This window comes from Balaenoptera physalus (assembly GCF_965194825.1).
Source record: "Balaenoptera physalus genome assembly, chromosome: 18".
Lineage (NCBI taxonomy): Eukaryota > Metazoa > Chordata > Mammalia > Artiodactyla > Balaenopteridae > Balaenoptera > Balaenoptera physalus.
Window position 1 is genome coordinate 62,788,671 of NC_138899.1, and position 144,179 is coordinate 62,932,849.

At 42.1% G+C, this 144,179-nt stretch overlaps 1 protein-coding gene and 2 long non-coding RNA genes across 3 annotated transcripts; all 3 read left to right on the forward strand.

The window, feature by feature from the left end:
• The first annotated feature begins 9,918 nt into the window (after window positions 1-9,918).
• Window positions 9,919-32,746, forward strand: CYSLTR2 (cysteinyl leukotriene receptor 2). The gene is given in 3 exon segments (XM_082435251.1): window positions 9,919-13,843; window positions 29,174-30,176; window positions 30,179-32,746. Coding segments are annotated over 2 exon segments (1,038 nt in total). The 5' UTR covers window positions 9,919-13,843; window position 29,174; the 3' UTR covers window positions 30,215-32,746.
• Window positions 32,747-52,852: 20,106 nt separating this feature from the next.
• LOC309647319 lies at window positions 52,853-60,005 on the forward strand. The gene is made up of 2 exons (XR_014255960.1): window positions 52,853-54,849; window positions 55,150-60,005. It is a non-coding gene; the product is annotated as an uncharacterized lncRNA (long non-coding RNA).
• Window positions 60,006-74,590: 14,585 nt separating this feature from the next.
• Window positions 74,591-99,556, forward strand: LOC309647736. The gene is made up of 2 exons (XR_014256273.1): window positions 74,591-86,365; window positions 86,396-99,556. It is a non-coding gene; the product is annotated as an uncharacterized lncRNA (long non-coding RNA).
• Window positions 99,557-144,179: the final 44,623 nt, after the last annotated feature.

Genomic DNA, 144,179 nt, shown 5'->3' on the forward strand with positions numbered 1-144,179 from the left:
TAAAATAAAATAAAGTGTTTATGCTGACGTGGGAAAATCTGTTAAAGTGTGTGTGTGTGGGAAAAATCAGGATGCAAATTTATGGCAAATGAAGGAAGCAACAAATGAGCAAACAGCATAGAAAAACGTCTAGAAGGGAGTGCACTAAAATGCTGTGTTTTGGCGTTTGATCGTATGATTGACTTTTGTGGAAAGAAACTAAGTTTAGTTTAGAAATTCGTTGTGTTCAGTAACTGGTTGTACTTATCTTTGTATCCTCCTTCCTTCCCCTTCCCCCATGGAGGGGTCCCAGTGTGTTTCTAAGACCACACAACCAGCCTGCAGGCATCAGACCAGACTATCTCTTGACTCTGTTCAAGGTTCCTACCTGGCCACCTGCTGCCTCAGGCAAAGATGAGAATGAAGAAGGCACTCAGCTGCCGGGGACTGAAGCCACAGAGGACAGGGAGAGAGCCTTGAGAGCTGCAAGCTGGGCTCATGACACCATCGTTGGGATTTGGAACAAACCAGAAGGGAATGATGAGCAATTACAGATTTGAAACTAAACAAGCGAGTTCAGATTCTCTTACGTACCTGCATTTTGTTCAGGCTCTAATTCTGTGGACCTTTTCCAGAATACTGTGTTCTAAGGCAGCGGTCCCCAACCTTTTTGGCACAAGGGACTGGTTTTGTGGGAGATGGTTTTTCCATGGACTGGGGTGGGGGGTGGGGGATGGTTCAGGAGGTAATGTGAGTGATGGGGAGCGGAGGTGAGTGGCAGATGAAGCTTCACTCACTCGCCTGCCACTCACTTCCTGCTGTGCCACCCGATTCCTAAGAGGGCGAGACCCGGGGCTGGTCTGCGGCCATGGGGGTTGGGGACCCCTGTTCTTAGGCACTAATTTATCCTAAGTGACTTGACTATTTGTTTCCTCTAAAAGGCCTAGGATGGGCAGCAAGAGATTTTCTGGGTCTGAAGCAGAGGAGCCTGAAAAGGAGGGGAAGGGGTCTGATAAGGGAATGAAGAGTGGGAGGGCTTCTCCATGTTTACACCCTCCACAAAGAAAGCTCTGGGTAACTCCATTGTACAAATTATACAAAGGGAAATGGACCTGCTCCTTCCCCAAAGCTGTCAGCCGGTCCCCTTAAGGTCTAGACCTGGAGTCTCCTGACTCTCATTCTCACGCAATATTCTGCAAGAGAAATTCACCGCCTGTTAGAATTCTCAACTTGGCAACCCATCACCAATTTGCTCAACGTATTAAAAAAGCACTTCTGGGACTTCCCTGGTGGCACAGTGGTTAAGAATCCGCCTGCCAATGCAGGGGACACGGGTTCGAGTCCTGGTCCGGGAAGATCCCACATGCTGCGGAGCAACTAAGCCCATGCGCCACAACTACTGAACCTGTGCTCTAGAGCCTGCGAGCCACAACCGCTGAGCCCACGTGCCACAACTACTGAAGCCCGCGTGCCTAGAGCCTGTGCTCCGCAACAGGAGAAGCCACTGCAATGAGAAGCCCACGCACCGCAACGAAGAGTAACCCCCGCTCGCCGCGACTAGAGAAAGCCTGCCCGCAGCAACAAAGACCCAACACACCCAAATAAATAAATTAAATAAATAAATAAAATAAAATAAAATAAAATTAAAAAGCACTTCGTAAAGGGGTTGTGTTGAGGAGGTGTATGTGTCACGTGACCAACATACAGTACGGTTCTCCTCCATTTCCTTCCTCCTGCCTTCTGATTGGACTGGACTAGGGTGGCCATTAACGCTCACTCCAGCCTCAGCATCTCTCCAGGGAACTGACAGTGCTCGGGAAGCTACGTTGTTCCTCTGGAGGGAGAATTAAACATGGGAGATTGGAAATCAAAATATTAAAACAAAAGAGTTTTCATTTTAATAAAAATAAAATAAGTCCTCTGTGGTTTAAACCCACTGGATGGTTCATGGCAACCGAATCACTTTCTCCTTAAATTTTAGGTCCTCATGGTTGGAGAAGGTAGGTGTATGAGTTCCCTAGGACTGCCGTACAAGTTGCCATAAACTTGATGGCTTAAAACAACAGAAATTCCTTCTTTCACAGTTCTGGAAGCCAGATTTCTGAAATCAAGGTGTTGAGAGAACACCATCTGGAGGCTCTAGGGGAACCCTTCCTTGCTTTTTCCAGCTTCTAGTGGCTTCAGGTACTCCTTGGCTTATGGCTACCCAACTCTGTCCACTTAAGGCGGCCTTCTCTGTGGGGCTGTGTCAGAAGTCCCTCGGCGTCTCTCTTACAGCGATCCCTGTGATTGCATTTCGAGCCCACCTGAGTGGATCCATAAATTAGTCACAGCTTTTGTCATATAAGGCAATATTAGGTAATCTTTCCAAACATCAGAGAAGCCACACTGGAGAAGGTAAAGTATTTTAACTGTCCGGTATGCTTTCTTTTTGTTGACTTTTTTTTTTTTTAAGCATGAATGCTAGGAGAAGCCCAGTAACTGCAATATGAAACTCCAGTCGTAGATTTTGTTCCACTCAACATCAAGGGATGCCTGAGGAGTGAGCACTCAAGAGGTGGCCGGGTAGGAAGGAGGTCCTAAAGAGTTTTGGTGGGTTCCTCACTTGCCAGTCCTCTGGGGCAGGGTCCCCTAACCATGCTTTGGGTCCCAGTAACCACGTCAGCATTGCCTTTTGCATAGTTAAACTGATGTGTATCCGGTATAACTAAGGAATAAACATTAAAACCATTTAAGTGTTTTAACATATATTCGAGAATTCTGATTTGTAAAGAATTGAGCCATACTGAACACAATTTAATCTGATTCAGAATAAATTTATAACATCTCCAAAAAAATGTACAGATTCCGAGGCTAGGATATCTTTGGTGTCACCATTCAGCTCACTACACTGGGTAATTCTTTTCTCATTTGTCTTATCCCAGAATGAGCCCGACTGCCCATAAAATTTGTTGTTTGTTTTCTAAAGTTCACGAATTTTCAAGTTTTACTTTCATCTTCCCCTTGGTTAATGACCTAAATAGAAACATGATTCCCATGGACTTCTTCCCTGTGTTCTGAAAATAAGCTACTCTCCCTGGTGCCCTAATGACTTAACAGTGGTCCTGATTGTTTAAAAATCCCAGATTTGTGTTTACAAGAACATATGTGCTAGATTCAAGCTTACCTCTCTAAAAGTCTAAGTAAACAGCTCTGTGACTAGTGCATTAGTGTAATCAGCAAGAAATTGGCCCTGATTCTCCTTAACTCACCTTGTCATCCAGGAACAAACTTTGAGATCTCCTTCAAAATTAGAGTTGATTCTTATCTTTTGAGGACTTCTGCAGGCCCTTGAGAATTCCAGAGAATTTCTCTGTGCACGGTAGACATTAAACATGCTGCCATTTTTTTGTTTTGTTTTTTTTCTCAAAGGTCATCAGGAGCAACAGGTTGGAAAATGTGTTGATTCATTTCTCTGCTCTCTTAGGATTATCTTCTCTTTAAAGCCATGGACTCTTTCCCTATCTACTCCAAAAAAATGATTCCATTCTTCATCCTGGCAAATCTGATTAAAATGGGATTTCATCTCTTTACGTCATCAGATCAAGTTGTACAAAGAAGGAGTTTATAATGGGTACCTTTTAGTGAAGTTCCTGTCTATATAGGGCTTACAAATCCCAGGATGTTCAAAAAATAAAATCTTAAAGAGATTTCTCCTCTCCCTGAGGTTTACCTGCTGAGAGGTAGGGAGAAAAAAAAAAGAAGAAAAAGAAGCTTTTCTCTCCTTATCTTTCTAACACTCTTGAAAAAGAGTCTTGTTCTGCTCCTTGAAAACCTGACATGCAGAGTTAGCTCTGGCATTAGAGGGTTGAATTTTTTTTCACTTTGTTTATTTTAATGAGACATACATTAGTCAATTTATTGGACTTTTTGGGAAGGGGAATGAAAACCTATTGTGGTCGCTTATAGAATTATTCTTTCAAGTTTTTTTCTTCCTGAAGGTAAGAATAGTAATGTTGTAATATTTGTACGCTGTGAATTTCCACTTGGGTTAATCAAATATTAGAAACCGAGTCCCAGGCCCAGGAAGAACCTTGTCTTCAGAGCAGCAGGCCTGGCCTCAGCCTCTTCTCCACAACTCCACCAAGAAGCAGCACAGAGCACTGCCCACTCTTATGCTCAGTTCCTCGGTGTGAAGGTCAGACCACCGCACTGTCCCGGCCATGGTCATCGCTCGAGAGCCACGGATCCAGGAGTTTCCTCCTTCTTCACCTCTGCAGCAACAGCCCAGAGTTTTCAAGGAAGACCTGCTTTTCATTGCCCCCAAGTCTCAAGATTTTTGCCACTTTGGGGAGCTACAGATGGGATGGGGAAGGATTCATAGGTTTGGCTCTTGGCACCAGGCCAGAGGCAGGGCTGGGAAGGGCTGGGTCTGGGCACTGAAATCAGTGGTTTCCAGGGATGGAGGAGACCAAGGGTGAGCATGTGTCCAGAGCCACCTGTCTTTCCTGTGGCCTTTGGGTCAACAGAGGACACAAGGGGAGGGGCGTGGGATGGGCAAGCGTCATGGCTGTGAGCAGCTTTTCAGGCCCCTGCCCTGGGTTCCAGTTCTGGAGGAACATTAACTAGCTGTGTGCAGAGACTGGGGAGGCTCAGCAGGTCAGAGCCTCTGTTTCTTCGTATGTATCGTGATCATCTTTTTAGTTCTGTTACAGTTCCAGCCAACAAACAATAAACAAGCAAAGCCTTCTTTCTTTTCAAGGAGGCATTTATGATTTTTTATCCAACACAAACTCCTTACCATTTTGTACTCCTCTCAGGCTCTAAAATAGTGCTTTTTGTTTTTGGAGATGAACAAATAATTCAGTTGGGCTGGAGTGTGGGTTAGGAGCAAGAGGGCCACTAACAGGAAACATGACCAGAAAGGGAGGCTGGGGTGGGACAGTGAACGTAGAACCATTTGTAGACTCGGGCATGGGGAGTTGCTGCCCTGGGCGCCATGCTTTGGAGGACCCCCCCTCTGGTCCTCTTACAGCCTTCCAGTCCCTCCTGTCCCAAGGGGGCTGGGAGACTGTGGGGCTAAGGGGTGTGCCCATCTCCCAGGCCCACTTCCTGAGAATTCCCCAGCCAAGTGTCCCCAAGGGCTGTGTGGCCTCTTCCCCAGGTATGTTGGAGCATACACTTTGTGTACCTCTATGTCTTAGGGATGGCCAAGGGTGGCTGTTTGCAGGGGCGGGGAAATGGACATGAAGGCTGGAGTGTCCACAGGCCTAAGTGTGGGAAGAGAGCAAGGGCTTTGCCAGCTCTCTGGAGGTTGGCCACATTGCAGCCAGAACCTCAAGGAGTCTGAGAAGTCTGTACAAACATATAGCCTAGGAGTTCAACAATTTACAAATAAATATGTAATATTATCAGAAGTAGTAATGGTGATGAACACTATAAAGCAAAATAAAGCAGCATTAAGGGGGTAGAGAGTATGTGGGGAGGTCTCTTAGTAAGAGAGGTCAGGGAAGTCATCTCTGAGGCGGTGGCATTTAAGCAGAGACCAGAACGAAGTGAGGGAGTGAGGGGTGCTGGGGCATTTCAGCACGTGTACACACACAGAGCAGCCGGCTAGTCCTCATGGCAGGAGATGAGGTCGTATAGAACGGAGGAGGGGCTGATCAGGTCTGGCCTTTGTAGACCATGGTCAGGATTTTTGTTCTGAGAATGTTGGGAATCATTATGGAGTTTTGAGCAGGGGAATGACATGATCTGATTGACTCTTTAAAAACTCGATTGTAGAACAGCAAGAGTGGAAACAGGTAGACAGCTAGATAGGCTGCTACTACAGCATTCTTCTTTTTTATACTTCCAATTTTTTACAAAAATATTTTTACCTTAAAAATTTGTGGTAACATATACATAACACAAACTTTACCATCTTAACCATTTTTGAGAGTGCAGCTCAGTGGCATTAAGTATATTCATATTGTTGTGCACCCATCACCACTGTTTGTCTCCAGAACTTTTTCCATCTTACAAGACTGAAACTTTGTACCCATTGAATAACAACTCCTCATTTCTACCTCCCTTCAGTCCCAGGCAACCACCATTCTACTTTCTGTCTCTTTAGATATTGCATGTAAGTGGAATCATACAGTATCTATCTTCTTATGACTGGCATATTTCACTTAGCATAATGTCCTCAAAGTTCATCTGTGTTGTAGCATGTGTCACAATTTCCTTCCTTCTAAAAGCTGAATAATATTACACTGTCTGTATATATCACATTTTGTTTACCTATTCATCCATCAATGGACACTTGGGTTGCTTCCACCTTTTGGCTATTGTGAACACTAGTATGGAAATATCTCTTCAAGACCCTGCTTTCAATTCTCTGGGGTATATACTCAGAAGTAGAATTGCTGGATCATATGATAGTTCTATTTTTTAAAAATAAATTTATTTATTTATTTATTTTTGGCTGCTTTGGGTCTTTGTTGCTGCTCGCAGGCTTTCTCTAGTTACGGGGAGAGCGGGTTACCCTTCGTTGCGGTGCTCGGGCTTCTCACTGCAGTGGTTTCTCTTATTGTGGAGCAGGGGCTCTAGGCGCGCGGGCTTCAGTAGTTGTGGTGCATGGGCTCAGTTGCTCCGCGGCATGTGGGATCTTCCCAGACCAGGGATTGAACCCGGGTCCCCAGCATTGGCAGGTGGGTTCTCAACCACTGCGCCACCAGGGAAGTCCCTGATAATTCTATTTTTAATTGCTGAGAAACTGCCATATTGTTTTTCATAGTGGCTGCACCATTTTACATTCTGGTCAGCAGTGCACAAGGGTTCAATTTCTCCACATCTTTGCCAACACTTGTTTTTTTGTTTTTGTTTTTGCTTTTATAATAGCCATCCTAATGGATTTTTTTAAAACATCTTTATTGGAGTATAATTGCTTTTCAGTGTTGTGTTGGTTTCTGCTGTATAACAAAGTGAATCAGCTATATGTATACATATATCCCCATATCCCCTCCCTCTTGCGTCTCACTCCCACCCTCCCTATCCCACCCCTCTCGGTGGTCACAAAGCACCGAGCTGATCTCCCTGTGCTATGCAGCTGCTTCCCACTAGCTATCTATTTTGGTAGTGTATATATGTCGATGCTACTCTCTCACTTTGTCCCAGCTTACCCTTCCCCCACCCCCGTGTCCTCAAGTCCTTTCTCTACATCTGCGTCTTTATTCCTGCCCTGTCCCTAGGTTCATCAGAACCATTTTTTTTTAGATTCCATATATGTGTTAGCGTACGGTATTTGTTTTTCTCTTTCTGACTTACTTCACTCTGTATGACAGACTCTAGGTCCATCCACCTCACTACAAATAACTCAATTTTGTTTCTTTTTATGGCTGAGTAATATTCCATTGTATATATGTGCCACATCTTCTTTATCCTTTCATCTGTCAGTGGACACTTAGGTTGCTTCCATGTCCTGGCTATTGTAAATAGTGCTGCAATGAACATTGTAGTACATGACTCTTTCTGAATTATGGTTTTCTCAGGGTATATGCCCAGTAGTGGGATTGCTGGGTTGTATGGTAGTTCTATTTTTAGTTCTTTAAGGAACCTCCATATAGTTCTCCATAGTGTCCGTATCAATTTGCATTCCCACCAACAGTGCAAGAGTGTTCCCTTTTCTCCACACCCTCTCCAGCATTTATTGTTTGTAGATTTTTTGATGATGGCCATTCTGACCGGTGTGAGGTGATACCTCAATGTGGTTTTGATTTGCATTTCTCTAATGATTAGTGGTGTTGAGCATCCTTTCATGTGTTTGTTGGCAATCTGTATATCTTCTTTGGAGAAATGTCTATATAGGTCTTCTGCCCATTTTTGGATTAGGTTGTTTGTTCATCCTAATGGATTTGAAGTGGTGTCTCATTTTTGTTTTGATTTGCATTCCCCTAATGGTTAGTGATGTTGAGCATCTTTTCAAGTGCTTATTGACCCTTTGTATGTCTTCTTTGGAAAAATGTCTGTTCAAGTCCTATGTCCATTTTTAAATTGAATTGTTTGTTTTTGTTGCTTTTGAGTTAAAGGAGTTCTATATATATTCTGAATATTAATCCCTTATCAGATGTGTGATTTGCAAGTATTTTTCTCCCATTCTGTAGATTGCCTTTTTACTCTGTTGATAGAGTCCTTTGATGCACAAAAGTTTTAAATTTGAATGAAGTCCAAAGCCTGAGCCTTTGGTGTCATATCCAAGAAATCATTGCCAAATCCCTGAAGCTTTTCCCTTGCTTTCTTCTAAAAGTGTTATAGTTGTAGCTCTTACATTTAGCTCTTTGATCCATTTTGAGATAATTTTTGTATATGATGTTAGGGAAGGGTCCAACTTAATTTTTTATATGTGGATATCCAGTTTTCCCAGCACCATTTGTTGAAAAGATTGTCCTTGCCAGTAAATGGTCTTGGCACTCCTGTCAAAAATTATTGGACCATATACGTGAGGATTTGTTTCTGAGCTCTCTACTGTACATCATTAAACTATATATCTGTCTTTGTGCTAAGCCTAAACTTTTTTTTTATTACTGTAATTTTGTAGTAAGTTTTGAAATCAGGAAGTGTTCATCCTCCAGTTTTGTTCTTATTTTTCAACATTGTTGTGGCTATTTGGGGGTCCCTTTAGAGTCCACATTGTCAAAAGTTCAGACATGGCTGAAGCAAAACCAGTGAATCCCTGAAGTAGAAGTAAAAGTTTATTGTGCACTTACTGAAAAGATACTTTGCAAACTGGGAGTATTCAAACCAAAACATGGAATGAGGCTCAGAAGTATACTGTTATAAAGCAGCTTATATAGGGAGAAAGTAGTGACTGTTTATTCTTCACAGAAGTTGGTTATAATATTAGAATTTTCAGTGATCACCTCATATCAGTCTTGGGAAATAGTTCAAGTTTGTTTTTTTTTTTTTTGTTTTTTTTTTTTTTTTTAATAGTTCACGTTTTGCTTATGATTTCCAGAGGCATGAGCAAGAAACGACCCAGGTAGTGTTAGCCTTGCAAGTAAACTAAATTCAGCTTTATTTGTGTAACTAAACTCGTTTTGTCTGCCCAGGGAATTTTCAAGGCTGATCTCCATTTGTTTTCGATTTTACCGATTCCTCTTTTTGGTCATTCTTTCAGCAGCCTGAGAGTATCACCAACCAGTATAGGGTTATTCTCGTTTACCCCTCGCTGATGGATAGTCAGGCCAAAGAACGGCATACTCACTGTGTCCATTAGTTGAGTCATCAGGCCAGAGGGCCACGTGGTCACCATCTTCATTATTTATGCAGTTATTGTTGATTTCTCCCAGTAGTCTGACCACAATGGATACCACTTGGTGTGAGAGTGGCTGCTGACAGGCATTAAAAACCCTTGAGAGTATACAATGCCCTAGAGAGGTTAATATGATGACTATAAAGAAAATTTGGGGGTGGCCAAAAAAGTTCGTTCAGGGTTTGCTGTAAGATCATACGGAAAAACCCGAATGAACTTTTTGACCAACCCAAGGAGTGGAAAATTCCCTAGTGCAGAGATTCCCCAGGAGACAAGATTTAAACAATTAAATAACTCAAATGGGTTATAATCAGATTCAGGTTTTACCTCTAAATCAATCTACAATTTTTTTGGATAATGTGTAATTGGGTTTCAATTTTTAAAAATTATTTACATAGACAAAACATGATGTATTAGCAAACATATCCTTATATCCTCATGGTTACAAAATGAACACGAGGATGTTTTAAGTCGGGAGATGTTATTGCAGGTGAGCGTCCACCTAAGTTACGCTCCTATATGGTGTGAGCAATCAGGTAATTTAAGGAGAGGCATTTCCATGTAAACAAAAGAAAAACAGGTTAATAGCAAATTATAAATTCCGTTTCTGAGCAAATTAAAAATTCAGTCTCTGAGGGGTGAGATAGGGAGGGTGGGAGGGAGATGCAAGAGGGAGGGGATATGGGGATATATGTTTATGTATAGCTGATTCACTTTGTTATAAAGCAGAAACTAACACACCATTGTAAAGCAGTTATACTCCAATAAAGATGTTAAAAAAAAAAATTCAGTCTCTGAGTTTGGAGAGCAGCCAGTTGGGAAAATTCCCAGATGTCAAGTTTGAGCATCTTCAGGTGGAGGGAGGGCAAGTAGTGGCAGTCAGATAGATTTTCCTGGTTTGCAGTGTGAAAGTCTCTGGTGATTTTTCCGAGTGGTCACATAGCAACAGGCATGAATTTGACCCCACATGAGCTGTTGTGATGATTTCTCTGAAGTTTACTTTAACTCGTCCAGCTTTATCTTGCATGGCTTTGGAAAAGGACAGTTTTAGTTTCCAAGCCAAAATAGTGGGAAAAAATCAGAAATGTTTGTTTGGAAAGTTCAAGCCAAATATTAGAGGAAACTAGAAGAATTCAGTTTCCATTCCAGTTAACAGGTAGAAAACAAAACCTGCAAGACAATTAACAGCACTAGAATCTGATATCCACAAAGGTGTATTACTAAAATACAATTTTTCTCTCTATAATCATCCCCGTTTTTTATCAAAGATTAGCTTTGATAAAGATTAATCACAAGATTAATTTGTTTGAAAATTAAGTCTAGTTTCAATAAACTTGGCATGATTATTTATATAAGTGCAGCAAGAATAGTGACTGACTATATATATATATTTTTTTTTAACTGTCTTTTTTTTCAATTAATTTATTTATTTTTGGCTCTGTTGGGTCTTCGTTGCTGTGCATGGGCTTTCTCTAGTTGCTGCGAGCGGGGGCTACTCTTCGTTGAGGTGCACGGGCTTCTCACTGCAGTGGCTTCTCTTGTTGCAGAGCACGGGCTCTAGGCAGGCAGGCTTCAGTAGTTGTGGCATGCGGGCTCAGTAGTTGTGGCTTGCGGGCTCTAGAACGCAGGCTTGGTAGTTGTGGCACACGGGCTTAGTTGCTCCGCAGCATGTGGGATCTTCCTGGACCAGGGCTCGAACCCGTGTCCCCTGCTTTGGCAGGCAGATTCTTAACCACTGCACCACCAGGGAAGTCTAGTGACTGACTATGTTGACTATTTTAAATCTCTGCTGGAACTTTTCATAAGGAATCTCAGCTTGAACTTTCAAAAGCCGCTCAAGACCAGGAAGCCAAGACAAGGACCTGTCTAACTGTGTCCTATTATAAAGAGATTAGATTCTTATTGAACATAGATAAATACGTACATTGTCATGAAAAATAAGAATATTTAATAAGAAATTCAGAAATTCTGGAGGGATCAGGCAGAGAGAAAAAGACAGATGTTTTAACCTTTGCTGCCAAGATATACTTTACCAAACTGTTGTTAGTTATAGATAGATAGATAGCTTTAAAGAGAGGAGAAAAAGGGGGTTCTTTGAATCTCAAAAGCAAAACATTAAAGAAGCAGCAGTGTTTTAAATGAAGTCATAAAAATTATAATCATCCTCATCAGTTCATTTAGTATCCTGTAATTAATTCTTGTTTATCTTGATCTTTTGTTAGCAGTTTTATGAATTCATCAGTTTTCCATCAGAGTTTTAGGAATTCTTATTCAGTTCAGTGTTATGATCTTAAAGTTATCAGAAACCTGCATTCTATAGTACTTGTCAGGGTCTTCTCCATGAATTTCTTTGAAGATAAAGCATTTTTTTGCAAGAACACTTTTGCAAAAGCATCAGGGTAAAGCAATAACCATCGACAAATGACAAAAGACAAAAATAGCCATGGTTAAAGATCTGGTGAAAGTTCGCATACAGACACACACAAATAACGCAATTGACAAATAAATTTAGTTATTTCTGTGACATACATTTGAAAATTATGACTGATAACATATCAGAATTTTAGGAATTTCATATCATTTCTAGAACACTTATATATCTATACAAATACAACAAAAAGAAAGCTTAGTATCACTTAACTGACAATGATTCTTATATAATTTAACATATCAAATAAGCCTAATCAGTTTAACTTATCTCCTTTAAAATCAGTTTAACTTATTTGAGAAAACAAATCTTTTGAGATGTTCCAGGGGCCTTCTAGAAAATCCCAACTTGCTTCCAGGTTGGAAAGACTCCAATTTAAAATTTGATTTTGGGAAGTTTGTCAAAAATGTCAAAACAATTTGACCCAGGTCAAGTTAGTCTTGCAAAATAAATTAAGCTTAATTTAATTTAGTTTAGTTTAGCTTTAGTTGTGTGACTAAACTGGTTTTGTTTGCCCTTCGAATTTTCAAGGCTAGTCCCTGTTTGTTTTTTATTTTCACAACATGAATTTTAGGATGGAGTTTTTTCTATTTCTGTAAAAACATCATTGAGAATTTGATAGAGATTGTGCTGAATCTGTAGATCAGTTTGGGTAGTATATTAACAATATTGTCTTCCAACTCATGAACATGGGGTATCTTTCCATTTATTTGTGTCTTTCATATCTTTCAACCATGTTTTATTTTCAGTGTACGAGTCTATTACCTCCTTGGTTAAGTTAATTCCTAAGTATTTTATTCTTTTTGATGCTATTATAAATGAAATTTCCTTTTTGGATTGTTCATTGTTAGTGTATAGAAATGCAATTGATTTTTGTGTATCCTGCCATTTTGCCAAATTCGTTTATTAGTTCTAGCAGGTCTGTGTGTGTGTGTGCACATGCACGCGTGCGTGTGTGTAATCTTGAGAGTTTTCTACATATAGGATTATATCATCTGTGAACAGACGTAATCTTACTTCTTTCTTTCCAATTTGGACACCTTTTATTTCTTGTCTAATGTTACTGCAACATTCAAGACATGCTGAGGATTTTAATGAAATCGTGAAGGTGAGAAATAGTTAGGCTTAGAACATGTTTTGCAGGTAGAACCAATGAAATTGTTGGCTTGGATGTTGGCTGTGGGAGAGAGAGAGAAGTTAAGGATGATCTCTAGGTTTATGGTCATATCAGTTGGCTGAATCATTGTAGTGCCATTTGATTAGATGGGGTAAATGGGAGAGCATGCACTTGGACGGGGACTAGAAAAGCTGTATTTTGGCCATGGATGTGGATAATATAGTTAAAAGCAAGAGAATATGATGAGAAGAGGTCAGAAGACAGACTTTTGGGGCAAGCTCACATTTAGAGAAAGGATAGAAGAGAATCAGAAAGGAAAGGAAAAAAAAAAGAGAGAAAGAAAGAAAGGGAAGCAAAGAGGAAACAATCCAAGGGATAGAATAAGAACCGAGAGAGTCGGAGAAACGAGGAGAACTGGCAGTGGTTAACTGCGCAAAACAAATTGAGGAAGGAAGATGAGGACTGAGAAAGGACCTTTAACGTGAGCAATGAGGATGCCATTGATAACTTCTGACAGCATTTTCAGCAGAATGGGTAAGGCCTCCACCCATGTGCAAGTAAGTTGAAAAAGCAAGTGGGGGATGGAAATAGCTCTAAATAGCTCTCAAGTGCTGTACTTATATAAGGTGGTGCTGATGTTACTGTTGTGTGGAAACAAAAACATTTAGGAGAACTAAAAGCCACTTAAAACCCCTGAGTCTAGCCCATCACATCCCCTTGATCTGTTGTGAAAGATGCTGATAAAAACAGTCATTAGAGGGGCAGGGCTAATGCAGGTTTCTTCCTTTAGATGTAGTCCCTAAGTGGAAATCTTACCCTCTTCATCTTGAGAAGGAAGCCAGCACCGGCGCTCACACCAAAGTTCTATAAAGCACAGATGACTTTCTGACCAGAGTTCCTTATTCTCTTGCTATTGGCTGACACTGTTCATAAAATACAATTTGCTGTTTCACTTTTCTTTTAAATGAGCAAGCTGAATTACTTGGAGGAGGAAGACAAAAGAGATAGAGGAGACAGAGCCAACGCAGCTGAAAGAAAGAAAACTCAGGTGAGCATTTTAATCTTTGCTTTGTTAACTCATTGTTAAGAATTATGCTTTGCTTATCGCTTCATAGTAAGAAGAATAATTTTTAAAAAGTAAGTTTATTTTGTTGTACTGTAAACTTTTTTCTACCAGATAAATGATATTTTTTAAAATATTGGGAAAGTACAAAGAAGTAGAAGGAAGCAAAAACCACAGCTTCTATTGATATTTTCAGGGTATTTCTTTCCATTCTTTTTTGTGTGTCTGCTTATGATTTTAGTTGATTTTCATAGTTGTGTTTGTACACAATGGATACATTATATTCCTTTTTTCCGTTAGAGCATGCATTTTCCCACATTGCTGTAAAGACCTCATAATCATAATTTAAAATTGCTACATAGTATTGCATTGAGGAGATTTGCTGTACTTTACCCAAGCATTCCCCTATTTGGGGCCATAAAGCATCTTTCCTATTTTTATAGAGTGGGTCATTTGATTACGTAAGATATATACTTTTTCCATTCAGAGTCTTGTTTTTTGAGGAGAGGAGGTTAGATTTGAGAATGTAGATTTCAGCAATTTTACTGAGAGGCACAATGAGAGGGAAAGAGTTTGTGCAAGCGTGTGTTTATAATCTGCTTATAACCTTTGGGGCCACAATCAGTGGTTCTCAACTCTGGCTGTACATTCCGTCAGAATCACCTGATTCTGGGGAGATTAGAAAATTACCTTTAGAATAATTGAAAATTAACTTTGGTGGTGATGAGCCAGTCATCTGTAGGTTTTTTGTTTTAGTTTGATTTGGTTTTGGGTTTGTTTGTTTGTTTGTTTTTAACTTTCAAAATTTCTCAGATGGTTCTAACGGGTGGCAAGCGTGATAACAGCCGACCTAGGTTATTTGAAATATTTTCCTGTCTCTGATCCATACCTGAGAGTAATACATTTTAAGGGAAAGGGAGATACACTATCAGGCAAGCCACCCAAATATTCCTTTCAATACTGTATAAATAATGCAAAAGTAATTTGGGTGAAATGTCAAACTTCTAGCAATTTCTATTCTCCACCTCAATCCCATAAACCCTTAAGACGAGGATCTACTTGAGAGTTCCAATTTACTAATGCTTTAAAGAGATGGGTCTGTTTCCAGTGCATTGGTGGTTAGAAGTTAGAGAGGTGGAGGCTCCAGAATGTTCTAAAAGTATCAGAATTAAGCCCAGCGTCTGTTAGTGTTCCACCAAGGTGCCAGCCTTCCTTTCATTTGCAAACTCTTCAAGGATCAATGAATGATAAGGTGGGCATTTAATAGCTGGCCACTGCAATTAAATTTTATTAATAGGTATAAATTTCGTTAATATTAAAAAGCAAAGACTGGGATTGAATTGGGGAGCAGCAGGTGGACGGCCCTGCCTTTCCAGGATCATAGACCTGGCACTTACCTTCTCTGGACCTTGTGTCCCCGGAAGGAAAGTGGACAGAATTTCCAAACCAGAGCTGTTGCTTTGCTTTCTCCAATCAGGAATTGAGAATAGAACAAAGGCAGCTAAACCAAGTTGAAGCCTCCACTGCTGCTTTCCTAGCCTACAGAAGGGATGTACTTCTTTTGATTCAACCTAACTTGATCAAGAGCACGTTAATGAAGTCTCTTCTTGTTTTGACTTGATGGAGGAGAATACCTGTTTAGCACCTTCTTTGATGAACATAAACATCACAGAGTACTTCACTGTTTACAAAACCCCTTTCCATACAGTAGTTCATTTGATCCACAGAATAGCCTTGAGTGCTGGAGTGTGTAATTCTTATTTTAAAATAAGAAAGTGAGGCCAATAGAACACAGGATCTTTCCTAGGGTAGAACCAGAGTTGGCCCAATCTGGTTCAGTTCAGGGCACATACATGGCCCTTTCCTTGCAGCTTGAGTAATGGTTATTGTGAAAAATTTGTTCAAATTTTGTTATGTCTATATAATTGAATATTATTTTAGCTATTTACATGACATTGATGTTTATTAGTTGGCACAGAAAAATGATCATGATTTAGCGATAAGAAAAAAAGCAAGGTACAAAACTGCATTAAAATATGCACTCATTTTTGTTTAAAAATATGTATATTTGAAGAAAGATGAAAGGAAGCAAAGGCACAAACATTTATATATGTCTGGTTGGTGGTAAAGCTAGTAATTTAAGTTTATTTCAGCTTGTATTACCTTGTTTCTGTTTGTTTGTTTTAACCACATTCACTGCTTGTGTAATAAAAATGTAAAGTAAATTAAATAGAATTGTTCTTGTCTTTCTGGTTGGCTCTTCTCCAGAGGAAATGGTCCCAGCTCCTTTCCTTGGCCATAAGGAAGCCAGTCATTTAATTCTTGATGAGTTTTGTTCATTACTTGTCATGAATCTTCCTGTTATTGTTAGCTCGCATCGACTGAAAACTTACCAAGTGTCAGGCACCAAGTTAATCTTTTTACATCTATTTTCCTCAGCAATACTCACTCCCGTCCTCCCTCTGCAGATGAGGGTCTTGAAGTACAGGAATAAGAGGGACCAAGAGGCAGAGCTGAGGGTCGAACCTGGGTCCCATCTAACTTAAAACACATGTTGTCATTCACTATACCATCTTTCCTGCCTATGCACCTGGGGTCATCAAGGGTACCCTCATCACGTAAGCAACACCCGTTTGGGAAGAAAGGTGATACATTTTTGCGGTGTACTCATTTCTGTGTGTCAGGATCCCCTTGGGCATTCGAGTGCCTTGTGTGTGCTCCAGACTCAGGGACTCCTCCTGCTTTTCTAGTTTGTCATGCACACCAGACATCTGAGACGTGCTAATCCCCCAAGGCTAAGCCTGGAAGGTGAAAGCCTAACAAGGGATTGTGAAATTACCCAGTGAGCTCTGGTTAACACAGCAGCCAAGCTGGGTAATGCAGAGAAAGGCAAGAATTGGCCTGGGTTGATCAGCTCTGCTGTAGAGGCTTATCAAATCCATAACAGAACCCCCAGCACTATATCTATGCTGTTCTCAGGGAGCTGCCCACTGCCTTCTCTGTGTTGGAATTACTTACGTGTGAGTCTCATTCCTTCTACTGGATGAAGAATGCCTGAGGATGGAGTCCTTGCAGGCAACCCAGTACATGGGCTCCATTAAGAATAAATGGACAGGTGTAAATAAATTAATTCATCAATGAACGTGAACTTTAGTTAACGGCTTCTGTTTCTCTCTGTTGAACCTATTAACCTCTTTATATTCACTGACCCATGGAGAAAGTAGTACAATCTTGGACAACCTTTAAAGGAAAACTTCTCCTATTGGATGACTTAGTGGCAGTAAGGGCTGACCCCTCTGACAAAGGAAACGGAGGCTGGAGCAGCAACCTGGAACCAAAGAATCCCAAAGTTGGAGGGTCCTCAGGAAGAGCCAGGGCCAGTGCAGAAGCTTTTTACATCTTTACTGTTTCAAGGAGAGGTTTCAAAGAAGGAAGCAGATCTGAGGAAGAACAAGAAGGAGGAAGGGAGGGGAGGGGCGAATGGGCCAAGGGAAGAGCAGAGAAAGGAAGAGAGAGGAAGGAAGGGAAGGGGTGGGGAGTCTATTTGCTCTGGACATTTAAAGATTAATTAAGCTGGGAAAAATGAAAACGGTCCAGTCCCAGGTTATTACTCCTATTGTATATTATAAAAACAAGAATAGTTTTATCATTTAAAATAAAACTATTTCCCATGTAAGTATCCTCCTGTGAGGCTACAGAGAGAGCATTTTACCTCATTTGCCCCTCTGGTACAGGAAACACAATCAGCTACAGAATGCTTGAAGGCATCACAGATTCTTTGAAGTAAGTTGGTTTCTTTTCATTTTGAGTCTTACCTCAACAATAACTTTGTTCTCTTACAAATTCTCTTGAGAGGTTTGAAGGCGACTCGCCTGGTTAGTTGTAGCAGAACTTGTTGGCCCGGAGCCAGAAAGACAATTTGCAACCCTCAGAGATATAAAGAGGGTCACCTCCTATGATGCTGGGGTCCCTTTTGTAGTCTTCCTTTTGCCCCCATGCCATTGACCCTATATATTCCTGTCCCCAAATCTTAGATTTGAATTTCAGAGACAGAACATTTGTGAGGAAAAATGCACTAACATCATTCCGTTGCGAAAGACCATTGGGAATTTTTTTTCCCCCAGGGCCTATCTGGGCAGGCAGTACAGTGAGACATAACATGAGGGGGTGTTGGATCACAGCTTCATTTGCTCACTCACTGGTCATTTCTTTGTGCATGTTTATGGCCATGAGCTGTGCCAGCGTCTGGGATACAGCAGTGACAAGTAAGGCGTTCTAGCCTTCAGCGAGCAAACATTCTGGTGGGTGGGGATAAGCAGGAGTTAGTGGCTGCCCCGTGGGGTAGTGTGACGACAGAAAGCACTGGATCAGCAGCCGGTCAAGACCCGGAGGGGTCAGAGGAGGCTTTTTCTAGAGGATTCTAGAAAAAAACCTGAGGCTGGTGAGAGAGAGCCAGGTGATGAGCTGGAGCTCAGAGCGTGTAGGCAAGACAGAACCTGGTATGTTCGGAGCACTGAAATAAGTTCCACGAGGCTGGAGTGGATTTTACTGAGGAGAGTGGTGGCGAGGTGACAGCCTGTATTGGGGGGCCCTGAGCTGGCCCCTGTGATGGAAGGAGGCGCTGGTGGAAACCTTCGGTAATAAGGGCATGTCTGCCTCAGAGGAGACACTGGGCAGCAGGATGGTCTGGGGGAGTGGGGAGCCGGCAGTGTGCTTTGCCCCTTGCTCTCTCCTTTTTAGGTCACACAAGCCCACTGTCCCCAGGCTACTGGCAGCTGGCTAGGGCTCTTTCCTGGGCAATTCCCCTGGTTTTCAATTTTTTGAGACATAGGAAAACATTTTCTTCTCATCAGTTTCTTACTATCCTTTACGGGCATCCTGCACCTGGCCTACTGAAAAGTTCTTAGGCTTTTTTTCCCCTGGCAGCAGTCAGGCTCGCACAGGCTTGCTAACGCATTGAAAGTGTACGATGTGCCAGGCTCGGTGCAGCTGGGGGGCGTGGATTTCAGTGTGCTGCCTGCCTGGTCCCCTCAATACACCGAAAGGCTGAGCACTTGCTAATGCCCACATCACCAGTAAGGGCTAGAGCTAGGATTTGGATCCTGTTGGGATTTACTCCCCAAATTTTCCTATGACTTCTTAACACCTCGGAATCCTTCCAGGAATCCTATGCTGTGTAACTAACTACCTTGGTAAATAATTCCTTTGCTCCAAGAAGTGAATTTAATGATGGGATATGAAATGCCAAGGCGAAAGGCAGAGAGGGAGTTTTCATTTGAGTGAGTGGGCTTTGGGGGAGCCCCTGAGTCATGTCACTTAGTCACTTTGATTGTGGACAGGGAGAGTCCTAATGCTGACACAATCCCTTGGAAATTATTGGAATGAGTAGGGCAATGGCCTCTGAGATAATACTTGCTGATTTTCTGTCTTTGGAATCAGAAGACTTGGAAATCAGAGACTCAGCTGCAGAACGATTCTGTGGCCTTTCTTGGATCAGAAATTGGGTTAATAACAGATACCTCCAATCTTCCTTGATACACTGATGAAGTGCATTAGAAAATGATTTTTTAAATGCTTGGGACTTCCCTGGTGGTCCAGTGGTTAGGACTCTGTGCTCCCAATGCAGGGAGCCCGGGTTCGATCCCTTGTCAGGGAACTAGATCCCGCATGCACGCTGCAACTAAGAGTCCGCATGCCGCAGCAATTATCCCACGTGCTGCAACAAAAACTCGCAGCAGCCTAAATAAATAAATAAATAAATAATTTTTTAAAAAAGCTCAGGTATTTTTATAAAATTAAATCCACAATCAGCTTTATAGGCTTATATATTCTAAACATAGAAAAACGAGAAGTTATGAGAGCCAGAGAGAAGACAGCACTAAGTCAAAATAATGCTTTAAAAAAAAAAAAAAGAAGCCGTATCTCCAAGGAGCCCAGAGCTCTCCTTACATGTTAAGCTTTCTCTGTCGAATTTGTGGTTGTTTGGTTATTGTGGAGCCTGAGTGTTAGTGGTTCGGATGAACATGGAAGAAATGCTAGCTGTGGGAGAATATTAGAGAATGAAATAAGGCGATTCAACAAGGATGGAGGTGGGAAGAAGGATGTCGAGATACTGCCACACGTGTCGCTCTCAGAGGCAGAGAGGCCCCTCATGGGCTTGGATGCCAACCTTCTGCTAGGGTTCAGGCCCTGCCTTATCCCTGGGATAAGTTGTTCTCTGGGAGAACAACAAACAATGACATTGTGAAAAGACTCCAGTTTTAAGGTGTAGTTATCCCCAAAAGTGTCCGTAACCCACAGGCACCTTTTTGCACAGGGAAATTCTCAAGAACGGAATTTCAGAAGAGAACATGCAAACTGACCGATCAAGTGAATAGAGGGGAAAAGCTTGTCAGCAAAAGAGAGAAAAAAGGCAGCTGTTGCTAAACCGTCAGCAAGACGCTGCTACTTAAAAGATCTGATATTTTGACCGTACCAACACTCTCCAGATTATCAGTTTTCACCCACGCTGACCTTTGTCCTGATGGCAGCTCTGGCAATACACTTTTTCTTGAGGCGTTTCTTCCTCCATCTGCCCATGTGCCTTTGGGGTGGTGGATGTCATTTTACCACACACTCTGTGGTCTGAGCAAAGTTCTCCGTTTAGTGGGAGAAGGCCACAGCTACTGTGCACTGCATGTCCAGCCTCACCCCAAACGGGGCCTGACAGGCAATATTTCAAGAGGGCCCAGCAGCCTGAGGCAGAGTCCAGGCAAGGAAGGCTTTGGTGGGTTCTCAGGCATCAGGGAAAGTGCTAGAAGGAGAGAGAGGCAGGTGCCAGCTCAAGGGCACATGTAGATCGGCAGCAGGTAGAAATCACTAAGAAGTTGACAACCCAATGACTGTGATTTCAAGAAAAGATTCTAATTAGGAAACTTAATACCATAGAGTGTGTCTGGTCTTTAGAAATAAAATAGAAAACCAAGATAATGAAATTCAGAAGTTATTTGGGAGGGTTCTGAACTTCATCTGAACTTTCCAGAATTTAGTCAGGAAGCAGGGCTGAAAGACTGATTAATCACCAGTATCCCCCTTCCTACTGGCCCAATCCTGGTGGGAATCCTGAGGAATCTGGGGAGAAATGGTGAAGGGGGGCTGGACAGTTTCCTTGTGAAAGAAGCCAGTGAGAGGAGGCGATTACAAGCGGGAAACTGCTCAGAGCACTCGGTCCCCCGAGGGATCCTCTACCTGGTGGGACTGTTCCCACCCTTGCTGCCAGGACTCATTCAGCTCTTCCCCTTGATGGAAAACAGACCAGGTCCAAAGACTGCTCCTCAGGGCTTCAAGCTCTCCAGGAATCCCCCGAAATCTTAGGAAGAACACACTGACTTTTCTGTCTGCTGAGCTCTGGGGCAAGTCTGGCACAGTTTGGTTGGGATCTGGGATGAGAGGTTGGGCCCTACGAGCTTTGCAACTTCCAAATGTGGACTCCTAGCCAGAGGACAGATATGAGACAATGAAACTCTACTTAGGCCATAGGCCCTGGAGGGGTAACTTCATGGTCATCCGGGAGAATTATCAGGATAGCAGGGAGAATTATCAGGCCCAGGACCCTGGCTGAGGAGTCCCTCTGGGGCCCAGAGCTGTTAAAGAGATCTTTGCCGCACAGAGAAAATCAATTGGAGAATTTGCTCCTGGGGGACTTCCAAAGTCATAAGTGCTATTTAACACCTACTGGTTTACAGCAGATCTGCAAGCACCCCTTTCAACGATGGGCTGACTTCACAGCTATGAGGTGTGGGGAAGTAAATGGCATTCAGAAGGCAAAGGAGCATTAGGCTGGTGGTGTGAGACGTGACTTGCACTTTGAGGCACTTTGGGAGAGACAGGGTAGAGGATGAGAGTAGCAGAATGCTCCGAGGTGCTGACTCCATGGAAACAGGGCCCCACGTTGTTCACTCCCCTGCCCCCTATTTATTCCGGAAGCCTGGAGACCAGCTCAGTTCCTCATTCAAAAGAGGTTGTAATCTCAGATCTTTTCATTTGTATTTCTGTTTTGGTCTCCAAGCATTTAATTCACTTTATCCCTCGAAAAAATTCTAAAAGTGCAAGACTGTTCCTGGGAGGCTAAAGAAGTCTCCGAAGCTTTACGTTTCCACCAGCACATTTGGAGCCTGTTAACAACTGAGGGCTGAGCCAGCAGTGTTGGATTTCAAAAACGAGGCCCTCACTGATACTTCTCTGTTTTGTGGGGCATATTAGTTTTGCACTCCAGGGCCTCTGGGATTTTGAGGTTGTAGGATCTTCCAATCCAGAGGGTCGAATGCTCTCTGCACAGCTTCAGGGAGCTAAGTCTGTGAGCTTTCGCAATAATAACAGCTAATGATGCTGAAAGCTCAGCCTCTGTGCACTGGTGCTGCATCAAATCTCGGAGACAGAGTTTTGGGTGAAGTAGAAAAGAATAACTTTATTGCTTTGCCAGGCAATGGGGGACACAGTGGACTCCTGCCATTGAAACTGTGTGTCCCAAGCCAGGAGGATTTGATGAGTTTTAGAGCAAACGATTCAAGGATGGGGCTGCTGAACAAGATTAGCGTGTGTGCAGCACCTATACTCCTAATCTGGTCTCAGGTGATCTTCTCCTTTTTTTTTGGCCATATCATGCGGCAGGTGGGATCTTAGATCCCCCGACCAGGGATCAAACCGTGCCCCCTGCATTGGGAGCACGGGGTCTTAACCACTGGACGGCCAGGCAAGTCCCTCAGGTAATCTTCTCAATGAGCTTCTCTGGTTTCTTTAATCTGGCCTCAGGTGGTCTTCTCTGGTATGAAGAATGCTGACATCTTCCATTTGTTGGGTTTTAATTCTATGAAGAGCTTAAAGACATTGTTATGTGTATCCCTTGAGGCAGAACCAGGACCCTGTCCCAAGGCTGCACTATTGTTTCTTGGCCGCCCTTCCCTTGTCTTTGCATCCCTTACCTTCCCGGATTAGCAACTGTTTGAATCTGCCCTTTGGAACTCAGGGAAGGTCATGGAGGTTGGAGTCTGTTCCCTACAAGAAAAGGGGGACAGAAAGGCTTCCGTGCCCAGGAGCCCCTGCTCGGTTTCACTAACATATGCTGCTTTCTCCTCTGGTCCAGACTCTGACCTCAGTGCCACTCACAGCTTTTCTTGCTTAATCCTCACAACAACCCAGAGAAGTAAGGACTATTGTCTTCATTATCTCCATTTTACTGATAAGGAACTGAGGCAGGGAGATAAAGGCAGCTGTCCAAGGTCACAGAGAGCTGGTGAGTGAAAGAACCAGGATTCAAACCAGAGTTTGTGTTCTTACCTGCTGCTCTACTACTGCTTCCCTGCAGCAGAGAGGAAGCCTTGTCATTCCTTTTACCATTTTTATCATTAAATCATCTCTCAGCCTTTGCTTTTATATTTTTACAAATACTTTTCGCCTCTTTAATCATATGCCTAAGCCCACACTTTGAGATGTAATCATAGTAGTAAACGTCATTTGTGCTCACCCTGTGCAAAATACCTCACATTCCTTATGCCGTTTACAGATAAGGAAACTGAGACTCTGAGAAGATAAGTTATTTGTTCAAGATTCCCAAGCTTGAAAGTGGCAGATTTGGCTCTATGACCTTACACCAACATTTCTATGAACTTCAAAAAGAATGTTCTATTTGCCATTGCACAGTATGCAGTAGCTCTGGGAGCTAAAATCCAAGTTATGCTCTAAAGTTATTAGGGAAGATAAAAGAGCATTATCGTGGAGAGAGCTGTGATTTGCAGGTTGGGTTATTAAAACAGAAGCTTCCCACTATGGAGAACTTCAAACCCACAAGGACATGGCGGTTGGACGTAGACGTAAGTGAGGAGGAGAAGAAGACTAATGGGGCTGTGAATTCACCTGGACCATCAGATTCTGTAATCTGTGTCTAACACATGCGCTTTATGAGCCTGCTATGTGCTATGGTAACTCTCATTTGTCTAGTGATTAAGAGTTTACCGAGTTCCCTCAAATATGCGTGTGGCATAATAAGGTATGCAAAATCAGCAGAGGACTGTCCCTTCCTCTTGCAAGTCTCATAATCTGGAGAGGCCAGTGTAATGTCTGCCTAAGATGTATCTGTCAAAGCACATGAAGAATTAATTTCAGGCTGCTGTAGTTTATTCACAAGTGCTGCAGGAGTGATAAAAAAAAGAGAGAGACCCGTGAGAAGTGTCAGTTGGGTAAGGTGACATGCAGAAGGTGATACAGGTGTTGAAGAAGAGGATTTGGCTTGACTAGAGTTGGGCACCCTGCAGATCGGGGAGAAGGGGGATAGAGAAGAGGGGAAAGGCAGAGGTAAAAGAGAGCAGAGTGAACGGCACAGGTACGTGCCCGAAGAAGTGCAAATCCAGGTTTCCGCTGCCTGGCGTTGAGGAGCAGCAAAATAATAGCAATAATGCCAGCTTTACGGTTTTCAAAGTGCTTTTACATCCATTATCGCATTTGCTCCTCTCAGAGCTCTTTCCTGATGTGGGGTCCAGGGGCAACATTACCCGCATTTTACAGACACACTTCCCCAAAGAAGCTAAGTGATGTGTTCGCCAAGGCCCTGTGTACCTAGAAACTGGCAGACCAGGACCCAGACTTCTGTGCTTTTCCCACCATCTGTCACTTTGTGGCAGGCTCCACTAGCTGAATCTCGTTTATGAAAATACAGGTATTGCTGGGACAAGGGGTGCAAAGTCTTAGAGCTAGAAAGTGGGACGGTTGGGAGTCAAATCACGTCTACTGGACTTCAGATTCGGTGTACATTCTACTCTAGCCCTGTTCAGGTGTCTGATGTTGAAAAGATAGGACAAGAAATGAACAGAAGAAGACATTGCAGTCATTTGTAGGAGATGGGCTGAGAGTAAGACGGTGTCTCAAGAGAAAAGAATGCATCTTCCCTCCCTGACTTCCTCCAAAAACAAACCCTTCACAGAAGCTGAGCTGAGATGTTCTCTCTCTCCTCTGAGAAAGTGGTCACCTTCTCAACCCCTGCTCTTTTATCAGCTTCCTGGCCTTGGAGTCCCGCCCCACCCCCTCTGAACACTGATAAGCTTATTGCTAAATCTCCTGACACTTGACACGTTTTATCGCCACTGACCACTCCCCCCTCCTTGAAGTTGCATTCTCTTTTTTTTTTTTTTAACCTGGGCCCTCAGCAGTGAAGGCGTGGAGCCCTAACCACTGGACCACCAGGGAATTCCCAGAAGTTGCCTTCTTGATTCGTGTCTTATCATTCGGCCAGTCTTTCTCAATCGTCTTTCCAGGCTCCCGTTCTCTCTGCCTGTCCCATAATTGTTGATGTTCCCCGAGGTTCTGTTCTGATCCTCTTTCCTTCTCTGCTCTTAAACCCCTGCAGGAGCTCCTCCACTCTTCTGGCTTCAGGTACCAAGTGCTGATGGCCCCTAAATTCATCAGGCTCTAGACTGCAATGGGACAGTTCTTGCGTGTGTTTTGTCGACTTAAAAAAAAAAAAAAAGTACAATGTAAGAGTTGCAAGTTAAGTTTTAGTTGGGGCAAAATGAGGACTGCAGCCCGGGAGACAGCATTTCAGATAGCTCTGAGAAACTGCTCCAAAGAGGTGGCGGTGGGGGGGAAGAGGTCAATATATATGTGATTTTGGTGAAGGGGGAATACATGCAATCAAGCACATATTTTTGCAGAAGTTCTCATCAGGGTTACTGCTAGTCACGAGGAGCAGACGTCACCATGAAGGAATTTAGTGCTTTTCTGGATATGAGAAGATGCAAGAATTGGGCACATCAAATCAGCTCCTGAAAATATCTTAACTATCTGAAGACCTGTTCTGCCAATTTTTCTCAGAGCACCAGGTGCCTCATTCCTGATCTCCACTCTGAATTCCTTTCAGGGGGTGTTGAAGGTCAGCAGCTGCAGTGGCACCTGATTTAATCCTTGTAGAGGTAGATGGCAAGTGCCAATTTGTAGTTGACAGTTTCATAAATGCTTCAAATTCAAAATGCCCCAACTTGAACTCATTTTGCCACCCCAAACAGCAATTTCCTCTTATTCCTCTTCTGTTCTTTTTATCAATGTAATGTACCATTCTCCCCCCCAAAATACATGAGAGGGTCCTTGACCATCCCCACCTCCAACTGCCCCTGACCTTCCATAATTAGTCCATCCCCAACTCCAGTCATCTCTCATTCCTTTCTACTCTCAATCTCATCCAGATATGTTCACCCCCTCTTTCCTGGACAATCACAAGATCATCCCCACGTGTCTCTCAGGACCTAGGCTTGCCTTTTTCCAAAAAGTCCTCCATCCCTGCCAGAATCACACCTTTAAAATGCAGATCTGCTCCCCACAATTCAAGGGCTCTCATTGCCCTCAAGATAAAACCCAAGATCAAACTCCCCAGTGTGGATGTGAGTCATTCTCAAACTACCCTCTGCCTACCTCATCCTTCCTTTCATGCCTCACCTAGACTATCATATTTGCAGTTCCTCAAACTGTGTCACTGCGTCTTAGGGCCTCAGTCTTTGGGCTCTGCTGCCAGGTCACAGGCTTGTACCTGAGAACCGAAGGTAAGCACACCTGTGGACTTACAGTCTTAGTCAGTGCTGATGATGGGGGCAGGATGTGTGACAAGGTCTATCCTGGCAAGGCATCAAAATATTTTTTTTTCTAAGTATAAATAAAAATAACTTCTGTGAGGTTTTGAACAGTTGCAGCTTTGCAGTGACCATGAAAACATCCTAATCATCCACATAAGCTCTTCATCCTCATTAGACTTTGGTCATGCGGCATGTTTAGTTTTCTTCATAACTGCAATCTGGAATCTCCATCTGCTGCTGCTTTGCATTGTTTCTTCTTTGTTGTTTTATTATCAGTAAAGCTGCAGCAGACAAAGCCTCAATTCTTTCTTTGTTCCAAGACCGATTTCAGTCCAGGAAGCTGTGCTCTCCCTCTAAGGCGGTGCAAATTACGCTGTCAATTTAGTTCCTAATTTTCCTTGAATTTACCTCTTCATATATTTCTCAGCTTCCTGTCACATACTTAATTGGTCTGGCTGATTTTTACAGACACTTCTAACAGGCCATTTCTTTTTCTTTTTTCTTTTTTTTTTTTAGCAGTCTAGTGAAAGTTTGCAGTGTGGTGTAGTCAAGTGTATTTTTTATGGGCGGAAAAGAACAACCAAAGTGTTTAAAAGATTTCTCAAGAGAAAGTGGCCAGCTTAATGGAGTTTTGGATCTGAGCTAGCCCTGCTTTTAGTCTGTGGCTGTTAGTTAAATGAGGCTTCTAGAAAGGGTGTTTGTGTATTTTCTTTCTTTAGCTTTCCAAGGATTAAGATGCTCTTGGAATCAAAGTCCCAACTTCTGTAGTTATCTTCTTTCTACAAGTGGCGCTGTTTGACAGCCTTGGACCACTCCCACTCCCGTCCCCCTCCAGCCCCTCCAGGGCCCAGAACCAATCCCAATCTGAGGCAGAGGAATTGAAGTAACTCTGGGACTCAGTGTTACCCTTGGGGTAGGTCTGATCCTGATCTGGTGCCTCGATTCTAAAATTGGGCATCTCTCTTTTCCCCAAGATTTGGTCCCCACCTCAACAGGGGAAAAGGGCCTCTGTCTTGGTATCCCTGGCCTGAGGCTCTGTGCCGAAAGTATTGTCCAGCACTGAGGTTCTCCAGGACTCAGGGCCTGCCTGCAATGGCCAACCCTCCTCTCAGATCCAAAGTCCTCTTCTTCCATCATGACCTGGAAGTACAAGGGCCTTGCTGCTTGCAGTCTGACCTTCCCTCATGAGTTCTGCCTTCCTCCCCAGTTGCTCAAGAAGTCCCTGTTGCTAGGGTCTGTTGTTGGTCCCCTCATATCCCTCAATTCCCTTGTGGAGCAACTGTTACCATCTTTTTTATGATCTCTTGTCTGTGCTCATACCTGCTGGATCCCATTCTCTGCCTATGATAAGGGACTTTCCCCAGCATCTGTAGCTGTCCTTGCATGCTTGCCACCCCCAGTGAAGGAGGAGTGCAGGGCGGGGTCCCAGGTTGCCCGTCTCATTGCAATTTACAGTCCCTGTTGGTCTTGAGATGGGAGAAGTGGTTTTAAGGTCTTCATGGTCAAAAAGTTTAAGAACTTGATTGCTTTCAAGTCTATTTCTACTTTTTCAGATCCTTTCCTGATATAAGCTTTTCCTAAGATTATATCTGAATCCTGGCTCCAAAGTCAGGGCTGTGTGGACAAGACTGTCCTTTTCAAAATCAGTAACAGGGACTTCCCTGCTGGCGCAGTGGTTAAGAATCTGCCTGCCAATGCAGGGGACACGGGTTCGAGCCCTGGTCCGGGAAGATCCCACATGCTGTGGAGCAACTAAGCCCATGTGCCACACTACTGAGCCTACGCTCTAGAGCCCGTGAGCCACAACTACTGAGCCCATGTGCCACAACTACTGAGCCTGTGCTCTAGAGCCTGTGCTCCGCAACAAGAGAAGCCACAGCAATGAGAAGCCTGTGCACCACAACGAAGAGTAGCCCCTGCTCGCCACAACTAGAGAAAGCCCTTGCACAGCAACCAAGACCCAATGCAGCCAAAAATAAATAAATAAAATAAATAAAATTTTAAAAAAATTACAGAAAGTGGGAAGGGAAGATTGATCCAAGTGAAAAGCATCTGGGTTTGCTAACTGGCGCTTACAGAGGTTAGGCTCTAACCTCTTTCCACAGAGGCTGGAGGCAGAGGCCCTGTGTCCAGGTGTGGGCTGGAACAAACAGCAAATTCTTTCAGCAGCCTTGAGTTTTCTCAGGCTATGTAAGAAGGGGAGGGTATGGTCATCCTAGAGGTGCAGACTTGAGCTGTTAAAAACCATATTAGCACTTCTATGTTAGCTGTTATTCAAGTCTGTGTAGGCCAAGGTTGACACCTGGTTGAGAAGAGGACTCAGAAGACCTTGGCTAGAGTTTGATCAAGGAGAGAATCTTTGTCAGCTTCCAGAGCAGAAGCTGTGTAATTGATGACTTTCTCCAGGGTCAGAGACAAGCTTTGGATGATACTCATTTGGGCACTGGGCAAAAGTCCCCCCAGTTTGAGGATTCGGCTTCAACCCAATAAATTAATGTTTATTCTGCATTCCAGAAATTTATCATGAAATGTAATGAAGCATAGAGTAAAGACATATAGTAAAAGTATAAGCATACAGTAAAAGTGTAAGCACATAGTAAAATATAGGCAATATTTTTTGACTCACGTTTCAAAGAAAAGCTAGTATTTCTCTCTGTTTCATTAAAACCTGGAAAAATGTAAGCAGGAAGTAACTTTTTGTATCTGTTTCTTTTTAATTCAGCATGGAGAGAAAACCTGTGTCCTTACCTCCGTCCATCTCCATATCAGAAATGGAACCCAACGGCAGCTTCAGCAATCACAATAGCAGCAGGAACTGTACAATTGAAACCTTCAAGAGAGAATTTTACCCCATCGTGTACCTGGTAATATTTATCTGGGGAGCCTTGGGAAATGGCTTTTCCATATATGTTTTCCTGCAACCTTATAAGAAGTCCACATCTGGGAATGTTTTCATGCTAAATCTGGCCATTTCCGATCTCTTGTTCATAACCACGCTGCCCTTCAGGGTTGACTATTATCTCAGAGGCTCCAATTGGATATTTGGGGACCTAACCTGCAGAATTATGTCGTTTTCTATGTATGTCAACATGTACAGCAGCATTTATTTCCTGACTGTGTTGAGCGTTGTGCGTTTCCTGGCAACTGTTCACCCCTTCCGGCTCCTTCATGCCACCAGCGTCAAGAATGCCTGGATTCTATGTGGGGTCATATGGATCTTTATTATGGCTTCCTCCACAGTGCTTCTGAAAAATGGCTCTGAGCTGAAGGGCAATGTCACATTGTGCTTGGAGCTGAATCCTAAGAAAGTTATTAAACTGAAGACCATGAACCACATTGCCTTGGTGGTGGGCTTTCTGCTGCCATTCTGCACGCTCAGTATCTGCTACCTGCTGATCATTCGAGCTTTGTTAAAGGCAGAGGTCCCAGAATCAGGGCTGCGTCTTTCTCACAGGAAGGCGCTAACCACCATCATCATTGCCTTGATCATCTTCCTCCTGTGTTTCCTGCCCTATCATATACTGAGAACCCTCCACGTAGTCGAGTGGAGAGTGGATAAATGCAAAGAGAATCTACATAAAGCTGTGGCCATCACACTGGCTTTGGCAGCGGCCAACAGCTGCTTCAACCCTTTGCTCTATTACTTTGCTGGCGAGAATTTTAAGGACAGACTAAAGTCGGCACTCAGGAAATGTCATTCACAGCAAACAAAGTGCAGCTTTCCTGTGTGTGTGTGTGGTTAAAAAAGGAAACAAGAGTGTAAGGGGTTATTAGGTGACGCTGTTCCTATATCCTTGTGTCCACCTTCATTCACACGTAGTCTCCAAATGACTGTGTATTTATACCATTTCCAACAAAGGTCGATTCCCAAGATTTAATTGACCATGACTTTTGTTAATAAGACCTACTTCAAAATTTTCATTAGGTGTATCTTCAGTGTTTGAGTCTAAATAGAGAGTATAGCAGGAAAAATCCCTATTAGAGTCTTGCAACTTGAAATGTCAGACTGGGAAAAAGTGCTGAGCACGGTGACTGCTGCTTCTCATCAGATCCTGTACCAGATCTCTGGCCCACTAGGCATTCTAAATTCTTAATTTTAAGACCACCCCAACATTCCTAGCTCCAGCTCCTCTTCCCTCTTCAATCCCCTGAGACACAGCCAATTAACAAAGCTACTGGAGGCCCCAGAGCAGATAAGAAAAGCATCCTTAGAATTCAGGGGAAAGACTTAGACTGTGAAGAGGAAGGCTGTCCTCTAACAAAGCAGAGTCAAGGTCCCCAACAAGAACAGTGGGACAAAAACAGGGAGAAGAGAGAAAGGGGAAAAAAGAATTTCATTTTGCACTAGGAGAGGGTCTCTAGCACACTGAAGGCAAAGGGCATGCCTCTCTCTTGTCAGGGGGTGAGGAAAACAGGAAGAGTAGGAGGAAGACCTGGGGCATTGCCCTAGCAGGTGGAGGGATTATGTGTGGAATAGGAGAGAAGGGGATCCATTTTACTCTTGAGATTTGGGTTCGGGCTGTTCACTGCAGTTCCCATCCTGCAGGTTAATCCATTTGGATGGGAGCCAGAACAGAGGAGTTGGTGCTAAGGGTTTGGTTGGGCACTCACAGAGAAGGTGGGGTGGAAGGTAAGTTGCAAAGTTGTAAGTTGTGGTACCCCTGAAATTCTATTAACATTTTGGCAGAACATGAGTAGGGTGGCTTTCTTTTGAGAGAGTGTAGCAAAGCACTGGATTGTGGGAGGGAGGTCCTTTCTGTCCAGTGAAACAAGGCTAAGGAGACTACCTACTGCTACCACCATGACCACTGTACTGCCAACAATTGAGTACCCTCTCTGTGCTGGGCAGACTGCCCAAGGCACTTCCCATCCGTTAATTCCATTTAACCCTCACACCAAAGCCCTTCATCTTCATTTTACAGATGAAATCAAGGAACTTGTTCAAGTTCACACAACTTCGTAAGAGTTTTAAAAACCTCTGCGCAGAGAGGTGGGCTGCTTTCCCTTCCATTCCCCTTGCAAACCTCCATAAGGATTAGTTGAAAGTCTGAGTAAGAGTTCTCTTCCCCCATCAGGTACCTACCCCTTCTCACTCTCATGAGAAGACTGAAGGCTGAGGTTTTCTCTTTGGAGTTGTTGACCCCAAGATAGAGTGGAGAGTGGGAGGGTGGTGTTCTGAAGCTAGCAAGGGACTGAAGGAAAGTCTTCATAGAGAACAAGAGCCCCAGAGCCATTCCCTCACTCAGCTGCAAGAATGCCGACAGACTCATACCTTGTCAAGACAAAAGCCTGGAGGCTCCTCCTATGGGGAAACTGCCCGACTCAAGGAAAAAGACCAACAGACACAGACTTTTGGGTATTCCCCCAACACAAAAGCTGGTGCCGGCCCTATTACTTACCCGACAGGAAGCCCACACTGCAACTAATCCCTTCTACTCGTAGAGAGCGTCTAATCAACCTGTTAGAGCGTCACTCTTATTATGAGCAGTCAATGACGACCACACATCAGAGGAAAGGGCCTGAACATGAGAAACCAACAATGAATGAGAGGGTAGATAGAGACATTTTCAGTATGAAAGATTTCAACGTTTTTATCACCCTCACACTTTTGATTAGAAACCTACTGGAGAAATTGCTTCTCTAAAATAAGAGATGAACCAGGATAAAGGAAAACATGACGTCTAGCAAACAAGGAGTAAGATGAAGAAAATTCCCAGCACGTTTGTGCATAGCAGAAAAACAAGAAACTAATTGATCTGCACACGTTGGAGGGATTTATATTTTTCTTGGGTAGCGTGGGATGACTTAGTAAAAATACATAGGAAAATAAGCAAATGAAAAGACAATGCACTTATTAAATGCTAGGGGAAAAGAAACTGTTGTTTAAGAAAGGAAATATAACCATAGTACACTACATGGCTCAGCTGTGAACAATATTTACATAGAGAATGTAAATAGCAAATAACGGTGATATAACTTTTTTCAGGAAATGAGGGGGAGAGGATGTGTATGACGGGGGAGGGGTATAATAAATCTATGTTCCTATATTTTATCACAGAAAATTCATCATAACTAAAGCTAAAGAATGACAAATATCTGTATAAAAATGTTATTTAACAATAGAGGATAAAGCCCAGAAGAAACAGTGAGAAAGATTGACAGGGACTGCCTTTGGAGAGAAGTTGGGTGTGGGAGGATAAGGTGGGGATTTCTTTTTTCCTCTTAATAAGTATTTAACTGTCTAACTTGTGAATATGTATTGCTGAAATAAAATTAAAATTAAGTTGAAAATTAATTTTAAAATTCAAATTAATTCTGCCTTAACAAAAAAAAAAGACGAGGAAGAAACGAAAGGTGACCAGAAATGGAAATTGTGCACTGAGAGAAGAAAGGAAAGCAGAAAAGGACTACATTTGGATTTGGGCCCCTGAGGGAAACCTACCCAGCCCCCCCCATGGAAAGGGAGCTCCCTTTTGGGGTGAGGGGAGTCACTTTCTGGGGTGAGGGGTGATTTGGTATGTCAGGATTTTTTAGCTGTAAGTAACAGGATACCCAACTCCAAGGGGCTTAAACAACCACTATATTGCATAACTAAACCATACAAAAGGAAGTTGGACTTCAGGCCCTAGTCAACCAGGATTTCTGTGAGCCTTTCTCTCCAAGTGTCGGCTTGGTCCCGTGGCTGAATCACCTCATGGAAACAAGCTGATTGCGAGCAGCCTGAGGCTACATGTTTCCTTACTTGCATCCAGGAGAAGAAACAGGGTATCTCCTGCCCAAGTCATCTAACAAAAGTCACAGGGTTCCTTTTGATCAGACCTACTCAGATTACATACCAGCTCCCAATAAACCAAGGAAGAAGAGATTACGCTGACTGAATAAGGATGACCAGAGTCTCCACCTAAGGCGGGAGTTGTGGGGGAGAAGATCAAAATGGTGGGTAGGAAGATGCAAAACTCACTTCCCCCCACAAACACATCAAAAATACATCTACATGTGGAACAATTCTTGTTGAAAACCAAGTGGAGTGGCAGGAAGACTCCTGCACGACCAAGGCTGTAAGAAAGATCCGCATGGAATCAGGTAGGAAGGGAAGAGAAGCTGTTGGGTCAGGACCTGTGCTACTGGGAAGGGACTCAGCAGAGAAGGGAGATTACATGGGTGGAGACCCTCCCTGGGGAGTGAGCAGTTAGAGCCACACACCGGGCACCCTTACCTGGGGTTTGACACCAGGAAGACGAGTCCCCTTGGCCTGTTGGAGGGCCAGTGGGACTAAAAGGAGGGCTATGGGAAGCCTGACGCCACACGTGAGGAGCATGGACACAGTTACTTACTTCCAAAACAAGGTGGAGAGGGTGGCCGGTTTTCCGCGACCGCCCCAGCACGTGTCCCAGCCTGAATCAAGCAACTGCTCCAGCCCCGCTTGCTTCAAGATGCAGCTCCACTTTGGGGCAAGGGCTGCTGCGGCCAAGGAGACAGCTCAGCTATGAGACACAAAAGCAGCTCAAACCCAAAATGGTGTCTGAGCAAGGCTGGGGCAATCATTACTGGTGCATATACAGGCAGCATATCAGAAGCAGTCCTGGTCTCTGTCTGGGTGCAGACCACCACAATCTATGCCCTGACCCGTGCAAAGCACCCACAGCGACCCCAGCTGACCTGCAGTACAGCTCCACACCAGGGTAAGGGTGGCAAAGGCCAAGGGAGAGCTCAGCTGTGAGGGACAAAGGAGGCTGAGACTCCAAGCGGTATCTGAGCAGGGTGGGGAGGCAGCTACCACTGGGGCTTACACAGACAGTACATCAGAAGCAGTCTGGGTCTCTGACCCCAGCCAGATGCCACAGCCCACGCTGCAAGCCATTCTGAATGCTCACACCAGCCCCTCTTGCTCCAGCACTGCTCCCCGCTGGGGCTGGGTGCTGGTTCTGGGAAGGGAGAGCGCACACCCTTACAGGGAAGAGAGCCCGCTTGGATCCGGCCCTCAGGTCTTCTGCTCCAGCAACTTGGGACCCACCCCCACCCCCAACAGGGCAGTGACAGCCACTGAGCAGAGAAGAAGCCCCTGCTCACACCCGGCTCCAGCTCTCCCCCCCTCCATCTCCAGCTCCACCTCCTACCAAGATGATAGCTGCCAGCACACCCTGAGGAAAGATGGGACTTGTGTTGAGATCCAGCTCTCCCACCAAAGCCACTGGCACATGCAGTACGTACAGGGGTGTTCCAACACAAGGACACCCCCTCAAGACCACAACAGGTGACTGTTTCATCTAATTTCATAGAGACAGAGAAAGTTAAGCAAAATGAGGAGAGGAATTTGTTTCAATTGAAAGAGCAAGTGAAAACCCCTGAAAAAAACAACTAATGAAACAGAAATAAACAATTTACCAGATAAAGAGTTCAAAGCATTAGTAATAAGAATGCTAACTGAATTAGGGAAGAGAATAGATGAAACCAGTGAGAATTTTAACAAGGAAACAGGAAACATAAAAAAGAAACAGTCAGAACTGAAGAATACAATAATTGAAATGAAAAACACACTAGAAGGAATTAAGAGCAGACTAGGTGATACAGAGGAAGGAATGTATAGGTCAGCTGGAAGATAGAATAATATAAATCACCCAATCAGGGCAGCAAAAAGGAAAACAAATTTAAAAAATGAGAACAGTTTAAGTGGTCTCTGGGACAACATCAAATGTACCAAAATTTGCATTATAAGGGTCACAGAAGGAGATGAGAGAAAGGGATTGAAAATGTATTTGATGAAATTATGGCTGAAGAATTCCCCAAACTGAAGAAGGAAACAGATATCCAGGTACAGGAAGTACAGAGGGTCCCAAGCAAGATGGTCCCAAACAGACTCACACCAACACATATCATAATTAAAATGGCAAAAGTTAAAGATAAAGAGAGAGTTCTACAGGCAGCAAGAAGAAAACAAAGAGTCAGGTACAAGGATCTCCCAGAAGGCTATCAGCTGATTTTTCTGTAGAAACTTTGCAGGCCAGAAGGGAGTAGAATGATATATTTAAAGTGCTGAAAGGGAAAATCCTGCAACCTAGGATACTCTACCCAGCAATATTATCATTTAGAATAGAAGGAGAGGTAAAGAACTTCTCAGACAAGCAAAAACTAAAAGAGTTCATCAATACTAAACCTACCCTAAAAGAAATGTTAAAGGGTCTTCTCGACATGGAAACCACAAATCAAACAAATGTATTTAACAAAACAGAAACAGACTCACAGATATAGAGAACTAGTGGTTACCAGTGGGGAGAGAGAAGTGGGGAGGGGCAGGATAGAAATAGGGGATTAAGAGGTACAAACTATTATGCGGAAAATAAATAAGCAACAAGGATATATTATACAGCATAGGGAAATATAGTCATTATTTTGTAATAACTTTAAATGGAGTGTAATCATATAATTGATACAAATATTGAATGACTATGCTGTACAACTGAAACTAATACAATATTGTAAATCAACTATACTTCAGTAAAAATAAATAGATAGATGGATGGATAAATAAAGAAATAAATAAAGTGGAGGTTGGAGTTAAACCCACTGAAATCTCAGCTGCAGGGGGTGTGAAATGGGGCTTGCAGAGGCCACATATTCTGCATTGCAAGTGAGGTGGAAAGAGAACCACCAGTCAGCCAGGCATCTATTATGGGCATGGCCTGGACCCATTCAACAGGCCCAGCAACTGAAGAGGGTGGGAGGAGTGATGCAGTCAAATAAGGGTGAAAGATAAAATATGTGTTTGTAGCATAGAGTCCTAGAGATTTTCAAATGGCAATTAGAAATCTCAATAACTTTCAAAGGGCCAGAGAGCCCAGATAATGCTGGGAATACTGGGTGGGAGCAACCAAGGTCCTTGGAATGAGCAGTAATGAAGGGGTTGTGAGTTATCAGTGTCTTTAAGTCTATGGTGTGTGTGTGTATGTGTGTGTGTGTGGGGGGGTCTATGAGAGAGAGGAACTTCATGATTTACTTTTCCTTTTTCCAAGACTTCTTTTTCCCAGCTGGGTGAAGAACCTTGGGAACAAGGAGAGGAAATTGTCCCTGAGGAGTTAAACCAAAAGGAACTCTTATTTACCAAAGTGAAAGCCAAAAGCATCTGGTGTTTTAAATATAGTCCTTTTTGTCTGAGAGATTAGGTATCCCCTCAAGCAAGTATTTACATAAATTGTTAACTGGGAGAATGGATTTTTGTCATGTAAACTTTCTTAGAATTTTGATACTGGAACTGTGCTTTTTCAGTGGGACCTAAGAGGCAAATGCCATTCTATTTTGTAACTATTTTAAATGACCAATTCTCTGTTTTGGATTTAATTAAGCTGATTCGTAATTTATTCTGGAGTAGAGATGATATCAAACTGGCCAAAAATGGGTTATGAGGGAGATCAGTAAGGGAGATGGCTTTCTATAGATAATTCATTTTTCTTCTTGGAAAAGAGGTTGAAAATAGAGACCCTGTTGGCGGAGAATGGGAGTGAGGAGAGGGTAATCCAGGGGATATCATGACTATGGGCCCCTATTCTTTAGACTTTTATCAGTGAAAAAATTTTGAGGCTCGTGTTGACTTTCCTCCAGAGAGGTTTTGTACTTATTTTCTGCCAGGATCTTGGATGCATTACAAACCTGTGACCATATTAGATTAAATTCATTACTTGATTTCTTTTCTTTTTTCTTTTTTACACCACACAGATAGTGAAAATTCTGGCCATAATTCCCCAAGAAACAGCTTGTGATTCAAATTTTCCACCTGCACCTGAGGGAGGGGTCCAGAAAGGCAAAGTTCATTTCTCTTTCCTTCTCTCTGATGTTTGTTTCTCATTTGCTCTTACACTGAGGATGGAGCTTATGAAACCAAGCAGGATGCTGTTGGGCTCCTGGGCACGAAAGCCTTTCTGTGTTCCTCGTTTCTTGTTTGTAGGGAATAGACTTCAGCCTCCATGACCTTCCCTGAGTTCCAAAGGGCAGGTTCAAACAGTTGCTAATCAGGGAAGGGAGGGGATGCAGGGATAAGGGAAGGGCAGTCGAGAAACAATAGCACAGCCTTGGGACAGGATCCTGGTTCCACCTCAATGGATAAATATAACAATATCTTTGAGCTCTTCTGCAGAACCCTCAACAAATGGAAGATGTTAACTACTTCAGGGATGAAGCATTCTTCATTCCAAAGAGAAGGTCACAGTTTGATAACCTCAAGAACCACAGAAGCTCATCAAGAGACCACCTGAGGCCAGATTAAAGGAATGCAGGCCCTGCACACACCCTGATCCTTATAAGCAACCCTGCCCTTGAACCATTGCTATACAACTCCTCACCAAATCCCCCAAGTTGGGACACACAGTTTGGAGGGCATTAGCTGTGTCCCACTTTGCCTGGCAAAGCAATAAAGGTATTCTTTTCTACTTCACCTAAAACTCTGTCTCCAAGATTCATTCGACTTGGCACTGGTGTACAGAGGCCCAGTTTCAGCATCACTTACAGTGTTCTAGCTTTATTCAAAGGTAATGTAGATGTTCTCCAAAAAAGGTCACCATTGAGTCCTTCTCTACCTATAATTGCACAGTGTTCAACACATCAAAAAGTAGAATGTAATTCCCCTCCTCTTGAATCTGGGCTGGGCTTAATAACCTGTTTGGACCACAGGATACAGCAGAAGGGACATTGTGGGACTTCCAAGACTCAGTTACAACAGGCCTTGAGGTTTCTGCCTGAGTCTTTTGGACCTTTGCTCTTGAGATACTCCCTCTTAGAATGCGATGGCTGTTCTATGAGAAGACCAAGCTACCTGGAGAGATAACGTGAAGATGTTTTGGTCACCAGCCAAGTTCCTAGCCGACAGCCAGCATCAACTGCCAGCCATGTGAGTGAGCCCTCCTGGGTGGACAGCTAGGGTTTCAGATGACTCCAGCCCCAGTTTCCCTCTAGCTACCACCCCAGGAAACTCCCCAAGTGAGAACTTCCTAGCTGAACCCAGTCAACCCATGGGTAGAATTTAGCAGGCAGACATTGAGGAAGAGAAAAGTAAAGGGAATTTCAAGTTGAGGGACACGGATAAAGACCCTAACAAAATCTAGTGCTTTTTGAAAATTGTAAGCACTCTGATGTGGGCTGGTGGACTTACAGGTATTCAGGGGGGCGGCAATGGGAGACCACGGAAGACTTCTGAGTGGAGTAGTATAATGATTAAAGTCATCCATGTATGAAGAACATTACTCTAGAAACAGCTTATAGGCTAGATCTTCAACATAAATATAGAACCATGTTCTAAAGCTAAACAGAACTTATTCTTGATTATCTTCAATTACAAATGACTCGTTCTCTCTTCTCTGCTAGAGGAGTTAAGTACGAATTAATTTTATTAGGTTTGCCTGCAAGGAAATGGCATAAATCTTTGAGCATAGGAGCCATTCACTCTGAAAAATCTATGACCCTCATTAGCAGTCCTCAGATTGCCTCACTCTGGCCACATTTGAACTTGTGCTTTTTAGTGTTGGCTGACTCGACTCTTTAGCTTTAAAGAAAAACAAATAAACCCACACCTGGAAATTCTTACTGAGTATATTTGTAGTCCAGTGTGATCATCTGTGATTTTTTTAAAGCTTCACTGGTGATCCTGATGAAGTATATTTTTAGATCCTCTTTTCAGAATCATACAGATATCCAGCTACGCTCTTTGGAAGAAAAGTCATTTTTTACAAACAGTTCTCCATTTCAAATTTGAATATACTCCAAAATAGCTCCTATGTGTCTGAGTCCTGCTTCAAAGGAAAAAAATAAATCTAAAAAAGAAGTAGGCTTATAAAGGAAAGAGTGTTTTAACAAAGAGTCACATGAACTGGGATCTAGCCTCAGCTCAGATACTTTCCAGCTATGTGACCTCGGGCCAAGGAATTAGCTCTCTTTGCCTTAGTTTTCTCATCTGTAACACGGGAATGACAATACTCACCCCATCTTGCAAAGCGGTCCTGAGGACAAAATAAAATATGAAAACACACGTCAAATCCTTTTGAAATCTGTAAAACCCCACAGAAATGCCAGCTATTCTATGCTACTAGATTTTTGCATAAACAGAGTTCATATTAATCACCTTATGAGTTAAATGCCTTTGGGAGGGTCTGCCCTGCAAATGAAATCATGCAGTGAATGTTTACTTAAAGCAAATAATTATTTGGGGATGAGCTGGTCCCTTATTTGTCCATTCTTTGTATTTGAATTTTGCTATTTTGAGTGCTCTGAAAATAGGGCAAACTCGTGACCTTACTTAAAAGATTGCAATGATTATGCTAAGCAGTATGCAGTGCTGGACAGAGGGAGCTCAGATGCTGGCATTCGCTCATGTGATGAAGGAGAAGCAAGCCTCCTGGAATATCTCCACATGCCCCCCCCCCCAGGGCTCCCGGAACAAATGACTTCAGTCTTCTTTACATAAGAAGTGATGTCACAGAAGCCTAATTTATTATGACTCAAAGGCACTCTGGGTCTCCTTAACTGCCTCTTAAATGCTGACATCTATAAACAACTTCTTTCCTAAATATAGTTGTAACAGGGAAGAGTTAAATCGGATTCCATGATGATCTGTTTCTTTGACTTTAATCTTTGCTTTTCGTTGCTTTTGTTATTATAATCATACATAATGGCCTGCCTCAGGGAACCCTGCCCCTCTGCCTGAATGTTAAACCGAAGTGCCTTTGTACATCCTGACCCTGTCCACCTGCGGATGGCTGCAAGAAAGAAGAAATGAACACATCCCCTCGCCGAGGCTGGCCATTCCAGGGGACATTTGCAAAACTTATGGTCTTTTTACTTTACTTCCTCATCTCCTCCCCCTCTAAAAGAAACTGGCATCCATACCCCGATAAGATGGTTTTTCAGAGACACTGGTCTGCCATCTTCTCAGTCTGCCGGCTTTCCGAATAAAGTCGTGTTCCTTGCCTGAACACCTCGTCTCTGATTCATTGGTCTGTCCTGCGGCGAGCAGGGCGAGCTTGGACTCGGTAACATAGTCACTTCCAGAAATACAGGAATAAAGCCATCACCTCAAACAAGAAAGGTTAGACTCTCAAAGCTGTGTGCTAGAAATCAAGAGTAATCCAAACATGGTTGAATTCAGTCCTGACCATCTGTTCTTTAGCAAAGCTTGAAATGCACTACCTTAAACCAGAGGTTATGGGGTTTATTTTGTGTGGGTTTGTTTCCATTTGGCCACAAGGCTGCAAAAAAGAGAAAGCCACAGAATAGTGAGGACTGGGCTACAGGTCACATACAAGACTCAAGGCTAAGTTTCTAGAAAGCAGTTTAGTGCAGTGGGGAGGTCGTGGACTCAGTCTGGGAGACCTGCCTCTGAACTCTGGCTCTGGATTCTCAGCCAAGGAAGGAAATCTCTAGAAGCTTTGATTTTCGAATCTGTAAAGATGAAAATAGTGAAATCTATCTCACAGAGTTGTGAAGATAATACAGGATAAAGTATGTAACAGCAGCCAGGAAAGTACTGGGTACAGAGTAGGCACTCAATAAATCTTGCTTATTTTAGTAGGGAGAACCTGTAGGGGAGGAAAGAGATTTTTTTTTTTTAGGGTCCCTGGCAGTGTCTGAAAATTAAACTGACAAATATAGATGTAGTCAAATAAGAAATCTGTTTGAGCTTTGTCCCCGGATCCTAGCTTAGAGCTCCTAAAACCCTTGGCATTTCCTGAGTGATAGGAGTGTCTCTCTCGTTTCTCACAAGGTGTCCCCTTCAAGAACGCTGAGTTTATCTAATGAGGTGCCTTAGGGTGGGACCCCTCAGTAGCCTCAGGATGGGGTGGGTCATTAGAAAGACCAAGTGATTAGAGGGTTGGAACTTTCAGCACCATCCACTGGACTCTGGGAAGGGGAGGCGGGGGCTACAGATGAAGCTCTGTAAAAACCCTTGAACATCAAGAGTTGATGAGCTTCTGGGTTGATGAAGCAGCCACGTGCTGGGATGGTAGTGCACACTGTTCCAAGGGGACAGAAGCTCTGCACTGGGGACCCTTCTGGACCCCTTATGTACCTCTTTATCAGGCTGTTCATCATAGCCTTTAATATATTTTTTTTATGATCAAAAATCTGTCCTTTTTCTTTTTTGTCTGCTCCTTGTGGCTTGTGGGATCTTAGTTCCCTGACCAAACCCGGGCCCCAGCAGTGAGAGCACGGAGTCCTAACCACTGGACCGCCAGGGAATTCCCTAATATCCTTTATAATAAACTGGGAAACGTAAGTAAATGTCTTTCTCAGTTCTGTGAGCCACTCTAGCAAATAAACCACACCCAAGGAGGAGGTCAGGGGACCTTCCAATGTATAGCCAGTTGGTCAGAAGCACAGGTAACAACCTGGAGTTGCAATTGGCATCTAACATGAAGGAGGGGTGGGCAGTCTATGGGACTGAACACTTAACCTGTGAAATCTGATGCTCTCTCCCGGTAGACAGTGTCAGAACTGAGTTAAGTGCTTGGTGGCGTTGGAAAAACACACACTGGAACAGATTAACAAGAAAGGAGCATACACATTTATTTAATATAAATTTTACATGACACAGGAGCCTTAATAAGGAAATGAAGACCTGGAAGAAAGAGTTAGACCTGAGTGTTTTTATGCTAGGCTTGATGAAGGGTGGGCAGTCAGGTAGAAATATGACAGCTTAAGGAATATAAGGTGAGTGGAGTAAACTGGGGAAAACCTGGCCAGGCCTGTTCGGATTCTACTTGGAGTCCCTTGGTCTTCTGAGACAAGGATACTCTTTTCCTCTGGGTATAGGGAGGGCATACCTCACTTGAAGGTTTTATGACCTGTTTTCAGGGAAGAGGGGTGGTGAGAAGGGTCAGAGTGACCTTCCTGCTTCTGCTGTTCTTTCAAATTCCCTCAGCCCCAAATATTCAATACGCCAGGGTGCCATATTTTGAGATGGTGTGTCCTGAATTCCGTCAAACCACAGGGTCAGAAAATTTGAACTATTACAGTCATGCAAAATAGTCATGAAAGAGAGAACCAAAAAAAAAAATCCCAGCTGAGTGTGTGTGTGTGTGTGTGCGCGCGCGTGTCTGTCTGTGAGGTCATTTGTAGGTCAAAAGGGAAACATTTCAAGCGTTGGATGTAAGTTCCAGCCTTGTGGGTTTTCTGAGATACTCTGATCTAAATAACATCATCCTCTAGCTATACACCAACTTGGACACAGTCATTTTGCAGGAATTTTAAGTTTAGTCCATTTGTACTTTCCTGAAGGAAAGTCTTTGGGTCAATTTGGATGACACTGCAGAGAAAGCTGCTTCGTTTAAATCATTCTGTGCATTAACCTTGCACATTTACTCCTGTAACTTGTGTAAAGTCAGGTATTTTTTTTGGTCCAATCATAGCGTGGGGTCGTATTCAAAGAAACACAGCCTGGCAACCGAAGAGTAATTAAGCACTTTGAATCTTTATTATAACCCTTCCAGAAAATGCCCAAGAGGATTTGTTTTCTTAGCATATAGCAGTTTTCCTCCACTCTCCTCTCTGGCATTATCTCTCAAACATCAGGCAGCTGCTCTAGAGTCCCTCTACACCCCCCTATGCATTCCTTTTTTTTTTTTTTTTGGCTGCGCAGCTCGGCATGTGGGACCTTAGTTCCCCCACCAGGGATCGAACCCGTGCCCCCTGAAGTAGAAGCAGAGTCTTAACAATGGATCACCAGGCAAGTCCCTACGCTGGATTCTTAATACCCTCCACTTCTCCCCAACTTTTTGTTACCGAGGGGTGATGCATAATGTAGTAATCTTACACACACTTTTATTAAATGATTAGCATTTCTTTGAACATTAAATAATCAACAATCCTCTAAATACTCTCAGACTACTTACATAACTAATAAATCAAAATATATAAATTTAAGAGTGAATTGTCCCAAATATTTAAACATTGCAAACCTAATCCAATACTTCTAAATGTTAAATTCAATTCACAAATACATTAGTCTTGTAAATGTTTTAACACCTTAAGAGACAGTACTTAGACTATTATGATTACAAAATCAGTACGTTTACATTAAACAAGTAACAAGATTGTTAACATTATGAAAAAAACCCTCATTTAAAAATGTCGCAAAATACTTTCACAGTTATTAAACACATATACCTTATGGTTGAGAAAAATTTCCCATAAGGGAAACATACATATTTACCCTTACATCCTTCCCAGTACAACGCCTTATGCATAAATGATGTCAACAGCTATTTATTCAACTGAATTTTATATTTAGAACTTCCCCCAAAGCACTGGTATTATCTTCCCCATTTTACAGGTGAAGAAATAGAGGCATAAACAAGTGCATCTCAGATTCCAAACTACCTCTTGCTCACCCCTCCTGCGAGCGAAAATGCCCTTCCTAGAAGTCAGAGGGAGCCTTCCTCTCCGATTTGATGGTGAGGTAGGCCATTGCCAGGCCTGCCAGAGACCCCGTGATGCATAATAAACAGAATACAGAAGTAACTCATTGGAATGTGTTTTAGTGAGCTCAGGCTGCCATAACAAAATTCCACAGACTGCGTGGCTTAAACTACAGACATTTTCTTACAGTTTTGGAGGCTAGAAATCCAAGATCAAGGTGCCATCAGGGTTGGTTCCCGGTGTCAACTTTAAGTTCTCAGGAGGCAATCAATCAAACTGTTTATTCAGGATCAAAGAACTGCAATTCAGGGTACACAGATTTGAGCAGCAACCAAAATAGTGTCCCTTTAGGGAGTGAAAGTCGGGAGGTTTTAAAAACAAAAGGAAATGCTTGCATAAGCTGTTTACAAAGAATTTTGATTGGTATTGACAGCCGAAAGCTTGCCTTGGCTACACAAGCTTTGGCTGCTAAGGCTGTCTGTCACTAGGCAGAAGCCCATTACTGGAGCAAGTTGCAGGTGTTCTTGCAGAGTTCTCGGAATATTTGCTGCTTGGCCCAGTTCAAAAGTTCACAGTTCCACCCGAGTGAGGATGTGCATAGGGCCCACCTCCTATATGTCCTCCCAGCTCCACTGGAAACCCCTTGACATGAGCGACCCCATTTTATTTCATCTTTCACTCTGGTGAGGCCTCACTTTCTGACTTGTAGAGCACTACCTTCTCACTATGTCCTCACATGGCCTTTTCTCTGTTTGCACAGAGAGAGAGAGAGCCTCTTGTATCTCTTCCTCTTCTTATAAGGACACCAGTCATATCACATTAGGGCCCCACCCTTATGATCTTAATTACCTCCTTAAGGTCCTATCTCCAAATACAGTCACATTGGGGTTAGGGCTTGAACATATGAATTTTGGGGGTGACACAGTTCAGTATGTAGGAGAATGCACCAATAAATTAGAGGCAGAGCCCCTGAAGGCAACATGACCCTCCTCAGCCCAAGGGTTCTGGGCTCCTCTTGATGGCCGATTCCACTCTCCTCACGGGCTACATGAACTCAGAACTTGGGGTACGCCTCTGCAAAGAATAAGGGAGGTGTTAGGAAGCTTTGTCCTTTGTATTCTTGATCTCGTGTATAACCTTCACTCTGATTGTTGGTTGGTTTGCAAGCGAACTGAAGGAAAGAAAATGTCAAGAGAGCCCAAAGCATCATTTTTGCTGATCTTCAAAACCAGACTCCCTCTTATGATAACTCCTTGAAGAGGCAGCATGGTGCAGTATAAAGAGCACTCTATCTGGGACCTAGCCCCCTCGTGACTGGGGCGCAGGCTCCCCTGCCCCTCCCCACCCTCACTCCTGACCCCCCTTCTCTCTTATTCCCTCCAGCAACGCTGTCCTCCTGCTTCCGTCCACTCAAAGCCAACAAGCACACTCCCACCTCAGGGATTTTGCAACAGCTATTTCCTCTGCCCGGAATACTCTCTATCTGGCATTCACTTGGACCATTCTCCTACTTCGTTTATTACTTTACTTAAATGCCACCCCTCCCAGAAGAGCTCTTCTTTACGACACTATCTAAAAGAGTACCCCTCCCCCACTTCCATCAGCTCTGTCCCCAGACACTGCTTTATTTCTCCTTATAATATTTATCACCATCTGACACTATTGTATATATTTGTTTGTTTATGGTTTGTGTTTCCCAATATATTGCAAACTTCACAAGGGCAGATTCGTTGGTTCTTGTTCATAGCTGTAGCCCAGGCCTAGAATAGTCCCTGAAACAAAGAAGGTACTGAATACATATTCTGAATGAATGAATGAATGAATGAATGCATGCATGAATGAAGCACTTAACCTGTTTCCTCTTCTCTAACCTGGCTCTTCCTCACTTAGGTCTAGCTCTCAGGGGCCTCTGGCCTGCCCTTGGCCTCGCCAAGTTCTAGCATCTCAGGCAGACCCTGACCTGCCATCGCCCTGCAGCTTCTACAGCCGTGCCAGCTTCCTGCTTTCAGCAGACAATGCGGGGTGGGCTGCCATGAGCGTGTGTGTGGTTCCAGAAAGGCCAGCTTCCCTGAAGTGGCGGCTTTCTCATGAAGTGGTACGGGGTAGGGCCGGATGGGGGTGGGGTGCGGATATGGATGAGGAAAAGCTGAGGGTTCAGAGCCAGCTGACACCTTAAAGGCTGAGGACCGAACCGGGAGTGGCCAGCAGAGTAGCCTTGAGAGAGGAGAGGCTGCGAGGGGTTTGTTAAAGACACAGCACAAAGCAAAACACTGTCCAGTCCACATCTGCCCAGGATAAAAATGTTTCTGGAACAAAGGCAGAAGACAGCCGATGAAGCAAAAGGGCCCGAACGAGTCTGAATGTCAGTGCAAAAAAGGAAGAGGCTGGAAGCTCCGTGAGAGAAGCCCTGCTCACTGCTCTCTCCTGGGCCCTAGAGCAGTTCCTGGCACATCACAGGGACTCCATCAATTTGCAGTCTTTTGGAAGATGCGTTTAGAGGGCACGTGGTAGGTGTGTGTGTGGTGAGACCTATCAAAGGTAGCACATGGGAAAGACAGTGAAGACGGACAGTGTCCAAATGAAGAAGCTACTTAAAGAGGCAACAGTGATGAGATGGAGAGTCTGGAAATGAAGGGTCACAGCCTGGTCTCAGGGGTAACAGCCATGGGAACCTGGGCAAGTTACTTAATTCCTTTGTGCCTTATTTTTCTGGTCCGGAAAATGGGTACAAATGCTACTTACTTTGTAGATTACATTTTTTTTTTTTTTTTTGGGCTGCTCCGTAGGGCTTGTGGGATCTTAGTTCCCCGACCAGGGGTTGAACCCAGGCCCACGGCAGTGAAAGCAACAAGTCCTAACTACTGGACTGCCAGGGAATTCCCAATTGCATCTTAATTATATTACAAGAGCCCAGCATGGCCCTGGCACGTGAAGGGAGTTCTATTCAAAGGCACAGAAGAGAGAGGAGGGAGGAAGAAGGGCCTAAATGGAGAGGTGGGACAGGACAGGGAGAGAGCCGTGAGTCAGTGGAGAGGATTCAGGCTGGGCGGACAGAGGAAACTAGAGGAGAAATGAGGGCTGCAGAGAGGACTAAGAGAGTCCGAAGGATCAAGGAGAGGGAGCTTTGTAACGGGACGGACGGGAGTGAGGAGGAACGGGGAAGGGGAGGCGGGAAGGAAGAGGAATCTGGTGACTGAGGTAACCGAGACGCTGACGGAGGCCCTGGGACACCACGGCCCGCACAGCCGCTGAAGCACTGGCTCTGCTGGCTGGTGCTCTCCCTCTGCTGAAGGCAGCCTGGGGGACCTCATGCCCACCCGGGCAGACGCAGGGCAATCGGGCCCAAGGAAGTCACACAAGTCTCAGCAGGAGGCAGAGGCTCATTAACACTCAGGCTCAGATGCCTGCTGGGGAGGAGATAGAAACACAGTAAATGCATCTCATCATCCAAAGCAGGAAGGAAATGAAACATTTTGGAAGTCATTGAAAGGCAGATTTTATGTTCATTTGAAATAAAATGTTTGGTCAACCAATTGCTCTCTGAGTGGCTTCCATGACTTCTTTTTTTTTTTTTTTTAGTTGAAGTAGAGTTGATTTACAATACTGTATTAATTTCAGGTATACAGCATAGCGATTCAGTATTTTTACAGACTATGCTCCATTAAAAATCATTACTAGATAACGGCTATAATTCCTTGTGCTGTACAATGTATCCTTGTTGCTTATCTACTTTATACATAGTAGTTTTGTGTCTCTTAATTCCATACCCCTAATTTTTCCCTTCCACTCTTCCTCTCTCCTTTGGTAACCACTAGTTAGTTTTCTATATCTGAGTCTGTTTCTGTTTTGCATATATATATTCATGTGTAATATTTTTTAGATTCCACATGTAAGTGATATCATATAGTAAACGCTGTCTGACTTATTTCACTAAGTATAATATTCTGTAGGTCCATCCACATTGCTGCAAATGGTAGTATTTCATTCTTTTTTAACGGCTGAGTAATATTCCATCGTATATATATATATATATATATATATATATATATATACACATCTTCTTAATCCAATCGTCTGTTGATGGGCACTTGTGCTGCTTCCATGTCTTGGCTATTGTAAATAGTGCTGCTATATAAACATGGAGGTGTGTATATCTTTTGAAATTAGTGTTCTCATTTTTTCCCAGATATATACCCAGGAGTAGAATTGCTGAATCATATGGTAGTTCTGTTTTTAGTATTTGTCTTTTTCTGTCGGACTTATTTCACTAAACTTAATATTCTCTAGGTCCAAACACATTGCTGCAAATGGCAGAATTTCATTCTTTTTTATGACTTCTGGATTTTGTATGTTCAAAATAGGTATCAACTCAGCACTCACTGGAAGCACCATGAGCTCAGGCTTGTTCTAACTGTGCAAGGTCTGAGTCATCTCGTCAATGACTTGATTTCTCATCAGGCTCTTTGCATGCTGAGTAAAACCTCTCATAACCCTCGTGGGTTTCTCTGAGGACCAGCTTACCGCCTGTGCACACAGAGCGTCCTATGTTACAGGCTGGAGTAGCCACCCAAAATTGGGATGAACTCTCTTGGGGAACAGTGTAATCACTATCACTTATTGAATGCCTGGATCAAAACTATTTCCATAGAACGCAAGGATGTAATTTGCATTTTTCACTCCCATTCTTCCATGAGTGTACAATAGAGTTTTCTAGAGGCTACTGATGTGTGATATCACAACAGTCTGCATGTAGAACATATGCGCGAATGTCAGACATTAAAGAGGTTTGCAAAAATGCAAAGCACTGTCACTCTTCTAACTAAATATTTTTTATTTTGAGAATACAGTTATTTTTCATAAAAACATGTTTTTAAGTTAGCCTGTGATGGGCTCATTGATACATATATTCGGTTACTCTTTTTTAAATTGCAGTATAGTTGCTTTACAGCTTTTCTTGCTAATTAATATTTTTTTCTAACGAAATAGATATTTTAATGAGAAATTTAATTGAAAAGTAAATCTTAGTTTTTAATGTAGTAAATATGATAGAACCCACTTAAACAAAAGCTCTTTGAGGGAATTCCCTGGTGGTCCAGTGGTTAGGACACGGTGCTTTCACTGCTGTGGGCCTGAGTTCAACCCCTGGTCAGGGAACTAAGATCCCTGCAAGCTGCACGGCCAAAAAAAAAAAAAGCTCTTTGAGTCTTCAATAATTTTTAAGACTGTAAAGAGGTCATAAGACCAAAGTGATTGCAAGCTGAGTGAGACTGTGTACTTACCTTTTCTGTGCCTTTTCTTTAGTCTTCAGAACAGACCTGTAAGATAAAGCCTTTGATCTCCATCATCCAAAAACACAAACGAGTTTCAAGAGGCAGATCTGGGATGGGACACGCCCACTTTTTTCTACCCGCTTTTCTACAGTGTCTCCTCGACATCCACTGCGGCAAAAGGAAGTCTTATGTAAGAGAAAGAAACCCACAACAATTAGTGATGTTGCAAGAGGCAAACTTCACTCTCCAACGCTTTCTGAAAAATATCCTGTGTTACTTTGTCTCAAGGGAAAGAAACAAATTTAGTTCAAAATGACCTCTCCATCCCTGGCCCTCAGCACTTGCTCAGTCTTCGCCAGGCAGAGTCCTGTGGTAAGACATGAGCCCACCATGTCTGCACAGCGCCCTCTGCCGGTCCCTCTCCGCTCCAGCATGGCTTGGTCAGGTCTGGTGGCCTTAGACCAGGTTCCTCTTTCCCGTGAGAGCCCACGGGGACCACTGGCATCTTCCAAGGGTTGGGAATTCCTCCAGTGGCAACCAGGCTTTTATATGAATATGAGAGGCTGCCTTCACCAGTGAACCAGCCCTTGGGACCACTCCTGGTTTGCAGGTCCATTTTTCTGCCTGTTTTCCACATCCAGAGCTCAGAACACACACAAAGAACCACCTTTTCCTCTCTTGTGACTTGAGGAGGAAGCCTGGCATGAGCTTTGGGCCCACACAAACCTAGCTTTGAATCCAGGCCCTTCAACCTGTAGCTTGGCAAATTACTTAACCTTTCTGAGCCCCACTTTTCTCACTTTAAAAATGGAAATGCTAATATTTCTCTTGTAGGGTTACTGTGAGCTTGAAGTGGGACAATGCAGAAGTAATTGGCACAGGGTTAAACAGTGCTGGTTTCTGGTTGCCCACTTCTGCTCTGCGCTGACACTGAAGGTGACCCTGAGCTGCATGAAACTTCACCGCACCCTGGTCTCCTTCCGGTCTCAGTCGTAGATTCGGCTCCCACCAGGGGCAGGAATGTGTGCAGCTTTCAGGATGTAAGGTTGAAATAAGGTAGGTTTAATGCAGTAGTTCCTAACCTTTTCACAAACATTACACAGCTCATTCTTCCCTTAAAAGACTTAAAAAAAACTATATATATATACACACACACACATATTTTTAGCCGTGCCGCATGGCTTGCGGGATCTTAGTTCCCCGACCAGGGATTGAGACCGTGCACCCTGCAATGGAAGCTCGGAGTCCTAACCACTGGACCAGGGAATGCCCAAGATTTTATTTTTATTTTGGCTGTTGTAGGGTTCATAGCAATACTGAGCAGAAAGTACAGAAATATCCTATATAAGGGCTTCCCTGGTGGTTGAGAGTCTGCCTGCCGATGCAGTGGACACGGGTTCGAGCCCTGGTCTGGGAGGATCCCACATGCCGCGGAGCAACTGGGCCCGTGAGCCACAACTACCGAGCCTGCGCGTCTGGAGCCTGTGCTCCGCAACAAGAGAGGCCGCGACAGTGAGAGGCCCGCGCACCGCGATGAAGAGTGGCCCCTGCTCGCCGCAACTGGAGAAAGCCCTCGCACAGAAACGAAGACCCAACACAGCCAAAAATAAATAAATAAATAAATAAATTTTTTTAAAAATCCTATATACGCCCTTCCCCCAGATATCCACAGCCTTCCCACCATCAACACCTCCCACCAAATGGTACACTTGTTACAATCGATGAATCTACATCAATACATCATTACCATCCCAAGTTCATAGTTTACCCAAGGGTTCACTCTTGGTGCTGCACATTCTATGGGTTTTCACAAATGTATGTAAGAGAAATGCATGTGTACTAAACTGAAAGCAAGGGTCAGAGGGAGAGAGAGATTTGAAGTTATTCCGATGTTGGCTCTGAAGATGGAGGAGGGGGCCATTTGCCACGGAAGGTAGGTGGCTTCTAGAAGCTGGAAAAGGCAAGGAAATGGATTCTCTCCTCGAATCTCCAAAAGGAACACCGCCCTGTCAACACCTTGATTTTAGCCCAATGAGACCCATATCGGACTTCTGATCTACAGACCTGAAAGAGAACAAAGATGTGTATCGCTTGAAGCCACTAGGTTCATGGTAATTTGTTTCAGCAGCAAGAGGAAATGAATACTGGGAGAAGTACATACCTCTGGGGATCAGAGTACTCCCAGTTGGTGGAAAGTGAGAACCAACCCAGCGGTGAGAAGCAGGAGTCCTGCTGGTGGGACCTCCAGGGCTCACTTCATTAACATCAGTACCGCTCACTTCAAAACTTGGATTTTTTTGCATTTCAGCAATTCTCAAAATATGGCACCTGCAGCACTGAAATGTTTGTTTTCCTTATGTAAGGGGTTATTTATCGCATTAGCCTGTTGAAGTGATTATTCTCATACATCAAGCTGAATTTAATTAATTTTCATATTTCAAGGGCTTGATAGCTGCTAACTATATCCACTTGGCCAATCGCTCCATAAAGCAATCTGTGTTTTTCCCTCTTGCACTTGTTTGCATCCTAAAAGGCTATACATACGTCTCGTAAAACTGCTCGGGATGCCAGGCCGGACTGGCAGATTCTCTGGAGGGAAGAGGATCTGCTAGTAGAACGCAGCCCAAGAATGTGTGGCAGACAGATGAACACTAAGAGCGTTGCTTTAGTGGATGCGAGAGGGGAGAAGAGAGACAGTGCTTTTCCTTTAGACTCCGTGGGGGTCAGGAAGGTGGAGGTGGGCTGCCAGAGCAGAAGCGGCAGCCCCCAGCATCTGCCCGCAGACAACTTCAGAGGCACTTCCCATCCTGCACAGCCTATTCCTCATCTTCCTTGTCTGGGGAAGCTTTCCAAGGGCTTTTTCAGATTTGGCTTCCGGTTGCCTCAGAGGAAGCCCAGGTCTGCGAATGCTTTCATACCCATCCTGGCCATTTCAGATCTCCCGTTCAGGGACACGCTGCCTTCAGAGCTGACTATGTCCTCAGGGCTCCACCTGGGTGTCTGGTGGCCCAGCTTGCAGTGTCATGTTTAATTTTTGTGAGTCAACATGTATAGCAGCACTTATTCCCAGACAGGCCCGAGGGTGGTGCTAGAAAGTGCTTCAGAAGAAAAGGACAAATTATTGCTGGATTTCTGTGATGCATAATCAAATGGATAGCATCGTTCAACTTATTATTGCACGTCTATACAATTTATGTGTCTATTTACATATATACACACTAATAGAGATAGAGCATCAAGGCGAAATTTCTTTACAGCCCCAGCAAGATTCTGCCATCAACATTCTATGACCTGTAATTAGTGCTCTGATCAATAACGTTATAACCATAAACTAAACATAGCTGTACTCACCCTGCACTTTCGTTCTTTCTTTTTTTTTTTAAATCTATATATAGAATTTCATAGTCACTTGAATCTACTGATTTTTTTTTTTTTTATTTTATAGCTACTTTATTTATTTATTTTTGGTGTGTTGGGTCTTCGGTTCGTGCGAGGGCTTTCTCTAGTTGCGGCAAGTGGGGGCCACTCTTCATCGCAGTGCGCGGGCCTTTCACTATCGCGGCCCCTCCCGTTGCGGGGCACAGGCTCCAGACGCGCAGGCTCAGTAGTTGTGGCTCACGGGCCCAGCTGCTCCGTGGCATGTGGGATCTTCCCAGACCAGGGCTCGAACCCGTGTCCCCTGCATTAGCAGGCAGATTCTCAACCACTGCGCCACCAAGGAAGCCCCCCTGCACTTTCAAATATCCACGCTCCCCCCACCCCCCGGCATATTGACGTAGACACTCCCATGTTGCAAAGCATGTTCACATATGTCATTTCACTTGATGCTCACAACGGTCTGGGTTTTTTTGTTTTTTTCTTTTTTTTAATTAATTAATTAATTTATTTATTTATTTTTGGCTGTGTTGGGTCTTCGTTTCTGTGCAAGGGCTTTCTCCAGTTGTGGCGAGCAGGGGCCACTCTTCATCGCGGTGCGCGGGCCTCTCACTGTCGCGGCCTCTCCCGTTGCAGAGCACAGGGTCCAGACGCGCAGGCTCAGTAGTTGTGGCTCACAGGCCTAGCCGCTCCACGGCATGTGGGATCTTCCTGGACCAGGGATCGAACCCGTGTCCCCTGCATTGGCAGGCAGATTCCTAACCACTGTGCCACCAGGGAAGCCCCAATGGTCTGGTTTTAAAGTGAGGAATCTAGGGCTAGAAGGGTAAGTGATACGCCCAAGGTTACAGAGCTCCCAAGTGGTGGGGCTAAAGTCAGCTAATCACATTTGCTCTATCTTCTGTATGACTACACTTTTGGGAACTGAAAAATATTGAGAAGTTGTGATGGTCATAAAAAGAATGATTGTCCTTGATTCTGCATAGACCGTGTGCCAGGCCCTGTGGTGGGCACTTTTGTGTACTTCTCACGTAATCTTTCTGCTCACACTTAGAGGTAAGTAGCATAATTCTCACTTTATAGATGAGGAATCTGAGGCTCAGAGTGGTGAACCAACAAGCCCAAGGCCACACAGCTTACATCTGGTAGAGCCAGGTTTGAACTCAGTCCTGATTCCAAAGCCCATGCTCTTCACTTTGGCTATGTTACCTATTTTCACTTTAGCATAAATTTAAATCAGTGCTTCTCCCTTTTGTGTCAGTATTTGCATTTTGCAATGTCTCTAGTTAAAGAATGAAAGGATCTGTTCCCTGGTTTTTGGTTTTTAATTCCAAGCCTCTGGAAATAGGTGGGAGGGAGAGTCTCTTCCAGGGTGTCAAAGTTCCCTTGACCCTTCTCTGAGTGAGCGCTCTGCAGGATACCTCGGTGACTGCCAGGGCAGGCACACAGTCAGGCTTCCCCACGCTGCCTTCTGAAGGGCTTGTGCTGAGCTGATACACATGTCATTTCCTGCAGGAGTTTCCAAACCTCTTCACCAAGAAGCTACCTCCCAAGAAAAGGCTCTTGTTTGTGTTAAGAAACGACTTTGCTCATGGGGGGAACAGCTCCTGTTCTGCAGGCCCTGATGGCGCAGAGAAGGAAGCCTGTGTGCAGCTGCAAAATTTCAGGAACCGAGATACAGGCGGCCACAGGGCGCGAGCTCCGGAGGAGGGTGGGGTCCAGGTTCGGAGCTACCCAGTTGTGACACCCGCCAAGTCGGCTTCACCTCTCCAAGCATCAGTGTCCTTCTTCGTATAATGAAGTTAATTTCCACCTTTCAGGACACCTGTAAGGACTGCAGATAATGTTAATGAAACGCCTAACGCAGAACCTGCTGTAGAATAGGTGTTGGGTCAGTGTTAGTTTCCCCTTCCACCTTCCTTCCTCGTGCCCACGTTTAGAGGCGTGCGTTTGTAACAGACACGAGGGTGAAAGTGTGTGGCATGAAGAAGGGCTCTGTTCACTCTGAAGAGTCACTCGGGTCCACCCTGTTCAGATAGTCCACTCAGATGTGTTCTTCAACTCGAGAATTTATGAAGACGACAAAGGGATTTGGTAAAGATGGCTGAACCTACACGTATTAATGAGAACAATATTCCAAGGCTGCTGTGTGGTGACTCCTACTGGATTCTGGCATCAAATTCCTGTTTATCCTCACTTAGGACAGGGAAGGTACATCCCGGGGACCCTCTTGTGTCTTAAGGCGGTACATCCCCTTAAGTCGGATTTTCCCTCATTGCCTCCGCTAAAATGTCCACTTCCTGCTTCAGAGCTAGTAGTGCTGACTTCTTAGCCCTTGTTTACACAATTGCTGAAGGTGTCATTTTTTTTTTAAATTTATTTATTTTTGGCTGTGTTGGGTCTTCGTTTCTGTGCAAGGGCTTTCTCCAGTTGCGGCAAGCGGGGACCACTCTTCATCGCGGTGCGCGGGCCTCTCACTATCGCGGCCTCTCTTGTTGCGGAGCACAGGCTCCAGACGCGCAGGCTCAGTAGTTGTGGCTCACGGGCCCAGTTGTTCCGCGGCATGTGGGATCTTCCCAGACCAGGGCTCGAACCCGTGTCCCCTGCATTGGCAGGCAGATTCTCAACCACTGCGCCACCAGGGAAGCCCCTGAAGGTGTCATTTTTAAGTCCTGCATCTTTATTGAATTGATGTCTGCAAAAGCCTTTGTTTCCCTCGCCAGTGCTGTGTGAACGCTGGATGTTGCTTCTCAGTCTGGATGGATATGGACCCCATCTGGCCGAACCATGACACTTCCTGAGAGACAGTGTTCAAATAATTCCCGGAAAGCAGCAGCTCATTGGCACGAGTGTTAATCACTTCATATCCAGTTTTCTGTGGTTTCATCAAAGTCTGTATGACTTTGGACTCAAGGTTAAGAAAGAATGAAACATGATAAAGCAACTTGCCCTTTATAATGTCTATCATCAAGACACATAAGTGAGCCAGAGCTATGTCCTGAGCCCTGGCTACGTGCAGAGGACTGTGCTAGGTAAGTTAGTGAATATATGTATGTATGTCGTGGCCCCTGCCCTCAGGGACCCTGTAATAGAGAGCTGGATGCAGACATAACATGTTGAATGAAATGGAGAAAGTAAACGCAGTCAATGTTTGCAGTGTGGCCTGTGAGAGAGAAATCAACGTGTGTGCAGGTTCAGGGAAGGTATCTGGAAAATAAGAATTAAGTGAGGGGTATTCAAGGATCTACAGTAGTTGAGGAGAGAGAAAGGTCAACATAGGAAGCATTTTAGGCAGAAGAAACAAAGGCACCAAAGTGGAAATTTGCCAAGGGTGATTAGGGCATTGAGAGTGTACCAGCCTATTCGGTCCATTTCCTTTAGAACAGTGGGAATCAAGTTTGTAAAGATAAATTGGGATCAATAAAAGGAGGTTGAGTTCTAAGTTGAGAAGTTTGGGCTTATTCCTTTTGATAGTGAAGTCAATGAAAATTTTTGAGCAGGCAAATAGCATAGTGAAAGTTGTGTTTTAAGAGTTATATTGATGGTGGTGTTTGGAGGGGGTTGTCATTAAGGAGAAAAAGAAGAGATAGAAGGTGGGGGAGTAGTTTGAGGACTATTACAAAGAGCTGATATGAAATCATAAGAACCCAAACTAGGATGACCCCAGAGGGAAAGAAGAATAAGCAACAAATAAATACAAGTCGGAGAGCAAGCAGATAGTGGGCTTAAAGAAACAGCAGGAGAAGCAATGACATCATAGGGTGAAGGTGGAAATCTGGAGCTTGTTTGTATTGTTGGCTTAAACAAGTTAAATTTGAGGTCTGGTGAGACAACACCAAGTGAGAGGTAAAATGGCCAGCAAGATACTGGAGATTCGAGAAAGTGACTGAGAATGTATTCCAGGCTGCAAACATGATTTGGGTGGCATTTGTGTGGAAGGGATACCTGAAGTTGAGTATACAGTCACTGTATTCTTTTTCAAAATTGTTTTAGCTATTCTAATTCTTTTGTCTTTCCATATCAATTTTAAAATCAACTTGCCTATATCTACAAGAAAAATCTTGCTGGGATTTTGATAGGAATTGCATTAAACCTATAGATCAGTGTGGGGAGAACTGACATTTTTATTATACCAAGTCTTCCAATCCATGAACATGGTATGTCTCTCCATTTATTTAGATCTTTCTTCATTTCTTTCATCAGTATTTTGTAGTTTTCAGCATACAAGTCATATACATGTTTAATTTGATTGGAAAAAATCCAATAAAGTAATTTTAAAATGACTGATACAGATGATAAGTACAGAGACACAGGGTTTTGAAATGGAATTAGGTGTCAAAAGCAAATGTTATGTATTTATCTTTTCTCTCCACAGCAGCAAGAAAGAAGGGAAAGAAGTAAGAGCTGCCAAGGGCAAGACCCAACAGCAAAGAGCTCCAGGCATTTAGAGATACCACAGGAGAAGCAAGCCCAGAATGGGGCAAAGCATCCCTGAGAGGAATGTGCAGCAGTACCCCAGATGGCTTCCACCTACTTCATAGTGTTATCAAGGAGTACCCAGGGCCACCAACAGCTCAGAGTGAGACATGGAGGCCTGGGATCTCACAAGCAGGAGACACATGAGCCCTTTTACTGAGGAAGCCCTATATGAGATTCCCAGTTTCCCATCCAACTATGGTAAGGCAGTGTGTATGAATTTGAAATTGCTCAATGACCAGGGGACTCAGTCCTAGAAAGTACACTATGGCAACTTGCTCAGATGTCACATCCACTGTGCTAATGTACTCTTCTTAATAGCTCAGTATTTCTTCTTATTGCCAACAGTCGTGGCAGTAAACTCACCTTTAATATTTCGCAACTGCAAAGCCACTAGGACACAGCTTCCAGTTAAGTCTATTGTGGTCCCTACCACAGGGCAGAGGAGCTAACACCAGGAAAGGTCATTTTTTCCCCTACACCTTTGCAAAGATAAAAGTAAAAGTGACCTCAAGTATTGAGAGTTTTTGCCTTGAAGTCTCATCTCCTCCACGATAAAACATGATAGAATTCAGAAAAACAAAGAAAATGTAAATCCATGAAGAAAATGACAAATCAAATTATATTATACCTGAAAGAAATAGAATTTTGTTTTTAAAGGCAAGTATGATCTTTCTCCAGCAGGATATAATTTTTGGCTCTTTTGTCACAAACAAATCACTAAAAGGAATAGCATTTTATTATTGCACAGAGCAATTCCTGAAGAGAAGGAAATGATGGGTGTGTGGTGTCTTGTCAGATTTTTCTTCAGGCTTATGGAATATATTGAAAACACCAAGGTAGACATCTATCCAAACTCCACACAGAAACCCACAGATGAATGGAGCAGACTCCAAGACCAAGAAGTGTAAAATAGCACACAATAGAACATTGGTCTCCACGAGCATGTTACAAATTTTAATATAAAGCTATCTAATAGAAATTAGTGACACCTGCTACTCCAGATTACTTGAGAGAGTTCAGAACTAATACTAGAAGAGAAAATGGGCACAGTAAGTAGAACAGTCCACAGCTGGGCATTTGGAAGGGGGCCCTAGAGAAAGCTAGAGCATGATTTTGAGGGGTAGGAGGAGTGAGCTGGGAGCCGGTGTGACCAGAGTCTTTCCTGTTGTGATATGGGCTTTCTTGAGCTGGGGGGAGTCACTGTGAGGAATGTCACTCCAGAAAGAACATTGTGAACTCCTCAGCTACTCGTTTCTGTAGGCAAATGTTGTCTAAATACGACACGGGGGAATTAAATGATGATTTGATCAGAGTTGGAGGGACCACAGGAAGTAATCAGAAAAGGGAACAGTAGCAAAGACTCAGTGGTCTCCGTGCTTCCACTGCAGGGGGCATGGGCTCGATCCCTGGTCAGGGAACTAAGATCCCACATGCTGCGAGGCGTGGCCCCCACTCCCACCCCCCAAAAAAAAGACTCAGTAGTGCTTACTCTGGGCCAGGCACTGTTCACAGCACAGTTTACAGATGAAGAAAGTAAGGCATGAAGAGGTTAAGTAAACTGTCCAAGATTATTCAACGTTCCTAACCACTACACTATGAAAGTGGTTTAACAGGAGGCTAAATATGATTCACAAATAGAAAAATTGGTGCCAAGTCCTCCCATTTCATAGCAAGTTGCCATAGCAAATTCCCCTGTTTTGGACTTACAACTATGGCCCCGGCACTGCCATTAAGACTGGAAGGTTCCCATTGCTGCTACAAAGACTTAAAGGAAATGCAATCACTGAGAGAGAAATTCTTCATGAAGAGAGAAAGGGCCTGGGAGGGGAGATTTGGTTAAGAGACACAGCAAAATATGGAAAAAACAGGAGGCTGGGATTCAGGAGGCTATTGAACAACCATTTAAACCTGAATCAAAGGGTTAAGTCTGGAATGTCTAACAAGAAGGTCCAAAGTGTCACCAAGGTGAAGTGACCCAACTAGGCAGGTAGTAAACAGAAGAGAGACAAATTGCCCAGGCAACAGCCCAATCATTGTGTGAAGCCAAATCTGGTTGACTAAATACATTGCATACCTGTAAATTACCTTCTTCATGGTTTACTCATAATTTGGCAATGTGGCTTTGCCCAGTAAGCATCCAACTAACAGAGCTGTGCTGAAGACCACTGCGGGGGTGGGGAGCAGTACCATGGAGAAACAGCTGGAAAGGTGGTCTTCCCAAAGTCTCACCTTTTAGAGAAGAGCCTGTAGTTCTTTCTCACCATCCGTGGAAGGTACTAGCAGCAACAACAGGGAGCCCTCTCTTCCGTCCATTCCATCACAGTGGTTTCCTTCTTCTCTGCAGTTATGTTTAATAGGAAAACAAGATTCATCCTCCCAAACTTTGGCTTTGAGGTTGCACCAGGGTGTAACATGGGATCTTGACCACACAACATGGGCCAGTCCACCAGGTTCAGCGTGGCTGACCCTGGAGCTTTATCACAGAGCATCTTTATCAGGCTTCTCAGAGCTTCTGGGGAGGCCCAGGACAGCATTTACACACCCATTTCAGTCCACAAGGGGGAAGAAAAGGCTTTCTTCTTACCTCTCTCTCAGAGCTTTTCCTCTGCAAAGCAGCGTTCCTTTCAGAATGACGCTGCCAGCATCCTGCCAGACACAGAAAACAAAAGTCAGCCCCCAAATGAGCCAACTCCTTGGTCCCTCCCTGAAACTCTCTAATTATAAGAGTGTTTTTCCCAGTGCTCAGCACATGGGACCTCTGGTCACTCACGTTTGCTGCTTATTTTGTCTGAAACGTCCTCCTCTAATTCCCTCCTTTCTTGTGCCTGCCTAATTCCTATTCATCCAATAGGAATTACCTTGGTCACCTCCTCCAGGAAGTCTATCCTGATTGCCCCCAGGTTATACCACAAGCTACTCATATATATGGCCCCCAGCAACCCGTGCTTACCTCACTAGAGCATTTATCAATCTATAACACATTTTCTCTTTTCTCCGTGAGGGAACGGTCTGTGTCTGGATCATAGCTGATAACCAATATTCAATAGAATGCACATTTAAGGCCTTGGCACGTATTTGCAGGATGAGCTGATGTTGGAACCCAGCAGGTGCAGAGAAGTGAAGACATCATTAAGGAGTAGAATGGTCAAGAACGCAGCTACTGGTGCCTGATGGGCCTGTGTTAGTATCCCAGTCCTGCCACTTACTAGCTAAGTGATGTTAGACCTCCCTAAATCTTAACTCCCTCATTTATAAAATAACAACCACAACAATGACAATAAATAATAATTATTAGCTTTGTTTTTATTACAGTACTTACCTCAGGATTGAAATAAGGATTAAGTGAGATGTTCTTAGTGTTTACAACGGAACTCAGCACTTCCTAAAGGCTTGACAAACATTAGCAATACACCCTCCCCTCCCCCAATGCTGACCTAGTCCTTTCTCTGCCAGGGTGGATTTTAAAGAGAAAAATCATTAATTGTTTAGAAAATCCTGAAATTCATATTTGAAGAAAATAAAATCGGATTGTTTTTCAAAGACAGCCTCCAGTCGGCCAGAAGCTGATTAGTCATCTTTTACAAAGATGAGTAAATATCTTTTGTGCTGTCATCCGGAATGACTCACAGCCACAGAGGGTCTATTTCCAAGGGCGCATTGGAAGTGTTTCTCAAGAGCCATTTTTTTACTCACAAAACTCACCACTAGGTGGCAGCCGAGCCGGGGACCCTCGGAAAGAAGAGCAGCCTGACCCTTAGAGGGCTTGCAGAGGCCGCGGTGCTTGGAAGCAAATATCTGACTCATCCAGGGAGTGTTAGCCCAGAAAATGACAAGGGCTTCTTTCAACAGCGTGTAAAATATAACGTCCCTGGACCCAAAGTAGTACAACAGACACGGGAAGCTTGGGTGTAATCTCCCCAGAAATAAAAAATTCAGGCAGTTGACCAATGAAGACACAAGAGCATATAAACTATTTCAGACACATGTTATAATACTGATCCCAAGATAATTAAGTGATACTGCAAGCAGCCTCATCTAGTTGTGTGTCTCCCCTGCTTAAAAGCCTACAGTGTCCCCATCGGGGTTTCTCAACCAGTGGTGAGGGTGAAGGCAGGAGACTGGCGTCAGGATCTCCAGGTGAGCAGCCCTGGTTTGAGAAAGAATATCCAATATGCCTACTTTTTTCATAATACAAATACAGGAAGCAAAGCTGGATGGGGTCTATCTAGTGGCTGTATGCAGAAGATAAGAGTGAAAAAGCACTGAAAAGGCATGGAATTTTTTAAAAAGGTATCAGAAACGTGGACACAATATTAACAACAATAATGATAATGAACATTTATTAAGTATTAAATATGCACAGTGCTCTCTGCCTTACATGCTTTATTTCGTTTAGTCCTTACAGCCACCCCATTATTAATAGTCCCACTTGACAAAAAGAGAACTAAGGCTCAGAGAGGTTAAATAATTTGTCTCCAGGCACACAGCTAGAAGCCCGAGACAGCATTCAGATCTCAGCATTCTAACTCCACAGTGCACAGGAAGTCTGAGGTGGCCGGCAGGACTCCTAAATGCTCTGGAAGATTCTCTCCTGCCTCTTTGCCTCCCAGGGACATCCAGACCGCTTGGTGAACAAACTGCCTGGCTGGACATTCCAGGAGCTAAGGTGTCTCCTGACGTTACACTGAAGGGGGAGGGACTAAAGGATAAACAATTCCATCAAACAGGTGTTGGCCGCTGGCCCTCCATGGCTGAGTACAAACCAAGGCGTTCACTCTTCCAAGATGGAAGCCTCCACATTTAGAACTCTCCAGCCCAAACAGGTTTCAGCTCGTGGTTGTTAAAGTACAGTACTGCTTGCCACGAAAGCTTTGGGAATCCCTCTCATCTATCTTTCTTCTTTCAAGGGCAGCAGGGTCCCAGCTCACCTTGCTCTCTCACATGCCCAGGTTTTGCTCATGCCCTACCGGCCACCTTTCATCAGCTCAGACGGTGCTTCCTCTGCGGAACCCCAATGGTCACCATCCGTGTTCCATGCACTCTATGCTCTGCTCCCAGGGGACTCCGTCACAGCTAGCACTGGGACATTTCTCCTACTGCATTTTACCCGTTTGTTTGCCTCCTTCACTGGACGATGAGCTCCCTGAGGGCCCAACTTGCTCATCCTCGGCTGTGCAGTCCAGCCCAGTGCCTGGCACAAAAGAGATGCTCACCATTCCAAATTTTACTGGATGAATGAAATCTTAAATATCCTGTTTGTTCTCAGGATGGAGAGTGGAATACCTTACAGTTTCCAGCGGTCCCCAACCTTTTCAGCACCAGGGACCAGTTTTGTGGAAGACAGTTTTTCAGGGAAGCGGGGGAGGGGATGGTGCAGGCGGTCATGAGAGTGATGGGGAGCCGCAGATGAAGCTTCGCTTGCTCGCCCGCTGTTCACCTCCTGCTGTGCGGCCCAGTTCCTAACAGGTCCCGGACGGTAGGGGTCTGCAGTCCCGGGAGGGGGGACGTCTGCCTTAAACCATACAACTGGCCCATATTTAAGAGCTGGAGCGGGCTCTATGCAATCCCGGTTCTTGGCCCCCAGTCTCAGCTACGTTCCAAGACAGAACGCAAGTCTGGGACGCCCTGGAGATCACTGAAGCTGTTAAAGGGACATTTGCAGTGTCCCCCACGGGGCTTCTTCAGGAGCCTGTGGGTACCTGACTGAAGACCCTCGTTTGCAGCAAGGAGTGGGGGGCAGTCCCTCTGGCCCCCATCTTGATGCTCCCTCTGGTTCTCAATGATAGCTGGGGGCTCTTCCAGGGAGGAACCCAGCTGTCAGCAAGTTTGTTTTTCTCACAATTAACTTCAGGCCACTTGTCTTCCTTGAGGCGTGTGGCACTACAGGGCCGGAGCTCTCACCCACTGTCCTAAATCCCTTGCAGATATAGATGTGTGCATTTTTAAACTATAGAGATGCGGTGTCAACGCGCAGCACACGGTGTCAATTTAGTGCTCTCCATGGGCACAAAAGCACTGCAGCGAGCTTGCTGTCTCGCGAGAAATACCTTCTGAAATCACCTCTCCTGAGAGCTCCATCTCCTGAGTTTAGAGCAAGTTTCTGGCATGCCTCCTATGAGGGCAGAATAAATGCATATTTCCCGGTCCTGTCTTGCCAAAGATCTCAAAATTATACTGTGACTATTTTACGCTTACGGTAAAGTAGAGGGACTAATATAACAAACATCTGTCCTCTATCACCCGGCCTTGTCACGTGTTAACATTTTGATATATTGTTCCCAAATTATTTTTCTTAAGAAGTAAATTACAGATACAGTTGAAGATTCCTTGGGGGCAGGGGCTCCACAATCTCATTCCTCTCTCTCTTCACTATCTTGAATTTTTATGTTTATCATCTTCAATATTTTTAAACATTGACTACATATGTATGAATCCATAAACAAGATTTAGTGCTGTTTTGAACTATTTTAGCAGTATAAAAATGACATACTACGGCACTGATCCTTCTGTAAATTGCTTTCTTTGCTCATAATATTATTTTTGAGATTTTTAAAATATTGATACGTGTAGGACTAGCTTTCACTCTAACTACTGAATTGCAAGAATAGATGTTTTGGGCTTCCCTGGTGGTGCAGTGGTTGGGAATCTGCCTGCTAATGCAGGGGACACGGGTTCGAGCCCTGGTCTGGGAAGATCCCACATGCCGTGGAGCAACTAGGCCCGTGAGCCACAACTACTGAGCCTGCGCGTCTGGAGCCTGTGCTCCGCAACAAGAGAGGCCACGATAGTGAGAGGCCCGCGCACTGCGATGAAGAGTGGCCCCCACCTGCCGCAACTAGAGAAAGCCCTCGCACAGAAACGAAGACCCAACACAGCCAAAAATAAATAAATAAATAAATAAATAAAATAATATAGGTCACAAATTAATATACTATTTTAAAAAAAGAATAGATGCTTTATTTTTTCTGTGGTTTGTGAACATTTTTAGTTATTCTCCATTTTTTTTTCCTGTAAAAACAATACCACAGTCAACTGTCTTATACACATATACTGTGCAATTTGAGAAAATGTCTCAAGAGCAGAATTGGTGGGTTATGGGATTAGATATCTTTGACTTTACTAGATATTGCCAAATTGTTCTCTGAAGTGGTTATATCAACTTATAGGGCCAATAACAATGACAAAGTTTCCATTTTTTCATGTCCATGACTCCTCTATATGGAAAAATTTTCAAATTTACAGAAAAAGTTGCCAAAACGGTGCAATGAACACATGTATATACTTCATTTCAACAATTATTAACATTTTCCTACATTTGCTTTCCCTTTCTCTTGCTTCAAAATTTCTTGGCCTTTTGTTTTCCATATTTCCACATGGATACTTATATTGAAATATGTGTATACATACATAAATATATATATATATAATAAATACAAATAAAATTTTTAAAAATATATGTATAGGGGCTTCCCTGGTGGCGCAGTGGTTAAGAATCTGCCTGCCAATGCAGGGGACACGGGTTCAAGCCCTGGTCCGGGAAGATCCCACATGCCGTGGAGCAACTAAGCCCATGAGCCACAACTACTGAGTCCGTGCGCCTAGAGCCCGTACTCCACAACAAGAGAAGCCACTGCAATGAGAAGCCCGCGCACCGCAACGAAGATTGCCGCAAATAAAAAGAAAATCCGCGTGCAGCAACGAAGACCCAACGCAGCCAAAAATAAATTAATTAATTTAAAAAAAATGTATATGTCCTAGAACAAGGACATTCTCCTGCATAACATACTGCAATTATTACACTCAGGAAATTAAACACTGATATGATTCTATTACCTATCATATAGTCCAGATTCAAATTTCCCCATTGAACTAATAATGCTCTTTATAATTTTTCCTCCAGTCCAGAATCTAATCAGGGATTGCATATCATATTTAATTGTCATGTATCTTTAGTCTCCTTTAATCCCCTTTAATCTAGAAAAATTCCCCAGCTTAAAAAATATATATATATTCCATGACATTGACATTTTTTTCTCCTTGCCAACCTTTGATAATGTCAGACTTTTGAATCTTCACCAAACTGATGGGGGTGAAATATCTCATTGTGATTTTAATTTGTTTTTCCTTAATTTCTAGCACAGTTGAGAAAACTTTCATCTGCATATTGGCAATTCAAGTATCAAAAAGGTTTTCTCTTTAATATCTTTTGCCTGTTTCAGTACTATGTAGTTTGCATTTTTTAATAGATTTATGAAAGTTCTAGATATATTCTGGAAACCAAATGATTGTCAGTTAAAGGCAGTGTTAGCTACGATGCTTGGCTAGGTTGTTGAACAGAGGTTTTTAATTTTAATATCTGAATATATCAATCTTTCCCTTAATGATTTGTGACTTTGTAAGAAGTCCTTTTCCATCCCAAGTTCATAAGACATTCTCAAAAAGATAATTTTAGATCTTTTATCCACTTGAAATCTATTTTTGTGTGTATGATAGGGATCTAATTTCAACGTTTTATGTGTAATGTACTAGTGCTACTTATCAAAGAGTCCATGCTTTCTTCAATGATTCTTAATGACACCTCTGTCATATATCAGGTTTCCATATACTAGCATTCTGCTCTTTCCACTCAAGAGAGGAATTGGTGGGTCACAGATTACAGACACCTTTAAATTTACTAGATATTGCCATATCGTTCTCTAAAATGGTTGTATTGATTTACAGTGCCAATCACAATAACAAAGTTTCCATTTCTTTTTTATTTTTTAATTAATTAATTTATTTATTTATTTATTTTTGGCTGTGTTGGGTCTTCGTTTCTGTGCGAGGGCTTTCTCTAGTTGCGGCAAGTGGGGGCCACTCTTCATCGCAGTGCGCGGGCCTCTCACTATCGCGGCCTCTCTTGTTGCGGAGCACAGGCTCCAGACGCGCAGGCTCAGTAGTTGTGGCTCACGGGCCTAGTTGCTTCGGGGCATGTGGGATCTTCCCAGACCAGGGCTCGAACCCGTGTCTCTTGCATTGGCAGGCAGACTTTCAACCACTGCGCCGCCAGGGAAGCCCCCAAGTTTCCATTTCTTCATGCCCTCACCAACTCTTTTTTGGGAAAAATTCCCTTGGTTTATTTATCTGTCCCTAAGCCAATATCACACTACCTTAGTTCAGATACATCTTTGCAATAAGTGTTGTTATCTGGTGAAAGAGGTCTCTTTCACCTGCTGGTCCCAAGAGGAGGATGAGAGACAGGTGAGGCAGAGCCAAACTTCCTCAGCTGTGCCTTAGCTGACCTCTGTCTCCTACTCACAGACGCACATTGGCTAAATAAATGCTCATTGATGAGTGCTACTGAGATTTTGTGGTTGTTTGTCATTAGCATTAGAAGAATGTTGCAAAGATTAAATGAGCAAGTCCTTTGAAGTGCTTGGTACAAAGTAAGCCCTCTATAAATATAAGCTATAATATTATTCAATTTCAGTTAATGTCAGTGAATTAGCTGACTCATTCAAGTTGGAGACCTGGGGCTCATCAATGATTCCTATACTGTCCCTTCACATGCAGTTACCAAGTCCACTGATTCTACTTCCTTGGTATTTCTCACACTGGTTACTTCTCCCTTTCCTTGCTGCCATGCACTGGTTCAGGTCCTCATCACTGCTTATATGGACTACTGGGCTCCCAGCAGCCCCTCTTGTCCTTCCAATTCTTTCTCCATGGTACTGCCAGAATGATATCTCTAAGATAAATTTTAATCGTGACAGTTCTCGGTGCCTTCAGAATAATACACTTATTAGCTGTGTGACTGTGAGTAAGCTACTTAACACCTCATGTCTTTGTCTCCTGATCTGTAAAATGGGGATCATTATAGTATCTCTTATAGCTGTTGCAAACATATGATCTAATTCACGTGTAGTGCATGGCACGTGATAAGCACTCAGAAAATATTAGCTTCTCATTTTCGTTATTTGATACCTGTAATGGTTCTGTGATGCTGGTTTCGTCTCCAGCATCTTCATTACTTTCCTTCTTATTAACAGTATCTTAAGTCTCAGCTATGATGTTTGGGTTGGATTGACCCCATCCCAACTTTAGAGGTGAGTCCCAATTGACTTAAGCCAATCAGAGTATCCCATCACCTTAAGCCAAGTCAGACCAATGAAAGCCAAAAAGGTTTAATTCCAGTGATTCAGTTTGCATTATTGAAAAGTGGACTCTCCTTTCCTGGAGATCCTGGACAAGAATAGTTGCAGCCCCAGGAGCTACAGGCTGCCATTGTTGGACCACAAGTAAAAAGCTAGCTTTATGAGGAAGCAACTCTTCAGAGGGCAAACTGGAGGCTTGGAATGAAACATGATTGAGCTGCTGATTCAAGCCTCACCTGAAGCTAGCCCTCTGTCCTGATTTTTCATGAGCCCGTGACTTTGCTTTACTGTTTAGGCCAATTTTAGATGGGTTTCCTACTACTTGCAACATAGAATCTGACATATGGTGCCTGAAAATGGATTCTTGAGCACTCCCTCATCTTCAGGCCATATTGTTTTAAGTGACGTTGACTCTGAGGTCCATACTTGCTGTGGTGGATTGAATGGTGGCTCCCCAAAAGAAAGGTCCATCTGGAGCCTGTGAACGTGACCTTATTTGGAAAAAGGGTCTTTGCCGATGTAATTAAATTAAGGACGTCAAAATGAGATATACTGAATTAGCAGGGTGGGTCCTAAATCCAATGACAAGTGTCTTTATAAGAGACAGAAGAGGACACGACACGGACAGAAAAGAGGGGAAGGCCATGTGAAGGCAGAAGCAAATTTTGGAGTTATGCAGCCACAAGCCAAAGACTGTCTGGAGCCACTAGAAGCTGCAAGAAGCAAGGAACGATTCTCCCCTAGAGTCTTCAACACTAGAGCCTAGGGGTGCTTTGATTTTGGGCTTCTAGCCTCCAGAACTGTGACAGAATCAATTCCTATTGTTTTAAGCCATCAAGTTTGTGGTAATTTGTTAATTAGGAAACTACTACACTTTAGGTGGGCAATTTGCATATCTAGAACTGCCACAATGAGGGGACCCTCATCTCCAGGAATTTCTACCCTATATAGGAGAAGTTCCCTGAGTATATTTATTCACATCCTCGTCTTCACTATGGTTCTTCCGACTATATCTATAACACAAGATTACTTTCCATATCCACACCCTGAAATTTTATCTAGGTCTTTTTTCCCCCTTTTCTATCAAAAGTTAAACCAAAGTAGGGTGGCCATATGTGCCACTCTGCCTGGAACTGTTCCAGTTTATACCTCCTGTCAAGTGTTATTAACAGCACTCTTTCACTCTCAAAGTTTCCTAATTTGGTCAGTTAATTCTACAGTCACCCAAGTTTCAAGCTGTTAATGAAGTCTGTCAGCCTCTACCAAGCTCATTGTATTTGATACCTGTCATCACCTTCCTACTCACACTTCCTGAGGGAAGATGCCATGCCCAGAGCTCTGGTCCCTTAATGGCCAGCAACACATGTTTCCCCACTCATGATGGAATGGGGGTGGTCAGAAGCAAGTGATTTTTGTCATGTGTCTTTAAAAGCTGAGCTGGATACATTAAATTCCTTTCTTAGGGATTTGAGATTGGGAAATGGAGAGACTTGGGTGATTAGGAACATAGCTATAGTGAAAGAGCACGATGCAGCGTTCCAAGACTTGAGTAACAATCTGTTTGTCCCCCCAAGGAAAGGGATGGAGCGACTGTCAATACACCGCAGGCTTACACATCTGGAGTTGCGCTCTAGGGGGCGCCACTCACACAGAACGCCTGGTGACTGATGCTCCCTGAAGCTGTGCAATGCGGTAGCCTTGATTGTTTTGCTTCCTGGCATTTCTGTTCCAGTTCCGGTTGTTATATATTTCTATGAGTGGTTCTCAAACACTGCTGTGTATTAGAATTACCTGGGGAGTTTAAAAAAATCCTGATTCCTAAGTCACACCCCACACTGAATACATGAAAATCACTTGAGTGAGAGCCAGATCTCAGTAGTTTTAAAAACTCCTCAGGTGAGGTGAACGTGTAGCCAAGTTTGAGAATCACTGATAACTCCCTAGTCCCCCTTCTCCGAGGTCATTCGAGTGGTCGCTGTTGCAACCGAAGGATTTGTATGCATTGCTCGTCCCAATCTTTTTAAGGAGCTTTGACACTTCCCTGGTGTTCTGGATAGCAGGATATGGTCTATGACAGTCTTCTTACTGACCAGCTGTCATAATCCTTATCTAGAAAAATCTCGTGCACTTTGCCTGACACTCTAAATAATGAGGTAGTTAAATTGCTTGCTAATTTCATGAGCTGTTTGAAGAGCTCTTTGCATGAAAATGAGAATTATGTATAACAGAATCTTGTTTTTGTTCATCCCTCCTGCTTCATTCCTCTTGGTGCTTCTGTGAACAGGATGAGTCATCTCTCAGCTACAACTGGACTGGAATTTCTTTTAAAATATACAGCAGACGTTGATTGTGCTTTTTTTTTCCTTCCAGTATTTCTTACTGGTTTCAGCCTGTTCATTTTCTATCATGTTTTTGTCCTTCTGCCTGGATATAAACATTCCTGTCTCAGTAGCAGCAGCTGGCAGATGCCAGAGGTTTATACAAGAGTATAGGGACGTAAGTTAGGGACATAACTATATTTGGGAATGGCCACTTTGAATGACAAATTGATTCATGCTCTGGAATTTTCTTTATTAAATGGACCTGGAGGAACAGACTTTTCTGTCCACTGGGTGACTTCCTCCTATATTTGCTGGAAGAATCATTGATCATTTCTTATTATTAGAAGCATCCACCCACCCAACACCTGAACACCACTTTTAGAAATGAGATGAAATGATCTGATTCCAGAGAGAAAAATCTCTCATGATCAATAGTGACAGGCAGGACTGCCAGACAGCACCATGGTGATTTACTTAGTTCTCTCCGTGAAAAGGTAAAAGAAAAGGACGAGCTAAGCCTTTTCCAGGTAGACGTGAAGGCCTGGGCTCATGTATGGAGCTCCAAGCTCCAGACTGTGATGGGCATTAATATTTCTTGGCTTTTCTATTGAATGCAATGCCCAGAGATTTGAACAGATGCCAGCCAAAGGAGAGACTGTGAGAATTCTGGGCCAGGCATTCTCTAGAAGAAAGAAAAGTACTCAGCAGTTTTAGCACACTCCATGCTCTTTCTGTCTTTGCTTTGTTAACACCTATCCTTCTTACCTGCCTGGTGAACTCGTTCTCATGCTTCAAGACCCAGCTAAAGCAGCACCTCTGTGAAGGCCCCTCTTATTTCCTCTGCTGGGACATGTGGATCCTAGCTGTAATATTATTATTGCACTTATTATTCTCTTAAGTTCACTTAGCCATGGCCTTTCTCATTAGTTTAAAAACGCTCTGGAAAATTCCCTGGTGGTCCAGTGGTTAGGGCTCCCTGCTTCCATTGCAGGAGGCACGGGTTAGATCTCTGGTCGGGGAACTAAGATCCCATATGCCGCATGGTGAGGCCAATAAATAAATAAATTTTTTAAAACCCTCTGAAGGTGGGACTGGCTCTCTGACGTGTCCCTTTACCCCGCAGCCTATAAAAGTGCCTGCTGTCACAGAGCTGGTACTCGAGAAATAGATGGTGAATTCAGAATACCACTAGAAGGAAGACAAGAATGAACAGTATTTAAGGATGGCTGTGTGCGCAGTACTTCCGTACGTCATCTTGTTAAATCTTCTTAACAACCTTATGAGGTAAATATAAATATAAGAAATATTAAGGGTCTTTCACTGCTAATAATGGGCAAGGGTCAGTGGGGCTCCCGACTCCCAATCACATTCTCTCTCCATTCCATGATAGCCTGAGTTACTCAAAAAGCCTCTTTTAAAATGGAACCAGATATTCCTTCAGATATTCCTTTTCCTGAAACAGAACATGCTAACGAGCACAATTCACTTCATTTGAAAATGGCCATTTTGACGACATTAACTTAATTTTAGTCTCTTACATGCAAAAACGTTGAAAAGCGTAGGTATCTGCAGATACATGGAGAAGTGGTTCTTTCAGGGAAAATTTAGCATGACTCATGCACATATTCAGTATATTAAATTAAAAGCATCAAGTGGTCTTATGAGACAGGAGCCCACAGTACTATGGGCTTCTTTCAAAATGTCATTTAGAAATGCAGCACAGAGTGTGTTGGCATCTCTGAAAAGTGGACACAACCTGCAGTAGTAACAAAATGATCTCAATCCCACAGGACTGTAATAGAATGACCCCATCTACAGATGAGCTTAGAGGGGTAGGGTAGGAATAGTAAGGGCCACCATACGTTACTGACAATATGCCAGAGACTGTGATAAGCATTACAGGCCTCAGCTCATTGATACCCTACAAGCAGGGTCTTGAAGAGTTTTGTACACCCATGTTCATAGCAGCATTATTCACAATAGCTAAAACATGGAAGCAACCCAAGCAATGGAGAAGCAAAATGTGGTATATAAATACAAAGGAATATTATTCATCCTTAAAAAGGAAGGAGGGCTTCCCTGGTGGCTCAGAATGGTTAAGAATCCGCCTGCCAATGCAGGGGACATGGGTTTGAGCCCTGGTCCGGGAAGATCCCACGTGCCGCAGAGCAGCTAAGCCCGTGTGCCACAACTACTGAGCTCACGTGCCACAACTACTGAAGCCCGCGTGCCTAGAGTCCGGGCTCTGCGATAAGAGAAGCCACCGCAATGAGAATCCTGCACACTACAAGGAACAGTAGCCCCCGCTCACCACAACTAGAGAAAGCCCGCGCAGCAACGAAGACCCAACGCAGCCAAAAATAAATAAATAAAATAAATTTATCAAAAAAAAAACGAAGGAAATTCTGACACATGCTATAACGTGGATGAACCTTCAGCACATTATGCTAAGTGAAATAAGTCAGCCAAAAGAAGACAAACACGTATGGTTCCTCTTATATGAGGTATTTAGAATAGTTCAAATCACAGAGATGGAAAGTAGAATGGTGGTTGCCAGGGACTGTGGAGAGTGGGGAGTTAATGTTTAATAGATATGGAGTTCCAGTTTGTGAAGAAGGAAAGAGTGCTGGAGATGGATGGTGGTGATGGGTGCACACTATGAATGTATTTAATACCGCTGAACAGTACACTTAAAAATAGTTAAGATGGTACATTTTACAATATGCATATTTTATCACAATAAAAAAATGGAGAATCAAAACAAAAATAGAGTATATGTATGTATGTATATAGGTATATTTGGAAAAAGGACGGAAATGGGGAGGGAAGGATGCACAGCAGACTGATAACATTGGTTCCCTCCAGGGTTGGGGTGCGATGGGAACCAGGATAGGGGAGGGGGTGCAGATGGAACTTAAGCCTTATTTGTAAAGCAAAATGGATGCCTCCTTTCTCCTTTTCTCCCCCACTGCCTCCTGGTTCATTCCAAACCCCATTCTACCAGGAGCGCGTCTGACTGGCAGCTTCCAAACCACATCCTGAAGCCTAAGTACTTGGAGGCCTGGGAAATGTCAATTTTAGCTTCCCGCCTTCCCCTGCTGTGATAGAAAAGGGCTGGGCAGCCTGTGGAGCTTATCAATACACACAGTAATATTCCAGGCAACGAAGGCTTTGGCCAATTGCCAAATAAAATCAAGCCAAAGAGAAAACAATGGAAGTGTGAATCACATGGATTTTTGCATGATTTCTTATTCCACGAAGTCAACTATAGTCTGAAACTGTAATAGTATGAGCACACAAGAGAAAGAAGTGCACACAAACTCTTGACCTCTATGAACCCTGACATTTCTGCCCTCCTCCCAGGGGGGCCCCCCCTCCACCCAACTTCCTGAAAGACGCACTCTCACCTCCTCTTGGGATGTTTTCATTCTCTGTTATGAAGAAAAGCACCACGATGAAATAATTTAGAGAAATATTTAGGAACAAAGATGTTCATCACCAAGTTACTTATCATCATAAAACTGAAAATATTATATATATTCAAAAACAGGAGAGTAGTTTTATTTATGTATTTACAGACTGAGGAAAAAGTCAAAAGCAACATTTCAAAATGTTGCATACAATTATTATAGGTATTTTCTTTTTTTTTTTTTTAGTTTTATTTATTTATTTATTATTATTTTTGGCTGCGTGGTTGGGTCTTCGTTGCTGCATGTGGACTTTTCTCTAGTTGCGGCGAGCGGAGTCTATTCTTTGTTGTGGTGCACGGGCTTCTCATCGCAGTGGCTTCTCTTGTTGTGCAGCACGGGCTCTAGGCATGCGGGCTTCAGTAGTTGTAGCACGCAGCTCAGTAGTTGTGGCACACGGGCTCAGTAGTTGTGGCACATAGGCTTAGTTGCTCCACGGCATGTGGGATCTTTCCAGAGCAAGGATCGAACCTGTGTCCCCTGCATTGGCAGGAGGATTCTTAACCACTGCACCACCAGGGAAGTCCCATGGGTATTTTCTTTGTAGTTCTTTTTTTATTTTCCAAATTTTCCACAGTGAGTTTGTAATGATAATCAGAAATATAGTCATTTGCATTTTTAAAAAAGAAACACATATAACCATCCTATCTTCCACCACTCTTGCTGCCTGTGGTATGGAGTTTCATCTCTTATCAGGTTCATTTTCCAGACAAGAAGTTATGCTCTGCTCTGCCTGCTTCCATCTCACTTTCCATGTCTGAAATCCTTTTGTGTCTGTTGAGAGCAGCTCCCTTCCCACTCCTCACCCCTGCATCAGGGGAAGATTAGGCTTTTAGGATTTAGGGATGGAGAATTTTCAGGTGCTCAAGGTTAATCCCACTGGCAAAGGCCATGGATAGGTGGAGGGAGAGACTATTTGGTGCAGAACTAGACTGAGGCACAACCTGAACCCCACAGATGCCCGTGTCACCTCCCCTGTCAGGAGCTGTCCAGTGCCATCCAGTTGAGTTCCCAGTTCCCAGCTTCCGAAGCCACCCAAGTCAGTAAATGGATCAAACAGAAAGTGAGACGGCGTGAGATGTGATGACTATGAGAACCCTGCGAGGAAGGACCCCCACAGACCCCCTCTGCTACTGTCATTTAATTACCTGCCACAATCTGGCAATTCGGGCCTCGTTGGCCATCCTTCATTTCACCTTTCAGATCAAAGGTCTAGTCCCTGGCTAGAAATTCTTTATTCCTGTTTTCGATAGTATCTTCATAGCAGGGGAGTAAGCCTCCCACAGGCTGGAGTCAGAAGGCTATGCTGTCACCTGCAGACATCTCCAGGGGCATGAGGAATGTCAGTGATAAGGAATTATTTACTGGGTACCTACAGAATGTAGCGCCCTCTGGGCAGCCCAGCCCTGAAGGAAGAGCAGGAGGACATGCACTAAGGGGCAAGAGATAGCAGGGTCAGAAATGGGGACACTGGGGGTTAGATCAGAGAACTGGGCTTGCTGACCAGGAGGCATCTGGAAAAAATTGCAAAATGCTTTCAGGGCAAAATGATAAGCCTAGTGACGGGTGGTGCTTCCAGCCTGAACTCCACCCCTTGGTGACTGAGCTCCGCCCCTCGGTGACCAAGTTCCGCCCCTTGGTGACCGAGCTCCGCCCCTTGGTGACCGAGCTCCGCCCCCTTGGTGACCGATCTCTGCCCCTTGGCTGCGCAATAGCCCTGGGAGGTGACCAAGACTCCAGCAGCTCAGGCCACCGAGAGGAAGGTGTGGTGAGGAAAGGGACAAGTGACACAGACTTTCTGAGGAACTTCTGCCTGTTAGGACAGTTAGGACATCTGAGGGTCAGGCAGCTTAACGTCCCCTGCCAGCGAGAGAGGGCTACTGTCTAGTAGCTAGTGAGGCAGGACAAGGGCAGGGACAGCAGGACCCAACATGTTTGTGCTGAATCGGGAGGAGACAAACACACCAGCTAAAGAGGGGGCCGCTGCAGAGGTGGAGAAACCGTGGCAGGGTGCCCGTTCTGTCCTTGGACCAACTGAGTTGGAGGTCTCCCTCACCAATTTATCAGGAGTGACAGTACAAGGGAAAGCCCCCCCTGAAAGCCAGACTATAAGCTCTGCTAAGTTCCAAGAAAGCACTGACTGGGTGTGTTTTCTTTACCATTCCGTCTGCAGTCCCAAGGTTGTGTCTGAAACATCATAGATGCTCAGAAAATATTTGTTGTCCAGAGGGAGAAACAAACAAAAGTGGGAACCTAGAGGCTAGAAAATCTGCACGTGGAGGGTGGACCATTTCGTACTTCTCTCTGTTCACATGACCTGGATTCCAGGCCTTTGTGAGTATGTGACTTTGGACAAGTTACAACTTCTCAGATCTGGTGCTTTGTTTTGTTTTGGTTTCTCATTTGTAAAGTGGAGATAATAATACTTCATAGGGTTCTTGTAAGGGTTAAATGAGGTAATGTATATCAAAGTGATTTGTAAACTGTAAAGTGTTAGATAAATGTTAACGTTTGCTCTTTTGTGAGGATGATTTGATGACTGTGAGGCTGGTGATAGCAATGACGGTCATGATGATGGTTTCTTTTGGAAGAGAATGATGTGAAATGGTGAAGTGAGCTTTCGAGTATTTCATACGTGGAACAGGAGTGGATGTATTGATGGAAAGAAAGGTTCACAGGAGCCAGAGACCCCAATGCAGGATTTTGCTCACATGGGCTTGTATAGTCACCCTTTATGTTTGTTAGTTTTGAACCCCAGATTAGGGAAGCTCATTTAAGACAAGGAGTGTCTTTTGCTCCTGCTACTTCTCCATGCCCCTTATATAGTACATTGCTCATAACAAGCAGTCAACATTTGTTGGGAAAAAATAATGAATGAATGATTTGATGAAGGGTGACATAGCTACAGTAGGCAAAGAGAAATGAAAATATTAGCTGGGCAGAGATTGCTCCCTGAAAGTAATTTGCTCAGGCAGAATCAAAACTGATCTTGTCACTTCCTGATTTAAAAACTCCACTGTCTCTTCACTGCTCAAAAAACAAAGTCCAAGAGTATTAGGAGGGCATAGAAGGTCCTTCCGAAACTGGATCCAACCTCTCTCTCTAGCCTCATCTTCCTTCCATCACTCCATCTCGCCAAACCTTAATTCCTTCCACAGCTGTCTTGACTCAGCCGACATGCTAACAAGGCTGAACTCCTTAGGGTTCCCTGGACATGCCAGACCTTTGCATAGGCTATTTCCTCCCATTGGCAAACTCCTATGCACCCGCGGAGATACAGCTTCAATGCTCTCTGTTTTGGAAAGTGATCCCTGATATCCCAGGCATTTATTCATTCACAGAACTAGTGTTTCCTTAGCACCTGTGTATGAGCAGGCCACACAAGATGGCTGTTCTCTTGCTCTCTGTACATCCCCTACTTGACCAGTCTCTGCTTCACCTACACCCTACTCACCTGACCAACCTTCCCTCTAAATCATAGAGCCTCATCAGTAAATGTCTATGTACTTGCCCCCAGCCCCAGCTAGTGATTGTTCTAATCTTTAGATCAGGACTACCTCCACTATGGTAGTTTATCAAAGGGGCAGTGAGGCGCACCCCTCTGCTGGTTTCCCTGGCAACCCATGAGCCAACCTGACATCAGTTCCTCCTATAACTGGTCATCTCCCTCTTCCCCTGGTAGCGAAGGCCACAGCCATGTCCTGCCCACCGTCTGCCACAGGCAGTGGGGTGTCACTCCAGTACCTTGCTTCAGACATGTAAGATCCCCCATCCATTAAACCACTGATGTCTCTGTCACTGACTCTGGGCTCTTTCTTTGGTCTTGTGGTTGGGCAAGTACAGGGATTGCAGGCCTGCAGGGTGCAGCCTAACAACCTGCTGCGAACCAGATATTGTTCTAAGTGCTGGACATAGCAGTGAACACATCAGACCAGATGTCCGTCCTCATGGAGCATTCATTCAAATAAGAGGGGGGTGGAAATTAAAAACAAAAGAAAGAAAATTAATGTATACTATGTTAGCATGTAGTAAAAGTGAGGGGGATGGGGGACTGAGGAAGGGGTTGAGAATTCTATTGTATTTAGGGTGATGTATCAGTCAGGATAGGCCGGGTTATGTTGCAATAACAAACAACCCCCTAAAATCTTAGTTTTATAACAAAGATTTGCTTCTAGCTCATGCTACGTGATCACAGAAGTTCAGCTGGGACTTAGCTCCACGTTCCTTACTGTGAAGATAAGCCCAAGCGAACGTTTCCTTTTTCTTTTTTTTTTTTTAATTTTTATTTTATATTGGAGCATAGTTGATTAACAATGTTGTGATAGTTTCACGTGTACAGCAAAATGATTCAGTTATACATATACATGTATCTATTCCTTTTCAAATTCTTTTCCCATTTAGGTTATTACAGAATATTGAGAAGAGTTCCCAAGCAAACATTTCTGATTGCTCTGACAGAAGCTAGAGAAAAGGAGGGGAAGCAGGCACCAGCATTAAGGGTTTCACCTGAAAATGGTGCAAGTCCTATCTGCTTACGTTTCATTGGCCCAAATGAGTCACGTGGTCACACCTGAGTTAAACAGGACGTGGAAGGGCAATCCTACCATCTTCCTAAGAAGACAGAACTGAGCTTGTGTGAACAGCCCTAATGATTGCTACACGTGGTCGAGGAAGGACTCTCTGATGATAAAGGGACACTTAGGCAGAAAACTCAAGAAAGTAAGAGCTAGCTGGTAGATATTCAGGGTGGAGGACTTCATCCTTCTGGGTTCTCAGGCCAAACAGCTTAGAGACATCCTGACTCTTTCGTCTCTTCCTCTCACAGCCCACATCAAATCCATCAGCAAATCCCATTGGCTATACCTTCAAAATACATCCAGATTTGAGAGCCGCTCACTGCCTGCACCTCTGGTTCAAGCCTCATCATCTCTCCTCTGGATTACTGCAGTAGCATCCTAATTGTTCTCGCTGCTTCTGCCTATGGCCCCTGCAGTCTGTTCTCCCCACAGTAACCAGAGGGACCCTTTTCAAAGTTAAGTCAGAGCATGACACTCCTCTGCCCAAACACTTGTATGGCTTCCCATCTTTCTTGGAGTAAAAGCCACATAGTCCTTACAGAGCCTCACGCCGTCCACACCCCACCCACCCAGTCCCACCCTGCATGCTCTCTGCTGTCATCCACAGCTCTCCCTCTCACTCACCTGGCTTCTGTGATTTATCATCCAATTTGGTCAATAAGGATTTGAGCGCCCACTCTGTCTTAGACACCAAAATATAAGCTGGCAAACATAGTTAAAAACAGATGTCTACACTGTAGTATAATCAGTCTGTTTTCCTGTATCTCTCCCCTACTACACTAGTACCTCTGTTTTCATGTTATTCATCTGTGTATCTATATGCCCAGCACTATGCTTGGCATGGCTTTGTAAGTGATTGATACATATTTGAGCAGAGGATGGACAGATAAATTAGATAGATAGACAGACAGACTGACTTCAACTTTATTGGAATTATGGCATGTGCTGTGGATTCTCTGAGGTGGAATACACCAGCTTCTAACAGCTGAGGCCATTTGCAAGGAGAGCCTAACAGCAGAGGGCCCTATATGAATTTGATCGGCATTTTCAGGGAGACTATAAAAATGAACAGACTTTCGTGTATGAAAAAAAAATAGATTCCAGATCTGAAATGATTTAGTCTTGCTAGATGAGTCAACCCTAAGAAAGAAACACAGGTTCAAGTGGTCAACCACAGTCCATTTACACACCCCTTGGTTTGACTTGAACTTTGAGGAAAGAAGATGGGTTGATGAGGTCAGAAATAAAAGTAACATATGACCTGTAATATTGGAGGAGAGGGTACGAGGGCCCATCAAAACTCTATTGATTCATTTATTTTTTATTTTTTAAAGATTTATTTATTTATTTTTGGCTGCATCAGATCTTAGTTGCAGCATGCGGGATCTTTGTTGAGGCATGCAGGATCTTTCGTTGCGGCACATGGGCTCTTCATTGCGGCATGCAGGCTTCTCTCTAGTTGTGGCACCCGGGTTCCAGAGCGCATGGGCTCTGTAGTTTGTGGCACGCGGGCTCTCTAGTTGAGGTGCATAAGCTCAGTAGTTGTGGCGCGTGGGCTTAACTGCCCTGCGGCATGTGGGATCTTAGTTCCCTGACCAGGGATTGAACTCGCATCCCCTGCATTGGAAGGTGGATTCTCTACCACTGGACCACAGAAAAGTCCCCAAAACTTTACTTAAACTAATAAGTTTTCTGTCTACAGCTTGTGGTGAAAATCCTCAAATGTGAGTATATAATCTTTCCACTTCCACCCACATCAATTTCAGAGAACTCAAATTATTAGTGTGGCCCAGAAGCAAGTTTATTTAAATTGCAGACTGTAATTTTGCTAAGAGAAATGCTAGTATTTAAAGTAAAACTAGAAATGAAATTCATCCAGAAGATACCAAAAAAAACAAAAAGATTCTTAATAGATTCCCCCACAAAGATGATTCCTTCCCCCTTGGAAAGAAGAAAGTTAGTCCCTCTGATTGGAAAAGAGACAGCACGTGGTCGTACTGCATTTCATGGAGATGCGCTCCTGTGGCTGGCTCACCTTCTGCCGTCTTCTGCCACGTGATTGGGAAGTTTGCCTTCCTAGCACTAGCTGAAAGGAAGAGAGTCAGAGCAGTCTTCAGGAATGTGGGGAGAGCACCAGCTGAGTCAGGAAGTCCTGGGCCCCACAGGTTGTTGACAGAGAACTCACAGCCAATACAGGATAGCAAGTGTTGTCAGTGATTAGTGAGCCGTTCAAACAACTGAGCCTGTTCTAGATCTTCAAGCATTCTGCCAAGTGAGGAAATTCTTCATCTTCCCCCAAATTAAAAGGATGTGTCCTATAGATTATGTAACAGCATGCACAGACAATTTATATTCCCTGAACACACAGGGACGTGTTTATATGATTACAGTATATTCTATGTGAGCTCTAGTTGTGTCTCGCAACCCAAGTAGGTGGTAAACTCCTGATTAGAAGGGATCATTTTTGTCTACTTTTTAAACACAATTAGTGGCGTTTATATAGGGTTGAATACTTAATAGAAGATTAATATATGCCAATTGAATGAAAGAGTGAATAAATGAATGAATGAAAAACACTGCCATTGAGAGGAAGCAGCAAGGGTAAAGAGCTGCTAAAATACCTTGATTGGTTCTCTTTAGAGGATGAACAATATAGCTCATGCACCATAGAAGCCTACTAATTTTGGTTTTAAAGTATCAACAATATAAAAAACTCTGGAAATGATTTGCTATGCAAAGAGCAAAATAAGAAAAGAAATATTTGGGGCTTCTAAGTTTCTGAAAGGGTAATGTAAGCAGTATGGTCTGTTGGTAAATTTCAGATTAGGTAGCAATGTAAATTAAGTGGCAATTTCAGTTTAGAAGACTGAGGTGGGTACTAGAATAAAGTCATACAGTGGGAGTTAAAAGCAAACTTAAAAGGGATAAAACCATGTATGTTCACAGCATGCAACTGAACAGCCTAGAAAGTTTAGGCTCCCTTTCTGTGGACTTTCAGAAAAGGAGCCTTTCAATGAGAGGTTTATTTTCATGAGACGTTTGTTCCTGTGGTGATCTGCATAACTTTGCTACTACCTACTTGGCAATAAATCATTTGTGAAGAGGTGAAAAAGTCTCTCACTAGCTGACACAGAACCTCTTTGCACCAGCTGGCCTCTGTGTTTCACTGATCTATATTCTGGAAAGAGTGAAATCTCCCACATCTTACACGGGCTCAGTGTGTCAATCCCAGGACACTGGTGAACATGGCATTCACTTTGTATGAATCTGGCTACAACAAAGGCAACCTTCAAGTTACATGAAAATGAGAATTCAAGGTACCAGACACCAGAGCAAAGACAAGTTAGGAGCTCAGAGCAACAGAAACAGAAACAAAACAAAACAAGCAGAAGACACAAGGTGTAGAAACCCTCAAGCCACCTGGAAATAAATTATGCTCACCTAGGTCTCTCCCACAGTCTCCACAGGTATTTGCTGATGGATGTGGATGACATTGGCTCCATACACGGGCATCCCTCCATTGCTATGCCCCCTTTGGATTAGATAAATGAAGCAAAGCACCCTCTGCAGTAGGCTGGTCTACGAGTCCAAAGACCCACGTTCTGGGTTCTGATCTGCTTCTTACTAATTTGCTGAATGTATCTTCTCTTAACTTTAGTTCTTTTATCTCTAGCTGGTTGAAAGCTTAACTTTAATTGTTTGCTTCTAGGTTGTAGATAAAAGTGCCTGCCTGCCTTGTTGTAGGGGAATAAATGAGGAAATGCACTTGAACATACCCTAGAGATGTGAGCTCCAGGAGGCAGATGATGGCAGGATTTTTGAGTTGAGGGTGAAAGAGATAGAGATCATAGGTAACTACTAAAACAGAACCTCAGAGTCGACTGTCACAAAGCTACTGGATTTTATACCGAGTGTACCCAGAGGAGACTAGGCTCAGAGGGATAGACTCATGCAAACCAAACTTACAAGAGATCAATATTTGAATTAGAATGTCAATTTATTTAATATACAGTGGGAGATATCCCTTTACAGTGACAAGAATGTTTGTAGCTACTATCCAAGGAATCCCCCTCCTTTATTATCGTGGCCAGAAGGTTGTTTTAATGAGAAGATTGGACAGGGTTCTCAGATGCAGTAGAAAATAACTATGTAAATGGATGTAAGTACAACAGGAATTTATTAAAATTATATTGGACATTTGGAATTGTGATTGGCTATAGACTCAAGTTCAGGTACATAGTCAAGAGCAAGGCTCCAGATCATGCTCAGAACTGGTATGGAGAAGACATTCCGCTTCAGCCGCTGAGCATTAGGTATTGCCCTTTGCACTGAGAAGCACTAAGAGTTTGAGATATTGTTAGTGGGAATAACAAATGCCCACCACCATCCACCCTTTTGGCTGTCCAACATTAACAGACGCTCTTCTTCATCCTAAATGCTCCTGCCTGACAAAATGTAACCGTCTCTCATACAATCATACAATTTCTCACTCCTTCCTCAAAAAGATAGCAACACCGAATCTCATCACGGACTGCATCCAGCTCATGTCCTGGAAGTCTGAGTGGGACTCTTCTATTTCTAGAAGAGGAATATCTGTATTGATATTCTATATTACCTATAATATCCTACGGACTAGATATTAAAGGAATAAAGGTATGGTAATAGTTAAGGAAACTACTACCAACTCATTCTATACAAAATAATGGGAGAAAGAGAGAGAAAGAGGAAAAATAGTTAAAATATGAACATGACACTATAGGGAAGAAAATACAGAAAGAATATATAACTCTGAAGAGTCGAGACTGTCTGGTTGCCTGTTGTCCCACCATCAGTCTTTAGCAGGGTCGACCAGCAAGCAGGAGATATTTTTCAAAGGTGAATAGTGCCTTTACTTGCTCTAAAGTCTTAGGGATCTCCTCTGTGACGATCCCCCTGAGGCCTTCTACAGGCTTCATTCAACATCATAATCTGCAACAAATCCTTGGAGCCTTGCTGCTCTATCACTACAACCTTGACCAGCTGGAGAGAGCTCTCTTGCTCCTGGTTCTACTCAAAGCTGCTTGTCTTTCAAAAGAAACAGGACACCCGAATGTGGTATATGTTTTCTATAAAATCGAAACATTTCCACTAAGCATTTTCTTTTTCTTTAGTGGCAGGGGTTACAAGATGTAGAAACAAGTTCTCAGCTTTTAATGTTATCCCATCGTGCTCCAGACTGCTGGATCCTCAAAATTCCTCCCTGATGTAGCAAGCCTAGTATTTTCATGGGCATCTATCTCCCTACATCTGGCATCCTCAGTCGTAGCAATGCTTATCGAGCTCCAGCAACTTTTTGCTCCCAGGAATCTATCTCATCAATGTAGTGGAACAGCATGATCTTCTGTGAGATGATAAGATAATCGACGTCCCTGCAGATGGACTTGTGTGACACAAGGACAGGAAGTTGATGTGTCCCTGGGGCAATACACTTAAGGTATACTGCTCTCCTCACTAGGTGAAAGCAAACTACTTCACGTATTTTCTGTTTGGGGGGATAGAGATCAACAGCTGCATTCCTACACCGTGGGATATATATATTTGCTTTAGTAAAGAGACCACATCTAGAAGAGTAGTTACAATTGTCATTATTTCCTGATTAAGCTTACAACAAATTGCTGTCATTATCCCAAATCTATCATTTTTAATACTGCCAAAAGGGCAATCAAGTAAGGATGTGAAAATAATCCCACTGCTATCTTTTCAGGTCCATAATAATGGCATTTATGTCATCAATTTTACCAAGGACGAGGCAGTGCTTTTGATTTACTGAGTCAGGGGGTTCTAATTGATCTTTTCAACTAGAATAGTTTTATTCCATGGGTCAAGGGCCCAACGAGGGGATTCTGAAGATTGCTGAGTAACTATGCCATCAATACTCTAAGAAACTAGGGCAATAACTATGGGGTCTCACTGAGCCTACTGTGAGGTGAACTCAGGTTAAATCTCCATCTATTGCATGACCCTGATAAGCCTCCACTCTGTAGATAAGAGTGGTATTCTGGATCCCTGGAAATTAATGTTGCTTAAGGATAGTGTCTGATGTCCGGAATAGACTAGGTATTTCTTCTTCTCCTAGTAAGTGACCACAGGACCCTTCGGAGAAGCTGAAGGAAGATATACAATAAAGTACGTGTCAGATGATTGCATGGCCCTTGTCTGTAAACTGATTCAACCTGGGAATAGAGTGGGAGAGAGTGACTCTTTTGTGGTGGTTAAAGTAAAGCCTTTATTCATAATTCTTGGAGTTTGGGGGGGTTTTACAAATTAAGTAGTAACTTTACGGTCTGCTTCTCTATATTGGTTCTCAGGATTCAAGAGCAATTAGATCAATGGTTCTCAAAGTGCCCCTGGATCAGCAACATCAATACAACCTGGGAAGTTATTAGTTAGAAATGCAAATTCTTGGATCCCGTCCATACTTACTGAATCAAAACTCTGTGCCCATGCCCCCAACCTCTCCTTTCTCCCTTCAGCCAAAAGGAAGTCTTTCTCCCTATATCCTATGACTCATTGGGGGTCCAGAGGGAGGCACTCTCCGTTTCCACAGTTCCAACTTCCACACAGGTTTGGCCAAGACCACTCTGCTACATTTGATTTAGGAAAGTTATAAATAAAGGAACTGGGGAAATTTTAAATTCTGGAAGCATCATAGCCAACAGTGACTTTGAGTACGGGAGGGAGAGGGTTTCAATACATCTTTTTACAGTGGTTTGTCATCATGACTCACACTTAGTAAGCTTCCATTTAGCAGTGCATCAGCATTTTAACCCAGTAAGCAAGTGGACTTTAGTCATTGTCCCAACGCTACATAAATAGATGTGCTCTCACTAGCTCAGAGATCAGCTTTTCCTGCTGTCATCAATCCTTGGGAGCTCATCTCAAGGATGACACACATCCCTGCCCCACCCTCCACCAACACACACACACACACCCACACACACATTCCTCTCCCACCCTCACTCCTCTCCAGAAAGTTCTGTTCAAGCCCTGGCTCACATCCAGCCTGATGCAAGGACATGTCTCCTAATTGTCTCTGAGTCCCAGGTCTGGTTCCCCTGAGCAGCATCATGACCCATCTCTCCATAGTAAACTTGTGCTTCCTTTTGAGAACGTGATGGTCTTTTGAAGGATACTCAATGGCACTTCTGTTAATGAAGAGCTGTGTTCTGGCAGCATGCTTTGTGATCAGGAACTTCATTACCATGGTCAGAAATAAAGTTGGACACATAGGCGTGCACCCCTTGAAATCAGTAAAGGTCCCCATTTCCTCCTAATACCAAATTCAGTGGATGCTTTCTAATCATCCCACTTGATTTCTCTTCTACCTCTGACAGGATTGAATCAGGGAAGCGGGAGAGAGTGATGGAAATACACAAACTGGGTTCAAATCCTTACTCCTGCATTCCTAGTCATGGGGCTCTGGACAAGTTACTTAACTTCTGACACTAACTTTTCTTCATCTGTAAAATAAGTAAGGTGATTTACAAGGAAGATTATAATGCATATGGAGCTATTGGAATACAGATAGTCTTTGATAACGAGTAGTTATTACTGCCCTTGTTGACGAGTTTTCATTTTTAAACTCTTCCCTTGGATATTGTGGCACCTCTATACCATGGTTCTCTTTCTATCTCAATTTCTATTTCTCATTCATTCATTCAACAATATTTATTAAATGTCTACTATGTGCCAGGCATTTTACTAGGCACTGGGGTTACAAAAATTACTAATACACAGTCTCTATTCTAGAGAAGTTCACAGACCAGTGGGGAGAGAGAAGTACAGACAAATATGGCTTGACATGATAACTGCTATACTAGAGGTCCACTCATGGTGGTCTAGACACAGTGGCCTAAGGTGCCAACAGGAACCTGGGAAGTCTTCCGGTTTGAGCTAAGCCTTGAAGGATGGGTCTAAATTTGGCAGGCAAACAAAGAATGGAAGCTTGTCCCAATCCAAAGGAGCAGTATGCATAGCGTTAGTGAAAATCATCTACCTGGCAGCAAAATCAAAAGGCTCAAACAGAAAAAAATGTTGGACAATACCATTTATTTTAGTCACAGACCAAAAATGGTGTGATCATTTTTGTGCACAAACTTTTGGATATGGAGGCTGTCTCGCATATGATCAAAGTGTTTCTTTAACATCACTTAGGAATACACTGATACAACAACTCTCAAAATGGCCAACAGTGTTGTCTTGGCTCTTGGCACGTGGTATGAAAATCGCTCTAAAACTCTAGAATCACAATCTGCATGAATGAGATGCTCACACTAGAAGAGGCACATGAAAACTCAGATCAACTGAGGAAAAGCACGCTCAACTTTCATCTAAAACTCACAGATACTCGTTGAGTGGAATGGTCAGGAAAAAAATCACTATAGATTAAAATTTATTTTTCTCTTTCTCTTTCCTCCTCCCGTCCAGGGGTATAATTGATTTTGCTCAAGTCGAATCCAAGTATGATGTGACTTCCCCTATCTGAAGCCTTTGTATCAGAATTTGCACAGAATTTGCTAAGATTTTCCTTTTATAGGCTGGAACATTAACGATGAAGTCCTGCAGTCCATGTTTTTATTACAGAAACTATAGAGAAATTTAATAGAGTCGTGTTTAAGAGTCTTTTAAAATAATTACTGAGTTTGGTTGGCAAAGAAGTGTTTACATGTGCACCCTTATACGTTGCTGATGGCGTTGAAGTTGACCCCCTTTTGAAGAGCAGCTTGGCAATACTTATCAAGTGTCATGATGGTGATCATGATGATGGTAGTGATTATATTTATTGACTGTTAATTTATTGTGTATTAATCACTGTGCAAGTAATTTACATGTATTAACCTACCACTTCCCTCAGTAGTACTACTGTTATTTCCACACTTCCCTCAGTAGTACTACTGTTATTATTTCTATTGATAGATGAGGAAAGTAGAACACAGAGTTTAAAAAACTTGCCCAAGGTCACACAGCTAGCAAATGGCAGATCAAGAATCTAAACAAAAGCACTCTGACTTATACGCCAGAGACTATGCTCTGAACTATTCACTATACTGCTTTCTACTGTATCAAATTCTAATATCTCTCTACCCAGTTATTACATTTCTGGGAATCAATCCAGAGCAAAAAAAAAAAAAAAAAAAAAATCCTAATCATGAACAATGTTATATGCAAGAAGATTTATTGCATAGTATTATATGTCACTGGAAGCAACCCAAATGTCCAAACATTGGGGAACAGTTAAGTAAATGATGTATGTCCAGATAGTTGACAACTTCACACCATTAAAAATGGTGGTCATGTCTTCCATGTAAAGAAGATGGATTGAATATATGCATCTACTATTACTCCTTCCCTAAGTGACAGTGAAAGGATCTTTTTAAGAGGCTTAAGTCCACAAGGACAAGAATAAAAGAAGAGGAGACAATAGCAATTTTATTTGCAAAGCCTGAAAGTAGTGGATTATCAAGAAGTAAATGACTTAGCACATCAGAGAAAGTGGACTCGTAAACGGGCAGTGGGGGCAAGGTATGAATCAATCTAATTTATACTGGAGGCTTCTTTAAAGGCTCAGAAATTGGTGGCATCCACTTAAAAGTGGAATGAAGGGAGGGGGCAACTAAAATAAGGGGGAAGGGTTGACAGTCTAAGAAGCACTTTGATATCCCATTTCCCATTATCCTCTCCTATTCTGCACAACCAGGAGACTATCCCTCCTCCAACCCTGCAGATGGTTGGAGGTTTGATCCTGGAGAAGATGCTACACAAGCTTTCTGGGCTAGATGGATCAAAGTGTCTCTGAACTAGAGGGCTCTTCCAGCAGCACCTGACACAATTCATCACTCTCTCTTTCTTGAAACATTTTTTCAGTTGGCGTCCAGATAATTCTCCCTCTTGATTCTCTCTGTCTTCTTAACTGACCCCTCTTTTCAGTCTCCTGTTCTAGTTCCTTCTCATCTCCTCAACCTCTAAATGTTGACGTACTGCAGGATTCTATGCTTGGTCCACTCTTCAATCTATATTATTCCCTAGGCAATTTCACCCAACCTCATGACCTTAAATACCATCTCCGGAATTTATGTCTCCAGCCTCTTCCTTGAGCACCTTGAGGATTGCGATTTATAAGAAATTTACATGTGGTCATTCAGATGATCAAATTATATTTTTCATATTTATTTGGTCTTTGTCCACAGTTCCTGGCTCATAGCTCCCCAAACCCTTGGAATTTTCCGAGCCAGAAGAGCAATGAGAGCATCTTTTGTTACATTTGGTCTCTTGTGCTCAGTTCCTGAAAACACTTCAGAGCCATAAAGGTGAAATGGGTGTCTTGTTATTCATATAAAAAGGCTTTTCCACCACAACCGGATTTATGCTAATGAGGTGACTTCTGGAAAGCACCTAAGAACGGAGGCTGGTTGCCAAGGTAACCAACCAGAAATAGATGATTAGGACTGATTTGCAGGGATAGGAGAGAGGGTGGAGGTTGAATCAATCGCCAATGGCCAGTGATTTAATTAATCATGCCTATGTAATGAAGCCTCCATAAAAAAACCAAAAAGGAGGGGTTTCTGAGAGCTTTCAGGTCGGGGAAACAGAACGCTTCCACGAGCCACTGTGCTGGGCCCCAAACTCCATGAGGACAGATGCTCCTGTATTTGGAAACTTACCCTATGTATCTCTGGCTGTTGATTTGTATCCTTTAAGATGCTTTATAATAAACAGGTAACCTAGTGTGTAAACTGGTTTCCTGAGTTCTGTGAGCCTCTCTGGCAAATTAATTGAACCCAAGGAGGGGGTCATGGGAACCTCTCATTTATGGCCAGTTGGTCAGAAGCACAGGGCTTGTGACTGGCATCTGAAGTGGAGGGTGGTCTTGCAGGAATGAGCTCTTTGACTTTGGAGTCTGATGCCATCTTTTGGTAAACTGGGTCAGAATTGAGTTGAATTACAAGACACCCTGTTGATGTCCCCAGCATTCCTTGGTGATGTGGGGGGAAAGCTGCCCCTCCACACATTGGAATTGGGTGCAGAACCCAAATAACACCAGACTCATATAGCCACCTATCACTCTACACATACATTCCATACATGTCTCAAATATGACATGTGTAAAATCTAACTCATGATGTCTCTCCAAAATCTCTCCCATCTCAGTAAATGGCAATTCCATACTTCCAAATGATCGGACTAAGACCCTTGGAGACATCCCTGATCCCCTCCTTTCTCTGTCACCTCATAACCGATCCATTAGTAAATCCAGAAAACATATACAGAATCTAACCATTTCTCAGCAGCAATTTGGTCGCAGCCTTGGTCCAAAACACCACCATGACTCGACTGGATTGATACAATGGCTTCCTAACTGGACTTCCTTTTTCTTCCCTTGAGCCCACATATTCTATTTTCCACTCAGCAATTAGAATGACTAGGCACCTCCTTACTCACTAGCTCACTATGCTACAGCCATACCCCTCTTGCTCTTCTCCAAAGGTATCACGCACATTCGTGCCTCAGGGACCTTGCTGGTTCCCTCTGCTTGGGAGGCTCTTCCTCCAAATATCCACCTTATATCCTTTAGGCCTTTGCACAATGTCATCCCCTCAGTAAGATCTTCTCTGATCACTCTATTTAAAATAGTCTTAAAATCATGTACACACTAGTATATATAAAATAGATAACTAATAAGGACCTATTGTATAGCACAGGGAACACTACTCGATACTCTAATGACCTATATGGGAAAAGAATCTAAAAAAGAGTGGATATATGTATATGTATAACTATTCACTTTGCTGTACAGCAGAAACTAACAAAACATTGTAAATCAACTATACTCCAATAAATATAAAAATAAAACAAAAATAAATAAAATCGTCTTAAAATAACCCATTTACCCTAGCTCTGTCTTTCCTTCTCTCCTGTTTTTTTTATTCATAGTATTTATCACTTTCTGACAAATCATAATTTTAAAAAATTAATTGATCAATTGCCTGCCTTCCTACATGAGTCACAGAAGCAGATATTTTTATGTTTTATTCCCTGCAGCCTCCCCAGTGCTTAAAACAGTGCCTGACACATGGCAAGCACTCAGTAAAGAGTGAATAGGAAAAACCAGACACAGCTGAAGTGAGATTAAGAGGATATTTTCATATTGGAAGCTGACAATCCCTGCTGTACTCCCCCAACTAAAGCCCAAGAATGTTCGAAGGCAGGACTTTGACCTCCATGCAGGAAATTGGAATAGCATTCTTCGGGGAATCTGCCAGCTCACGGGAAAAGAACTGAAGACACTGACATTGGGCTCCCTGGGAACTTTTCCAGACTGTTCACCCTATAGAGATGATCATAACTAGGGTGACCTTAGCTAGGACTGATGTGGTTTCCAGGTCCATGGAACTTGCAGTGTTAAAACTGGCATAGTCCCAGGCAAACCATGGTGGTTGGTCATCCTAAGTACCATGCACATTCTCAGAGCTCGCAATCTCTCAGCTATAAACAAACTTACCAAAATATCTAGGTTAACACACATCTGGACAGTCATTAGCTTGAAATACTGAGACCAAAATAAATACTCAGTTAAAAAGTAACTTGGAGAAAACAAAGACTATGCATGGAGAAGGAAAAAAAATCATTGATATCCTCAGAGAGATAAGAGAATATCACAACCATGAAAATGGACAGGAAACTGGACATTAAAGATTAATTAGAGAATTAATCCAGGAGATCTAACAGTAAGAGTTCTAAGTAAGAGAGAACAGAGAACACAGAGGGCAGAAATCATTAACAAAAAATTCAAGAACATTTCCCAGAGCAGAAAGTCTTGAATTTTCAGATTAAAAAGGACCCACTTTGTGACCAGAATATTAGGTGAAATTAGATACACACACAGCAAGACACGATAATCTGAAATTTTAGATCACTAGGTACAAAGAGAAGCTCCTACAAGAGAGAAAAAACAGGTCACATATGCAAAAAAGAAGTAAGAATGGCCACAGACTTCTGAATATCAGCATGTAAAGTTATAAGACAATGGAGCAATGTCTTCAAAATTCTGAAAGGATATTATCTTAAGCATAGGATTCTATACCAAGCTAAACCATCAATCAAGTGTGAAAATAGAATAAAAACACTTTCATGCATGCAAAGTCTTAACATTTTACATTCCATTTCCCAGCACCCATCTGGGAAAAAGGGTACATTTTTACATGTACCCTTTTCCCAGAAAGCTACTGAAGAATGCTCTCCATTAAAACTAAGGAAATAAACCAAGAAAAGGAAGACTACACAAAAAAACGGGGACCAGAAAATGAACACAGAAGAAGGTACAGTGAATCCCCAGAATACTTTTGAAGGGAAATCTCAGGATAAGAGCTGTGAACGAGATATAAAGGGCAACCAGCCCAGAACAGAGCAAATCGCAAGACTCTAGAAGAGATTTCTTCCAGATGAAATTAATAATTTAACAAATATGTCTGATGGTCTTGAAGGAAGATTTAAACAGGTGATGCAGTATTTGGGATTGAAATTCTCTGAAAACGAAGCAAACAGACCAAACGAAGATAACAAGGAAAACAAGAAGTGCAATAAAAGAGGAGTGATCAAAGTTTATTACATGGCTCAGCTGCAATAGCACTTATATAGAAAATGTCATATAAATATTGAATATTAATGAGATTAAAATGATAAATAATCCACATTAGGAGTATATAGAGATGGAAAGAATATGCATAAGTACGGGGAGTAGGTAAAGGGAAAAGGGCTACAGCCCCATCTTCCATTCTTAAATAATCCTTAGATAATGTTTCAAACTGAAACATTAAGAGGTACAGTGAAGCGTGTTATTTAGAGGTATGGAGGTCAAAAGCAAAAGAATCAACCAAAAAAGTTGAAAGAGGCTATCTGTGGGGAGATGGACACTGAAGAGTGAGGGTGAGGGAGGAGGAAGCAAAGAAATGCTGTTTTTAAACCTTGTAGAGGGGCTTCACTGGTAGAGGGGCTTCCCTGGTGGCGCAGTTGTTAAGAATCCGCCTGCCAACGCAGGCGACACGGGTTCAAGCCCTGGTCGGGGAAGATCCCACATGCCACGGAGCAACTAAGGCCGTGCGCCACAACCACTGAGCCTGCACTCTAGAGCCAGCGAGCCACAACTACTGAGCCTGTGTGCCACAACTCTGAAGCCCCGGGCACCTAGAGCCTGTGCTCCGCAACAAGAGAAACCACTGCAATGAGAAGCCCACGCACCGCAATGAAGAGTAGCCCCTGCTCACCACAACTAGAGAAAGTCCGCACGCAGCAACAAAGACCCAACGCAGCCAAAAATAATAAATAAATTAATTAATTAAAAAAAAAAACCCTTGTAGAACTATCTGACTGTGTAAAAGATTTGCACCTAAAATTCACTAATTTTTTATTTTGAAGTATTACATAAGTAAGAAAAAAGTATACAATTTATTAGTTCAATGCCTTTTTCCCATGTGAACACATTATATAATAAGACCCAAATCAAGAAATTAAACATTACCAGTACCCAGAAAGTCCCCTTGTGCCCCCTCCCAGTCCCCACCATCCCACCAAGGAAAACCGGTATCCTGATTTGTGACATCATAAATCAGTATCCCCTCCTTTTGGAATCTGTATAAATGGAATCATATGTAAGTACTCTTGTTTCTGGCTTCATTTGCTAGTATGTTTGTAAGATTTATCCACGTTGTTATACGTAGCAAGACTGACAATATTGCTCTGTAATAGTCCATTTAATGAAAACACCACAATTCATTTATCTGTTTTCCTGTTGATGGACCTTTGGATTATTTCCAGTTTGAGCATTCTTGTACAAGTATGCATGCATAATTTTGATAAAAGTAAAAAAAAATCAGAAAGGAACAACATGGAGATATGCGTTGGTATGAAAAAGCAGGATATAAAATTGATGCAACTATTCATAAATCCATTTAACCACAACAAAAATTTTTAGCATCTCCTATATGCCAGGCAATGATCTAAGCACTGAGGTTTCAATGGTGAAGACAATTATGGCTTCTGTCATCCAGGAACTTAGAGGGTAAGGGAGAGAGAGGAAACCTGTAATTATATGTCTGATGACTATTTTGAAGCAGGATTGCCATGATCTTATCTAACTCTGTGACATTTATGTTGAGCTCTGAAAGAAGAGAAGAGGTTAACTGGGTGAAGGGGCAGGAGGAACTGGGAGGAAGAGCCTTCCAAGGAGGAGTTACAGAACATACAAAAGGCCCGAGGAAGGAAAGAACCCAGTGTGGACCCAAAGTCAGTCAGCCCACGGTGCCTGGAATACAGAGAATAAGGAGGAGAGAGCTGGGGTCTGGACTGTGTTGAAGGCTCTTGGTAGCCCAGGCAAACAAGGACTGAAAGGAATCCACTGAGGCCACTGGTGACTTGAACAAGAGCAATTTCGGTGGCCTGGTGGGGGTAGAATCCAGAGTAGGGTGAGTTAGAAATGAGTGGAAGGTAATGACATGAATATAAAAATAACTGGAAGGAAATACACCAAAATAAAAAGTTGTGTATCAAGTTAGGGTGAGATTATATATGTCTTTTTTTCTTCAAACTTTCTTTTAGATCTATCATCTATTTGTCTCTTATTTTATTTTTTTGGAAAATTGACCTAACCCCTTCAAATTTAAAGATTTACATGAAGGTCAAAAGTTACTGTTGTTTTTTGGAGGGGTATGCATACCAATTTATTCTTAGTCTTTCTGGATTATATTAATATCCTGCCTTGTAAAAATGAGGTACTTTGACTATATCAGAGATACATTGTTTTCACAAAATTGTGAAAACATTGGTAAATGTAGGAATAACAAAGTATGTAGGGCCTGGGGAGTCCTCATTTTCTTCTGCTAAATACACACACACACACACACACACACACAAATTTTTAATACAAAACACATGGTGTGGTGAGGTCAGTCAATCTGATGATTCAACTTTGGCCCAGAATCAGGGACAGCTTCGCAACTTCAAGAGCTTCATGCCACATGATGGAAACAAAATGGAGCCGACTGTCCCAACAAAGAAACAAAGTATGTTTAGGGAAAGGGCTTCCTTCTTTAGGGAACGCATACCTTTGCCAGAAATACTCTCTACGTATTTATTTATGCTAAAGACTCTATTGAGAAGATGAAAGGTTTTATTTTATTTGAAAACCAAGGCACAAGTAATCCAAGTAATAGCCATATTCAGAGAAAGATTATTCTCCTCCTCATGAATTCTCGTACCATTGAACCCTATTTCCCTTGTGGCCCTTAATACTTTCTTTGTTACATGTTTATGCCTCATCTCCCTTTATTTAGTAATTCATCTCTAATTTCCTTCAGCACCAGATCTTACACAGAAAAGCAACTTAATAAGTTCTACTAAATTTATTCATACACACATTCATCCAGCATAGCAGTTGACAAGAAGTGGAAATCTTCACCTTTCACAACTGTGTTTGTTCTTCGTCTTCAAATTTGCCTTGGTTTTCAATGTCTCCTTTGGCTACTAGATCATTGCTGTTACTGAATGTGCAGAAACCCGACACAGGCTATATTCTATCAAACTTTGGTCTAAGGTCCTCTGAGTAATAAACAGTAATTTTGTCCGCCCAAAATTTGAACCAACTGCTCATATTACATTCCTTTCCTGGGCTAGTTTCATCAACAGCAGCTATATCTTATAATTAACATTACAATGATAATAACAAAAGCCTTTGTAATTAATTGGCTCATGCACCCTCTATTCCCAAGAAACAATGACTCATCATCCTTAATTTGCAAAACACATTCTTTTTAAATTTTATATTTAGCATAATGAGATACAAAATTAATTTATTCAGGGTCTTAAAAAAACAAAATTGCAGGATTAGAAAACAATTACCAAGTCCCAGGTATTAGTGTTGTGTCACAATCATTCTTCTGATAGTCAAAGTCATCCATCCATTCATCCATTCATCCATCCATCCATCCATTTATTCATTCAGTATAACTTTATTGTGCTAGGCACTGTGCCAAACTCAATAGAAACAAAAAATTATTGTTACTGCTCTCAAAGAGTTCACAATTTCATTGGGACGGCATTCGGAAGTATACACAAGAAAACAGGCAGTTTTTTTTTAAAAAGAAAAGAGGAATAAATGCAATGCTTAGATGTGTTGTGCACTTTACAAGCACATCTGTAGCTTTCTGACATTTGAACTGATAAAGATTTGTGTACTTTCTAGGAGACCAAGCTGTTTCCCAAAGACAACCAGATGCCACCACCAATTCTCAGGTAGGAATTTTACATGTAGGAATATTATAGTTATTTGAGAACAGTGTTAGGTTGCTATCTGACAATGGTTTTTGAAGTTTTTGGTTTTTTTTTTTTTCTTTTAAGTCATGGAACTTGTCCTTCAAAGGGAATTTTACAGACATGTAAACAAAACAAACACAGATGAGCTGTGATGGACAAAGGCAGAAGTAACAGGTCAGAGCCCCATCCAACTGGCTTGCTCAAGATTTCCATGAAACCTCAAAGGCTCCTTGGAACATCATTGAAAACCAATAAAGGAAAGTCACCAACCTTTCAAGTTTGAGTATCAAAATGCCAAATTTGTCCAATTTTGTTGACTATGAAAATTAATTTAGGGTCTAATATCTGAATCAAACTTGGCTAATCTAAAAGTGGTCAGCCTTTGAGTAAGAACGCTCTACTCTATAATGAACTTCAGCAAAACTTCTGAGGCCCTTCGGGTTCATCAGTGGCATATTTTTTGTTGTTGTTGCTCCCTTAGCTGTGTAATATGCAGAATGCTTTCAAAGGTTTTGAATAACTTTGCCCTCCTCTTTTCAAAAACTGAACAAGAATTTTTTAAAAACCAAATTTATTGAGGTATAACTGACGTATAGCACTGTATTGGTTTCAGCTGTACCACATAATGATTTGATATCTGTGTGTATACTGTGAAATGAGCAGCACAGTTAAGTCTAGTTACCACCTGTCACCAAACAAAGTTAACTTTTAGGATTTACTCTCTTGGCAACTTTCAAGGATGCTCCACAATATTATCGACTATTGTCATCATGCCTTACTTTATATCCCTGTGATTTATTTATTTTGTAACTGGAAGTTTGTACCTCATGACCCCCTTCACATGTTTTACCCATCCCCAATCCTCCTCCCCTCTGGCAACCACCATCCTTGAACAAGTATTTTTGAACCTAACCATGTATCAGGATTGGAGATGCAGTGGTTGGCAAGATAGACACATCCTTTCCCTAAAAGGAGCCACACATGGAACTACATACTGCTTGAGAAGACCACATAAAGCCTAGGCAAGCATAAAAGAACACAAGTTCATTATAGCCAGCATTCATACAACTGTGTTATAATTCAATTCAACAAATAATTATTGTTACCTACTAAATGCCATGCACTAATTAGATTGAGGGAGACAAAAAATGAATGCTACCTTCACCCTCAGGAAGCTCATAATATAACATATAACAAGGAAAAGACAAGCATACCAATGGCAGGCTATTAAATGTCAAAGTAGATCACCATCACGGTTCCTTAAAAGGGTGAGATTAGAAAGCCCTTTACAATCAGGAGTGGAAAAGCCTGCATAACAGGCTTTTTCTGAACCTGTCTTCCTGGCTGATTAAGATAATTTTCTTTGGTGGATCAAAAAAGGACTTTCAGAAATTCTCTTTTCTTTGGGGAGGGGTCGGGGAAGAAGAGACAGGAGAGAGAGAAAGAGAGAGAGAGAGATCAGTCAGTATATGACGTTTTCATCCAGAAAAAAATCCAATTTCCCTTGGATTTTTTCTTACTAATCTGTTCCTCTTCCATCTTCTCCCGCCATATTCCCCCACCATCCATCCAGCTAATCATCCAGTCATGTCTTTGACTCCTCACTCACCCTCCCATATCGAATAAATCCAGCCCTGTTGATTCAGCTTACTAGATATCCATTAAATAGATATTGAATGTATCCATTTCTCTCTGTCTTCCGTGCTCAAGCACCTTATATTTCTAAGCAGCACTTATAAACATTATAATTAATTATCTGCATAATTCGTCGTTTGCCATCTCCAATCACCCCATCTTCCATACTCTCCCCACCTCAGCTGTAAGCTCCATGAGGCCAAAGACTGTGTCTGTCGTGTTCACTACTGTATCCCCAATACTTAAAGGGTCTAACACAGAGTGTATGCTCAGTGAGGGGATAGAAGGTGGAAGGGAGGAAATAAGTTGATCAAAACTCAGCAATCATCAGCTCCTCCGTTAAACTCCCTCATGATTATGTGAAAACAAAATGTGGATAGAAATGTATGTACCTCATTTGTATTATGTATCAATGTATTTTTATGTGCATCATTATTTCACTGAAATGGTCAACTCCTGACAATGTCAAGTATTTGAGCTAACTCTATTTTATGATAGATTAAAGATTAAGAAACAATGCAATGTATATGTATATCAAATCACCACTCTGTACACTATGCACATCTTACAATTTTATGTCAATTATAACTCAATAAAACTGAAATTTAAAAAAAGGAAAAAGGGCTTCCCTGGTGGCGCAGTGGTTGAGAATCTGCCTGCCAATGCAGGGGACACGGGTTCGAGCCCTGGTCTGGGAAGATCCCACATGCCGCGGAGCAACGAGGTCCGTGAGCCACAACTACTGAGCCTGCGCGTCTGGAGCCTGTGCGCCGCAACAAGAGAGGCCATGATAGTGAGAGGCCTGCGCACCGCGATGAAGAGTGGCCCCTGCTTGCCGCAACTGGAGGAAGCCCTAGCACAGAAACGAAGACCCAACATAGCAATCAATAAATAAAAATCTTTAAAAAAAAAAAAAAGGAAAAAAGAAACAGAACCACATATCCCCTTTAGGAGATGATATAGTGCAGCAATATAACCCAGCTGTTCACATTTTGAGTCTTTTAATTAATCTGCTGGTCTGTAAACACTGGGTGGCTTGTGAAATTGAATTTGCTATGCTCATATGGCAGCCCCGCCAAACACCCAGCATTTGACCAAGAGTACGTCCTAGACACAGGTATGAGTGAACCTAAACTTAGTATCTGTGATATGCATTAAGCCTTTGGTTTATCCTTAAATTTATTTCATTTACCAGGAGATACAATAGGCTCTTGTGTCCATTGTTGATTCGGGCCCACATCCTCTGTTTGTCAAGCTTGTCTCATAACATAGTCACGAGGTCTATATGTCTGGAGTCAACATTTCCCAGATCGACACATTTTAAAGCAGATTCAGTTTCAACAATCTTTTTTCAGGAGGAAGGGGCCTCCATCTCACCTTTCAAAGAGTAGAACATCTGCTTTGATTTGGTAAACAGTAATGTTTCATCCCCTGCCCGCCTGCTGCAGAAGCCCACATATCACAAAACCCTAAATGCCACTGGAGGATTCAGCCTCCAGGCTGCATGCTCTGTATCCAGTCCAACCCAGCAATTGCCACGAAGCAAAGTTAGCCTCATTATGGCCTGTTCCATCTGCCTCGAGTCTTAGAAAAGGTTAAAACTTTGCAGAAGCTTAATGAAACACGGCCTGCCCTGGAGAAATACAGATTTGTTAGTGCTTTACACAGAAATGAAACAAGTGGAATAAAACGAGGAGTGGATCCTCTGAGTCATAGGATGTGGGTGAAGAGTGCTTACTAAATGGAGAACTTAAATACTAATTCATTAAATTGACAGCAAAAATATTTGAGGTCAAGGTCCTGCTCTGCACCAGTGAGCTGTGTGACCTTCAGTAAATTGAACTCCTCTGGGTCTCTATTTCCAAATGGGAATGATAGTCTACCCTAACTTCCCTTCAGGACTGACCAAAGGATGAGATGGTAGGTGTGAAAGCACATTATAACTTTAAAGAAAACTATTACTAGGGAGTTCCCTGGAGGTCCAGTGGTTAGGACTTGGCGCTTTCACTGCCAAGGGGGTTCGATCCCTGGTCGGGGAACTAAGATCCCGCAAGCCATGGGGTCAAAAAAAAAAAAAAAAAGAAAGAAAGAAAAAAAAGAAAACTATAACCAAAAGATATTCTGAAATGGAGGAAAACCCCCCACATCACTCCTAGTGAGAAGCTGAAACACGTAGGTAGGTTCCTTTCAACGAATCTGTTTTTCTAGATGTATGTATATTAATGTAACGTTTCCTGAGTGTGAGTCTGTGTTTTAAAGAGCAAGTTTTTAGAACTGGAAAGGGCAGAGGAAGGAAGACAGCTCATGATTCAAAATTTCCGACAGAAACTCCAGAAAGTAGTCGGGTTCACTCATTCCTGTGCTCATGCACTAATTCTCTAAGCAATCACTCAATTCCACAACAGTTTATTGAGCACCTGCTATGCTCAAAATACCGTGCTGGCCACTCTGGATGCAACGGGATAAAGGCAGTCCTGATCCCTGCTCCTATGACATTACATCAAAGCATTTTTTGAAATGCAGGAATGGATCAGATATGATTTCCACCCTGAAGCAGTCATAAACTAGTAGAAAAGAAAGTGGCTATGAAGCAAAATTGAATCCTTCTCAAAGGAGTCTGCTTTTAAGAGTAAGACAAAGAGATGAAGGGTTCTCATCAATTCTCTCTTTTTCCGGATCAGCAAACAACATCAACACCAGCATATAGACATGCTTAAGTAACCGCTATCTTAAACCCTCCCTTGACTTCATTCCCTTTTATAGCAAAACTTTTTACAAGACTTGCCTATCGTCAGTGTCTCCACTTCCTTTCTACACTTGCCCTCCTCAAACCAATTCAACTGGGATCCTCTCCTCACCACTCCACTGAGACTACTTTTGGCAAGGCCACCTGTGGTCTCCATCTTGCCAAATTAAGTAGTCCCTGAATTCAGTGGTCAATATCTTGTATTGATATTTTGCTCCATTTCCTTCAAGAGCTTGAATTCTATAGTTGTATCTTAAAAAACACCTCTTTTCTCATCATCTGGAAGTGGAGATGGGGAGGAGGATGGAGAAAAACTCAGAGATGAAACAAAACACTGAAATGCTGCCCTCCATTTAAGTGATCGATGTACATATGCTGCTCTCAGTCTACTCTACAAAAATGGTTCTATGAATCATAGATGTGGTTATGGAAGGTAGGTGGTGATGTTGGCTTCCACTTTTTGTTTTATTAGGAGCCATGGGGAATGGTGAGCCTGAACCCCTCTTCCAAGTTGGAGTTTAGCTTGCTGATCCCACTGTCTGCACCTCCTAGAAAACCCCCCTCCCCCACCAGGATACCATTAACGGTAGATCTAATTTCCCGGGGAGCCAGTGGGACAGCACTCTGACTAGAGGCAAAATAACAGTGTTATCTGCCTCCTGTAATGGCCAAGGGATGCTGTTTGGCAGGAGGGGAGACCTCAGTGTGATAACAAAAAAATCACCTTGTGGCACTTGTGTGACAGCCTCAAGGTCCCTGTCAGTCTGACGCAGCTATTACGTACAAACACATCTGCTCCTACCCAGACCGCCTCTGTCTTGTCTATGGCTTTCTCCATCTGTAGGAACCAAAGCTATGTCATAGTCTCAGCAGCATGTGTAAAACAGAAATACGAGAGTTTTATCCACTTTTCCAGAAAATATACCAGGGAAACAAGCTGCTAGAAAAATTCTTGCTTGTATCTGATGAATGCAAAAAAATCTCAGAGGCTGTGATTGAGAAATGATGTCCTTCTCCAGGGAAAGGAAGCTTGTGAGATTCAGCTGATGTAAACGGAGGCTTCTCTACCTCTATAAAAGCCTGCTCCTGCTCTTCAGAACAGGTTGCACGTAGCCAAGAGCGACTACACCAAAGAACACATTCAGAATCAGAAGCACTGGATTCGGATCACATCAACAGATGGCGAGGTCCGTAGAGGCCCTTACAGGTTAGCAGTAGTGTTGCAGGCCAGGCCCGTGTCCGAAGAGGCAGCCATGCAAGGGAACGCGCACTATATTTCTCCTAGGACTTCCTGTGGTTCAGAGCAGGGCAGTCTATCATTTTCCTGAATGTTACAGTCACCAGCTTGACCTAAGAATGTAAAAATGAAAAGCTAAGTGGGAAAGCCCTGTACAGTCATTGATTTTTCACAAGGAGCCATGACCTTGGCCATGACTATTTTTCAAATCATAGAGCCATAGATCTGGTAGAAACCTGGAGGAAAGGGTTATCCTGCAGAGAATGCCCACCAACCCTCCAGCCTGATCTGTATTCCCTTCTCTGTAAGAGATTCTACGCTGACCTTCATAGCATATTCTAAGGCTTAATGGCTTCTCAATCAAAAGGCGCTGTATCCTGTCTAATTTAAGTCTCCCTTACCACACACAGTCAAAACCTACTTGGCTGAAGATCATCGTGCACGTGCAAAAGGGCTGCTTGTTCTCCTCCACAGAAATGCATTTTAGGGAATTCCCTGGCAGTCCAATTGTTAGGACTCCATGCTTTCACTGCCAAGGGCATGGGTTCGATCCCTGGTCAGGGAACCAAGATCCCGCAAGCCACGAGGTACAGCCAAACATTAAAAAAAAATGCACTTTATCTGTTAGAAGAACTTTATTTTTCATTTATGATTTGTATCTCCAACTTATTAAAATGATTAAGGTGTCTGCAGAGAATTATTAACCATGCTTTCTTTCCTCTGGCCAAAAGATCTTTCCTTTCCAATAATTCCTCAATGGTTTTACATAGACAAATCTGTTTTGAGCTGTCCCTCTGACCGACGAGACTCACCACTGCTCGGCTTCACCCTACCTGCCCAAAGCCATCTCCTACCACCTCCGCCCGCAGCTCTGGTGAGGTCATTTGTGTTGGTCCCTGAGCAGAACACCTTCAGTCCTCCTTTCACTCATGTTGACCCTCTCATCTGTCATGTGCTCATTTTCCCATCCAACATTCCATGAAACTTTCCATCTCAGCCCTTATTAGTCTTTCTCTGCTTTGAATTCCTGAAGAACTCGGTCTGCACTCCACTCCACAATTTAACACTTCCTAATACCATCACCATTCACCACTGTTCCACATGTGATTCTGTCCCCCCTCCCATTCCATTTTTTAAATAAGCATCTTACTGTACTTTAGAACAATTTTAGATTTGCAGGAGAGTTACAAAATAGTACTGAGATTTCCTGTATTCCCCTCACCCAGTTCCAGTGGCCTCCCCCTCACAATGTTACCATCATACACTATAAAAGTCTGTTAGCCAAAATTAAGAAACCAACGCAGATACATTGCTATTAACTGAACTCCAGAACTTATTCCGATTTCATCAGGTTTTCCTTAAAGTTATTTTCCTGTTCAAGGAAACAATCTGGAATAACACTTTGCATTTAGTTGTCATGTTTCCTTAGTATGTTCTTATCTTCCAGTGAGAATTTCTCAGTTTTTCCTTGCTTTTTCCATCACCTTGACTTTGACAGTTTTGAGGCATAGTAGTCAAGGATTTTGTAGCATGTCCCCCTATCTGGGTTGATCTGTTGCTTTTCTTATGATAAAACTGTGGTTATAGGTTTTTGGAAAGAATACCACAGAGGTGAAGTACCCTTCTCATCACATTGTACTGGGGGTACATGTCAGATTACAGGACATCACTGGTAATGTTAACCTTAGTCATTTGATTGAGATAGTATTTGCCAGTTTTCTCCACTATAAATTTTATATTTTTCCCATTCTAGACTCTATTCTTTGGATACATGTCTAACTCACACTCAAAGTACCCTCACACTCCTTTTTGACCATATAATTATTTCTGCTGCATTTGGGGGGGACCATTCTAAATTCTCCATACCTCTTCCCAAAGTTCATCTCTAAAAGGAATATAATACTTTAATATGGATTCAATCAATAGAATAAACATCTTTAAACCTTCTGCACATTATACACTGCTCAATTGTTTTTAACCTTGTCACATTACCCTACCCCATATCTCTTTTGCAGCTATTAGAAATTCACAGAGTAAACAATTTTTAATCAGTCTCTTTCAAGGTGTTTTTAAATATATATAGAAAGGAAACAAGATCCACCAGAGGGCAGACAGCAGAAGCAAGAAGAACTACAATCCTGCAGCCTGTGGAACAAAAACCACATTCACAGAAAGATAGACAAGATGAAAAGGCACAGGGCTACGTACCAGATGAAGGAACAAGATAAAACCCCAGAAAAACAACTAAATGAAGTGGAGATAGGCAACCTTCCAGAAAAAGAATTCAGAATAATGATAGTGAAGATGATCCAGGACCTCGGAAAAAGAATGGAGGCAAAGATCAAGAAGATGCAAGAAATGATTAACAAAGACCTAGAAGAATTAAAGAACAAACAGAGATGAACAATACAATAACTGAAATGAAAACTACACTAGAAGGAATCAATAGCAGAATAACTGAGGCAGAAGAATGGATAAGTGACCTGGAAGAATCGTGGAATTCACTGCTGTGGAAGAGAATAAAGAAAACAGAATGAAAAGAAATGAAGACAGCCTAAGAGACCTCTGGGACAACATTAAATGCAACAACATTCGCATTATAGGGGTTCCAGAAGGAGAAGAGAGAGAGAAAGGACCAGAGAAAATATTTGAAGAGATTATAGTTGAAAATTTCCCTAACATGGGAAAGGAAATAGCCACCCAAGTCCAGGAAGCACAGCGAGTCCCATACAGGATAAACCCAAGCAGTAACACGCCAAGACACATAGTAATCAAACTGGCAAAAATTAAAGACAAAGAAAAATTATTGAAAGCAGCAAGGGAAAAATGACAAATAACATACAAGGGAACTCCCATAAGGTTAACAGCTGATTTCTCAGCAGAAACTCTACAAGCCAGAAGGGAGTGGCATGATATACTTAAAGTGATGAAAGGGAAGAACCTACAACCAAGATTACTCTACCCAGCAAGGATCTCATTCAGATTCGATGGAGAAATCAAAAGCTTTACAGAAAAGCAAAAGCTAAGAGAACTCAGCACCACCAAACCAGCTCTACAACAAATGCTAAAGGAACTTCTCTAAGTGGGAAACACAAGAGAAGAAAAGGACCTACAAAAACAATTAAGAAAATGGTCATAGGAACATACATATCGATAATCACCTTAAACGTGAATGGATTAAATGCTCCAACCAAGACACAGACTTGCTGAATGGATACAAAAACAAGACCCATCTATATGCTGTCTACAAGAGACCCACTTCAGACCTAGGGACACATACAGACTGAAAGTGAGGGGATGGAAAAAGATATTCCACAAAAATGGAAATCAAAAGAAAGCCGGAGTAGCTATACTCATATCAGATAAAATAGACTTTAAAATAAAGAATGTTACAAGAGACAAGGAAGGACACTACATAATGATCCAGGGATCAATCCAAGAAGAAGATATAACAATTATAAATATATATGCACCCAACATAGGAGCACCTCAATACATAAGGCAACTGCTAACAGCTATAAAAGAGGAAATCGACAGTAACACAATAATAGTGGGGGACTTTAACACGTCACTTACACCAATGGACAGATCATCCAAAACGAAAATAAATAAGGAAACAGAAGCTTTAAATGACACAATAGACCAGATAGATTTAATTGATATTTATAGGACATTCCATCCAAAAACAGCAGATTACACTTTCTTCTCAAGTGTGCACGGAACATTCTCCAGGCTAGATCAGATCTTGGATCAAAAATCAAGCCTCAGTAAATTTAAGAAAATTGAAATCATATCAAGCATCTTCTCTGACCACAACGCTATGAGATTAGAAATGAATTACAGGGAAAAAAAACGTAAAAAACACAAACACATGGAGGCTAAACAATACGTTACTAAATAACCAAGAGATCACTGAAGAAATCAAAGAGGAAATCAAACAATACCTAGAGACAAATGATAATGAAAACACGACAATCCAAAACCTATGGGATGCAGCAAAAACCGTTCTAAGAGGGAAGTTTATAGCTATACAAGTCTACCTCAAGAAACAAGAAAAATCTCAAATAAACAATCTAACCTTACACCTAAAGGAACTAGAGAAAGAAGAACAAACAAAACCCAAAGTTAGCAGAAGGAAAGAAATCATGAAGATCAGAGCAGAAATAAATGAAATAAAAACAAAGAAAACAATAGCAAACATCAATAAAACTAAAAGCTAGTTCTTTGAGAAGATAAACAAAATTGATAAACCATTAGCCAGACTCATCAAGAAAAAGAGGGAGAGGACTCAAATCAATAAAATTAGAAATGAAAAAGGAGAAGTTACAACAGACACCACAGAGATACAAAGAATCCTAAGAGACTACTACAAGCAACTCTATGACAATAAAATGGACAACCTGGAAGAAATGGACAAATTCTTAGAAAGGTATAACCTTCCAAGACTGAACCAGGAAGAAATAGAAAATATGAACAGACCAATCACAAGTAATGAAATTGAAACTGTGATTAAAAATCTTCCAACAAACAAAAGTTCAGGACCAGATGGCTTCACAGGTGAATTCTATCAAACATTTAGAGAAGAGCTAACACCCATCCTTCTCAAACTCTTCCAAAAACTTGCAGAGGAAGGAACACTCCCAAACTCATTCTATGAGGCCACCATCACCCTGATACCAAAACCAGACAAAGATACTCCAAAAAAAGAAAATTACAGACCAATATCACTGATGAATATAGATGCAAAAATCCTCAACAAAATACTAGCAAACAGAATCCAACAACACATTAAAAGGATCATACACCACGATCAAGTGGGATTTATCCCAGTGATGCAAGGATTCTTCAATATACGTAAATCAATCAATGTGATAAACCATATTAACAAACTGAAGAATAAAAACCATATGATCATCTCAATAGATGCATAAAAAACTTCTGACAAAATTCAACACCCATTTATGATAAAAACTCTCCAGAAAGTGGGCATAGAGGGAACCTACCTCAACATAATAAAGGCCATATATGACAAACCCACAGCAAACATCATTCTCAATGGTGAAAAACTGAAAGCATTTCCTCTAAGATCAGAAACAAGACAAGGATGTCCACTCTCACCACTATTATTTAACATAGTTTTGGAAGTCCTAGCCACGGCAATCAGAGAAGAAAAAGAAATAAAAGGAATACAAATTGGAAAAGAAGAAGTAAAACTATCACTGTTTGCAGATGACATGATACTACACACAGAGAATCCTAATGATGCCACCAGAAAACTACTAGAGTTAATCAATGAATTTAGTAAAGTTGCAGGATACAAGATTAATGCACAGAAATCTCTTGCTTTCCTATACACTAATGATGAAAAATCTGAAAGAGAAATTAAGGAAACACTCCCATTTACCACTGCAACAAAAAGAATAAATTACCTAGGAATAAACCTACCTAGGGAGACAAAAGACCTGTATGCAGAAAACTATAAGACACTGATGAAAGAAATTAAAGATGATACAAACAGATGGAGAGATACACCATGTTTTTGGATTGGAAGAATCAATATTGTGAAAATGACTATACTACCCAAAGCAATCTACAGATTCAATGCAATCCCTATCAAATTACCAATGGCATTTTTTATGGAACTAGAACAAAAAAATCTTAAAATTTGTATGGAGACACAAAAGACTCCGAATAGCCAAAGCAGTCTTGAGGGAAAAAAACGGAGCTGGAGGAATCAGACTCCCTGACTTCACACTATACTACAAAGCTACAGTAATCAAGACAGTATGGTACTGGCACAAAAACAGAAACATAGATCAATGGAATAAGATAGAAAGCCCAGAGATAAACGCATTCACCTATGGTCAACTAATCTATGACAAAGGAGGCAAGGATATACAATGGAGAAAAGACAGTCTGTTCAATAAGTGGTGCTGGGAAAACTGGACAGCTACATGTAAAAGAATGAAATTAGAACACTCCCTAACACCATACACAAAAATAAACTCAAAATGGATTCGAGACCTAAATGTAAGACCGGAAACTATAAAACTCTTAGAGGAAAACATAGGAAGAACACTCTTTGATATAAATCACAGCAAGATCTTTTTTGATCAACCTCCTAGAGTAATGGAAATAAAAACAAAAAGAAAAAAATGGGACCTAATGAAACTTCAAAGCTTTTGCACAGCAATGGAAACCATAAGCAAGATGAAAAGACAACCCTCAGAATGGGAGAAAATATTTGCAAGTGAATCAACGGACAAAGGATTAACCTCCAAAATATATAAACAGCTCATGCAGCTCAATATTAAAAAAACAAACAACCCAACCAAAAAATGGGCAGCAGACCTAAATAGACATTTCTCCAAAGAAGACATACAGATGGCCAAGAAGCACATGAAAAGCTGCTCAATATCACTAATTATTAGAGAAATGCAAATCAAAACTGCAATGAGGTATCACCTCACACCAGTTAGAATGGGCATCATCAGAAAATCTACAAACAACAAATGCTGGAGAGAGTGTGGAGAAAAGGGAATCCTCTTGCACTGTTGGTGGGAATGTAAATTGATACAGCCACAATGGAGAACAGTATGGAGTTTCCTTAAAAAACTAAAAATAGAATTACCATATGATCCAGCAATCCCACTACTGGGCATATACCCAGAGAAAACCATAATTCAAAAAGACACATGCACCCCAATGTTCATTGCAGCACTATTTACAATAGCCAGGTCATGGAAGCAACCTAAATGCCCACCGACAGACGAATGGATAAAGAAGTTGTGGTACATGTATACAATGGAATATTACTCAGCCATAAAAAGCAACGAAATTGGGTCATTTGTAGAGATGTGGATGGATCTAGAGACTGTCATACAGAGTGAAATAAGTCAGAAAGAGAAAAACAAATATCGTATATTAACGTGTATATGTGGAACCTAGAAAAATCGTACAGATGAAACGGTTTGCAGGGCAGAAATTGAGACACAGATGTAGAGAACAAACGTATGGACATCAAGGGTGGAAAGCGGCGGGGTGGCAGGGGTGGTGGTGTGCTGAATTGGGTGACTGGGATTGACATGTATACACGGATGTGTGTAAAATTGATGACTAATAAGGACCTGCTGTATAAAAAAATAAATAAAATTCAAAAATTAAAATAAAATCTAGTAGGGGGTTACTATTATTATCTTTTCATTATTCTTTTTAAAAATATTAAAACTAGATTCACATACTTAGAAAAGAAGAAAGAAAGGAAACGATTTTAGATAGATCCTTTAAGAAACAGTTTCAGGAAAAAAAAAGTTGGAGAGAGGTTGTGAAATAGAAGGTTTATCAATGGAGTATTTTCAGCAACACTAAAGTGATGGAAAAATAAAAATGGAATTTAGAGTTCAGAGTGAGTGGGTTGAAGCAGAAGCACAAATATACTGCAGTGTCAGTGTAGGTGGCAGAATGGCTGCAGGGGAAAGAAATGGTGTGTGGAGCTGTTTCCAGAGGTGTTTCCCCTGTGCAGTTGTGCCAATGAAGAAAAAAGTCAGATGTTTTTATTGATTGGACCAACACTGGGTAGAAGGTTGTGATTGTATGACCAATAAGGTCAATTAAATCTTTAATAATTTTATGACTCTACAGCATTCAAATTAATTGGAAAATCACCAGATTTTTTGCTTTTGTTAATACTGTGTCGATTTAGCTGAGGTCAGTGCTTCCTTGTGTTGTGTGGCAGAAATCTAATGCCATGAGACCATCTTCTACCAGAGGGTTCTGGGATCAATGTATTTTGAACACCTTGCATACTATAGACTAGGCATGGGCAAACTTTTCCTAGAAAGGGCCAGATAGCAAATATTTTCAGCTTTGTGGGCTACATATGATCTCTGTTACATATTCTCATCCTCCCCCTCCCCCTCTTCTCCTCCTCCCCCTCCCCCTCCTCTCCTCTTCCCCCTCCCCCTCTTCCTCTTCTGCTGCTTCTTCTTCTTCTTCTTCTTCTTCTTCTTCTTCTTCTTCTTCTTCTTCTTCTCAACCCTTTAAAAATGTAATAAATATTGCTTGAGGGTTGTGCAAAAATAGACCACGGGCCACTTTTGGCCCCTGGACTGGTAGTTTGCCTACCCCTGCTATGGACCCTTCCTGAATATTCAAAATATATACTAGTGCATTAAAGTCTTTAAAAAGATATGTAGGATAAAACTGTGCTTGCTATTGTTTAACGAGATTTATCTCAAATTTATTTAACCATGGAACTCTTTTTTTCTGCTACCCACTTAACATCTTACATAATTAGTCTCCTATGCGAAATACTTTGGGAAATTCTGGCCTTTTTCACATAATGAGAATAATAAATTTATTCCTACCTCACTCACCCCGTATGCAAAGAAACATTCCAGATTGCTTAAAAATATAAATAGAAAAGTGTCAGATACTACCTCTGTCACATTGGAGTACAGATAGATTCCCAGGACAGACTTCAAAAGTACTAAGCACAAGGAAAAAATAATGGAATTGACTATGTCAAAATTAAGGATTTCTGTTCAACAAACCGCACAATAGAAAACCTTAACTGAGCATAAGATTGGGGAAAGATATTTGCAATGTCAAAAATCATAAAAGATTAGCATTTCAAGGAGCTCTTGCTAATTAATAAGAAAAAAACTGGGATCCCAATATTAAAAAATGGGCAAACCATATGAATGAACAATGTATAGGAGGGAAAATCAGAATGGTTAACTTGTATATGAATAAGATGTTCAACCTCATTAATAATGAGAGGACTGCAAAATGAAAGGATAAAATACTCCTTTATACTAAACCTAGGTTGGATAATAGTCAATGTTGGCAAGGATGTGGGAAAACATTTTTTTTTTCGTGCACTGCTAGTGGAGACATACGACCACAGCAACCATTCTGGAGAAAAAAAAAAAATGGCAGAACTCAGTGAAATTCAGTATGTGCATACTCACTCTTGGGTGCAAACCCAGAGAAAAGTATCCATAGATCCAAGGGTAACAAAAGCAAAGCTCATCACAGAATTTTATTTTGTGCTAAGAGGATGGGAGACAAACTAGCTGCCCATCACTAGGGGAATGGATAAATAAAACATGGTAGAAACTCATTTTGGAATACTATACAGCAGTCAGAACCAATAAACTGGAGGTACATAAAGCAACATGAATAGAGCTTTCAAAATCAGTGTTAAATGAAAAAAGTAAACAGAGCGAGATCTATAGCATAATGCAAATTGTATAAACTTAAAACATAAACATATTAAAAAATATACAAATATATATTCATATATTTATAATGTATATAAAATATATTCTCTTCTTGGCCATTAAGCACATGAAAAGATGCTCAACATCACTAATCATGGGGCTCCCCTGGTGGTCCAGTGGTTAAGAGTCTGCCTTCCAGTGCAGGGGATGCGGGTTTGATCCCTGGTTGGGGAACTGGGATCCCACATGCTGCAGGGCAACTAAGCCTGAGCACCACAACTAGAGAGAAGCCTACGCTCCACAATGGAGAGCCCACGCGCCACAACAAAAGATCCCACAGGCTGCAACTAAGATCCCACATGACACAACTGGGGCCCCACAAAGCCAACTAAATAAATAAATATTTTAAAAAATGCTAATCATTAGGGGAATGCAAATCAAAACCACAATGAGATACCACTTCATACCCATTAAGATGGTTCTTATTAAAAAACAAAACAAAACACAAAATAAGAAATGGTGAGGATGTGAAGAAATTGGAACACTTGTGCCTTGCTGGTGATGAGAATGTATAACAGTATAGCCATTGTAGATAGCAGTATGTAGGGTCCTCAAAAAATTAAACATAGATTTACCATATCATCCATCAATTCCACTTCTGGGCAAACACTCAAAAGAATTGAAAGCTGAGACTCAAACTGATATTTGTACACCAATGTTCACAGCAGCCTTATTCACAATAGCCAAAATGTGGAAACACCCAAGTGTCCATCACGGATGAATGAATAAACAGAATGTATATGCATGCAATGGAAAATATTCAGCCTTTAAAAGGAAGGAAAATTTGACACATGGTACAACATGGATGAACCTTGAAGACATTATGCTAAGTAAAATAAGCCAGACACAAAAGGACAGATATTGTATGATTCTACTTACATGAGGTACCTAACTTAGTGAAATTCATAGAGACAGGAAGCAGGATGGTGGTTGCCAGGGGCTGGGAGGAGAAGCAATGGGAAGTTATTGTTTAATAGGTATGGAGTTTCAGTTTGTGAAGATGAAAAGAATTCTGGATGGTGGTGATGGTTACAAAATGTGAATGTACTTAACACCACTGAACTGTATACTTAAAAACGGTTAAAATGGTAAATTTTATATTATGTATATTTACCACATAAAAAAGGTCTCTTTTTTTTTAAATTTTGTTTTATTTTATTTATTTATTTATGGCTGTGTTGGGTCTTCGTTTCTGTGCGAGGGCTTTCTCCAGCTGCGGCAAGCGGGGGCCACTCTTCATCGCGGTGCGCGGGCCTCTCACTATCGCGGCCTCTCTTGTTGTGGAGCACAGGCTCCAGACGCACAGGCTCAGTAATTGTGGCTCACGGGCCCATTTGCTCCACGGCATGTGTGATCTTCCCAGACCAGGGCTCGAACCCATGTCCCCTGCATTGGCAGGCAGACTCCCAACCGCTGCACCACCAGGGAAGCCCTAGGTCTCTTCTTAATATGCCCAAACCAAGTTGTTTTCTACTGAATACTGATCAATAGATCAGTGTGGGGAAAAAGAACATAAGATCAACTTAATTTTTCTCTTTGACAGAGGATGAATCTTGGGGAAAGTAGAATAGTGAGCGGCATTCAATCGATATACCTAAGACTTTAACATCAATTGCCAAGAGTTGAGTTGATTGCACTTTTCTGTTCATGATACAGTAATAACATCATGCCAAGTCATCTCTAATTTTATCTTATTATTCTTTTTTCCCCTTCATCCCTGATACCCCACCTCTGTGTTGTTGTTTTTTTAATAATAACCATCCCAATGGGCGTGAAGTGGTATCTCGCTGTGGTTTTGATTTGCATCTCCCTGATGATTAGTGATGTTGAGCATCTTTTTATGGGTTTATTGGCCAAGAAGAGAACATTTTTAATTACACAGTAAGTTAAGAAATTCATTGTATATGTATCTCTGGATAGCTTCTTCCATGAAGTCTTGAACACTGACACATTGACTTGTAGTCTTTGTTACAGGATAAAATAAAAGAAAGAGAAATAAAAAACCTGAAACCTTTAAGGATGCCTGGAATTGTCAGCCAGTTAATCAGTATTCACAATCATTCTTCTGAGCAGGTACTAATGCTTATCCAATGTTTTAATCAAGGCAGATTAACTGCAGTAATGACCTCAAAATCTTAGTGGCTTAACACAATAGATGTTTTTACTGTTCATATAACACTCCAATAAGTGCCAGCAGGGAGCTCTGTTCCATACAATCATTCAGGGACCCAGGCTCCTTTGAGTTAGTGGTTCTGCCATCTTAGGAGAGCTTTGAAGTTCATCACTGGATCCTCTGCAATTAGCCAGCTGTTAAAAAAAAGACTGCAAAGCAGAAGTACCCCAACTCTTAACTGCCTGGTCAGGGAGTGACACCATCACTTCCTTCAAATGCCACTAGTCATACAGCCCCATGTAGATGCAAAGGAGCTAAGAAATGTAGCCAAGGAAGAAGAGAATGTCAATTTTAGTGAAAAGTTACCCAGTTTTTGCCACAGTTAACAAGAGATTAGAGGAAATTTTTAGGTTTGAGAATTTTTTTTTTTTTTTTTTTTTTTGGCAGCTTGTGGGATCTTAGTTCCCCAACCAGGGATCGGAAGCCGGGGCCCTCGACAGTGAGAGCACAGAGTCCTAACCACTGGACCACCAGGGAATTCCTAAGAAGAATTTTTTAAAATACAGATTTCCTTTACCATCTGCAAGTTATTTTTAAAATTGTAAATCATTTACGGCTTATAATTTAAAATTTTTGAACCAAAATATATGGTTTTCCCAAAGAATACATTCTTCTAAGTACCTGGAGTGATAATTCTGTTAGCATGGTTCCTGAACTGTTTCTGTTCCATATGTAAACACGAGCTCCCTGTGAAAAAGCAGTTCATTTGGGGGTGTCCTATAACACGTGGGAGAGTATCTTGAGTGTGGAAATAATGTGGATCGATTTTCCCAGACGGAGAAGTAGGATGAAGCTAATGCACCTAAGATTTCATCATTCATTCCATATTTGCATATTCTGTATCAATTTCAAGTGAGATCGCAAACTATAACCTGCCTATGACAGGACTCTAAAGTCAGAATAAATTCCCTATTGCAAAATAATCAAGGCAAAAAAATAAAGAAGACAAATGCACACGTGTGGAACTCAGCAAAACGGGCTGAATTCAAGCTTTTCAGCACACACTCTGAAAAACATAAACACAAAGCAACCACAGGCAGGCTATAAACTATCCTGAGTTACACGATTTAGTGATAAGACAGATGACCTGGAAAATGTGAGCTGGTGGGGTTGTCTGAGATTGATTAGTTCTCTGCCCTAATGCTCAGGTAATAGGATGCCTTTCAGCTCCATTCTGCCTATTTCAGTCCAGATTTGTTTTCCCTGCTGCCTTAAGAATTAGAAGAGATCCCGTCACTTTCACCCTGCAATCATACAGAAGCTAGCTTTCCTTGTATTACTTCAAAATACGCAAATGCAATTCTTTTTCCTCCACAACACAAAATGCAGTTCACGTTAATCTAATGGCATCAACACACCATCTCACAAAGTTCTTCCTGAGAGATTGATTCCAAAACAAAGCAGAATGTCAAGAACTGGACAGGAGGATGAGGGGAAAAGACAACAATCTAATAGATACAAAGCAGGAAACCATAAGCAAGCTGCAAAATTGGAGAGATAGATGTGAAATTGAATCAATCTCTACACTACAGACTTCACAGGAAAACTGAAAAGCAAACAGTCATTCCAAACCCACAAAGTGGAAGCATGATGAGGTACGTCAATGGGAAAGAAGAGAACCAAGTTTGGGGAGTGGCTGGAAAGCCAACCAAACAAATCAATTCAGAAGAGATAGCTATGGAAGGTCTTGACACAGAGGTGACAACGGTAAGGATGAAGGCCATGCTTGGGAGTAGATATATGATTTGCAGCATGTCAGAAATCTCCAACATGAAAAGTTCTGTGTTAGCCTTCTCTAAACCTCCATCTGTATAATACAGTTAAATTGCTTTCTGCTAGGGAGAACTCCAAGCTAATCCAGCCCCGAGCTTTCCCATATAGTTTTGTGAGCTGTCACTATGAGCATTCTGATATTGGAGTGGGAGTGGTACACAGAAAATATTATTTATAGTTATCAGGTTTAAAATTAAACTAGTTGATTAAATAACAAATTTAAAATGTGGTTTACTTTTTTTTTTTTTTTAAAGGAACCATTTTGAGATATGTCAGAGCACACGGTTCTTTTTTTTTTTTTTTAATTTTATTTATTTATGGCTGTGTTGGGTCTTCGTTTCTGTGCGAGGGCTTTCTCTAGTTGCGGCAAGCGGGGGCCACTCTTCATCGCGGTGTGCGGGCCTCTCACTGTCGCGGCCTCTCTTGTTTCAGAGCACAGGCTCCAGACGCGCAGGCTCAGTAATTGTGGCTCACGGGCCCAGCTGCTCCGCGGCATGTGGGATCTTCCCAGACCAGGGCTCGAACACGTTTCCCCTGCATTGGCAGGCAGATTCTCAACCACTGCGCCACCAGGGAAGCCCTAAAATGTGGTTTACTTTTAAGGCTTGAGGTTTAACTGAAAAATCTTATCAGGCTATTTATAAATCTGGTAAATTTTGTAAAATAAAAACAAGAAGGCTTTTGATTGGTACCTGATCCACTCACACTGAAGATTCTAATCATTTGTCACAATGAATCCCATTTACAAACTTAATCAGATCTTTTTTAACATTCATTAATAAAAATATTGTATTCAATTTCTTTTTAAGCCCTTCGAATGCCTAAAGGGTAGGCTTACAACCAGAGGAAGTAATATTTCCTTCAAGTACTTAGAAACTTTTGTCAATCTAATGAATTAAAAATTTTAAGTACTTTTAAACAGTATAATACTGCTTGCAGGCTAAGTCCATTTTTCTTATGCCTTTTTGCTTAAGTGACAAGCCTAAAACCAGTTATACATTTTAAATCAAACACACAAGACTAACCTGTCAGTTTCTCTAATACACTAAATTCTCTAAGATACCACATATACTTTTACTACCAAGCATTGATGAAATATTCCCATACTTAATACACATGTATTCATATATGGGCTTGCCCTCTCTGTATTCAGTTCTTCATATCTTATCGTTTCATATAGTGAGTTGAGGTTATTGCCTTGACCGTGACCACAACAGGATCATCATCTCAGGCAGCCTGAGATTGCTTATTGATCAGAGACCTGAAGCCAGTAGGCAGGCCTGGGGGATAAATAAGTCCAAAGGGATTTTTTTTTTAATAAATTTATTTATTTATTTTTGGCTGCGTTGGGTCTTCGTTGCTGCTCACGGGCTTTCTCTAGTTGCAGCAAGCTGGGCCTACTCTTCCTTGCGGTGCGCAGGCTTCCCATTGCGGTGGCTTCTCCTGTTGTGGAGCATGGGCTCTAGGCACGCAGGCTTCAGTAGTTGTGGCGCATGGGCTTAGTTGCTCCCCGGCATGTGGGATCTTCCCGGACCAGGGCTTGAACCCGTGTCTCCTACATTGGCAGGTGGATTCTTAACCACTGTGCCACCAGGGAAGCCCCAAAGGGATTCTTTCTGAGTCACTGAAAGACATGCTGAGCCTTTTGGGGATAGCCTTTATGACAATAAAAGATGTCAAATCTTATATCCTTCAGATGAGTTGAGTTGCTCCAGGTTTAAAATTACGCTTTACGTAATTCTTTCATGTGACAATCTCAAATTTTCAAACCCTTACCAGGCTAAGCTTTTTTCTTTTGTGTTGAATTTTAGATTCTTATCTTATTATTCATGTCTGTAGACCACAACACTAATGAGATCCAATTGGATTCTGCATTCCTCTCACACCTTCTTCATGTTGTATGGTTACAACTTTACAGCTGATTTGAGACATGAGGAAATGCAGCAAAGTAGATGGGCTTGCAGGTGGATTCTGTCCCTGATGCTGCAGTGGGTGACTCAACCTAGAGGGACCAAAGGGAATGTTTAATCCAAAAAATCTCCCCCTGAGAGTCCCATTCAAACTTCCTTCTCTTCCGTGATGCCAGTTTCACAGCAGTACAGCACATGTGCAAAGTGCAACGTGTCCTATTTTACTGTGATGAGTGGGGTCTCAGGACTCAAGCTGTAAAACAGTTGCCTATTCCCAGTCCCAAGCAAGACCATGCAGTTTGACTCAGCTCCAAGTATTCACATGTGGTAGGCTGAAAAATGGTCCCCAAAGATGTTCATGTCCAAATCCTGGAAACTGTGAATATGTTACCTTATATGACAACAAGGACTTTGCAGATGTGACTATATTAAGGATCTTGAGATGGAGAGATGATCCTGAGTTATCCAGGCGGGCTCAACGGAATTACAAAGGGTCCTTGTAAGAGGCAGGCAGAAGCTGTGTGTCAAAGGAGGAGATGTGATGATGGAAGCAAGAGACTGGAGTGATTTGAGGAAGAGGCCACAAGCCAAGGAATGCAGGCAGCCTCTAGAAATGAGAAAGGCAATGAAACAGATTCTCCTCTGAAGCCTCCAGAACAAACCAGCCCTGATGACACTCTGACGTTAGCCCAGTCAAACTGATTTTAGACTTCTGACTTGCTGAATTATAACAGAATAAATCTGTGCTGTTTTCAGCCAATACATTTGTGATAATTTGTTACAGAAGCATTAGGAAATTAATAGGACCAGTCTCTTCCAGACACCTATGGCCGACCCCTCTCCAGATCTTGCTTTTGAATATCATGGTGCCCTTCCTGGCTAGACAGCCCCTATCTCCACTCAGTGGGGTCATTGCTTATCTGCTCTCGTCTGCATTCCCCTGCAGGCTGAATTTTCCAGACTCCCATCACCTGGTTTCCAGCAGGGTTCAGCCGATGGGAGGCATTTTAGGAGACTGGAGGGCAGGATGGGAGAGAAGCCAGTGCATTTTCTACCCTCTCTCTGGGTCATGGAAATGGTACCTCTGGGAGTCACTGCATCTCCACAATTCCTGCTTCCACCAGTCAGGATGTCTCTCTGAAGTCCTGGCCTCCACCACGCGAACCCCCGCCTCAACATGCCCCATCCATCTACCACCATAGTTCTACCACCTCCTTCCTTTGTCCTTCTAGCCAGGGGTGGGAGGTAGCTGCTTCCTGTTTGCTTATCTCTGTGTTGCCTCACCTTCCCCTGTTCACTTTTTGAATCATTCTAAACACGATATATTTTATTTTCCATATTTATTCCACTATGAAAAAACTTCGGTCTTTTCTGTGTTGCTGCCACAGTAATGCTGTTTTTCTCTGTGTCCTTGATCACTCAGTGCGGGGAGGTAAGGCAGCTCTTTTCTGACTCTGAAGTCTACCTCGGAACCTGAGAAGCTTCATACCTCTCATTTCTCTCAGCCTCATGGAATCCTGACCCAGAAACATCCTCTGACTCTGGCCCCCAATTTCCCCAGCCCTGCTGTTTCCTGCGTGTACACCCTTGAATCGTTTTTTAATGTCATACCATCTCAACAGCCTTCTTCATACTAATTTACCATTTGTATATTAGTCACCAACTCTGATGATCTTAAGCCAAAGGCATTTGTTGGAAGGACATAAGGGCTCAGAGAATCAACAGGAGGCTGGAGGCATTGAACCATTAAAATCGGCAGGAACCGAGGGAACCCAGAGGACCAGGTGCCAGAAGAGCCACAGCCATGCAGCGTGGTGGGGTGATTGGCCACTGCCCCGGTCCTGGTGATGACAGCCCGTTTCTCATGTCCTTTCGACACTTGTTCAAGATTCCAATTCCTGAGACAGTGAGTGTGATTGGCTGAGCCCATATTATGTGCCATCCCCCAGGGAAAGGGCGGATGGGTCCCTTTCAGGTTCCTTAGAGGAAGGGATGTGTTCTCTATGCCATCAGAATGACACCCGCGAGGGAAGGACAATTCCCTCCAATGAAATCAGGATGCTATGGAAAGGCATTAATGTTGGACAGTCAAAAGCAAAAAATGACCATTTTCTACACATCTTCTTGTGTCTCAAAATCCATGACTGACCTACAGTGAGGGAGGCCATGCAGGTGTGAGCTATATGGGAAACCTCTGTACCTTCTGGTCAATACTGCTGTGAACCTGAACTACTCTACAAAATAAAATCTATTAAAAAACATTTTTAAACCCATGACTGATCCTTTTGATATTAAAATTCTCACAACTCCACATGGTCCCTCACAAACTCCCACTTACCTTGCTTCACCTCTTAATCCACATCTTTTGAAAGGGTATTAATCTTGGGCTGAATCATCAATGATTTGAGATTTTTTTTAAACTATTTTAAAAATAAATTTCATACTCTGCAAAATATTTAATGAATGCGAAGTGTGAAGATACAGTCTATTACCATCCCTGTAAATCAAGTCCAAATGAGACATTACCTTTCCAGGCATTAAATAGGCTCCCCAGTTTAGTACATTGGGTTTCCAGTAGACATCTGGGATAAATAAGAGTGTGTGTGTGTGTGTGTGTGTGTGTGTGTGTGTGTGTGTGTGTGTGTTTTCTTAAGCTGCTGGTTTAAGAGTCAACAAAACAGCTTGTTCTCCACAAAAATGCTGTTAAGATGCACATATTTCTCCAGTAAAACACACATGCCATTCAACAGGCATCAGATATTTACCAAGTGAGTCCTTGCTTCACTATTGCTCCACTGCCCATCAGGGAAGGCTTCAGGCTCAGCCTTCATTTCTGGCTCTTCTGTACCAGCCAAACCTCCTTCCCAGAAGCTCCCACCTCCCTCCACCCCCGAAGAGGTTCATCTGCACAGTGCCTGCTGCGGCTAACAAAATCGTGGTGTCACACATATGGCACACCAAGTGACTTGGTGCTTGGACCAAAGTTAACATTTGGTAAACAAGCCAGCTGCCTTAAATTCCCCTTGAATCACTTTTCCTGTTACACAACCATTCAGTAAAGGAAATGCAGTCCACATAGATGAGTGGTGAAAAGAGGGCACGTCTCTAAACCAGCAGCAGCCTGCAGAAGGGGAATGAGACTCCTGCTCCCTTTGTTCTGGGCCACAGGCCTGCAGATGCAGACCCTCTCCAGGGCCCTGCTGTAGAATGGCTTCTCTCTCTCTCTCTCCTGGAGACAGAAACTTTTAGCAGCTTACAATAGCTGTCTGGGATGTATTATGTAATGTTCACTCCGTACTACCTGCAGTGAGTCCCCAGGTCACATTGCACTTGTCTAGAACAGAGAAATTCTTAACAAAGACGCACAAAGTGGCTGAAGGAAGAGGAAGCAGTTGATAACTTTCCTTCCATCACTCTGAGCTCCATCACTAACTTGTCTTCTGTGTTACTTTTGGAAGTGATTTCATCCCTTGCTTGTTGGTCTCTGGTTACTTACCTTACTCTAGCGTATTTCATAAAGAAGATGAAGAAGATCAGCCTCTTTTTTATACCTTATTTGTCTTGCTTAGAATCACAGCACAGTATTCACATACCACGTACCACGGGACTAATAAAAAAATATAACAACAAACAATACTCTCTGCCTCTTACAAGCTCAATAAATACTTGCTGAAAAACAGCCAAACCCCACCCAAAAAGAAAAGGTCAGTTACGCAATGACTCCTGTTTATGACCAATACAAGGGCATTCATTCATTCACTCATTACATTTATTGAGCGCCTCCCATGGCCAAGTACCAGGCTAGGCACAGGGGAAACGATAGTAAGCAAAACAAGCCATGGTCCTTGCTTTCATGGAGCAACAGATATTGATCAAATAATTACACAGATATGCTAACTGCAATGGTGACCGATGTTAGGAAAAGACACAAAATGCTATAAAAATCTACACTGGTGGGATTTGATTAGCTAGACAGGTCAGAAATGTCTTCTCTGAAGAAATGGTGCTTGAGCTGAGATCAGAAAGATGAGTGGAAGTTATGTAGCTGAGAAGAGCAGAAAAGAGCATCCCAGGCTAAGAGAAGAGCTTTGGGGTTGGAGGGGGCGGCGAATACAAGGAGCTGGAAAGTCATTGTGTCTGTACGGAGGGAGTGAGGGGAAGCAGGGCAGGACAGGAGCCTGAAAACCCAGCCAAGGACCGCACTTGAGGAGTCTGCCTTATCAAAAGAACGATGAGAAATCACTGAAAGGTTTCTTTGGCCCTGGAACGAGCAGACGAGGGCTGGGCTTGCAGATGGGGACCATGAAACCCGTGGGTACCAGTCAGTTCCCCTCACAAGCTCTTTGAAGCATCATGGTGCATGTAAGAACAACATGGACAAAGGACACCTCCCGGGTCCCCCGTCTCTGCTTCTCATGCATCTTAGGGTGTCAGCTGTGGCCAGCAGCCTATCAGAGAGGCCAATCCTTTAAGCGTGAAAGGCCCTGAACTATAGGGTTTCCGGTGTTTATTTGCACCCCCCCCCCATGTAAGGCAACAATTCTGCCCACTCAGAAGTCCACAGTACCCAGCCTAAAGTCCCAGGCTTGAGTGATGAAATTCTTGCTGGACTATATTTTAAACTTTTCTGCATCTTTGTTGCAGAACCTGGGAATTCTCTGTGTCCATTTAGGGGCTTTCCATTGGCAAGGCCTTGTTGTTGTTTGGCCACAAGGGTTTCGAAAAATGGTTAGTAATACAGAGGTTTTTGTTCTGGAAGTATTGTTCTGGCTCCAGTGTGTGGATCAGTTACAGGAAGTCCACAGTGCGGGTGGTGAGGGCAGTGAGGAGGCGCTGGTGCCTTGCACCAGTGTGGAGATAACAAAGGAGGGGAAGTGAACAGAGTTAAGGGATATTTAGAAGATAAGTGTCAACAGGCTCAGTGGGTGATGTGGGGATGAGATTCTAGTTTATGAATCACACAACTAGATGGAATCCCAAATTCATTAAAAACTCATAATAGGAGGACTCTGTACTTACAGTTCTGCGTGTAAGGAGCTTGGGAGTTCCCACTCTGTCCTAACAAAAAATAACAAGCTGAACAGACTGAACAATTAACAACTCTTCTTGGATCCTTGTGAGAGAGGGGGACACAGGGCGAACTACTGCCCCAAGATTAGAGAGACAGACAGGAGAATACAGGGAGTTCAGCTTCTGGGACCAGAAACTCATGAACAGAAACCGATGGAAGCCAGTGGTGGGGTAGGAAAATCTGAACTGTAATGGGTGAGTTGCTGGAGGCTTAGTGTGAACAACTCCAAGAGTTAAAAACTCCAGGCTGAGCCCCAAATATTGTGAGATTTACCTCCAGGAGCTTGATCAGGTTCCCACAGTAAGTAACAGATAAAAAACAATCCCCTTGTGCTTCCAGCAGAAGGAGGAGGAAAGGAACCACGGTGAAATACGCCAGAGCACTCTGTTCTCAACAAAGCCTGCCCTCAGGGGCAGCTAGTTAACCAAACCTACCCTGCTGGGGTATGATCAGAGCCCAACTGACCCGGGGGAAGGGAAATACCTAACTCCAGACGGCTCTAGCCATCCCGTCCCACCAAAGGGGGAAGAAGAAAACTGAGAAACACTTGTGAAGTTCACAGTTCAGAGATGCAGGCACTAGACTCTGAGACCTAATCATAGAGCTATAGAACACCCCACCCACACACACACCCATCACCACCTCATCACTAAAGGCCTATTTACAGCAGCTTCTTTTACCCGGTACATCACGTCCACCCATCAAGGAAAAATTACAAGGAAAACACAGTTTGAACAGACTGAGCAAGCACCAGTACCAGACAGGGCAGAGATGTTGGAATTATCAGACAGGAAATTTAAAACAACTATGATTAATCTGCTGAGGGCTCTGATGGACAAAGTAGACAGTACACAAGAAGAGATGGGCAATGTAAGCAGAGAAATGGAAATCCTATGAAAGAACCAAAAAGAAATGCTAGAGATAAAAAACACTGTAACAAGTGGAGAAAAGACAGCCTCTTCAATAAGTGGTGCTGGGAAAATTGGACAGGTACATGTAAAAGTATGAAAATAGAACACTCCCTGACACCATGCACAAAAATAAACTCAAAATGGATTAAAGACCTAAGTGTAAGGGCAGACACTATCAAACTCTTAGAGGAAAACATAGGCAGAACACTCTATGACATACATCACAGCAAGATTCTTTTTGACCCAGCTCCCAGAGAAATGGAAATAAGAACACAAATAAACAAATGGGACCTAATGAAACTTAAAAGCTTTTGCACAGCAAAGGAAACCATAAACAAGACCAAAAGACAACCATCAGAATGGGAGAAAATATTTGCAAATGAAGCAACTGACAAAGGATTAATCTCCAAGATTTACAAGCAGCTCATGCAGCTCAATAACAAAAAAACGAACAACCCAATCCAAAAATGGGCCGAAGACCTAAACAGACATTTCTCCAAAGAAGATATACAGATGGCCTACAGACACATGAAAGAATGCTCAACATCATTAATCATTAGAGAAATGCAAATCAAAACTACAATGAGATATCATCTCACACCGGTCAGAATGGCCATCATCAAAAAATCTAGAAACAATAAATGCTGGAGAGGGTGTGGAGGAAAGGGAACACTCTTGCACTGTTGGTGGGAATGTAAATTGATACAGCCACTATGGAGAACAGTATGGAGGTTCCTTAAAAAACTACAAATAGAACTACCATACGACCCAGCAATCCCACTACTGGGCATATACCCTGAGAAAACCATAGGTCAAAAAGAGTCATGTACCAAAATGTTCATTGCAGCTCTATTTACAATAGCCAGGACATGGAAGCAATCTAAATGTCCATCGACAGATGAATGGATAAAGAAGATGTGGCACATATATACAATGGAATATTACTCAGCCATAAAAAGAAATGAAATGGAGGTATTTGTAATGAGGTGGATGGAGTTAGAGTCTGTCATACAGAGTGAAGTAAGTCAGAAAGAGAAAAACAAATACAGTATGCTAACACATATATATGGAATCTAAGGGGAAAAAAAAAAAAAAAAAAGGCCATGAAGAACCTAGTGGCAAGACGGGAATAAAGACACAGACCTACTAGAGAATGGACTTGAGGATATGGGGAGGGGGTGGGGTGAGATGTGACAGGGTAAGAGAGTGTCATGGACATATATACACTACCAAATGTAAAATAGATAACTAGTGGGAAGCAGCCGCATAGCACAGGGAGATCAGCTCGGTGCTTTGTGACCACCTAGAGGGATGGGATGGGGAGGGTGGGAGGGAGGGAGATGCAAGAGGGAAGAGAAATGGGAACATATTGTATATGTATAACTGATTCACTTTGTTATAAAGCAGAAGCTAACACACCATTGTAAGGCAATTATACTTCAATAAAGATGTTAAAAAAAAAAAAAAAACTATGTAGCATATTGTTCAAAAGTAAACATCATATAACATCAAAAAAAAAAAAAAAAAAAAAAAACACTGTAACAGAAATGAAGAATGCCTTTGATGGGCTAATTGGTAGACTGGACATGGCTAAGGAATTCATCTCTGAGCTAAAAACTCATAATAGTGCCATTCACTAAGATAGAGAACATAGGAGGAAGCCCAGATTATGTCTTGGATGTGTACATCATCCAATGGAAAAACTTGTAAAGATGAAATGTTTTTCTTCTGGCTGGGAAGGAACTGTGGTGGTTTTGCCCTGTCTACAGAGAAGTGTGTAGCAACCGGGTGGGAAAGCAAGACAGAGAAAAGGTGGACTAATGAGAAAAGACACGGCTTCAATGGGAACCACAGGTAGTTGCTATTTTCCATGCAATTTTATTCAGACTACAAAATAAAACACATAAAGAAGCTATGCAGATAAATGTGGGAGAGGCCCTAAGATGGAAAGAGCTTCCCAAGTATTCATCATGGATAAACTTTTAAATGTTTTTCTCTGGGGCCAAGTAAGGCAGAGAAACTAGAAGACTCTAACAGATGACAGCTGGTGTCAGAGGTCAGGCTCTATGGACCATCAACGCTGCTCCAGGCATGGTTGATAAGGTTCTCAGTTTGTGGGAACACACCAAATCCCTCCAGGATCTCTGGAGTTCATTCTACTCCTAAAATTTGTGTGATGCTGAATTCACTCCAAACAGGACTCAAAACACAGGGTACCATGTCCTTGATGGCTTGGTATGTTTTTGATCCTGTAAATATGTATCACATCTGCCTTCTAAAGGCCACTAGCTTAAGTTGGCATAGAATTGGAGTACTGGGCACATCCAGCTGGAAATTTCCTAATAAGCCTGGGAATTCAAGAGGGGATGGTAGAGCTCAAGAGAAGGCAGGGATTCTGCAGAAGCACAGAGCACAGCAGGGACCTCTGAACAAGTCCCAGTCCAAGACTCCGCCCTCCCACCCAATGTTCAGGCGGCACTGGCATTATGTTTGGCAACAGAAACATACAGAAATGTAAGGTAATTTGAAATGCTAATTCCAGCTATATCTAGCAAGTATTATCAGCCCCCTCATTTCTCCTAAATTAATCAGAATCAAACTATTTTTTTTTCAAACTATTTTTATTCAGTAACTGTACTCTAATCTTAAATAGTTACTAGAAGCTAAAACTTGGTTTTAGCTGTGTCGTTAATTTTTAATCAGTCTGCTACATTGGTGTGTCCATTTACAGATGACAGATCATTAAAACGATAACATATTTTTAATATGTTTTTGTCTACAGATGTATGTCTACAAATGAGAAGGAACAAAGGGAACTCATTTGCCAAGAAGCAGAAGAGCTGGACCTTTTTTCCATTTAGAGACAAGCACTACACTCCTGTGGGTGGATATGGTTTTGACACCTGCTGCCGAATAGGGAAGAGAGGCTCTGGACTGAGTACATTCCCAGCATAGTGATGCTCACTGACATTTTTGCACTGTTTCTTGCAATGCACCAACATCAGGGGCAACCCTGTAAATATTACTTGCACTATAGGGGATCATAATCATACTGTTAAGCTGCAGACAGAAGACTCTAGGTCCATTTTAGCAGAAAAAAATATATAAGGTATTTTATTCCTTAACGCAAGCATCAAAAGATGAAATTAAGCTAAACAAAGGCTATAGCTGACATGATGCTCAAAAATATGGATCACTGGAAGTTAAGAGGAGCAACCAAGAGAGTGGATGACGGACCAGAAAACAATAGGATCTTGGCAAACTAGAATGATGGATTCTATCTGTCAAGTTGAGGTTTAATAAGGATGATAAATGTAAGGACTTTCCTTTACATTCAAAAACCAATTCCACAAGTATAGGTTGGAGGATATGTGGTTTAGCAATAACACAGGAAAAAAAGTTTTAACGCTTTAGCTTATTTTACAGCCAATATGATGTGACTACACAAGAATAATTAGTCTTAGATTCCATTTATAAAATATGATTATATCAGGCAAAAGAGAGATAAGTGTTCTGCTCTAGTGAAACCACATCACCACCTGATAATTGCACCCATTTCTCAGGAGCACTTGAAGAGGACCCGTTTTAGTTAGGGTACGTCTAGGCTGCTGATACAATGAGATCTATTGATTCAGTGGCTTAAAGAACGAAGAAGCTCGTTTCTCTCCTGTGTAACAGTCCCAGGTAAGTGTTCTAAGACGGTAAGTGGCTCTGTTCCATGTGGTCATTCAGGGAACCAAGTTCCTTTCACCATCATTGCTTCATCATCCACCAGGGTATTATCATCTACTACAGAGTTGAAACAGGGTCACCGCTATGATCAGGTTACAGTTGAAGGGGTAGAGGAAGGACATGCAGAAGAAGTATCTGCTGTCTTAAGGTGCTGGCCAAGAATTGGCACTCATCTTTTCTGCTCACATTCACTGTCACCCAGTGTGCCTGTACCTCACTGCATGGCAGGCTGGGAAAGGTAGCTCAGATGGACACCCCATCTACCCAACTATAATTCTATAGTAACAAAGGAAGGGAGAATGGATTTTGGTGGCTAGATCACAGTTCTCTGCTACAAACTCTTGGAGAAACAGCGATCATAATGATGGGACAAAGTTGCATATCATGTTAGGAACATATCGCATCGGAAGAAAATAAGTATTGTGTTTCCTGTGGAAGTGATTAGACTAGTTTATTCTCTGTGGTCCTAGGGCCTCAAACTAAGATATATAGGTAAAGGACTTTCTAAAATAATTATCAGAATATAAGAGAACTTCCTTCTAGAGGTGGAAATTCCCTCTTACTAGAGGTATTTGAGCAGAACCTTTGGACTTCTTTTAGGGGCTTTAGGATTTCTTCCAAGCATTCCAAGTGGCCAAACGCCCCTTTCTAGCACTGGGTTTCTATGATTTTAACTAAACTTGTGTTTATAACTCATAGGGGAAGGGAAGGGAAGGGAAGGCTGAAATTTCTTAGGAGCTTGCTATGTGTAAGTCCTCGCAATAACCTGTGACATAGGCATTGTTCCCATATTACCGATGCTCAGAAAGGTTAAGGACCCAGACCCATTAGGTGGCATTCCTGAGATGGCAATCATCACTGGTCTGATTGCTAAACCCATGATGTTTCCATCAAACTGCTGCCTCCCAGAATGAAAGTCAAATCTAAACTGTGTTCCCTCTTGTTTCCTCCCCACAACCCCAAACCCTTTATCTGAAGTATCAGGGTTGACTGCCTGAATGGGACTGACTGTTCTGTAGGAGTTAGCACAAGTTAGGAGCGTTTTAACATCCGGTCCTTTTTCCAGCTCTTTCTACTGAGCCAAATGACTGATCTGTCACCCACGCTTTTCCTCGGCCCCGAGGCAGAGCCACCTATTCATCCAGAAGCTTCTGCCTCTCTCACTCCTTCCCTAAGAAGAGCACAGGGATTCTCCTGAAACCCCAGACCAGACCACAGTGAATCATCTGCTGCTTTCACCTGCCGGTGTTGTGGAAAAAAGGTTTCCTTTGAAATTAATTCTTCAGCCCTTGTGCACTGAAATGGATGTCAAAAGTGAATTAATCACCACCGAAGCTTCCACCATAGAAAATGTACCCGGATTCCCTCCAAAGAGGACGACTCATGCAAAGCACCTGTTTTGTCTCCTTAGTAACTGCTCTTAGATGCCCCTCTTGTATCTGCATGCAGGCGAGCACAGCAAATTGACTGCGGGAAGGGAAAAGGTTCGCCGCATACAGTGTGCTCTAGGCAGAATGTCACCTGTAACACTGTTTGCAGACCATCTCGTGCTTTATGGGCTCACTCTGCATCTCTGTTATAACCCCAGCGTTGATTCAGCCGCAGACTCAGTGTGGGACAGAAGCCTGGAAAATTACTAATGGCCTCAGGGAGGGTTTGGTGACACACAATAAAATTGGATCTGGTGTAATCTCTGTATTGGGAAGATGGATTCATCTCTGTAGTAGAAATGTGCTTTTCTTGTCTTTGACCTTTGCTGCAGTTAGAGTTAGGCACACAACTCTATCAAGAAGGAGGTAGGCGGGGTCGATGGGAGAGGTTCAATCAAACGACTTTTCCTGCTTAACCACAGGAGATAATATTCTAAGAATTGTTTGGTTTGTTTTGTTTTCACTGTTCTATGTGGTTTTTGTCTATCTCGCTCACAAAGCCCTCCCTCACTGGCATTGCGGTAAAATAAAAAGAGTATTTGGATCAAGAGCTGGATACTCGTGTCGCAGTGTGTTCTCAGCCACTAAGGAGCGGGTGCCTGTAAACAAATCACTTGGCTTCTCTGGTTTTCCTCTGGTTTTTTTTGGCCACTCTGCACGGCATGTGGGATCTTAGTTTCCCAACCACGGATAGAACCCACATCCCCTGCATTGGAAGTGCAGAGTCTCAATCACTGGACTGCCAGGAAAGTCCCTCTGGGTTTCCTCTTTGGAACTGAGGGATATAACTACTTGACACCATTAGCCCTTCCAATTCTAAAATTTGACATCATTTCCTGGGATCTTATGAGCTTTAAAGTTAGGACTAAGCAGCTTAACACTTAAATTTATTGGGCCGGAGATCATCCAAAATGGAAGGTTACTTATCCCTTTATTTTACAAATCATGTCCAGAGAAGTTACTTGTCTAAGATCACAGAAAATTCAAGTCTTTTCATAGTTTTCTTTTTTGTTGTTGTTTCCATTTTTATCATAATTTAACATGCATATCATTGCAGTCAAATTGCTCCGTAAGACTTGTTATGAAAAACAGTCGTTCTCACCAGCCCTCCTTTTCCTACTGCCTAAAGGCAGCTACCTTAAAAAATGTTCTTAACTTATTTACTTCAATATCTCTAAATATTTTATTGTTTCAGCTGCAGGTATAGCCTAAAACACAAAACACACATTTCTCAACCCTCTCTTCTCTCTGTGTAGGTGTATCATAATTTTGTTTAGATTGGTAATCAGTATTAATTTGATGACATAAATATTATTCACAATATGAAGCATATTATGATTACTTTTCCTTTCTGTTTTCTTTTCCCTTAAGTTAATAATTATCGTGTTTTATTTTGCTTAATTTTCTATGAATAATCACAAATCCAACCCAAACTCCCTAGAGTTGTATCTATCTTATATATATATTTAATATATTTATTTATTTGTTTGTTTATTTACTTATTTATTTTGTCTGCATTGCGTCTTTGTTGCTGCACATGGGCCTTCTCTAGTTGCGGCGAGCGGGGGCTACGCTTCGTTGCGTTGCACAGGCTTCTCATTGCGGTGGCTTCTCTTGTTGCGGAGCACGGGCTCTAGGCACGCGTGCTTCAGTATTTGTGGCACGTGGGCTCAGTAGTTGTGGCTCACAGGCTCTAGAGGGCAGGCTCAGTAGTCATGGTGTACAGGCTTAGTTGCTCCACAGCATGTGGGATCTTCCCAGACCAGGGCTCGAACCCATGTCCCCTTCATTGGCAGGTGGATTCTTAACCACTGTGCCACCCAGGAAGGCCCTATCTTATATTTTAAAACTCCTGTAGGTGTGGAACAAATTTCATCTTCCTGAAGACAGCTCTCCCAGAAACTTCTGATCTGCTTCAGTCTGGACCAGATGTTCTCAAGCCCTACACTGGTCTCCACTATGCTCTCCATTGACCATTCTCTGGGAAACACCCTGCACCTGCCTCCTGTGTTGGATCTTTGGTTTTCTGGATCCTACATCTTCCTCTTTCTTGGTTTAATCTCCAACTTCAGCAGAACGTTTCCTAAGAAAAGGTACACGGGAGGTGCTTTCTTACCGTGACTTTAATGTGCATTTACCTCATAACTAATGATGTTTAGCACATTTTCATATGTCTATTGACCATTTGGACATCCTCTTTGGTGAAATGCCTAGTGAAAATTTTTGTCCATTGTTGGGGAAGGAAGAGTGAGTAATATCTATCTTTTCTTACTGATTTATATGAGTTATTACATATACATATATATCTGATACCTGGATATATCAGATAGATGTATTATAAACATCCCTTTTTGAGGCTTGCTTTTTCACTCTCATCTTTTTTGATAAAGTTCTTAACTTTAATAAGTCCAATTTATCCATTTTTTTTCTTTATACTTAATGCTTTTGGTATCCCATGAAAGATATCTTTGCACATTCCAATGTTACATTCCAATGTTACATTCCTATGTTATCTTCACATTTAAGTCACAGTCAACTTGGAATTGGTGTAATGAATGGTGCAAAGTAGAAATCAATATTTATTTTTTCCAATTAGATATCCAATTGACTTAGTATTATTTATTGAAAAGACTATACTTTTTCACTGCTTTTCAGTAGTAATCTTTCTCATGAATCAAATGACATAATAGGTGTTTTACTATTTCTGAACTCTATTTTTTTCCTTTAATCTTTGTCTCTCCTTGCATACCACCACACTGTCATAATTACTGTAGCGTTGTGTAAGTCTTTTTTTTTTTTTTAATACATTTATTTTATTTATTTATTTTTGGCTGCGTTGAGTCTTCGTTGCTGTGCACGGGCTTTCGCTAGCTGCGGTGAGCGGGGGCTACTCTTCGTTGCAGTGCGTGTGCTTCTCATTGTGGTGGCTTCTTCTCTTGTTGCAGAGCATGGGCTCTAGGCGTGCGGGCTTCAGTAGTTGTGGCATAAGGGCTCACTAGTTGTGGTGCACTGGCTTAGTTGCTCTGCAGCATGTGGGATCTTCCTGGACCAAGGATCAAACCCACGTCCCCTGCATTGGCAGGTGGATTCTTAACCACTGTGCCACCAGGGAAGTCCTGCATTGTGTAAGTCTTGATATCCGTTGGGGTAAGTTTCCAACTTGATTCTTTAAGATTGTCTTGATTATTCTTGGTCCTTAGTTGTTCCATGTAAAATTTACAAACAACCTGTCAATTTACATACATATGCACACACACATACCCACACACAAACCCTGTAAAGTTCTGATTGAAATTGCATTAAGTTTATAGATCAATTTGGGGAGAATTGACAACTTTTCAATATTGAGTCTTCCACTCCATGAGTATGGTATATTCCTCCATTATTTAAGTCTTCTTTGATTTCCTTCCCTACTGTTTTGTGGTTTCAGGTGTAGAGGTGTTACACATATTTTAATAAGTATTTAATGTTTTATGCTAATATAAATATCATTAAAATTTTTTATTTCTAGCTGTTTCTAGTGTTTAGATATACAGTTGAATTTCGTATATTGACCTTGTATCCAGAGACCTTGTTAAATTCACCTTTTAATTTTAACAGTTTATTTTTATGGTTTTTTTTTTTTTTTTTTTTTTCATGGATGACCACAACAAAAGCAACAATGATTGCAATTACCAAACATGAAACACACTCACACTATGTCATAATATTGACATTCAGTCCAGTAATCCTCCACTGTAACAGCTCCTTTACTTTGCAGTGAAAATTGATTTGTATATTCTTTGCCTCTGAGTCCTTGTGGGATTTTGTTTTTTTTTTTTTAATTCAGACAGAAAGTCACAAAAATTATACTCATCCTCATCAGTTCACTCAGTCCCATGTAATTAATTGTTTTTTTTCATCTTGATCTTTTGTTAGCACTTTTATGAGTTCATCAGTTTTTCATCAGAGTTCTGAAAATGCTTATTCATTCAGTTCAGCAGTACAGTCAGTTACCAGAAACCTGTACTTGTCAGAGTCTTTTCCATGAATTTCTTGAAGATGAAACCCTTTTATAGGAACATATTTGCAAAATCATTTTTATGGTTTTTTGATGCACTCAATTATACTGTCTGCAAATTATGATGGTTTATGTTTTCCTTTCAAGTCTTTGAAATGGAGCAGGACCCTATGGTCCTTGCCCAACCCCACGCCCACACCACGTACTCAGCCTGCCTTTCGTCTGTAGAAAAACTTCAGCCAAAGAATAAGTTTGATCAGACAAGTGAGAAAATGTAGAAACAAAGGAAAACAGTCAAAGGAGACCAAATAATAATAGTTTAGTTATTAAACATAGTTAAGGACCTTTAGTTCCTCCTCAAGGGCTATAGATAATACTCTGAGCCTTATCCTGTGAGCTGTCTTGTAGATACTGTAACCCCACCAGGTGGAAGAAGTTAACTACATGATGACCAGACTGCAGCCATGACATAAGCTGCCACGATTCCAAGATTTGGCCTCAAGGAAATGGGAACAAACAGACCCTGGAACTGAAGATTAACTGCACCTAGAACAATCAAGATGATGGTCAGAACACCGATGACCAATTTCAAGATGACTGTCAGAGCTGGCGGTGCTGTTTCTGCACGTAGCCCCCTCCCTCCGTCTATAAAAGCTCTTGCCCCCTGATTGTCAGAGGGGAGGAGTCGGCCTTTGGACAAGAGTCTGCCCTCCTCTCCCCACTCCCCCTCCCCCCCACAGGTGACAGCCTCCAAAGTAAAGCAAACTTTCCTTTCCACCAACCTTGCCTCTTTATTGGCTTTTGAGCAGCGAGCAGCTGGACCCCACTTTCAGTTACATCTTTGATATTTCTTTATTTTTTGCCTTATTTCATTGCCCGGAACCTCTAACAGAATGTTGATTAGAACTGATGCAGCGCTGATTACTGTCTTATTACTGATCTCAGGAGAAAAGTTTTTAATATTTCCCCATTAAATACAAAGTTTGATGTAGGTTTTTGCACAAACATTTTTAATTTTAAATTAAGAACTACCTTTCTATTTCTAGTTTTCTGCAAGTCCTTTGGAAGCTGAAATTTACCAAATAATTACCCTGCATCTATTGAGATGATCAGATAATTTTTCCCCTTTATTCTGTTAAGGCAGAGAATTGCATTGATTGATTTTTCTAATGTTAAACAACCATGCATTCCTAGAATAAACTCAACTTGGTCATGATGATTCATTCATTTTATATGTATTTTGAATTCTGTTTGTAAATATTTTGTTTATCATTTCTGCACCTATGCTCATGAATGTGAGAGGCCTGTAACATTCCTTTCTTGTTCCATTTTTTATCAGATTTTTATGTCAAGGGATATCTCTGGAATTTTAGCCCTTGAAGTCCTGGCTGCCTTGGTCGTTCTCTGAGATCTTCAAATAGCTGGGTTTAAAAAAAAAAATGCTATTAAGCTCTTATAATTGTGCTCAGGGGAGGGTTTGTCTGACACAAGCTATTCAATGATAGCCACAAACAAAACTTTTGCCTTTTACAAATGTGACGAACCAACAAAACTTCAAACAAATTCCTAACCGTTAGTTAGCCTTTTGACCTGTTTCCGTTCCTGAAAAATTCTTTGGTTACTAAAAGTGTAGTTTTGACTTTCAGTGTCACTTAGTACCTTCATCTGTTAAAACAGAGTTGAAGGGGAATAAATGAAAATTAATTATGGACATAATATTCTGTCCCCATAAAGAAGGGAAAAAAAACCAATTTAGTTGGAAAATGTTAATATATCCAATCTTTGATATTTTTCAAATATTAATCAATTATTACAGTAAAAAGGCACCACAGCACCCTCAATGATGGGACTCAAAAATTTCATTGGACAAAAGAAGATGGACTGACTATTCATATCCTATAACAACTGTCAGGAAGAGAAAGACATTATCTGGGCAGCAAGATGAACAAATTATATTCATTAGTTTTAAATGGATGTTAAACAAATTTCTTGGATTTGGCTAAGGAATATGGGATGCATCCTATAGTAATGAAATGTATGGTAAGGTCAATCTGAAATAGACAGAAACATCTAAAAAGGGGAGGGTGAGGTGAGAGTAGAGAAGTAGAGATAACTCTACATTTTTTGAACTCCTATTATGTGCTAGGTGTTTTGCTTGGGGCTTTGCTGGCATTATCTCACTTAATGCCTGCAAACATAATGAGGTATTTTTGTTCCCACTTTATAAAAAAGGAAATTAAGGCTCAGTTAGAATAAATAACTTTTTCCAAAATCACAAAGACAATAAGTGGGATTCAAATCTAGCTCTGTTTGACTCTAGAACCTATACTCTTCCTACTAAACCAGGCTGAGATTAAACAGAAGAGAAACCAGGTTTTCTTATCAGTAAAGACTAGATTCTCTATTAGTAAGCCCTGCAAAAGGGAGTTATGGGAAGGAAGAGTTTAGTTATGTGTTCATGGTTTGTTGCGTAAGGATCTTATTTGGGGTGTGTATTTCCTTTGTCTCTGGAGTTCTTGGTATATTCTCAAATAAAAACATTTCCTGTTTACTACTGACTGGGCTAACATCCAATAACCACCAAGCAAGACAAACAAATTCCAACATGTTTCTATCCAGTGTAGAGTTAGATTCTGTGTATCTGTGGCTGATCTGCTCAGTGGTCTAGGAAACAGTGTCAATTAAGGTCAGGTCATGGGTTAGATCTTCATTTCCTAAATGTGTTTTATAGAACACACTAGTTTTACATGATAGTGACAGATACTATTCAGGAAAAAATTAAGCATCTAGGGGTGGTTTATGGCCAAATATGTTTATTAAACTCTGGATTAAACCAAGTTAAACAAATTTATTTCAGACTTTTCTACACCTTAAAATATTAATATATACTGTGACTATTCAGGGGGAGGTATAGTATAAGTATTTTCAAAATTTATTTGGCTCCAAAATGCTTTATTTGAGGAATATCTTCTAGAATCATTATTACATAGAACATATTTGGGGGAGGGAGGGGTTAGACGATTCATAGGCCAATTAGTTTTGTAGCAACACACTACATCATTGGTCATGGGGGAAGATATAAAAGTACTGTGTACTGAAAAAAAAGCACAATCTAAAAGTTGAGAATTATGTGTCATTCCGTGGACTTACTGAGGACTTAAGCCCAGGAGACAGCCTCTCAGATAGTTCTGAGGGACCATTCTGAAGAGGTAAGGAAGGACCCAGGATATACAGGAATTTTTGCAAAAAACCAAACAAACAAAAGAACAGGTAGTGGAAACATCAAAAGATTACTGTTAATTAAAGAAAACCAGATCTCAAGTTAATGAATTTAGCACTTTTCTATGCATGGGAAGATGCAAGAGTCTGGGCTTATTGAAATTATTCCTTTGATATGCACCTTAACTATCTAGGGCCAGTATCCTGCTTTTCTCCATCCTGAATCCCGTCAGGGTGCACCCTTGGGGGTGGCTGCAAAGGCTGATGGCTTGATGGCCACAACATCCTTTGTTTACTGACATGGTCGGAGACCTTCTTCATCCACAATATAAACAAAGCAGCCCCATGGTCTGGCCCACCTAGTGAAGTGGTGTAGATCCCATCACAAAAGGGTTGGCACAGAGCCTGAGGGACCTCCTGAGGGGATACTGTAGAGGGGGCTCCTGCATGGGAGGGAAGTTGGACAAGATGACCTTTAATTTATTCTACATTCTAAGGTTCTTTGTTTCTGTGAAAACCGTAATTCCTTTTAGAAAAATAAAAAGTGGCAACTTATAATTATATATATTAATTAGGTAATGTCTCTGCAGTCATAACAAAGAGACCCACAATACAATGGTTTAAATAAAATAGAAGTTTATTTCTTACGTGGAAGTCCCAAGGGGAGTACTTCAGGTTGGCAGGTTGACTCGACTCTGGGAGATGCCTCAGGGTCCCAGGTTCCTTCCATCTCATTGCTCTGCTCCCATGGGGCAGTAGCCTCTTCTCCATGGCTGCAAGTGGCTCCCTGGTATGTGTGCTTTCCAGTTAATTAAAGAGAGTCCTGGGCAAGCAATTTTCTCTCAATTAGCTTAGGCTGAAGTGACCTACGTCAGATTGTCCCCAAATTTATTTATTGGGGGACAATCTAATCACACGGCCATGCCTAGCTGTAAAGTCGGCTGGGAAATCCAGTCTCTAACTAGGTAGTTACTAGGAAGAAGAGATTTTAGAAGTGTGGCTCTGGCACACTATAGTTGAGATAAACACTAGTTGGTAATCACTACCTGGGCATTACTCCATTTAGTAATGGACAGCCAGTTCAGACTGACCAAATCCTTCCAAGAAAAATATTGAGTTCCTGTCAGTGTGATACTCAATTTACGAAGCAAGGAATTTCTCAGAACAGCTCTGATTATCTGTCCAGGCTGGAGGATCAGTGCAGCAAGTCTGAGGGAGCTTTAAGGGTCAGTAAACAATTCATAGCCTATTTCCTTGCTGGCTCATTTCTTATTGTCCTTTAGTTTCCTTAGCTAATTTTTTAAAACTGTCTCAAGAGGGGAGGAAAACTGTCAAACCTTCTAGATTTTCTAGATTTTTAAACAACTTCAGCAACATACACTACTACGGGAGCAAGCCCATGGGATGTGGTAAAAAAGTAAAAATAATAGTAACAAAGCCCCTTAGATAGGAAACCAACTGTATTGTAAATATTTTTAATTTTCTGTTTATTATGATGTTTTGACATCTTTAGAAAATCTTTCTGGCTGGGGAGAGACTACCTCTCTCCGCCCAGGCTAGCGAATTCATAGAGATATAAAAAAGGACCCAGCATGGAACATGCCCTTGATATGCAAACTAACCAGTCCAGAGTATTACTTCCTCTATTGGGCCCATATGCCCCAAGGGACAATATTCCTCTGCCTTAGTCATCCCAGGGCCAGGTGCCAGGCAACTAGGGACCACCCCTAGAGCCCAAAGCCTGCAGAAATTATTCAAAGTAGCCAGTCCTAAACTGTTGACCCTGCTCTGCCTTGCTCTTCCCAAGGAAACTCCAATAAAGGCTCTGGGCTAAAGCTTCCCTTCCCTCCTGTCTTCTGCCTTCTGACCACCCTGGTAAGACTTTCCCATGTGGCCCTGCGCGGTGTGCCCCCGTGGACCTATGAGTATAACAAAGTTTATTTTTTCCTGAGCCTCTCCTCTGTCTTCTCTTGTGGCAAATACAAGACACGAGTTGAGAGTGGTTTATACAGTCAACAGGGAGCCCTGAAATCAGTCTGCTGGTCTGCCTGCCTCATGTTTCACTTCCTCCCTCCCTAAGGATGCTGCCACATGTCCTAGGATTTGACATTCTGCTCCTTTCTTTAGAGTTACTCCCATGCAATGGCAACACCGCCCTTTGCAAAGCCAAGGTCACTACCAAGTCTGCAGAGTAGGTGGAGTCCATACGGAACGATTCAGGGGATGAAATCCCCAAAATTACTTCTCTGAGCACCTGCATCAGAAATTTCACCATCTCAGAATTACTGGGGATTTGAAAATTTTCAGAGGTCTTCCAGAGATCCCTGTTAAAGTGAAAATGCCTCCAGGAGAGGAAAAATATCACGACTTAATTATCCTCAAATTATCCTGGTCATTGGGACCACCTGGAGAGTTTTTTTCCCACCTACTAAGTCAGAATCTCTGGAGTGGGACCTGGACTTTCCTATTTTATTTTCAACTTTCTGGATGATTCTATGCCCAGGTTTTGGAACCAGGGACTTATGCCATCCTCAGTTAATAATTCAGAGATTCATCAACCAACAACTGAGAGATGTTCTGAAGAATGATAATCCAGGAGAGGGAGAAGGGGAGAATGGGAATGGGAAGGCTTGGAAATTCCATGGAAAGGCTCGAGAAACAAGCATGGCTCCTTCCCAGTCTCTTGTTTAGCCTTGACCCCAAAATGGCTATTTGCAAAACAAGATCCTTCATTAGCTCTTTCAGATCAGACACCTTATGGAAATGCCTGATCCCATTCTATTTATAATTGCCAGGAAATACTATGTAGCATTTTATTTTTATCTTTCTGCTTTCCCCTAATTTATAAGAGCAAATAGAGCAGGGGTGTTAGGGTTGGAAAAATCTTCCAAATCTGGGAAGAATCCTTAAAAGGCTTAAAAGACTCCCTCCTCACTTCCAGGCAGGTCTACAGAACTTCTAGGAAAGGTATTGGTTCCCAGGTATAAAGACTGAAAGAGAAAGGCAAGACACAGCATCCAACACCTTCCTTTCGAAAGTGTGTATTAGACCTTCAGATCAGGGGCCTGTTCCTTACATCTAACTTCATCTTTTCTGCTTGATAGTCAAGTCTATTTTCTCTGGTTTTCTGCCTTCTGGAGAAATGGAGAACAGCTGTTCGGGGACCTCCTGATCCCTGAAGGCTAAAGAATTCCCCCATTAACATTCTTTTTTCAGACTAAATAACTCTGATTTCCATAACCTTTCTTAGGTTCTCATTTCTTATTCCTTTATTTTTATAGCTCTCTTTTGGATGTAGTTTCTTATAACAAGAAATGAATCAATGCCAAATATAACCAGAGAGTTCTTTCCTGTCTTTTCTAAGATGTTCTCCAATTAATATGGTCATCCTCATTTCTAAAAAAACAGCTTTGCTGGCTATTGCTAATTTAGACTCAATTTGTGGTCCACATATTCTTGGGTTACTGGGGAAAGCTTCTTGGTATAGAGAAAATAGCTCCAGGCTAGGAATTCAGAGACTTGTGTTTTAGAACAATTTTGTCACAATTAAACTGTTTACCTTGTTTTTTACTTTATAAACCATATGTGGCTCTGTTTGTTACATCTATAAAGTGAATCAGATGAACTAGTTGACCTTTGCATTCACTCCCACTATAAATTCTTATTCCTACTTTTTAAAACTTTGATTCATTTCTGATTTCTCAGTAATCTGAACACCCACAGCAGTTTATTTGTACATTTCTTATAGCTGTATCACTTTCTGCCTGTAATATAATCTTTAGATCATATAATGTATGCCACAGGTTTCCTACTAGACCAAAAACTCCTTAAAGGCAGAGCCCGAGTAACTCCATGACTGGCTTTAAGACAGTGCTTTACCAATAAACATTTGTTGAATGAATCTGCGCATGAATATTTAACCTTCCTCTGTCAAGTCCAAAGTAACAATTTGGGGAGTAGGGAAATTATGCTGGCAATGTCCTCTGTGCCCCTGTAGCTCTGTTTCTCCTGTAGCTCTATTTCTGGCCCCCTCATCCTCCACTAATTGTACTGGCCGCTTGTGGATAGTCTATTGTATGTAGATGTGTCAACGACAGGACAGATAACTGTGGATAAACAATGTTGTTTTCCCCAGGAGAAACTTGGAGACCTTAAAAGATCTTCAGTGCAAAAAGAACAAAGACTCCACACTGCTGGTTACAAAGAAGGAAAGGCTAGGAAAGCAGAGAAAAGTTTGAGTTAAAAAAGAAGTATCTGGGTAGAAGGAGAACAGATCCCCTGAGCGGCCCAAAACCAAGAGATTAAACTCTGCCAGGAAGGTTAGAGGCAGAAGCGCAATATTTGGGCTCAGGGAAACTGGGGAAAATGGTCTCAAAAGCCGGACCCTTGTTAGCTCTGTGTACCCGTGATTTCCTCACTTGCAAATACTTTGAACTTCTACTGACTCACCGACTGGAGAGAGCCTTTATTACAGCAGCCAGAGACCCAAAGGGCATGGAGTGTTGCCATGACGACAACTTATAAATTGGAGTGGGGGCTTGGGGTGAGAGATTGGAGGGCTTCTAGGCTGGAAGCACGTCATGGCGGCTCCAAGCTGTGGGGAACACACAGATGATGAGCTCACTGCTGGTTCTACCTCCATCGCAGGAGGGCAGCGTTACGCACAGCTAATCTGCTGTTGACCATTCTTATGCTCTTTTCTTGGAAGAAGTCGGGTAGGCCTAATGAAAGACAGATTGCAGTTTATTTTTCATCTTTCTTAGGTCTTTGACTCAGTGGAATAGAATTTGTAGTGGGCAAAGGGACCAGAATTCAATAGAGACACCACAGACATTTACGTTCACACAGAGATTGCTCCCCAGTGCCTTCCATGACCCAGAGATTTCAGGGGTGACGTGGTCAATCCAATAAAATTTTGTGTGTAGAACGAAGACATGTTCTGAGCACCCGAGTCACACTCTACTCCCCATCCCCCTTGTTTTCAGCTCATATTGAAACAATTCGATGTTGCTTATGATGAGTCGGAGGCCAAGGACTCCAAAGAAGAGTACAAGAAGCACCCTCTTATCTGAAGATGATAGAATTTTATTATTACAGGCTAGAAATGGCCTTCCAAGAAAACTGTCCTTGTGATCTGGCTACTTCCAGAAAGAATGGCCACAAATCAACTGTTCTAAGATCAAGGGCACCATTTCTGGCAACCATCTCCCAACTTCTTCTAGGCTTATAGCTAGGTATGGAGTCAGTGGAAGCATCTTGCTGTAAGTATGGTCTCTGGGGTCTCTCTGCAAGAGTTTCAAGCTTGGTTCTACCTCATAGTCGTTGGATGACATTTATTTAATAGCTCTTGGCCTCAGTTTGTTCATTTGTAAATTGGGAATATAAAAGTAATGATTCTTATAAGGTTGTCGTGAGGATTAAAGGTATTTACACATAAATGCTTAAAACAGTGCTCAATAAATATTAACTATTTATATATGGCCACTTCCTGTCTACCAGATGATGTCATCAACTACCACACAGTTGTTCATCTTTCAAGAAATTCAAAACAGCTCAATTACTCAAAGCTAAAGATTCTGTAGGCATTATTACTGTGTAGCTTTTGTTTGGAGTTTTAGTTGTTGTTGTTGTTTAATGGTCCAAATGTTTAATGGTCCACTTGGTTGTGCCTACTTTAAAATGCTCTCGGATTAGAATTACTGTGGCAGTGCTCAGTGTTGTAAAACTTGGGCATCTCTCTCATCTATTTGTCTGTGAGTTAGTGAACATCCAAAATAACATCTCGATGACCATCTCGGCCCTGCCCTCCCTTGGCTCAACTCAGAGGGACAGCGGCGGTGGTTTCTAGTCAGGCATGGTCCTTGTCTTGTTCCTAAATTTTTATAACAGTATATCAATGCGACCTTCAGATTGACTGATTTTTAAAACGTATGGTTTTGTATTAAACTTGTAATATTGGAGAGCTGCATTCCAGATATTTGTCAGAGGGTATCATTTCTAGCATATTGCTGCAAGTTATAAAGCCATCAAAAGTCCTGCTGAGAAAAATAATATTCATGGAGGATTGTGTGTCTTTCCATTCTCTTAGGTCAGTGGTTTCCCAGATTTTTATATTTCACAGGCTAGTTAAAACAAATTTATGATGGTTACTGGCATAGGTTGCTAACTTACTTTACCAAGTAAGGATATAACAAAAGGACAGTCTCTTAAATTGAAGTTTTATGGAAAGTTAGTGTTATGGAAAATTCGCTACTGACTGCACTGTGTTTTTAATTTTCATCATGAACCCATGGAACTCTCATCACTGAATGCCAGACTGGCACTTGAGAACAACTAGATAATTTATAACTTATCCTTGGATGAAACCAGATCACCGGTGATTTTACACCTGGGATGCATCATTGCAGGTACCTGCAGAAGGGCTTCTACTGAATTGCACTTTGATATAATCCTCTTGGCTAAATGAAGAGTATCATCAAAAGGGGCCCTTTGAAGTGAGTCACTTCATTTAGTCCAAAGATGTTGCAGACATTATTATTTATATTACCCAGAGTTCTCTCTTGGAAGATCTACTGAAGAAATCTCACTCTGGTCTTAATAACAGAAGGACTTGGACTTGTCTAAGCAATGGATTAATTCTTTATCTTTTATGTTATGTGACTCCCTTTAGCCCTCTTCACACATTCTCCTAGAAGTTTTTAACTCAACTGCATGACTCACCTCTGTAAGCACATAGAATTTCAAGAAATGTAATTTGCATATTTGCCTTGCTCCTGGCTCCATCCTCTTCTACCATCATTTTCCTTTTGCCTCACTTTTTTTATCCATCTGACCTTGCTGCACTACAGCAAGGTTTCTTTGAACACCATCTTAAATCCTTTCCAGAGCTAGTCAGGATGTACTTAAGTACATAAATAAGTCAATGGAGGCCCACCTGTGACCTAGATAGAGCTTCATGAAGACTTCTAGCTGCCAGGAGACCCAATAACATATCTAGAACATGTCTGCACAGATTTCTCAGGGGTGACTGGACAGAAAATCTGTACGCGTAGCCCATTAAGATGCTGACAGCTGATACTGGCCTGATTGTTTCCATATTTTAACAGGAGCCATCAAGGCCTTACCTTATGTAAGTGAGGTAGGAATTTCAAGTGCTGTAGAAAAGCCAGTAGGAAGACGCTTGGGGGAGAAGGGCCCTTAAATTAGGTTTGTCCAAATGCAGATCTCAATCTATTGGGGGTTATAAAAATAGAGCTATAACTAATTTTTTTTATTTAAAAAAATTTTTAAGTTCTATGGAAAACTAGTTTTATGGAAAATAAACAGAACCAACAGAGTGTATATGTATGTATATGTGTATGCATATGGAGAGAGAGAGAGAAAGAAAGATGAGGGGGCAGAGGAAGCGGGAAAGAAAGAGAAAGCGAGAGAGAAAGTTTATTTTAAGGAACTGGCTCACATGATTGTGTAGGCTTGGTAAGTCCAAAATTTGCAGGACAGGTCAGCAGGCTGGAGACACAGAGAAGAACTGGTATTGCAGATTGAGTCCAAAGGCAGACTGCAGGCAGAATTTTCTCTGCCTCAGGGAAAGTCATTCTTCATTTTGTTAAGCCCTTCAACTGATTAGATGAGGCTCACCCACATTGTAGAGGGCAATCTGCTTTACTCAAAGTCCACTGATTTAAATGTTAATCTCATCCAAAAAACATCTTCACAGAAACATCTAAAATAATGTTTGACCAAATATCTGGACATGTGGCCCAGTCAAGCTGACAAGTAAAATTAACTATCACATGAACCTTAGTTTAGATTCACACAGCTGAAGGAAAATAGTGGGTTTTGCCTAAACTACCCAAGTTATTGTGGCCATTAAGACCAGATGCTAAAAGGCTGTGCCAGTGGTGTGATGGAGCCAGCTCCTACTGGCTCTTGATTGCTGACTGTGCCTGTGTCTTCCCAAGTCAGTGACATCACACTGGTAGCCTGAAATCAACCACAGGCGAGTGTTTACACCAAAGAGACTCTATAAATTGGGAGTGGGTCAGGGGGATGGAAGGGGGGAGCCAAAGAGCTGGCCTCCCACCATGCCACTGGATGTGTCAGCTTTTTAATAGTGTGTTAATAAGCCTGTAATTTGGATTAGTAGTCATACTATCAAGTTCAAAAATGCAATATTTCTAATTCTAATAACAAAAATAAAGTTCGAATAGTTTCAAAACATACATTGGTTTCTCTTAGTCACACTTTCAAACTGACAGAACAGACAGTAACTAATACTGTCAACTGATGGCAGCTCATCATGCTGACTGTTTAATATCTATGTGAATTGATCCATGTGGACTGAGCATATGTACTATTATTCAGTTTGCTTAAGAAAGAATTGTTAAATTACTATAGAAACACAATCAGCAAGATCCAACCTGTGGAGAAGTATATAGGACATATGATCAGTTTCTTTAACAGATAAATTGAGAGGTAGAGAGAGAGAGAGAAACCTAAAGATTAGAGCAGCGCTTTTCAAACTTTAGTTTATATCAGAATCACCTGGAGGGCAGCTTGTGGTATCCCACCTCCAGAGTTTCTAATTCAGTAGGTCTCGGCTAATACCAGGGAAACTGCATTTCTAAGTAGATCCTAGATGGTACTGATGCCGCTTATCTGGGGACCACACATTGAGAACCACTGGATTAGAGATTTATGAGACAAATTTACAAATTGCAATATATGGACCTTATTTGGACCCTAAACCAACTGTGAAAAAAGGTATATAATTGGGAAAATAGGACTACTGACTACTTGCTGATATTAACCAACTGTTGTTCTCTTTTTTTTAGGCATGATACTTATATTCTGATTGTGTTTTTATTAAAAAGTACTTACATTTTAGAGATATATACTAAAGCATTGAAGATGAAATGATATGACGTCTGGGATTTATCGCAGAATAATCTACGGGGTGGTGGTGAGTAGCGGCAACACTGCAGATGAAACAAGACTGGCCAGAGTGATAACTGTTGAATGTGGGTGACGGCTGATTGTTATTATATGTTGTTCTCTCTGGTTTTGGGTATTCCATAGTAAGAAGTTCTAAAAAGAAAGAATTGCACTTGAATCCTTTTCAAAGTCCCTTTCACTTCTGTAGACACAAGTCATCTCTATTTTTTTAATTACTTCTCATTATAAAAAGAAAGGCAGAGATGTCATTCATAAAAAGGGCAAAACTTTCCTTAATTATTTTTTTAACCAGAAAAGGCTCTAAATTCAGTCCAGTCCTGTTGTAATTCAGAGTCAAGGATACAGAATGATTATAGCACTTGCATCTGCCAGGACACACATGGGGGCATCATCTGCCCAGTGCAGACTCTGTTCTCGCTGCTCCTCACCTCCTCTCCCTTTTTCACAGCAAACCTGCCCTACTTACTCCATGATGACACCCAGGGGCCACATTGAGCCAGGAGGTTGCTTCCCATCAATTTTCAAAAACTAGGAGAGGGAAGGACCCAAATGTTGATACTCCTTCCTACTATGAGGTCACAGCTGGGATTTGTTCAGTTACAATACCTACCATTTTATTGCAAATAGAAAAAAAAAAAAGGAATAGAAAGACATGGTAAGAAGAAGTCCTATTTAAAAAGACAATGGCTTTTCTTTGTGTGTTTCCTTTTTCCCCAGTGGTAAGCACTGACCACAGCATTTTAGAACTGGAAGAAACCCTTAGAATATCTGTAGTCCATCCTCTCCATTTAATAAACGAGGAAATTGGGGCTTCCCTGGTGGCGCAGTGGTTGAGAGTCTGCCTGCCAATGCAGGGGACACGGGTTCGAGCCCTGGTCTGGGAGGATCCCACATGCCGCGGAGCAAATGGGCCCGTGAGCCACAACTGCTGAGCCTGCGCGTCTGGAGCCTGTGCTCCGCAACAAGAGAGGCCGCGACAGTGAGAGACCCGCGCACCGCGATGAAGAGTGGCCCCCACTTGCCGCAACTAGAGAAAGCCTTCGCACAGAAACGAAGACCCAACACACCCAAAAATAAATAAATAAATAAATAAATAAATAAATAAATAAAAATAAATAAATAAACGAGGAAATTGATACCCAGAGAAGTCAAATGACTTGGCCAGAGTGAAAAAACTAGCTATTGGCAGAGCCCTTCCTGCATTTTAAAAGCTTTTTGGTTAAATGAAAGGAAGAATAGGAAGGAAAAAACGAAGGGCAGACTCGTGGAGAAGCCATGTTCCAGCAAAGT